The following is a 144,179-nucleotide window of genomic DNA, read 5'->3' on the forward strand; positions in this document are numbered from 1 at the left end:
TGGCAGCAATAGAAAAGCTTTCATGACATTAAAAAAAAAAAAAAAAAAAAAAGTCTGAGGGAATCTTAATTTTAAAGAAGCAGCATTTCTCTGCATTGTTTGTTGCTCAAACATTGTTGTATCTTCATGTGTGAAAAACAGGCAGGGAACCCAATTAGAAGCAGGGACAATCAATAAAAGTGAGATTGATTTCCCCCCCTTTTAGTCTGAGTTATTTATAAAAAAGTAAACAAATGGTGTACATGGGGAGATGCAACTTTGTTGTCAAGATAATCCTATGTCTTCTGAGTACAGCTGAGAGTAGTATTTCATCCCTTTTTATATAAATGAGATTACTAGGCTTTATTTTATCGCTTCTTTTCATGCAAATATTTTCTATTCCTTGTGCATGTGCAATATTGAAAATAATTTTTGGTCTGCAATTCTTTAAATTATTGGATGTGCTATTTGGAAAAGGCAGGAGATCATCAGGCCCTTCATTTGGGGCTGAGCTCAGGTGTGGTAGCCAAAAGATCAAGAGATCTTTGAGATCTGCTTTGCCATTTGGTCTTCATAATGTTGCTGTTCAGTTAATCCTGGAGTACTTTGGACTGCACTGCTTTGACTTGCAATAGATTAAGGCATGTGGTACTGGGGCCAAACTTTGTGGATAGACGTGATGAATACCTAGTTAAAGTAACAACTCTGTTGAAGTATCTGTACTTGAGTCCGATGACTATCTGAAGGTACTTAACGTGTTTGTATGGAACTGGAGGTCAAATCTCTCATGGATAGAGTTAATTGCATTCTTGGTTTAAAAAACAGACTTTTGAGAACCCTTTTCCCTAATTGCTCGTTTCTAGTTATCAAGCCTTTCCATTCCCTTTCTACCACTTGTCTCCTTCCCTTCTAGGTTCTCAATCAGCCCTTGAATTTCTCGCTGTCCTCTCTCTTACCCACTTCTGCTCTTTTACCATCTTGCAGCTGCTAATTCCATCATTTTGCCTCATTCTGAAAGGCCCAAGAAAAAGGTATTTTGTCAACTTTTGTTATTCTCGGTCCTTTGCATACAGAAGCAGTCAAAAACACAATTTTTAAATGAGAGAGTGGCTAACCAGAAAAACTTGTATTTATCCAAGGAACTTGGATAAATGCAGTGGTGCTTTAACCTACTGTAGGCTCAAAAACTTCTAACAGTTTTCCATCATATTAGGTTTAAGTTAGTTTTTTAAACAGTTTTTCTTTCTGCATTTACCTATGCTTCTAAGGAGATGCAAAAAGCTAAAATTTTACAGAGCCCCACAAGTCAGGCATTTTGGCCCAAAGTGGTGAATTATATGGATTCACCAAATGTTGGGAGAGTTTAAAAAGAAATGAGGTAGTGCTTTATATTGTATTCTGTGTTCTTGCCTTTATAAACTGCTTCAGTGTTTATCCAGAAAATGCAGACCTCTATGAATAGTTCTTTGTTTGGAGTTTGAACACGCTCTTAAATAAACTCTTCCTATTAGTAGATGCCAGTGACATCAGATTGCTGTACCATGTTTAATTGGAAGTGGCAAGCAAACACTGTACAACTGCTTCTAAAAATGCCTGGGAGCTATTTGAAAGCTTTAGCATGTTAGAGGGGAAAATGGCCTGGTTCTATCTCCCTTTCTTGAGGGAGGGAAGTCAGCGTTGAGAGGGGGGAAAAAATACCCTTCCCGTGCTCCAGAACTCTTCTGTCTGTATCTGCCTAGCCTTTGGGATACGGCTCATTTTGGATTGATTGAATTTCCGTGGATACCCTTTCTGTGATGTAATTATTAAAGCAACCAACTACTTGCTAATTGACAGCCAGTTTGTTCAGGTGCTATTTATTTTTAATTGGTTATAAGAGAGCTTGGCTGTCCTAGTGCACTTGTTGTGTTTGCTGTAAAATAATGTACTATGCGAGAGCCCAAAGTAATAGCCTTAGATATTAAAACAAATTTAGGAAAGGGCATTCCCTGTTCTGAGAGCTAACTGGCATCCTGTTGCCAACGGTAGGAAATGACATTTATAGTATCTCACAGTTACAAAGCCCTCAGATAAGTTACCTTTATATTTCCTGGCAGGAGTCCTCCTGGCAAGGAAGATCACCTTTAGTAGGTTCAGAAACTATTTGCTTTCAGTCTTTAATATTAAGTAAGCATTACCTCTATCACTTCAAAATATATATTTTTAATATATAATTTTCAATTGTTTGAACGCTGTTTAGAATATTGTTGAAAAAACACATGGTCAAGAAAAAAGCCTGGTGAATGGCACTGTAGTCTATTCACATTCATTGATCTCTCTTTTTACGTCACATCTCTTACCACAGTCTAAGCGTTTACCCAGCAGTTGATTAAATCTATTAGAGAGCTGCTCTTGCTTAGCTGCCTAAGTATTGTGGTTTTAGAATTTCATGACGAGTCTGTAATTAATCCTGCGGTGCAGCTTTGGCAATTTTCCGTATATCATTCCAAGTGGGAAAAGGTAGCCAGGTTACTGTATGGGACCGTGACTACTATTCAAGCACTTTCAGCGTTTTGATACTGAAGGGCTTATAGCACCATTTCATATATAAATGACAGAGGTAAATATTCCTTTAGCCCTATTAACATCAAATTAAAGCCCTTTTCCTAGGAGATAATTAGTTGATATCCCCATTGAAGTTCTAATTTATTTTGTAAGAAAAGCCTATAATTGGACATTGTTCCCACCCAATACCGAAGAAATCACATGCACAAGTGGTCGTTTCTATTCCAGCAGCAGCACATGCCTCTTCTCAATGTAAGTTTATTTGTATTGCAGAGCAGCCTTTAATTTCTATTTATTATGTGGTCTTTTGTGGCCTGTGTGTGCAAAGCACCACTTCACAGTCCAGAGGGTGAGACCACAACCACTACACCACAAACCATCCTGGGACTGTAGTGTATCACCTCTGAGGTCAATAGACAGAGAATAATAGAGATGGAAAGGGGAAGATGGAGAGAATCAGTCCTAAAGAAGAAAGAGTAAAATAAATATCCAGAAGGATTTGGAGACTGTAGGCAATGAGAAAAGAGGAAAAATTGCCTGGCATACTCCAAAGAGGGATTATCAGGAGTGATTGCAGGTTAGCAAAGTTATGCCTATTGAAAAACATCTTCTGGTGTTGAACTTGATTATGCTTAATGCTACAACCCTTTACTCAAGTGAGCTATCCCACTGGCAGCAGATGGACTACTTCTTTGAAAACCCTTCTTTATATAAGTTTTCAAGCCCCTTAAACTGTAAAATAGTCTTGTGAGAAAAGAAAATGAGGTTCCAGTAGGGAAGAGATTTAGAAGTGGTCTGGATGAAGCACTACATAACTAATTCTGGAGGACGGTCTTGCTGAGGAAGGGAGAAGACTTTCATGAATTCTTTTGCAAATAGTAGATCTGAGTGTAGGACTAAACTGAAGGCGCTGGAATTATCCCACTGCTGTAAAACATTAGCTAGTTCTGTCTGGAAATTATGGCAGGAAAAAAAAAATATATATATATACATACATATATATATATATATATTCACTTTGTTTATTGTAAAGTTGTCAAAGAAATTAGGACCGTGGGAGAAAAGTAGCATGCACCTGTCAGGCTCCTGATTGATACAGAAGGGGTAGCGAGGTGCTGGCATGGGGTACAGTTCACATGCAGTCAGTAATACTAGTGAGAAGGAATGGAAGATCAGACACGCCTTATTCTCCTAATTAAAATATCTGTATTGAGATACTCCCTCAAATATGTAATGAGGTGGCTTACTAACATTGTGGTATTCTTAACTTGTGAAATACACAATGACAATTCTCGACAATAAAACTCTTACAAAGGTTTAGAGGTTAGGCTCATTTAATTTAATATTTTTTTTCTTCCTTGTAGGGAGGAGTCAAAACTGTTACTTTCCCCAGATTTGTCTAGAAATAAGTTCTTTTAAAAAGTTAAGTTTTGTCAAAAGTAGAGGACAAAGAAAACCCAGAACCAAGTTCTTACTTTTGTCTTTATAGACCAAATGTAAATGGGACACATGATCTGTCTGATTCTCTAGGTCAGTTTGTCCACATCTTTAAACCATACAAGACTTGTGTCGCAGAAAAGCCAGTGGCTTGAATATAGTTGCAGTTTTACTTTGGGATTGAAAAGCATTATTGGAGCTATATTCAGAAACCTCTGTCTCTTCCTTTAGCCAGTACAATCATTCTCTCAGAGACCTGTGTCTGGGATTAATATTTTATGCATGAAATGTTTCATGTACAGTAGTGACATAATAAGAAGAGGCATTTTATTAGTTTGTGCATGCGAGAAGAATGGATTACAGAAACAGGAAGTGTGTAAGGACTTGCCTTAAGATGCCATTTTTATTAACACCTAAGTTCATCGTTTTAAGGCAAACATGGTTCATGCTTTTTAGTTTTTTATTTTATTTTGCGAAGACCTGTCTAAAGAGGTAGCACCCCATTTATTCATGTTCTTCATGCATATCTTGCACAGAAAATAGCCCATGTGGAAAGACAGCAAACAGATAGCTGCAGCTGTTGCCACTTATGCTCCACAGCACAATTTTAGGAATTAATGGTTTCTAATCCTGAAAATAATATAGATACAGAATGGTGTTACATTCCAAACTGCCAGGCTGAAGTCCCTTGCTCTTATTTCATAAATATGTTTATAAGAGTCTGCCTTAATCTCTCAACTGCAAGAAGAGCTTTAGAGATCACTCTGTGTTTGAAACTGAAGTTATTGACCTTTGGAAACTCATTGGTAGCCAGGGAAATATACTGAGGTATCTCTTTGTTGAAATATTTAGGACAATTGTAAAGCACCAGAGCTACTGTGAGATAAAGCTCCTTCTGGTCTTGCCATCTATTTCACTGACTGAAAAATGCAAATGGTTTTGGCACTTTTGTGCTGTTGTTGAAGTGATGGAATACAACATGGTTGTCTGACAATTGCAGGTTATTAAAGACTATTAAATTGGTAATCCCTGGGTAATAGAGGTAAATCTCTCTTCAGTAGCAGCAACAGGATAACTTTTGTCTAAGATCATTATTATTACTTTATGGTTTAGTAAAAACGATCTGCAAATTGTTCCTGACCTCAGATTTTTCAAAAATCATGAATCAAATCCCTTTTCTCTCAAGACATGAAGCAAAATATTGTCCTATCTGTTGTCTTTTGTTTGAGCTCTATGGGAAGGCTCTATTTTCTAACTCTTCTTTACAACTGGGGAGGTTTTACTTTAAAAAAAAAAAAAAAAAAGAAAAAAAGGAAAGAAGAGGAGGTACTAGCATGAGCTGCACTCAACAATATGTGTAATGATAGAATCATGAGAATTGGACACATTAATACATAAACTTTTAAACCTTTCATTCTAGTAGATTCTTAAGCTTGTCTCAAATGGATCAAGTTATTCACCACAAATGTACAAGTTTGGGAAGGGGAAAAAAGTAATCTTTTTTTCAGTAGTTCTGATATTCTGCACTTCCTGATGAAAATGAAGAGACATGCTGGTGCATGGTGCTTCTGCAAATCAGGCTGCCATTCATATTGCATCCAGCTACCAAAGCAGGGTGACAGTGACAGGGTATTGACAAATAAGATGCCTTCTATTCCATCCTTGTCTTCATGCTACATTAGCTTTACTCTCATCAGGAGATGCATTATTAAAATAAGCGATATTCAAGATGATAGAGGGAGAGCTACTGTAGGGAGCTCGGTGTTGCCAGGGTCATGCCAGTCCACTTGTTACTGAAGACTTGCATCCATCTTCCTAGTTTTATTCCTTTATTGTCATTTTGTTGTTGTTGTTGTTGACCTTTAAAAGTTAGTAGTTTGCCTGTTCTATGTGCAGAAAGTTTTTCTTCCTAAGCTAAGCTTTTATCATCTCAGTTCTCTTTTCTCTGGCATTGTTACTGGCAGTCACTGGCCATATGAGTACTACAGGCCACTCCCATTCCCCCGGTTCTCACCGGTACCCAACACTGTGCTCTGTAACATCCTGGGAGGTGGGAAGCATCCCAGAGCTTGAGACATTGTACTGCGCTGAGGGGTTATTGTTCTGCAGTCAGCAAAGCACTCAGGAGTTCTCTTGTTCATTTAGGACAGAATTTCAAAAGGGCTTAGATTTCTACTGGATTCCAGTTCTCCTTCAATCACACGAGGGAGTCGCGTGCTGTATCTCTGTGGAGCAGCAAGGACAATGGTACTCAAAACTTGCTCCAGGTTTCAAGACAAAAGACAAAACTTGAACAGTAATATGAGGGGGACAATTACATGCTCCGTTCACTGTGAATCCTTAAATGATTCTTCATCTGTTTTTGGTAATTCAGGGGATTCTCCCTGAATAGTAGTACGGAGGACTCATTCAAACTGTCATGAGGTCAATCAATGTGATACTGCAGTCTGTGCATTTCAAAATGGGATAATGCATAAGGTCCATGGATGCTTTTTAGATTCTGTTTTATAAAACACTTTGCGAACAAGAGCAGGCACCAATGCTAAGTATTGCACCTTCAAGGAAAACTCTGAGGCCAAGCCCATTACAGGATCTCAAGCATTACACCAACCCATCAGAATAGATGTTAAAGAAAGTTTAGAAAAGAAACAGATCGGTGGGCTACTAATACAGTGAATTCTGTACATTCTTATATTCAGATGAACAAGCAACTAGCAGAGATAACAGAAGGAGCAAGGTCATGCTTTTGTTCTGACTGGCTAGGCTGTGTTTAATAAAATCTTATGAAGCTGGGCCAGCTTGACAGGGAAAATACAAGACTGCCTAATGTCAGATTTTTTGAAAACATCAAGCTGGAAAAGTACAAAGATTTAGAGAACATTGCAATGGTCCTAAGAAAAGATGATGAAAGCAAAATCAGTTTTAAGTACAATGCAAAGCTCAAGCGCAAGCAGGAAAACTGAAGACTGGGAAGTATAGTAATGAGATGGGAAGTGTGTGAAACAACAGAATCAACAGAAGAATGGAGAAGTGAATTGCAGAAGACAAAAAAATCAATCCGTGACTATGATGAAGTTCCTGGAAGAGAAACTGTAGGGGATTAGTAGCAAAATAAGATCAGATAAGGGAGCATAAATAATATATCAGCAAGGAGAATGTCAAGTTTATCTTAGAACCCTGAATTTGCTTTAGAGAAGGGTGGGGAAAATCCTGAACACCGGCTGGAATGCAGGCATGAAATGATCCCATGGCATTCGCCTGACACCGCGACAGAAGGTTTTCACGGATCATCATCTTGTCTCTCACTTACTGCAGCTCTGGTGTTCGGCTCCGAGAGCAACTTGGGAAATTTGTCCTAGTGATGTTCCTCTGTGTTGCCTCCATGCCTAGCCTCCATTTGCCTGGTATTTATTTCTTCGCGTTTCAGCAGGGTGAGGATGAGTAGCTTTGATGGTCACATCTTCAAGCTAATGGCGGTTCTTATGAGGTCCATCTCAATGCATAAACAACTGAGGCTCAGCACTGATTTCTACCATTGTCCTTGTTTTTGTCCACCATGTGTTTTTCCATTGGATTGTTTTATGAGTGAGGCAGTTGTTTTACAACTTACTAACATGGACATACCATGACAGGGAGCTGTCAAGCCATTTTAAGTATTATTAAAACCTCGCCTCAAGGAATATTTTAAATCAGATCACATTATAATCAGTGTGGACTTTGTGTTTGTGTACTAATGTCATATGCTCTTGCATCTTTGCCTGAAAATAGTTGCCTTAACTCTTGTGTTTTACTCTAGAGGTCTCCTTATCTACACAAACTCATACTGACCTCACCCCTTTTCATAGATTTTGTGACCTGACAATAGTTTTTGGCAACTCTCAGAACAGCATGTTGTGTTGTTCTCTCACATGCATTGTTTGAGGTGGGGAACAAAAAACAACAGTAAAAAGGTTTCTGTGATAATTCTGAACTTCTTAAAGAATGTAAGGCTCTGAGGGGCTGTTGTGACAACTTAATCTAACCTCACACATAGGCAGCAGTGGTCACAGAACTTCCTAGCGTGATTCCTGAGTCAAGGAGTATCTTTTAGCAAAGCTGGCTGGATAATCTTGATTTAAGGATTATAGGAGATGAGAGAATCTCCCTGCCCTGTGGCAAGATGTCTCATAATTTAATTGCTTTCAAAATGTTATTTTGACTTTGAATTTATCCATCTAGCCACAGGTTCTGCACAGGATCTGATATATATCTATATATTCTCTCTCTCTCTCTCTCTCTTTATATATATAAAGGGACCCTATATATATAGGGTTCTTTCACTATCACCAGTCTTTCCTATTTACATAACCACACTCTGATCGGAGCTCGCTATTATCCTTCTTAATAAACTAAGTACTCAGCACCTCTCATCTCTGGCAGTAATGCAGGGTTTCCAGGCTTTGGGGCTTCTTTTCTGAAGTCTTTTAAGCTACCAACTTTTTAACAATGTGGACACCAGGCCATGTTGTCTGAACTATTTCTTGTGTACTTTAAACCTGTAACCTGTACTCTGTTCTTTTAAGAATACACTTTCTGATGGTGTGAGGAACTCTCAAGCAGTTGCATGTATTTCACCAGTAGTGTGTAGTGTGGGTGTTTTTGTCTCGTTTTTTTGTTTGTTTGTTTTTCTTTAAACTTTGTGGAATTGGTGGAGGAAAAAATTAAAGTAAATGAGGTGGACTGTTTTCCCTTTTATAGTAGGAAAAACAGAGGCCTGTGGGTAGCACCTGATCAGCTATGGTAAGTTCTTGGCATTCTGCACATGGTAAAACAATCCCTCTTTTATAAAGAAAGAAAATAATACAATTAGAAAGGAATTAAACAATGTAAGTTTTAACCTCAGAGGTCAGTGCTTTCTGTTGCGGAAAAGATTGCCGTTCTAGCACAAGGTTTTAACCTTTGTTCAAGCACCTAGTAGCCAGTGTCAAATAGACTGAACCTCATTTGGGATGAAAGCCCTTACAGTGGTTGAGGGGGTAAATGTTTGTGATCACAGGAGCTGCTGATATTTCAGCACTGTGACGAGAAGACAACAGCATTCAAAGTGCTCTCAGGCCTGCACTGCAGCTGACAGGCCAATATAAATGTAGGTTATGTGAAGGAGAGCAAGGTATTTTAGAAAAAAAAAAATATGTATTTCTTATTCCCTCTGCAAAATCCTTTTGGAAGCAAAGCAGCAAAATGGTTATTGAAAGCAGTATAGATACTGGCTATGGTGTTGAGCTTGCCTAGATAGTGTATTAAATAAGATAACCATCTCAGATCTCTGGGGGAGTTTTGCAGAAGTATGTTAATTGTATTGTGATGAATTTTTTTGGTGATGAAGGCAAGGGTGTAGTCTCTGATATTTTACTAATCCCTGGAAGAAGGGGAAATGAGAGAGTAGGTGGAACCCCCGGACTGCAGTCCAAGTCACCTCCCAGCCATCAGAGATGATGAAAGTGTTTGTTCTTGCAACTATCCATTACAGTTTTTATTTTTTCTTTTTCATGCTGTTTATTATGTCTTTAAATTATAATAATAATAAATAATAATAATAATAATAAAATCCACCTCTCTCTGGGCAATAATCTCCACTCTTTGTAGTGTTATTTTATCAAGTTATATAAGCTAGGATATGGTCTCACTGAATTATAAATCCCCAATATGGAACTTCAGCTCTATTGTCATCTTCCATGTTATCCAGCCAGATGTATTAAGGTGTGTGGGGAGGCCTTAAACCCAGGGGGATTGTTAATTTCTCTACAACAGCCTTTTAGTGCCCGGAGCTTTATTCTCTGAGTGTGATGCTAAATGATAGTCTAAGGAATTTGGGCAGGGAAGCCAGCCCTCAATTAAATTGGAAGGGGACATGACATATGAAAGAAGACACTGACTTCCTTATACTTGATCTGACAGATTTTGAGGCTGTTGATCTAAAACTCACCCTTTTCCATACACTGTGGAGGATGACAGATGTTCAGAGGGACCTAACATGATTAGCGTTTTTGCTCTGGGAGGCACGAGAGGATGTTATGATTTACTTATATTGTTGATTCAGTGTGCTTTGTTCAGAAGTTTGTAGCAAATGCTGTTGTTGCTTTTCTAAACTAATGCCGGAATTCTATGCTTTTTTTTTTTTTTTTTCTTTCTCTTCCACTAGAATTTATTTTGGCTGAATCTGGAGGGTTTCACACCTCAGCTTCAAGGCAATGCCTCCAGATCATATTGCTACCAGTGGGATTATTTTTTCACTGTCATTCACCTGTACTTCAGGCAGTCAACTAGGGTAGGCCTTATACTTGAAATAGCTCTGACTTGTTATTTTCTGTAATGATGCACAAGGCAGAGAACTTTATGGGAACACTAGAAATATAAATATCTTACCAATACAGGGCAGTTAGGTGTTTTGGTTCTACAGTAATTGTCTGAGGAGCAACTTGAATTTCAAGTAGGTTTTGTATTTCGTTGTGAATATTTCACATACTTCTAAGAGACAGCCAGAATCCATAAAGGTCATGTACTATTGTTGATTCTGTGTCATTTGTCACAAAACAGCCAGCTGCTAGGATCCCCCTATGACCAACATTACCTGGCAGCTCAGATAGTTTTGGGAGGGCCATGTAAGAAGCAAAGGAAGATCAACACAGAGATGACACTGATGCTGGCAGAGTGTCAAAAGGCCTGTTCAGAGACAGAGACACTGTTGTCTCTGTTCTCCCCAGCACCAGCCCAGGGCTCATATAAAGTTAACCATTGCATGATAGGAAAACTCTTGTGCCACAATAAGACTGCAGCACTAATACCCCCTACTCCATGAACACCAGTTCCCTGCTCTGCTGAAACCTCCACTTTCCTTTATCTTTTTATATATTTTTTTTTCCTCCCTCTATGGGGGAGGTTTTAAATCCAAAGTGATAGAAAGAACAAATTACTGGCAACATCAAGAACTTAAGAGCAAATGAAAACACTCAAAAATCAATGGCAAAACAAAAATAAACAGGAACAAACCCAGCAAGCTATTCTTAAGGTAGAATATTCCACCAAAAATGCTCTTGACATGTTATGATACCTGTATATCTTAAAGTAAGAAGCTGTTCTTTAGCTTGCAGGCAACATAAATTCAGTGTGTTAATACGTAGGCTGACAAGGCTTTTATTTAAATACTGTCCTGAACGCAACATGCAGCCAATGCACGTTAACGGCATGTAAATCATTGCTGTGCTATGGCTGCCTTAACCTATTTTTTCTTCCTCTTTTCTAACATTGTCAAAGTTTTGTTTCATTTCTCCCCTTCCCTTGAATAAATGCTGTTTTCAGTGCACAGCTCCAAGCTACCTCTTTATTGCCAGTTCCAGGCCTATGGTACCAGGAGTTAATCGCCCTTCAGCTACATATTGTTAACTGTGATGTGCCTGCTACCTATAAAGGAGGAAAAGGCTCCTTTTTATACCGGAGAATAAGATATATTCTGCAGAATTGCTGGGGTGGGGGGAAGCCTTTGTTGAAAGAAGGGGACTACAGCTATTTTTTATTAGTATTATAAAGAAATCCGTACTCCATTGAGAGCACATGCTGCAGTGCGAGGGAATGTAACGTTTCCTGTGCTATCAAGGCATTATTTGCAGCTTGTTTAATGAACTCAATTTCATTTTTATCTGTATTTTGTATGTAGATAAAGGAACAAATAAAGGAATCAAAATAGGAGATTTCTCCAGCAACATTTTTTGGGGAGGGGAAAAATGATATATAGCAGGCTCGACCACAGATATCTTGGTCACATTGTCAGAATGGACAGCTCAGTCTGTCATTCATTGCCCATGGCAGTGAATTGGGACAAGAGTTGTTGATATGACACTAAACAGAGAATTACATTTTTCCACACTGTATGGAAAACATAGATGTATTCTTGTTCTCTGTGCCTCTGAACAAGAGAACAATGCTGATAGGAGCCCACTACTTTAAATCGTTGTTGGCTATTCACAGCACTGACAATAGAAGGCAGTTGTGAACTGGCAAAAAAGAAAATATATATAAAAAAAAATCTCCTGAAAATGACAGTAAACCGTTTGGCATATGCTGAACAGAAAGCAGGCTGGTTTTATTCAAACGATGGCTGAATTCTTAAGTAGCTGCCTGATTTGTTTTGGGGTGTGGAGTAATTGTGGGTCCCCTGTTCTCCTTCCCCTGGTCTGATTTCAGTTCTTTGCATACTGCAGTAATACACTGAAAACTCCCAGTTAAGATTTAAAAATGTTATGGCTGCTTAGTATTATGCATCAAGCAGTCAGAAACTCTTGACAAAAGTCCTACCTCTGCTCCAGGAACAGACATCGAGAGATACACATGGAGTGGTGATGTGGGGTGTGTGTTTTTCTTAGTTTCTTTTTCCCACTAAACTCTGTATGAGTTAACACCTGGGAGCCTTTCTACAGGGGCATGTAACTAGGCCTCTAAGTATGGAAAGAGAGAGCTGATGATCTCCTCCAGTTTGGGAAATGAGTGCAGTTTATCTGTCTATACAGTGGTGAAAACAAGTTTTCAGAAGTCCTGATGACATCTAGAGATATTTGTATGGAAACTTTAAAACCGCGGCATATTCAGCTCTTATCCCAATTCCGTGGAGGGCCCTCCATGTGGGAGTGTGCTCTGCCTCTTTCTTTAAGCTGTAACTGTATTCAAGATGCTATCCTTTCTTTGTTTATTTATATTCCCATTAGCCTTTTGACTATTGCTCCTCTCACCATGTGCTTTGGGCACAGACAGCTTTGGGGCGAGTTTAGGCGTGTTGGAACAAAGTACTAAATGTGGTCGCTGGCTGCAGCGAGGCTCAGCATGGCTGAGCATTTATCTGGGTTTCTGTAGCTGCAGTGCCACGAGTCCTCTAGTGCTCCCCAGGCTTTGGAAATTAGAAGTAAAAATACAGCAAGGAAAAAATCTTCATTCTGCTTCCTGGAGATGGAAGGAAGGCAGGCATGGGGCAAGAACCAGATCTTACGACACTCTGGCTACAGCTGCCAAGAGAAATGTCTCAGGAGATGTGGGGAACACGTATTTGGCATTCACTGGACTGGAGTGGTTGGAAGTAGCTTCTAGTTTGATAACAGGTAACACCAATGTGACCACCTTCCATGGATTTACTACCGCCGGAGAAACAGTTTGGTGTGCTGTCAGTGTCTGCCCTCCTCCCTCTCCCCTTAATATCAAGTAGTTTTTATGATGCATGTAGAGGACACAACCACCTGTGTCAAAATGGGGATAAAACCCTACAAGGGACTTAATTTTATTATTGAAGGGATTGTTGGCCTGGGAGTCCTGAGGGGTACACGTGGGGCCCCACGAGGGCTGCATGTAGTGACATTCCCTTCTGTCAGTGACAGTAGGTCTCTTTTTTTTTTTTTCCCCCACATCTGAATTCTTGACAGTGACAATGTCAGAAGCGGGCTTGCTGCATTTATCACCCTGTCCTGGCACAGCAGCACTTGTCCACACCTAGGAGCTAAATTTGGTTCCTGACACTGGTCCTGCAGCAACCGAGGGAGAGCTGTGCTTGCTCGTGCAACTGTAAACTTTTACGTGTTGTGGGGGAAGCTGTGATGGGAGGCTGGGGATCCATTTTCTTGGAGAGCGAGTTGAAGCGAGCAGGAGTGTCTGTTGGTGTCATTTACTGTGCCAAGTGTACCTCTGCTTATGGGACATGGGAGAGATCCCTGTGTCCCCAGCAGCAGCGTGTGCCTCTGCCTGCACAACTAGTATAGATCTTCCCAGCGGTGACTTACTGGAAGCTGAGACAGCCAGCTAATAAAACTGATGGAGCTTTGCAATTGTGAAAAAACTGGCAAAAGAAAAAGGAACCTCTAGTGATATCTGTGTATAAGCAAAGTAATATAACATTAAACAAACAAAGCTACTGTTGGAGCTGTCCTGCATAGCCTGTCCTTGTGATGCAGTTTTGTTGCTCAGCTGCTGGTCTCGTTATCTGGAGAGCTCCCAGAAAACACTGTGTCCTTGGAGAATGAAACGCATGTACATTTTCCTTTCCTGTACATCTAACAACACAGTCTGGCTTTTTGACCTGCTCATTGGACGTGCAGAAGTTCTTCTACTGCTCATTTGCAGAGGACAAGCAGAGCTCTCTGTCACCTCTGAAGTTTTCATTCGCCCTTCCCTGAGTCAAAGGAGGGTAGCAAAGCTGTTGACAGTGTGCTGGATGTGCTACCCCAGTCCTACTGATGGTACTGGGATGCCTTGAAGGGTTCTACTCTGCTGCGCTGTCGTGTTGAGAGTTAAACAGATTGTGAGAGTCGGAGGCAGGGAGGAGCATTCTCCTTGGGGGCAGGCTTGGCAGATCTCTCGGGTATTCAGCTTGCTTTTACATGATCCTTTATTGATCCTATTGAAAGCATGGTGAGACAACAACGAATGAAAATTATGGAAGTAGGGATTTCTCTGGGATGGGCCAGAGGGGTTCACATTCTCAGTGTGACTACTTCAGGTGTACTTCTGCAATTCCTTGTATCTGGTATACACGTTAAATGGCTACTGGTGATGGCTTACCCCCATGTTTGAATCAAATCCAAAAGCTCTCCTGCTGATGGAAGCAGCAGTTAGACAGGCAAATTAGGAAGTCAGTGAGTCTGAATTTAGGAAGATTAATTTATTACTACTTCTCTTTTTACAATAACAATTAGTAGACCTGGACAGAAATGATTAAAAAGATTTTGCAAAAAAGGAGTCAAAAGACTTTTTTTTTTTTTCTTTTTTTTTTTTTTTTTTTTTTTTCTTTTCCCTTCCTTTCTCTGGAGGAGAGGGAAGGGAATAAAATAACATTTTTAATGGATTTTTTTCCAACCCAATCCACTTTATTAGTCATGTTTCATGTCCAATATGTTTGTGAATACTCTTGTGAACACAAATGCAGCTGGTGATTAATTTGCTCTGTGTTACTTGTGGGGGAAAAAGGGGCAGGGTAATAAACATGTTTGAAAATGAAATCATATATTTTGACAATAAGGTCAGAGGTAACAATGACCAAATTCAATTACTAGTTTCCTAAATTTGGGAATAATCCAAATTGATTAGAAATTTTAACTACTTGCTTGACTTCTTCACTATTGCATTATCGACCCTGACTAGAATTCACCAGTTCTTGTCAGGCCGTGGAGCAGCTCCTATAATGAAGAGGCTACAGCTGAAGATAACACTGAAAAGTTATAATACTTTCAAGTCTATTCAGCAGGTTTTTGTTCTTTTCTTTGGTGGTGGCTGAAGGGAGCTAGTATGCGGGGGTTTTATTATTATTATATTTAATGCAGTCTAATTGTAGGATAGTATTAAGACAGTACATCTTTAAGTTTTCATATGAAAGTATGAGCTTTCATATGACAGAATATCAAAGTGAAAATTAATGTCCGCCACTTGTATATTGCCTAGACGTTACTTTAGAGAGAAAACAACAGGAGCGAGACGAAGCCATACATATGTTAAATTCACATCAGTAATAAAGATTAAGTAGAAGTTAATAGCATCCCAGTCATGCTTGTGGAGGTAATCTCCTTTCTGAAAATTCAAAATTAGATTTGGAGGATCGAAGCAAACAGGGGGTGAGACTTTGGCGTAATATTTTAATCAAATTGTCATGAATGAGTGGATACAATTAAGAATTCTGTCAGTCACAGTGCTGAGCCCCTTTTGTTAGTCAGCTGTTGTGAGGGATGCACTAGGGCATCGTGGGTAGAGATTAAACTTGACCTTTCCCAGGATCTTCATTTTTGACCCTCTGGCTAGGCTTTGCTTGTCAGATGGCTATTTTTTTTTATTTCATTTATTTATTTATTTATGCTTAAAAGAAAGGGTAGCAGAGGTTGGGGACAGACAAAGATGTTCTCTCTGTATTTATTTTTTTTTTTCCTTTTGCTAAATACAGCAGACAAGGCTCAATAACGGCTCCCCGTCAGCTGCAAAGTGCCCATCTAAACCTCTTTCCTTCATTACTTCTCTGATGTGTACTGTATGTCATTCCTTGGACAAATTTACAGCTGAAGAATCTGTGCCAAAGGCAATACAACTTAACGTGCAGGGAAGTGTTTTCTATTCAATAAGTTGTGCTAGAACATTGCTACAGCAGGGTTGCTTTGCCTTTCAAGTCCCTTAGATAACTTCGGCTTCTTTCTAGAAATTTTAACTGTATTTCTCTAGGGATTTTTAAGCGTGGCTTTGGACAATCTTCTGTTACTGAGAAATTTTATTCTGTGCACAGTCCTCTTGAGATTATGACAAATTTAACACCGAGATTAAAAATCAAATACTTTTTCCTTCTGAGTTAAGTCTGATGATACATATTTTAATTGCTGTTTATGTAAAAATGTTCTCCAGTATGGAACTTTGTGCACTGATTCATGATGGAAATATATTTTATTGCAGGAGATTCTGTGAATTTGTATTCTGTAGGACCAGAGCAATATGTGTTTGTCTTGTGGTCTGTTATAACAATTTGTATTATGGAATGCTTCATGGCTCCAACTGAGATTGGACTCTGCTGAACTAGTCAGTTTATGCACACCATCCCAGACAGTTTCTCTCTCCCCTGTTTTGGGATCTGTGGAACTGTAGATCCTTAGCTGTCATACCAGCCCCAAATATCTCACTTGCCTGTGGAGAGACTGTCTTAAGCACACAAAACAAACAAACAAAAGCAACAAACAATAATCCCAACCTCAAAACAAAAAGAAATTAATTTGTATCCCAAATTCACACTGATCACACTGTTGTTTAAAACCTCATCAAAAAGTGACTTGGAAAAGACAACATAAGTGATTTCGAAAGGCCAATTTCATGTCTCTTCCCAGTGGCTTTACCACTGTCCAAACATTGAAACAGTCTGTACTTGAGGTTTGAAAAAATGAAGAAAAAAAATAAAATGTTATTTCAATGCCATAAATGGCTCCCCAAGGCATTAAAGTACACAAACACAACTATAAGAAATGCAAATATTAGAACCAGGGCTCACCACTCATTTATAAATGAAGATAAATCAGTTGTATGCAATAAACCAAGATTAACTTGATGCCTGAAGCATGTTCCATATTAGAGATTTCCACAAGCTCACACATAGGTGGGTTGTCTTTTTCCTTTTATTTTCTTCTTTTTGGTTAAATAAAAATGAATTTATTATTTTAAGCCGATCCCAGATGATTCTTTTATCCTCTGTCTTCTTTCTTCTTTTTCTTCTCTGCCTTTTTATACAGCGTGTTTGGTAAATAGAAAGAAGTGCTTTCGACATTGGGTGACAGTATGTAATCTACATTCCCTCTGTTTGTTTTACCTTTTGTTACAGAAAGAATAAAGTCTGAGCAACTTGTGCTAGTACATCAGTTTCTTTGCACTCCTCTGTACTGTAGGACCTAATTATATTTTAACACCACATTTACTCCATTTGCCTGGAGAATTATTTCAAATAAACTGACAGACCTATTGTGTTGTGACATCATAGTAGCTCTTTTCTTGTTTGTTGTTGATTATTTTTGTTTTATTTTATTTTTATTGTTGTTGTTTTAACCACAGAAAACAAGCCCTTCTGTGAATTCAGCAATAGCACAAGAAATTGCATTAACAACATTTAAGCAAAGTGTTGAAAACATACTGAAATAAATGCTACCGCACTTCAGGGGTTGAAAGGAATATGCATCAAAATGCCTGGCATTTAATTTTTTTTTTTTTCTTCGGGAATTTAGCCAGTGAAATATAGCTGCCAGTGTCTCAGGCCTGCGTGTGTTCTTCTGCAATATGCTCTCGATCAATCAGATTTGCATAACTAAACTGTCGGCAAGCCCGCTCGGCTGCCCAGGTGCAGGGCCATTTGCATATAGAACAGTGAGGAGGTCCCAAGAGTCACTTCAGACTCCAGTGACTGCTGAGCCCGCAGTCCACACCGCACTGGAAATGAAATTGGAATGACAAAAAAATGGTAGTGCTAGTCTGCAAGGGTGAAATATGCACTTGTGTTTCAAAGGTTATGTAGAGATCACAAGACAGCATTCAAGCACGAGAATATGCACAAGCCTACAGGAAAGCAAATGCTGTTGTGTATATTTTGTTTCCCTTCCCCCAGCCACACTGATATGTATGTATTTATTTTTATGTCTGTATACAGATATATATGTGCCCCCGACTATCTATTTTTTTCTTTTAAAGTTGTGTATCACAATTTCAGTTATTCTTTAGTCATTTGGTATGGTGGAGGCAAGGAGTGCAGGTGAATTTTAACTGTATAGTTCTTTCCAATTAAATCTCCTGAGGGACAAAATAAAAATAAATGAGACCTTTCCCTCGAGTTTGTTTCTCTCTGGAACATGCTTCTACTTTTTCAGCACGCTTGCCTAGAAGTGTATCTCCTGCTTCCTGGACTATTTATTACTCAATTAGAAGAGCTAGATGGTGAATAATTACCACAATGTATTGATACAGCTGGAAATAGAATAAGAAGAAAATGGATTACAATACTGATTACTAAAAGCTCTTTATCTGAGGCTTGCCATAGGTATTGTTATCCCAGTTCTACAGGCAGGAAACTGAAATATGGAGTGGTGAAGAGATTTTCCTTCAGGAAAGCAATGATCCATTGATACTCTGGAAAAAAAATGAATGCTTTTGTGACACTGTGTGCGATCTGGTATGAAATTCTGTATTCTAACCATTGAGAAAGGTGTTCTCCTTTTCCTCTACCATGTTTTAATAAGCATTGAAAGCAAAGGATACTCTTAGCTCAATTGATGAGGCTGTAATGTTGGATGCTATTTTCCCAAGGCAGTTTTTGGGGTGCAGTATGTGGCATGTGGGGCTGGAGCCAACTGTACCTCCTCCCCACAGCTGAGTGCATCCCGGCCCTGGCAAGGAAGAAATACAGCAGATTTGGCCCCTGCTGAAATGTGCTGTTTTGGTGGGGGGAGGCAGGAGAGGAGGTGTCCCTCCTGGTTTGAATGTCAGTTGTTGTCAAGTTGGCATCCTGAGCTGTTTCCATGACGACAGCTTTTTGTGCTGGGGGACGAGGTCATGCACCTGTGATCTCAATGAAAAGGACAATGAGAGAATGTACATTATTTAAAGCTTTTATCTCCCAGTACATGTTTGAGTATAACCTTGAAATTGGGTGAATAAAGGGTAAAGTACAATTCTACATGTAGGAGTGAGGCAAACTAAATTGGTTAGGAAGAGGTGTGAGGAAGACTGGGCACATTTTACAGCACGGGCACTTCTCTAAGCCTTCATGGATGGGTCAGGCTGTCTCACCAACTTTCCATCCCATGTATCAGCAAAAGTTTCTCTGGAGTGAAGGGAGTCTGTCATTCTTGTGAGACTGAAAAGAAGGGGGAGGAATAGGCAAACAGTTCAGCAACTGGCTTTAGGTTGGTGTGTTCTTTAAAGATGCTTGGATTAAGTTGGCTGTTGTGGTTGTGCTTTGGGTGGCCACCACAGCTATTGTGTGAGGCTCTGATAGAAAACTGACCAAAAAAAAAAAAAAAGTTGTTAACCTAAAGAGCTTCCAGTCAAGAGTGATTATGTATCACTCCCCACCTTGTTATGTTATGATTGCCTAAATACTTCCAAAGCTTCACTTAAGGCTTCAGTAAGATGGGACCTGCTAGAGACAAACATGAATAGTATTCTAAAAAAAATAAGCTGGGTACTCCTTACATTTTCTTGTATCCAAAATCAAAAGGAATTTCTGTAAGACAAAAGTTAAAACCAGCCAGAGATAGTCAGCCTTTTTGGTAGCAACTTCTTATTCTGTCATTGTTGTTGGTGTTGTCAGTTTACTAACATCAAAGCAGTATTGGGCTGACTATAATTTTCTTCCTTTCAGAAATACTGGAAAACATTTAAGTATTTTGTCTCATGAGGAAAGGTGTCTACGGGTGGCTCAATGTGACTAAAAAAAGACACAAAAGACAATTCTTTAAAAGAATATTTAAATAATGAAATCAAATGAACTGGCCTGAAAGGAGGAGGGGAAAAAAAAATAAAAAGAAAAGTAAAACTTCAACTGAGTCAACTGAGTCAGATACAAACACAAATTGTATTCTTACCACTCATAAAATGGCCTTGTATTTTTGTCAGTGTGTATAATCTATATAGGTAGATACACAGATTGTCACTTTTGATTTAAATACTTGTGGGGTTTTGGCCATGAAAGTTACCTTCTGCACAGCATATTTAAAGGCAATCTATAGCCCACCACAGTACAGCAGGAGGTGCAATGAGAACAATTGAACAAATTTACCTTCAGATATAAACTTCATAGATGATTTGCATTAGAATTTTCACACTTCATATGCATCACGTATTTCTTTAAAATCAGAGCATTTAGAGAAGATTTCAAATTTCTGCTGTTTATGTAGGTGAAAGAAACTACAGCAAGGGAGAAGAAAGAAAACATCACAAAATTAGAAGAATGCTTAAGACAGTCTGAGAAATGGCTACAGTCATCAGAAAAGACCATAAAATTAGCTTGTGTAGCTAGGAATGACTGCAGCTCAGGCATATCTTTTCTTCCTTATGCTGTAGGAACCCAAATGACCCCTACGCTGCTTTCTCAATGGATAACAGGGATTTCCTGCAATTAATTCTCCTCATACCTATGACCTCTTTCTGCCAATTTGGCATTGGTAGAATCCATGGGAAGTCAGGAGTGGTTTTGTGAGACTGACATGAGAAAAATAGACCTATATAGCCATACACGGTGTTATATCAATCCCCTGTTGCCAGGGCCACGTGGTATGTCCTAGAAGGTAGACTCTAAGGCTAGACAAGTTAAAGAAGGTAGACTCATTCTAAGGCAAGACAAGTTAAAGTAGATGTTTCCTCAGTACTTGCACTGGCACAGTGATGATTCCAGGCCTTGATAGTTAAACATCTCAACTTTTGTTCTCTTCTCTCTTAATATGCAAGAGGAGACGCTCATCGGCACAGGTCAGCTGCTGTGCTGTGTGCCACTGGGCTAGGAGATAGCTGAGCAGTGAAAGCAATGCGCAATTGCTGTTACTGGTGATGTATGAGGGAGAGAGAGATCACTGTCACAGTATATCTGCTATTTTCAGTTTAATTAGTAGTCAGAACTTCATTTGTCAACTTAATCATTGCAGACAGACACCGCAGAGATGCAAAGTGTGTGCGTGTGTGAGGGGGGTGTCAGGAAAACGAACAAAAAAGGCCCATTTATGGCTCTAAGTGTGTTTTGTTTGCTGAAATATATATTATTTCAGTTATGCTAAAGTTAGTTTAAAAAGAAAAAAAAAAGGAAAGAAAAAAAGACAAATACATGTAGTCTTGTCGTTAAATTACTGGTTGCAGAGGAACTGGTTTCCTCAAGTACTTTCAGTAAAATTGTCCTGTAGCCTACAAAACTACTCAGCTTCTCCACATCTCTGGTTTCTTTGTTGAGTAAAAAAATACTTACTCTTGTTTCAGCTGAGGAAAACATTAGATTTTGTCATTCAGATGCTGCTAGCGAAAGCCAAATTGAATGAAATTTCGCACGAAATAAGGAGAGAAGCCAGCTGATTCATACAAGCCACTGACTGTATTTACCCACCTTTGGTTAAAGCAGATTTTGTAAGGAAAAAAAAAAAAAAAAAGTCGTGATAGTTCAGCACTCAGCTGGAATCTTCTGTGACCAGGAGTGATTTGGTAAAGTTTTAACGGGCATGAATAGTGCTTTCCTAACTCACTCAGATGTTTTGAGATTTTGTTTAAACCAAGCTGGGTTCGTTGTACAATAGGAAAATCCCAGAAAATATGTCAGTAATCCACTATTGACTGTTGAAAGGCTGTGCTCAGAACATGGCACCTGAAGCAGGTGCTTCTTGGTTAAAACGGAGGACAGACGCCACTGCAGCCAGCAAGCACAATCAGAGGGCGCTGTTGCATGGCTTTCAGGGGCAGCAGGCTGTGTGTGTGGGGGATGCTGTGTTTGAACAGCTGTTCTTGGTGACTACAGCCCACAAAAACTGTCCTCACCCTTGCCTCACAGGGGCAAGCTGGCAGCCCCTCTGCTCCTGTCTCCCTCAGCCATAGGAGGGGACAAAATAGCCGCCAGACTCTCCCAGCTACCCTGCTGTGCCTACAGGGAAAGTGACAGCTCTTCTGCCCTGCAGGCCTCATCTCTCATGCTGGTGGCAAGGCAGGAGATGCCAGTATGACTATTAAGGTTAAAACTTTCCTCTGGATGCCTTAAAAGGAGTTGAATTACTTTCTCTGGCCTCCTCCCATACTATGTGACTGTAAGGAAACCCTTGCTGCCCTGCAAAGGTCCTCCTTCTTATTCCTGTTGTCTTACAATAGTTTAAATTCCTATAAGTCTACTAATCATGCGTTTCTAAGTAGTACAGTGGTATTACTTTGAGGAAAACTTAAATGGGAAATTGCAGTTCCTTACTGGATGATGTTCTTTAAATGGTGAAGACTGGATGGTGTTCTTTAAATATTTATTGATTTATTTATTGTACTTGCTGGTATTTAGGCCTGTGTTTGGGGGTTTCAGGTGGCACAGGGAGCCCCTCAGAGTGGCCTGCAGCATGCAGCCCCTGCCCAGCACTCCTGCTGCCTCTGTAACCTCTGAGCCTGGCTGCAGTAAATACAGGCTGCACTGCCATCATTTGCTGGCCTCAGGGCCATACGTGACTTGGGTAGTGTCTGCTGCAGTTCCTTCTGTTGCTGCCGAGCAGTATCTTTAGAAATGAAAAGAGGAATAGAAAATGTTCATAAAATCATAGAATCATTAAGTTTGGAAAAGACTTTCAAGATTATCTGGTCCAACCATCACCCTCCTGCCAATGTTGTACACTAAACCATGTCCCTAAGCACCAGGTCCAAACTTTAATTTTTGGAGGGAAGAGAAGAATAGATAGAGATTGAGGTCAGATGGAGCCACTGGCTTCTGGGTGAGAGTAGTGGGGTAGGAGGTCCTCTAACGTGTAAAGAGAATTGCAGTGTATTTTAGGCTGCTGCCTAGGAGACCAATAGACTTGCTGAGTAATAGGAGGCCCATGGGAGAAGAAGAGATGGACAGTCCTGGAATCTTGTTTCCTTCTATCACAATGCTATTGTATCTTTATGACATTTTTGATATCAAGAACTTGAGTGGTACCTCTCTGTTCAGGCCTGCTGCATACAGTCTGAGGAGAGCACCTGTAAGCCGGGGTACTGGTTGCTCTTCCCTGATGTGCCATAGCAAGTGACCTATGCAGTCAACTGATTTTAATCAAATGTGCCAAACATTTTTCATGTAAGTCTGCAGGAAGATGAATACTAGAACTTGTAAATTCCTATTTCAGCCACTGTTAATGAGACCAAAACATTTTCTTGTGTAGTAATGATCCCTGTAAGAAATTTTTTCCTCATAGTCACTCCTGCAGTTTATTTTGTCAGGCTGTTTGTATGCAGTCTTTCTTGCTAAGCAGGAAAAATAGTCTGGGCATCACTTCTCGAAGTAGGTTGGAAAGGCAAAAGTGTAAGTGGCTGAGGCAGTACAAATGTGACCGGAGGTCAGGCTGATCCAAGTATCAGTGGCTGGAGTCTGTTTCTGCCTTGAGATAGCATTGAGAACATCTTTGCAGAGAAGCACTTAGGGATTCAGACGTGTGAGAAGCTCAACATGAGCCAACAGTGCACGCTTGCAGCCCAGAAGGCCAACTGCATCCTTGGTTGCATCAACAGAAGAGCAGCCAGCAGGTGGAGGGAGATGATTGTCTCCCTCTGTTCTGCCCTTGTGAGGCCCCACCTAGAGTGCTGTGTCCAGTTCTGGGGCCCCCAGCACAAGAAGGATGTGGGTGGATGTTAGAGCGGGTCCAAAGGAGGGCCACAAAGATGATCAGAGGTCTGGAGCACCTTTCCTATGAAGAAAGGCTCAGAGAGTTGGGGATGTTCAATCTGGAGAAGAGAAGGCTCTGGGAAGATCCCTCAATGCAGCCTTTCAATACTTGAAGAACAGCTTTTTACTTGGGCAGATAATGATAGGACAAGGGGGAATGATTTTAAACTAGAAGAGGGGAGAGTTGGATTAGACTTTAGGAAGAAATTCTTTACTTTGAGGGTAGCGAGGCACTGAAACAGGTTCCTCTGAGAAGCTGTGGGTGCCCCATCCCTGGAGGTGTTTAAAGCCAGGCTGGATGAGGCCCCAGGCAACCTGATCTAGTGGGTGGCATCCCTGCCCATGGGGTGGAGGAGGTTGGAGAGGCGGGACAAGATGAACTTAAAGTCCCGTCCAACCCAAGCAATTCTATGATTCTTGCTGTGCTCCTTATTATGCCAATAGTGAATGGTAGTGGTGATGGCATCAAGGTTGATGCTGGGAGGTCCAGATAGATGCTGTTGAGGAAATATCCTGTGTAGGTGACACAGTTTCAAATGCAGAGGAGGAAATGGTGAGTGTCATGAAGTGATGTGTCCAAAGTAACCAGAAAGGAGGGTGGGACTCATGTTTGGTTCTGGTGCTTCCTTGCCTAAGTGAGGAAATTTTGCTCTAAAATCTCTGCTGTGACTGCCACCCTTCCAGACGGCGTGTCGTCTCTCCTGTCATCAGCTGCTGAACTCTGGCCTCTAAGGACAAGATTTATCATGTGTTTATGTGGATGTGCTTAGTGAAAACACAATGGTCCATGTATTAATTGAGGTCTTACGAAACATGTAAGCTGATGATATCTTTTTGGACTGTGCTTTTTTTCCATAAATGTATAGCTTGTAACTCTTTTTTTGGGGGTAGGTATTTTTAGAACAGAACTTAAATTTTGTTAATATCTGTCAAACATGAGTATAAGAGGGCATGCAAACATTGTCAGAATACAAGGTGTGTGAATTTGTCTAACTAACCACAGGGGCTGGAGTACCAAATTGCCTGGCTTCTGCTCTGGTGTGACATGGCACAAGTTGCTCCATCTCCCCCTGTGTCTTGCTGTATCTTTCCCTTTGAATGCTTCAAATATGGCTCCTCAGTAAAGTTCTCTTGACTCTGTAAGTTATGTTCAGCACCCAGCCTTGTGTGGAATGAATCACAGTTGCATCTGAAAGTGCTGTTGTAACATAAATAATAATTAAAATATTGCATATGTGTTATAAGTAATTTAGTAACATGGCCTCTCATGCAAGATTCATGGCGCTTTTAGGTGATACTGTCTTGGTTTCTCAATTTAGCTTTACTGTCATTTGTAAAGCTTTCCTGAAGCTTCTTTGTTTTGAATGTTTCTAATGTGCCTGAAGTGTTTTGATACATGGTATTTGAATACAATAGGAATCGTCTTAAAAAACAGAATACTGATTCTGACGATGTCACTCTTGCTTCCTCTCCTTCAGTCAGTCTTCTAGTTAGTTTTGTATTAATTTTATATCAAAACAAACCAGCTCTCACGGAAAGCTGTTGGTCAGATCTAATCAAAATGAGTTTTACTCCTACTTTAATAATTTCCCAAAATGAATTCTTACTATCTCAGAGGAGCCTTTTATTAGGAGAGCTCATAGCCTTTGAAAGAGCAATGAACTTGTATTTCATTGCAACAGCCTGTTGAGTTGAGTGGTTATGATCCCCATTTTACTGATGAGCAAACTGAGGAACAGAGAGAAGCGACTTGCCTGGGGCTACGTGGTAAATGGGATTTGAACACGGCTGACTTCTGATTTCAGTCACTTAAAGTATTTTCTTCTTTTTTTTTTTTTTTCCTTTTTTTTTTTTTTCTTCCTTTTTCTTTTTGGTCTTATTTCTCTAACATTTGTATTCATTCATAAGTCCCCTTTCTTGAAAACTAGTGTAAATTGAACAGTCACTCTCATTTGTACTGTCTATTTAAAATTTCCTTTCATTTCTATAAAACTCTTTCTCTCTCTGTCTCTCTCTGTCTCTCTCTCTCTCTCTCTCTCTCTCTCACTCTCTGTATCTTTACATACACACACATACAGAGAGAGAGAGTTTTTCCCTTCCTCTCTCCCTCCCTCTTCCTCTGTTCACATTCTAAACAGGGGAGCTACAGCTCCAATGGGAGTATAGGGACTGAGCCCAAGCTGTTGTTTGTTCTAAATTTGCTTGTTTGTTAGATGTTGTGGCTCTAGGAAAAGGTGCCCGTTTATTTGGTATATTCCAGTAATCTAATTGTAAAAGTGGAATTACTACTTAAAGGATGTGCAAGAATGATGGGAAGAGAAGATCTTTAAGCCATGAAGCTAAAATGAACTGAAGTTATAGGCTGGAAAGTGCTGCCGTTGCTGCTGTGGAGAGAAGCTTTATTTGAAATTACAAAATGAAAATTACCGATCAATGCAGCCAGAATGGAATGATTGATATTTCAATTGCACTTCTAGAAAATGTAACATAGCATAAAGATACACTATTTACCTTCTTTTCAATTCCAAGTTTTTGCACATTATAATAACATATATAAGTGCATAAGTGAGCATTTCCAGACGGTGCAGTTGGGAGCAGAGATGAAAAGAGCTGCAGTATTGTAAAACCACCACAAGTATATATCAAACTTCAGGCAAAGCTCAGCTGCAGTAGTGTTTGCTTTCAGGAAAATGGCAACAAGAGTGGTCTCCCATGGTTGAATTTGTGTTTCCTTTCTCTGAGTGATATGCAAGGGTCAGACAAGAATTGCACCTACCATCACCTGCACTGAGGCTGTTGCCTGTGCAACGACAGGATGAGGAATGAGTGCTCTGAATGCAGGACTTGTTAACAACTTTTCCATCCTTACAGCATTTCCTGGGAAGTACCTAAAAGTTTATATCTTAATTCTTCCACAGTGAAGAACACCTTAGTTCTTCTACCCTTGTATCTCTGTGTATGTTACTGCAGTCCTTGGAAGTGGACTTTTGCTACTTAAGTTCTCTGGAGGTGACCTAACAGAATAATTTGTGCTCCACACCTTTTTGATGGATGAAATACATCATAGAGATGAAGAGCTTTGCTCCGTTTTACTTTATGTATGAAATTAAATGCTAAAACATTCTTAACACAGTAAAATAAATCACCATTTTAAAGCTTAGGCCAGGTCTCCATCCCTGTACTGTGTTCCTACTATTGATTTATGATTTCTGGCTATGGCTAAACTACTGAACACTTACTTTGGGAACAGGGAATATTTATTTGCTTACAAATATTCAGCATGAAACTTCACAAAACTTAAAGAATCCATTTAAGAGTAGATTTTATTATTATTATTATTTATTTATTTATTTATTTTTTGGAAAAGCCTTGTTTGTACAGTATCTACACCTCTGGCTGTATTTGACCTGCTGCTACTTCAAGGAAAGAAGCTCCTTTGAGAATGCAAAACTGTGATTTTGAAACTGCCTATTCATTTTTTTTTCAATTGCTAAACGTGTCTGCAAAGACAGGTTAAAACAACTATATAAATATTATGATTTTCAGGAATGTTTAGCTCATTGTATTCCGGTAATCAAAAGAAAAGGTCAGGTCCTGTGTGTGGTTATAGAACAGCAATAGCACAATTCTGTCTTCTGCTACAGACTTTTAACAAATGTATGCTGCTGTAGTGGAATGTGGAGTTTGGCCCTGCAGTACCATTATGCCCTATTCATTTCCATAGCAGAAGGTCTAATTTATATGACATCATAAGTGGTTGCCATGGATATGATTGCTGTGACACAAACATGGCTAGTGATTAGGACATCAGATGAAAAAAGGTTATGTGAAGAGGAACTCTTCAGGAACTGCAGTCTGTTTTCATGCAAATGTCCCTAGCACAAAGCGGCGGACGAGGAATGCAGAAAATAGAATAAATAACCAGAATTGCCTCTAAATGAAATGTTTTACCAAGTTTTCCCTGAAGCGTCAGCAGCTCTTTAAACATGCTGGTGATGGCCCATCACAAAGCCAGATGTTACCATTTATCAAGTAAAGTAAAGAGCCCCTCCTGCTTCCACAAATATGAACTGAATATGAAATCAAATGGGAAACTGCTGCACTAACACTGGAGAAGATATAATGCAACTTTTAAGCTATTGACAGACTTGAGAGTAAAAGAAGTGTCTGACAGGAAAGAGTAAGTGTCGGCAGCATTACTTGATTCATCTTTCAAAGGCAAAATTGCAGCCATATGTATAGGCTTAAATCAGTTGATGGATGTCCTACAGGTTATGATTTCCTTCTCCTCTTTCTCTGTCACCTTCTCCTCCCTTTCCATACACAGGTCAACTGCTTCCTAAGGAAAGGACCAGTACCAAAAGCTCTGAGCAAGCTTCCCACAGCCCCAGGCTAGCAAAATCAGTGCAACAAGACACAAGGATAGCATTTGTAAATAATTATTACACTTCCTTGCAAGCATGTTTTCTCTTCCACCTGATGAACAAAAAAGTAGGTCTACATCCAGCTGAGCACGGCTGAGCCAGTGGCTAAGTGAGAGTGATATTTGTAAGGAGAGGTTAATGCAGTCTGTCCCCCAGCCTTTTCACCAAGACCATTGGTCCTTCTGCATTGCAAAATGCATCGAAATTCTGATTGACTCTAACACTGGCTTGTATGGTCAGGCAACATCAGCAGTAAAAGCATTTTTTTTTTTTTTTTTTCTAATGGTGTTTTACCTAGAAGTTTGTCCTTCCCACTCAGATGAGGACCTGGCTACATAAGATGAAGTAACCATTTTAGTGCTTCATTGATGTAACAGTGGTTTTGGGATTAAATGCAGAATCATTCAAAGACTCCAGGTCTTCCAAAAAGCTATATGCAAAATGACAACAGCCCGGCGTTACTGGAGCTGTAAAAGACTAATGACGTAACCTTGGAAAGGTTCAATGCAAAAGGTGCAGGAAAACTGGTAAAGTTGGAGAAAACATAAATGCTTTCATGCACATAGCTGCTTTTTCAGGTCTGAAGGTTAAGCAGCACACTTCAAAGTATGCGTTGAGGGTAATTGTTTGGCTTACTTAATTAGGTTAACTCCAATTAGACACTTTGAAAGAAAAGGACAGTCAGGACCTGTGGAGCACCCAGAGATATTAGCAAGAGAGAAGTGATGAGCTCATTGAATGGATTTTTATTAACGTTTGGAAGTTTGAGTTAGTTGGAATGGTATAGAAGGAAAATTATAAACTGCTGTAAAAACAGTATTGCTACCAAGCTCATGATTTTTCATGCTGTATTAGGTTATATTTAAAGTTCCTGTGGTCTCCTATTTAGAAGTAATGTGTAGGTTTTCTTTACATGCGCTCTGAGAGATCAGAGACTGAAAAGCTGTACTGTGAAAAATGTTCTTCAATTACTGTTTCTGTCCTCTATATGTTGTGCTTCAGTGTTCAGTTGATGCGTGGTGATGAAGTGCACTGCGTCCTGGGATGAAGAAAGGATAGCTCTGTTGTGCGGGATTGGCTGCGGTCGCTCTGCAGATAATGTTTGCATTTCTGGCCATGCTCTAGCGCGAGCTGGTTCCTTTCAGCATTTGGCTTGATGCTCATGCATGGACTACAGAGGTCATGTTAGTAACTACACTGTACAGCTGGGGTATGCTTGGTCAAGTGATGCTGGTGGGTACACAGCTGAAGGGGATGGATTAAGTTCCCTCTGCAGCAGATGGGCTGGGCTTCTCTTCAGGCAGGGGCCATTCTGTCCCAGTGCTGCCACTAGCAGCGCACTGTCCTCCAGAAGGAGGACCGAGGCAAAGTCCACCCATCTGCAGCAGCTCCGGGGGGTCCTGTGCACAATTTCTGCCTCTCAGAGCTTCCCCCCCCCCCCCCCCGTTTGGTGCCTGTCGTACAATTTGAGCCTAATATGTTTCAGGAGGGTGGTTGGGGAAGTGGGGGAGGGGGTTGCTAAATTATGGTTGCTGTGGGAACCATAACTTTGAATTTCTTGACATCTGTCCAATGACAATCTCAACATTAACGTTGCATTAACATAGTTTTTTTGCATTTAATTAAAAAAGATGATGGCCTGGAATCTGTTAAGGAATTTAAAGCCAACATTTAAACTGTTTGCTGGGAGCAGAGATGTCAGAGCCTCTGCTCTGGAAACACTCATGTGCGCTCACTAAGCATTCTGACAATGTACAATAGCCACGGAGACGAGGAGTGAAAGCAAAATGTTTGTAAAACTGTTGTCTGTTTGTCTCCTTCTGGTGGCTTTGCCCATCTTTCCTGTCTGGAGGAAAGTGCTCTGACTGAATTTAAAATAACTTGGAAACTCAATAATTGTCTCCAGTTCCTCCATACGCTATCGCCCAGTGCTGGCCACTGACTCACTTGTGTGCGCAGGCTGAGTTTTCTGGGAGCTTGTTTCTCCAGCCTACGCTGTCATCCTGCAGGTTCTTAAGAGCTGATTGCAGAACTCTCCATGTATCAAGATGCGCCTGACTATAAATGCCTGACTACACTATTCATCTTGATTTCCAGACTCTTCAAAATGTGTCTGGATTTTCCACAAAATATTCCGGTGCACTCACTAATTGGTTTCAGTGCTGAAGGTTGTGCAAGTACCATTTAGGGCTGCTAGGTGTTTCACCTCAAAAGGTTTGGAGGTGCTGAGCTTTAGAACTCTCTTTTGTAACCTCGTGTTATTTCAATAAGTTCAGCTATCAGACAAATAGACATATGGACTATGCTAAAGTTAGGTGCTGTAGATAGGAGAAAGATGTTCATATGGCACTCGTGTTATTTAGCCTTCTCTCATAACAGAATACCATACTGTTAAAAATTGTCTATTTTTATGTAATTCTTCCACTTATATTGAGATAAAAAAAAATTATTAGTCTAAGGTTGGCTCACATCATCAGAGCTTCTGAATGTTGGCAACTTCCCTACAGTCTGTTGCAGGCAATAACTGCCAGGGAAGTTGCTTGAACACAGGCAAAAAATAGGTCTTCCTGCTGAGCCACCAGCCCAGCAATGTAAGGAAGAATTTAATACCATGGCCTTAAGAAAGTTTCCGTGTTCTTCACAGACAGTCGTGCCTTCGGTAAGGTGACGGAGGGAGAATATAAAATCCCAGAGTTACTTCAAGCCTCGAAAAAGTTGTGAAAGAAGACTTGGCAGTTAGTAGCTTTATGTAAAAGATTTTTGCATATAAATTGCATATGCATATGACATTTTAGCTCCAACTTTACATGTGTTTTGGAGGTTGGATGCAATCTTGTCCCTGCCTGTCTGTTTGCTTTTGCCATAGCTGCATCAATATTAATCCTGTTGTTTTTTTCCCCTCTGGCTTTTTTCCTTAATTTCCCTCTCTTCCAGTTTTGACTTAAAAACTAGCTGGTTCCTTTTATCCTAGGGGAAAAAAAAAATCTAGGCATCTTTTTTTTTTTTTTTTTTTTAAAGGAATTATTGTATTTAAAGCATGCATATTTCTTTTTTGTCTTTTGGAGTAGACTCTCCCGTATTCATCTGGTGACAAGAAATGGCTAGAGAGCTGATAAGATGAAGTGAGATTCCCTTACTGGAGACCTTTTCTCTTCTTTAAAGGGAAAGAAACATTCTTTAAGTAGCATTGCTATCCTGTCTCTTAGGGGTAACAGTATCATAAGAGAAACACACGCTTTGCCTTACCAAGTGGCTGCATGCTGTATTCAAGAAATACCTCTTTTCTAAGCTCAGAGTTGGGTGGACCATTTGAAAATGACTGTTTATAAATTAGGTCCTCTTTTTGTTTGCAGATGGTTGGTAAACAGCCTACTTAATCTCCCTTTCTTTTTGTCTCATTATTCATATTCTCCCAGGGAACATATTTCATTCTTTGTGTTTCTTGTAAACCATTCTGAAAAACAGAATCTGGGTTTGGCTTATGTTTTTGAGCCCTGTTTTTAAGCTGCACTGCCATGGTGTAGCTGCCCCTCATTGCCTACATGGTAAGGTGGTTGTGAACAGGAGGATCTGAACGACCTACAGCTCTTTGTCCCCATGAAAGGTAACCGGAGTTAAGATTTCCACACTCAGCCCGACTAGGAATGGCAGTGTTTCACCCAGTGTTAGTCGATGAAATAAGCAGTTCCCCTTCCCCTCCAGTTCTAGTATCAGTGACTCATTTCAGTTAACTCACTTGGAATTACTTTATTACTACAGTGGGAAAATTGAGGCACTCCAGGATATGGTAGCACATCACAAGTACCTGTAGTGGAGGGGAGCTTCCATGAGCAATTGTAGAGCTGCGTCTCATTTCAAAGCAAATGTGCCTTTCCTCTACCTAATACTTTTGATTATTTAAAATCATATTTGGATTTCAGCTTTTTTTTTTTTTTTCCTACAATGATTTCCCACACTACTGATTTGTTGTTTTAGTTTCAATAAACTGAAATTTAAAGAGTGTTAAAGAGCTAGGGATTATATTAAAAGCTGCATATCTTCTAGCATTTTTTTTTCCTCAAATGTTTTTAAGTCAAAAAGCTGTTGTCTCACAATCATTCTCACTAATTTCCTAAGATGGACACATGATGTAATTAATACCTTGAACCTGTGGTCCAAAAAAAATGAAATTGACAACTCAGTGGTTTAAGTTAGCACAACATTTAATTTGATTCCTAAGCACATAAAAGTTGCTTCCAGTTGAATAAGAGAATGTAGCTGAACACGGGCTGTAATGGTGCATCAAAAGCTATGACATCCCCACTCAAATCATTTATAAACAGCAGAAGAATTTTAAGAACTGAATTACTACCCGAACTTCAAAAGAGACCATGTATTTCTATTAATATAAAGAACAATTGCGGGCTGTTAGCCGTTAAGTTATTTGAATTTGAAATTCATCAAAAAGGTGGTGGAGGAGGAATATATCTGCACTCTAATGTGGATAAAGGATCTTCTGTGTGAGGTAAACTTACTTCTGAAATAAGAAAAGTTTGAATAAACTCTAAAGAAGAGGTGCAACTTTCTCTTCAGAGTGCCTTTATTCCAGCCTCATATCAAACTGTCAGCCTCTTTCCAACCACATCCTGAACACCCCTAAGACACTAATTTCTCTTTCTACAGCCTGGATCCACTCCTAAATATAATTTTTCTGAAACCAAACTTTTAAAAAAGTAAAAAAAAAAAAAAAAAAAAAAAAAAAAAAAGTAAATCCATCTTTTACACTGTTTTCCCTTTTCCCTTTCCTATTTTAAAATAAAACGACAACTCCATTAGAAATACCAGGTACATGTTTTTCTTTAACAGAGGAACACCTTGTGGAAAGTGGAGGATGCTGTATACAGGGGCTCTGTTCCTCATTACTTCAAACCTCCACCCCTACTCTTTTCACAAATCTTGTCTCCCTGCTGTGAAACAAGGAGGTAAAGTTTTTTTTTTTTTTTTTTTTTTTTTAAATAAATACTTGTTATACTGTACACTGTCACAACAGAGCTTTCTGACATCACCTTTTCACCTTTGTTTTAGCTGGTGAAAGCTGTTTCAAGGTGTGAAGAAGGGCCTGTATTGTGAACTGGAATTTCTCGCACAGTTTTGCTTTCACAGAAGTGTAGCAAGCAGCAGATAAATTTGCTTTCTCTATCAGTGTGACTAAGCAGAGGAGGTAGTGCAGGGCAACCTTTGTCCATGAGACCTGGGCAGTGAGGTTTGGCTTGACAGATAAGCTGTCAAATTGAATGTGTTGTTTATTTAAGGGGTAACACAAGCAAGTTTAGCTTGACTGTACACTGAGTCTGTCTTGCTAATTATTACTTGAATGAAAGCTGGTTTTCAAGGCCCTGATATCTGCTATGCACAGCAAAGGAAAACAATAATGAAAGGAAGCTTGACATTCTGCCTATAAAATGTAGATTACGTAATTTTAGACTTCTGATTTTTAGATTTTTCCACACATTCATTCAGAACAAAATACAACAAAACAGAATGGGTAATCATGGGGCAGTTTGAGAAAGTCTGCTCCTGTTCTGTATGGGAGACATACTTAAGTTAGCAGTAGGAGCACAAGCAGGATCCTCTGACACTAGATTCATTCAGCTCAGTTTGTAGGTCATTTCTCCAAACTTTTCAAGCTTTGAAAGCTCTAAGGTTTGTTCACTCTCTAACTCTGTATAGGGTCAACTTGGGATGGGGGGAAAAACCTCATAAAAGCATGGAAGTTCAAGTGAATGTGTAGATAGGACTTGTTTTAGAAGGAGAGGGTGGGGAAAAGGCAAAGAAATCAACCAAAATTAAAATTTTCTTTGTTTTATTCATTTTGGTGTCTTCCAGATAAGCAGTTTTGGGTACAGGATGAGATGAGAGTTTTGTGCAGTGAAACTATGGTCACTAGAGTGTAGAAGAAAACCATCAAATTTTATTTCATGTCTGACACAGAACAAGTATCAAGGCAAAATCTTTTATTTTACAGAACTAAATCTGAACTTGCATGTGAAAGAGAAAAAGGAAATAGAGAAAGAAGCTTAAAGAAGTAGAAAGAGGAAGTGGGGGGCAGGGAGGGCGGGAAGGCAGTACTAAAACTGCAGTCTTAGCCTTCTAAACCCTTTTGCTTCTCTGATTGATACTTTTCAATTATACCTTCCCATTTCACTGACATTTGAAATGCTATTTTTTTCTAGCGATAACTTCAAATGCTTAAGTTCCAACAGCACCAGTAACCCTGTTTAGCTGTAGTAGTAAATTGGTTCCTTGTACAACATAATGGCAGTGACAGCCTTTTGCTAGGGAAATGAGTTCTCCAATGGGACATGCCTATGATAAGACGTCCGGTTTTGAAATTGTATTTCTCTGTATCAGAATTAAATCTGGACTTTATATTTCTTTGCTGCCAGTGCTCTGTAGCTGGTCCCTATACAGTACGACCAAAGACTGACAAGTAATGCTTACACAGGAACCCTTTCACTTAAATTGGATTTGTCCTTTTATGTTTCCTCCTATTATTAGCTATTAAAATCTCTCAAAACCTTTTTTAAACAGTGATAGGGTTTGGCAAACCTGAAACTCACTGACTGGGAGGAGGAAAAAAAAAGAATTCTAGTATTAACAGCAGTAATTTCCTTTCCTAGGTAAAATTAACTCACATTTAGTAAAATACAGTATTGATTCTCTGTGTTATACGGTAAGATATACGGAGTATCTTCATTGTGTTGAGAAAGGTCAGGATTTGAATGTATTATACGGGCACAGCTAAAGGCCTTTTAAAAAGGATACCAAAGAAAACACAAATCAGTGCCACTCCTGGGTACCTTTAGAAAATCCAAGCCTGCTTTCTTCTGGCTGTCATCTTGTATTTCTTTGAGCCTTTAATGGTTAAAACAAAAGTAATGTGCCTCCTGTGCTGTTTGATTTGCATTGGTGCCTGACAGTACCGTAAGTGTGTGCATTTTGTTAGTGTATTATTACTATATGCAGTAATGGAACAGCACAATGGAGGTCACTAGGAGATCATCACCATATGTAATTTCATTTTAACCTTAGCTTTACATTATCACTTAAATAACAAAATAATAATCAGTCTGTGGGAAAGAAGAGTTCTTTTTCCATTTCTTGTGGTAAAAAATTAACTCAATGTGATCCCTGTATTGGTTGTTTCATTACAGATACGAATACCATTTCTTCTTTCTTCAGAGAAATGTTCCTTGCAAATTTAGGATAGAAATTGCTTCGATCTTTGGAGATCTTCGGGAAGAAAAAAATAGTTTACATTTTGACAATGGCCTCTGACTCATTTCTGATTTAATTTAAGTGTGGGATGTCTTTACAGTAGAAGTTACAGACAAGAATATGTTCTGACCAAGATGGGTCTTGAAATACATTTTCTTGAAAAGGCGACTGGACTCGTACTCTATATAACATTTATGTGTGATTTGAAAAGACTGCAATTTTTTGTCTTCACTTTGCATCAGCAATCTCTAACAGTGGGCCCAATGATACCTTTCCTTCTTATGGTAGTGATTCCATCACACCCACTAAATGATTAAAAATTGTTTTATTAAATGATTAAATTTACTGTGTGATGAGTATTTGGCCCTTTAATTTCTGATCTTTTCACTTTTTAAAACGTTGACCAGAATATAACTTTTACAGCCTCTGCCTGTGTTTTCTAAATGTCATTAATAATCAGAAATGTTGAATACAGAAGGGCAAGTTAAATCCTGTCATTGAAACAGCAAACAGCTTTAGTCAAATGTATTGGCACAGGATTAAAAATGCATCAAGCATGTATTTGTCTTCTCAATGGGAAGCCCTTATTAATAGTTTGAAGAGTAGAAAGCTTAGCCTTATACAACAAGCACTGTAGTAGATATTTTTTTTTTAAATATATTTTAATGTGTGAAATTGCAGGATGCCAAGGTTGCCATTAGAGCTCCTCTCTCGTTCCAGTAATTTTCCCACTTAGATTCATTCTTTCCTTTCACAAAAAAGCACTTCATAGTGGTCACAGCAGAAATGCAGTGATACTGAGTAGAGAGCAGTACTCTTGCAAGGTTAATTACTACACCACTGTCAAAATATTGGACATAACTACAAGGACATGAGTCGGCTCCCTTCTCTGAGAAATCTCTCCCTTTTTCTTTCTTATGTGCAAGACTTCTCTAAGGAAGTGTATGTGCCTTATTTATAATTTTAGTAGAAATATGAAGCTGTAAAGCAGGATATTTTAGAGAAAAAAACCTTCTTTCATTGTGATCTCAATGCAACACAATAGCATGAAACCACTGAATGCAATAGACCTGTGGACATGACTCTACCTCAGGGGTCCCTTTGAAAATAAATCAGGTGAATTGTCTGTATTCAAAATTTTGTTTTGGTATCTGACTTTATAAATTTAAAAGCAAAAGGATTTGTCTTTAGCCTTGTCATTTATCCCTGCCCAGCCAAGACATGTGGGAGGTTTGGGGAACTTGAAAAACAGCTTCTTCGTATTTGGGAGAAAACCACATCTAATTAAATTTTAAAATGAAATTAGGGGAAACCACCAAATCTATGTGTGGCCTGGCAGTTGCCACAGTGTGTGTTTATTAGCTGTGGGCCAGCAGGTTGGAGGCCCCCGAGGCCCTTACTGGAAACCTACAAAACAAAATTAAACTGATTTCTCTACCTCATTCACAAACTTGATCAAACTCTGCTGTAATGAAGAGTGTATATGAGTCTCTCACTGGCTTTCAATTTTCAGCAAATGCTCAGGAGCACTTCTTCTACAGCTGGTGACAGAATAGCTGAAGGCAAAATTTGACCAGATTTGTTCTGGACCACAGTCTCCTGTTCTAATCCAGCCCATTGATTCCCCTCAGCTGAGTTAAATAACTCTTGGTAAGAGGTCAACATTAGTCCCCTCCTATATTTCACCCAGATCTTTCTGGGTTGTCATTTCTGCTTTTTGACAGCCAGCTGCTGTCACTTGACCACATTACTGTGGTCCTTTCACTGATGTGTCCTGGCTGAGTCTGCTCTTTTCTCTAGCTGTCAGGTCCAGCCCAGTCCACTGCTGCCACTTGATGTAACCAGTCTGGAAGTTTTCCAAGGAGAAGCCCAGATGTAGGAAACAGGTTTCTGCATTATTGTCTTCCACCAAACATCTTTGCTCTTTTTTCTGTTTAGGCAACACGAGAATTTTGTGTGGGCTATCAAAGCTTACCTTCAAAGGTTACCTTGTGTGCTTGCTGGAAAGGAAATTTGACGTGACCCAGCAAGGTGAGTACAGTGTTTATTTTGAACTCTTCATGCAGCTGGGCTGAGAAATGGGTTGAATAAATAGAAATGAAGCTGAATTTTGAAAGAATGTGGGAAATGTTTTGTGCTTTGCTCTACTCTCATACAGCACACATTTTATTATTTACTCTTCTCAAATCACTTTTGAAATGTGCTTACCACATTATTCTGTGAGCAAGAACAAATCATGTTAAATTAACAATGCAAATAAAAACAATTAACAAGCTGACCACATGTCTGCTAATAAGCTCAAGCAAATTTACAAGCTGACATAAAAAACAAAATGAAACATCACCATCAACAACAACAACAACAAAAAAACACACACTGAAAAACAGCCACCACCACCACTCCCCCCAAAAAAAGAAAAGAAAAAAAAATTAACAAAAAAACCTCCAAACCATTATAATTCATAATCTTATAAAAACCCAATGCATCTTTTAGCCTGCTTGGAAGCCTGAGGCCTTTCCAACAAGTGGAGCTGTGAGCAATCTCTTCACTGGTGATTCTCATTTAGCAGACAACTGACCTTTAAGTCTGGGGACTTTTACCCTGTGCCCTTTAGCAGAAGTTAGCAGTTAGAAAAGTGAGAAGGGTGGCTTTTTGAATAGTCAGTCTTTAAAGGCTTTGCTAAGTTAAAATCAACACCTTAAATTATACCCCAGATGAGCTTGTCATCCCATTTGTCCTGGCGAGCAGTTATTAAAACCTTTCCTGAGCACAACAGCTGACGGGTGGTGGCATGTGCACTAAATGAAACCTCTCTGAGATATAAATCTTAAAGTTCTGTCCTCTCCCACAGTTAATGGTGAAACTAAGGCATGGAAACTAAGTGTCCAAGGCCTGATTTTGTATTCAAAGCTATCTTACCTGTCTTAATTGGCGGCTCAGTTTTTAAATAACTGGCTTTCTGAATCCTTTCCAGTTGTGTACACATGGCATTTTGTTAGTTGAAGCTTATTGTCAACTGGCTTTTTTTTTTTTTTTTTTTTTTTTTTTGTAAAAAAAATCAATGCAATTTGAATTTTTCTACCCAGACTGAATCCTTGGTAAATTGTTGTGGATAGTTATTGATTTCTTATATCTGTGAGATATTTTTTTATTTTTATTATTATTTTTTTTAATAGCATTAAGGTAAACAGAAGTCTTATTGTGTTCATTTACAGGATAACACTTATCTAGACAAAAGAACACGTAAGCACAAGGCTTAGCTATAGGAAAGATGCAGCAAATCACTTCCAATAACACAAAATAAGAAGAACAAAACCTTTTCGTTGCAGAGCAGAATCGGAAGATTGCTTTTTCTTGTCACTAATTTTGATTGAACTGGAGTCTGTGCTTTTGGAACTGGTTCACTGATACAAGAAGAAGCATCATTTAACTATTCCTTATACTTTCATGCCTACAGAAAACACAGTAAAGGCAAAAAAGGTCTTACATGAGGACCACAAGTGTGATCTTCCTCCATTGAACCTGTTAAGGGAAGGGAAGCTTATCTTTTAGACATCAGGCTGATTATTTCCTATTTCATTTTGAGTGCAAGTGGAGTGGCCATTTCTAGAAGCACAAGATAATAATAAGGAACACTGATCGGTTTATGGTGTCCCCACCATTGAAAAAGTAAGCATTTCCAATGATGCTCAAGGCTTCCAATGTTCAGGATAAAAACCTTCCAAGAAGGTACTGCAAGAATCATTTACAGTGAGTCTGAAACTGACCCTCACCCTCAGTTAACCTTTGGCTGAAAATCCAAATCAGATTATGGAATGAGCTGGATATTTTGACATCAGTTTACTTTAGCATACTGTGTTAGCATGCTAAAATAGGCAAAAATTGAGATGAGCTGCAATTCCATAGTGACGCAAGTAATAATAGTAATAACTTTGATAAAGTAGAATGAAGGGAAAGATAATGAATTCTAGCAGATTAATGAATGGCTAATGTGGGCTTCTTGGGACAAAGAGCAGTTCTAGGGAACATGTCATCCCAGGAGTGACTTAAGTGTTGTGAACACTGATGCACAGTGACAAACAATTATGAACACCAGCATTTCACTTTAAAAAACTCTGATATTTAGCTTTTATAAAGTACAAATGTTTTAGGGTTAGGTCATATATCAGAGCTACTGTGGGGAAAATTGGAGTTAATTATTGCTGAATGGGATACCATATAATAGTAATAACCCAGAGGAGGATATTTTAAAATGTTTGGTGTCTCTTTTCTCTCTCTCTCTTTTTTTTTTTTTTAAAAACAAAACAAAACAAAACAAAACAAAAAACAAAACAAAACAACAAAAAAAAAAAAACAAAAAACAACAACAAAAAAAAACCCTTTCATTCTTTTCTGGTTCCCTGTGGAGTATTCAGTTCCTAGGGTGGCCTGAGGAGAGATCAGTGATGCTGTGCTTTGTAGTCTATTACAGCACAGCTGTTCATCAATTAGAATGGAGAAAATAATCCTGCTGTTTTAGAATAGTGTGATGTGCCTGCTACGTTATCAGGCAAAATGCAAACTGGATACATGAAACCCACGCAGTGAGGCTGCCAGAGTGAGGGGAACCTCTGACTCAGAAAAGTTCTCCTTTATTTTTCTCCTTTTCGCTCCCAGTTTAAAACTATAATTATAAACTTGAGCTCCCACTCTACCTTATAACATGAAGGAGCATCCACAATTGCCCTGCAGGAGCCAGTAGAGTTATTAGTGAATCAGAGTTCAAGAATACAGCTAAGAAATCTGAACCAATGCTATGCTAATGCAGAGTGTCAGTTTGTACACTGCTTTTTTTCCTTTTTTTTTTTTTTTTCTTTCCTTTCCATCAGGCCTTCTTTTCTTGTAATAGCAAAGGAATGTGTGCTGAAAAGCAGATAGTTAGTGCCACTTTGTCACCATATGCCTTTATATTTGGAAATTTGCATAAACAGCAAAACATTAAAACAGGATTTATAACCCCCCTCAAAAACAGAAAATATATGCGGAAGTTTCAAAAGGAAACCATAGGAGTTAAGTTAAAAAGCCCCAACCCTAAATCCCATTAATTGGAAACTGTGTTTTATTTATATTCTTAACATGTATCTATTACATAGACTGTAGTGTACAGAATATTGCTTTTATGTGGGTGAGGCAGCCCTGCTCACGGGCAATGCTCTGTATATCTGCTGTGTATGTATGTTGCAATCCTTAATGTGTGGAGCAGACAGCAGAATTAAAAACCTGAGTGACAGAGAGAGAGGTGGCCAGTAGTTAAAGCTGAATCAATCCTCTCTGTTACAAACACAGTAGTGTGTGCTCCAGTGCCACTTGCATTTCCACGCAGTCCCGTGGAAGGGAATAACTATGCTTTGAATACCAGTAAATCCTGCTTGGCTACGGACTGAAATAAGTAAGAACAGCACTGCCAAATTAATTAGAGCATGGGGTCACCTCTTTACTTGTCACAGGTAGTTTGCAGCTGCAGGTTATGCTCCAATCGCTAAAGTTTGACTTGGCTTCAACACCCCCATCTTCAGCCCCTGCAAAAGGAGAGGTGGTATCAGCCCAAGTTGAATGAGTTTCACCATTCCTGAATTTTACCTGGGAACAAAGTAGAAGGATTTTCTTTTTATGCCTGAGGCCGTTTTATTATGTGGTCTGAGCCATTGTTATGCCTCAACAGAAACCTGAGACACATCCACAGGTGGGCCTGTGGTGGCCTCAGGTCTTTTAATGGGAGGCCCCAAAACAACACTTGGAATCAGAATATCCGCTTGCCCACATGCAGGTGCAGGGAGGTCCTTCTGGCCACAATTTCCCCTCTGTGGACTCTTTCAAACCTTGATCATTTAGCTTTTTTTTTTTTTTTCCTTTTTTTTTTTTTTTTTTTCCCTGCTCCCCAGATTTGCATTTGGGCTCACCATTTTGTAGCTCTTCTCACTTGTGTAATTAAACATGTGTATGCATTTATGATTTTTGTTGTTCCCCTTTTTCTTCCCAACACTCTCGCTGTTACATCTTTCACAAACATTTATCTTCATTTCTCCCTCTAGTAAGAAAACACACATTTAAAAGCAAGGACGTTGGAACAGAGATTGTGCTTTATTCATTTACTTTGGCAATTATAATGTAGTAAGTTATTCATTATTCATAGTGCCTCATGTACTACTGACTAGTACTGTATGGCTGCTGGATGTAAGGAAGTTGTAATATGAGACATTAAGTGATAGGAAATCCTACAGCATTGCTTCTGCTCAGCTGTGGATCAGAAGTGGGGACAAAGCAGCCATTTTGGGTGTGAGTTAGAAGGCATGTAGCCTTCTAACTGGTGGTCACTGGGAGTTATATGCTTAATCTCTTCCCAGTAATTTTTATTATTATTTTTTAATTTGGCTTTTTTTGTTGGGGAGGAGGGGTTAGGGTGAGGGGGGGGGGAGTGGGGGGGATTCTGAGCAGAATCCCCATTCCTCAGATGCGTTTGTTAACTGAACAGGTCTACAAATGTTTGGGTATAGTATTTGGCATGCAAAGTGGTTGTAAACAGCTCCTTGAAAAGTTGTGAGTTGTGCACTTCATATATGCCATGTTTTGTGGCATATAACAAATTCTCAATATTGTAGGTATAGTTTTGATTTCAGCCATGCTTACCTCCGGTGTCCTTATACAGGACAAATGGTGCTCAGCTGGGCACCACATACAAATAGATCTCTTCATTTCCATGGAGAATAATAAAGGGTCAGTGAAGGATTTTGCAACTGCCTCTCAGAGAAGCTGGGGCCTGGGTTATATATTTGGTAGCTTTATTTCTCTTCCATTCTGAGATGACTATTGTGCTGCTAACAGTAGTGACTAAGTATGCGCATGATGAAAAGGGGCTGAAATAACTGCATATGTACCTGGATTAAAAATTAAATGTCATTAATTGTGCTGTATAGAAGGTAAAGTATTTGGTAAGGTTTAAGTGACTCATTTCATTCATCTTTGGCATCTGCAGTAAAGTGTGGAGTGGCTTTTGTTTCACCTAAACTAGTCCTGTGAGCTAGTCCTCCTTCTACAGTAAAAATAAAAATTTGGGGGAGAGATTCAACTGATGTGTCTGCTTAGGGCTAGATGAGCTAAATCCTTTCAAGTGCTCAGTGCTCTCCGCTGGCCACCCAGAAAACTTGGTGTGGTTGACTCAAAAGGGAACGTTCAAGTTAGGGGAGAGGAGTCTAGCCTTTTGTATCACCTCAGCAGTGCCCCAGTAAACATCAGTAGTATGGGCATGAACCTGTGAGCAATTAACATTTTGTGCGTATTTAACAACATAGAGTTTTATGTGAAATGAGGTTGAAGATGCTCATTAATTTGTCTTCATAACTGACCTGCTGAACACAAAGTGCCAGTCTGTCAAGCAAATGCAAGGTTCCCTTTCAGGATGAAGTGCACCTATTTGTACAGAGCCAGCAAAAGACTCAGGACCTGTAAAGCCCAGGTAAATCCTTAGAGCCATACTCAGTGATATAAACTTGCTTTGGTCTTTTGAGTGCTGCCCTTCCACCTCTTCCATTACTTAGTGCTTTCAAAGCAGTTGGTCTGAAAATGCAGAGAATCATTTCAGAGTTAGGAAGTTTTTAGATGACCAAGATCAGACTTCAGACCACTCAAAGGTGTGGACTTTTTCTTTTTTTTTTTTTTTTTTTTGGGGGGGGGGGGGGGGAGTGTTGTCATTATGACATGCCTAATCAAGTGTTTAATAGTATTTCTCTAGGATTTCAATCATGGATAGCAGAGGCACAAAAGCATGGTCTTTGTTTACAGTTGTGTCTGTTTGTATTTCCTAAATTATCCTTAATGGCAGAAGAGGCAAGTAATGTACGGGGCAGTTTACAGCCCACGATGAAGCACTCTTGCATGCTCTGTGTTGGAGGACAGCTGCAGCTCCCTAGTGCAGTGGTATTTAGTAAATGAGCTGCTTCATTGTAGTATCACTTTTGCATAGGTCATCATTATGTTTTTCATTGTGCCCCAAACCACGGTGTCTGTCCTAGCAGCGACCTCCTTTCAAGGGTCTAACAGAAATGTCTGCATGTAGTTAATTTCCCCATACACACTGCAAATATGGGGCAGCAGTGGGTGTATTTCACAGGGAAAGCAATGCTGGTTACTTGATTTCAGTTGCCACTGTGACTGTATGCACCACTGATGCATGGAAACTCTGCTTCTGGGCTATTCGCTGTGAAACTGCCCAGCAGTTTGAGTTTATGTTTCTGCTGATGAAAACTCACTTTATTCCTGGTAGTGTTTTTCCAGAAGGCTTTTCCTAAAGTTCCCACATGTTTCCTTTTTAATTCTCAGTTTCTGACTCTCCTTTCAGAATTGTCATGCGGAGAGGATGGATTATTGATGAACAGAAAGAATAAGTATAGACTCCCCGCTTCCATTTCTGTTTTAGAGTGCATGTTGTGGGGCCATATGCAGAAAGTTTATCGTCAAACCACTGTCCTAACAAGTCAAAGAAATGAATATCCTTTTCCATAGATTTTTACTGTATTTATTATATTAAAGTTTATGAAGAAGTGAGAAGTTTAATTCACCAATGAAATTAATTTGACAGTCCTTCACTAATTCTGGCTCAATGTCTGTCAAAGGTGCAATACAGCAACAGTTCAGCATGACTGGCAGTAACTGCTCAGAAAAAGCCCTGGATTGCAATAGCATATTGATTGAACTTTGGCATTAAGACAAATATCTGAGCAGAAAGCAAGAAGAGGTACAGTGCTGGCCTTAAACGTGCCATTGCTTCAGTTGCTTTTCCTAGTAAAACAAATAACAATAACAAAACCCACAAAATAATGAAATAGTAAAATGAAGAGGTAGTCCAGAGGAAATTTCAGATGCGTTTGCACTTTACATAAGTTATTTATTAAATACTCAAAGTTATATTGGATAAATTAAATCTATTAAGGAAATACAGATTAATGAAAACTTAATACGTGAAAGTTTCCAAAAGATCCAGAATTGAAGATTCTACCAGTTTAAAGACAGGCTTTTTAAAAAGCACCTGGGAGATCTATGGGGAGACACCTCTGAAAGCAATGGTGCCACTCTGTAAGTATTTCGTGGTTAGAACCTGGCATTTAGAAATGCGAAAGAGTTTTGTATTGCTAGAGAGAATGAACATTAGTAAAACCTCTGTTAAGGGTCCTATTGAAGTTTCTTTGTTCACAGATAATACAAAAACTTAAAGTATTTAAATTTAATGATTTTATGCTTAAAGTTGAGCTTATGCTTAATCACCTTCTGCAGTCAAGGTGAAGAGCCTGACCAGGAGCTTTTTAAATTTGAGGAGAGTTAGACCCCTCACAGGGAGCCAGGAAAATGGTTATATTTTCAAGCATATAACACATACCTTAGATAATTTGCATCTTAAACATCTTGAGGCTTGAAAATAAACCCTCAGATAACCTACACATCCTTGGAAGCTACCTGGGATGGAACCTGGAACAGAGATCTGTGGGTCTGTGTTAAACGTCCCCTTGCAATATCCACATACTTTTGCTGCTGTGGAATTAGTTTTCCTATCAGGTAACCTGTGGTTTAGAAGTATAAAGATATGATAAAGAAATTAAACAAAGTTTAACCATAATAGGAAAAAAGGAAGACGTTTGTAAGTCTGGAGAAAATCATTATTTATTTGTGGCTGCGGGAGACCTTAGCTCTGTTTTTCACCCCAGCGTGGAGGCATTTTGATCGAAAGCCCAGTGTAACAGAAAGAGAGAGATCTTGCACCACAGATACTTTTTGAAATGGAAATAAAATGTGCAGCATTAGTATCCTGGCAATTTTAAAAAGAAATATGTAAGATTATAACAAACAAGTCAAAATATGTTTTCTTTTTTTTTTCAGTGTATAGATATATACATATATACTTAATTTAATGCAGCAGGTTTGGTTGGTCTATTCCTCTTCCTCCCCCTGCCTCTTCCCCCCTTTTTTTTAAAGCATATAAATTCCAACCATGTTTTGTGTGAAGGGTCTCAGTGCATACTGACATTGTGAGTGTCAGCTCCAGATCACTTTAATCAGAGAGTGGATATGCATGATAAAACGGATAAGGGACTTTAATCAAAAAATCCGCTGGTCTGGAAACGTGACGCACTCCGCCAAACACACTTCATCCCACTTTTCTTGTGCCACTGCCAAGATTTTTATTTCATGAATATGCATTGGACATGATATTACATTAAAATGTGACATTGTTGTGTAGTGGTAGGGATTTAGAATTAGAATAAATAAATAAATAAATAGACTTCTGTAAAGTTTTTGTAATTGAACATTAATATCATGTTGTGATTTTACATATTTATTCACCTGCCCCCATCCTCTCCCTTTTCTCCAAAAATTCATTTTTATTTAAATACTGATTTTATCCCCTTCTGCTTAATAAGAAAAACAATAGTAACAGATAGATGCATTATTTAACTTTTACCTATAAGCATAATGTATAGAGTTCTCACCAAGGAATTGTATTTTTGCATATAAAATATGTGTTTGCAGCTTTGTGGCTGGGGGCATTTTTGCTTCTACAGCCAGGAATAACTCTATAGCACAGAGCCCACTCCAAAGTCCATTATTCTCTATGCAAAGATTGCCTCTGAATTTCACAGAATTTGGATCATGCACCTAATAAACCGAGAAACCCTTTGTTTTCCCCTAATTTTGCTATGTTACATTGTTTCCTTGAAATTGGTGAGGATTCTAAAACTGATGTATGGAAATTTGCATCATTAAGCCCATGCTAGTCTCAATTTTAGAGTTGTATAATTCCACGTACTTGGCCAATCAGCTTTCAGTCACAACATGTAAGCATTTCTACATCTGTCTTTTTGTAAACCCCCACGCCATGAATTCTGAGAACTGATCTCTCAGACAATATACCTTGAAACACACATCCTAGCATGTGGCGCAGCATTCATCAGATTAAAGATGAATGTGTTTGCAGTCTTGCCGTTTCTCTGCCACAAATACATAGAGGATGGCACTTGAGGAAAACGAATTTGTCTAAATGGAGTGGTTTGCATCTAAAAAACAAAATGTGCTGGGTGTAAGTGGGAACAAAGCTGCTGCATTCAGTGGACCTGTGCATATCTGTACAAAGGATTTGCTGTTAAGTAGGCAAAGACAAGTTACTACCAAAATCTTGCCCCATCCCTGGAGGTGCTCAAGGGGCTTTGGGCAACCTGGTCTGGTGGGAGGTGTCCCTGCCCATGGCAGAGGGTTGGAACCGGGTGGTCTTTAACGTCCCTTCCAACCCAAATCATTCTAAAATACCGATGAGTGGCATTGTGATGTGTCTAAGGCACACCACTGGGTAGGTATGAATCACAGAACAGAGTGTTGATCCCTTCTTTTCCCCTATCTAGGTGATTTAGTTTAAATGAGAGAGAGATGCTGCCCTCCTTTATCTTGTGATTTGGAATCTCTAGGCATATGAAATGGTTAGAGAGCTTTTTGCTGTTATTTACTTTTTGTTTTGCTGGTTGTGGAGTCTCCTTCTCCGGAGATATTTAAGGCCCATACCTGGGCAGCCTGCTCTAAGGAACCTGCTTTGGCAGGGGGGTTGGACCCGATGATCTTTCGAGGTCCCTTCCAACCCCCTCAATTCTGTGATTCTGTGATTTAGTTAGTTACTTAAGCTGGGGATAAGAACGGATGCTCTTTATTTACTAGTTGAGGACTGCTGTGTGTTGGTTGCTCAGTGAGGACCTCTTCTTGTAATGGATGCTTTCTGAGACTAATTTTAATTATACCCAAACAAACAAAAATCATAATTACCTGACTAATGATCTGAGGCACCAACATTTCATTACCTGTGTTACTCAAATGTAGTAGAGAGGCTGCAGAGAGCTTCCTTGCTTTCTGTAGAATCATATGGGTTTTTTAAGCAATAACCACATGGAGAAGATGGTCTCACCTAGCCCCTAGCTATGCTCCAAACTTCTGAGAGAGAGACAAGAAAAGTAACTCTGTGGCTGAGCAGTCATTGACAAGGGCAAACAATATTGGAGATAAAAATGCAGAGCTCTTTAAACTGCTTCTACACTAAAGTTATGGTCATTTCAAATAGAATTTCCTTTATGAGACCCAATTTCTACAGAATTTATACCTGCTATATATATCTTCTGCTGGTGAAAGCTTGACATTCAGTCCCAGATACTAATCAGAACATGAAATCTGCAAGAAGTTGAGATGCTTTCAGGAATTTTACAGGCACTTTGCATGAGGTTTTAGTCCCCCATCAAAACTGCCTGAGTTGGCCTGGACATTCCCCGGGAGTTCAGAATTGCCCCTTCCCGCAATAGTTATTTGATAGTGTTGCGAGGACCAAGAAGGATGACAGCAGGAGTGACAGCAGTCCCTACATTTCTGCCCATTTGGTATCATTTTGGGGTAACAATGGGTGGTTTGTAGAACCAGCCAGAATCCAACCTAGTTTTGGCACTATCCCTCTCTTGCTCTGTTGCAAAATTGCTGTGGGCAGTATGGTACAAATTCTTTTCCAGGATGTTACTGCAGTACTCAAGTGTTGTTCCGTGCCACTGGCAAAAGAGCTCCCATGCATCAGCAGAGTTTGATTCTCTTCATACCTTCTTTGGAGCCTAGCAACCATGGTGTTCCCAAAGAGGTCTATGCTTTCATCGTACCTGTTTGAGCCCAGAAGTCTTCATTCAAATGAAAAGATGTTCATAGTATTTATACAGCCTCCAAGGGGATATTGAAACCTCATTGACAATACTTCTCATAACTGATCAACAGTAGGATCTTGTTTCTTTCCTGTCTTGTTTCCTCTTTTAAGTGATGCTTTTCTGAAAATGACTTTATAATACAAATATTTGCATGGTTGTGATACTTTAGAGAAATCCTGCTTGTAGTACAAGCACCAGCTAGGTTTACTGAAAACCCTGTGATTTCTTTGTTCACACCAGCATGGTTCTACATAGGAAATATTTTCTAAAAGTCAAATTAAAGTTCTTTTCAATACTTTTGTCCAACTCCTAGAATTGACTCAGGCACTAAAACATCAAAAAAGTTAGACTCTATACTTCCTCTACTGCCCACCTCACAGTGCAATTCTGTCATGCGTTTTACTGTAACCAGGCAGCGGGGGATGCAGATGGAGTTTTAGCACAGCAGAGCGAGGGATGTATGCTTCTGTGTAGATTTCAAAAGGGAAATAATAGTTATGGCAATAGTCAAATAGTCAAACTGTTAATAGATTAGAAAGGACAATGACTTCAATGGATCTACATTCATGGTCTGGAATTCCTGGAGATTATGGACATGTACTTGTAGGAGAGTTTTAGTGGCTGATAGAGATATCTGCAAAGACAGACATCAGTCAGAACTGCCTAATTTAGAATAAAACATCCCCAAAGGAAATTACCATTACAAAAACTATTATTTAATATTAAAGGTAATTGTAACACAAGGGCATGACTCATATCCTTGTGTTACAATTACCTGAATATTAAATGATAGTTTTCTGAAAGGTAATGAGGGGAACTTAAACCTGACTCTCTGTCCTTAACCCTTGCTACTGTGCCTCAGTGTTAATATTTCCAGGAGCACGCCTGTACCTACTTATCTCCCCCATTAGTCACGACAGGGCGTGAAAGGTAGATGTGTAATATCAGCTTTTGCAATAAATTGGAGAATGCTCATGTTGTGGTCTGTTATACAGGATAACTGACCTTTACAATCATCAGAGTACAGAGCTGATGCATTATACTGATACCAAAAGTGCTTTAGTACGTTAGGCCATGACAGACATACAAAATATTCATGTCCTTACCTCCTTACCTTTCTGTGCTTCATGCTGTCTTCTTAATATGCCTTTTTTTTTTTTTTTTTTTTTTTTTTTTTTTTTTTAATCCAGAAATGTGTTCACAGGGAAACACAAACACATTTTATGCCCTGATTGTGCCTAAAATCTTTTAACATTGGATTTTCTACTCTGCAGAGAGTTGCCTGAATATTTCCCAACACAGAACTGAGGCCTTACTTCAGAAGCAGCCTTCGCATCATTTGAACATGACAGTTATGTTCTTGCTTAACTTTATGTGGTGTTGCTAGTGATACTGCACAAACATCATGTGCATATACCTGGTACCTAAATAGAATTAACCAGTTAGTAGGAAGGTGGAGTGTGTGACTTAAGAAAAATAATAATAAAAAAAATCTGACATGCTTAGTCAAAATTAATCATTTTGTGCTTGGTTATGCTGTGCTGGGTCATCTTAACGGTTACATCATGTCATGTTTCATTATGTCACAATCTATGATAGAATATGACATCAGAGAATTGCTGCATGCTGTTTGTTAAAAAAAAAAAATAATACTGTTTTCTTATCTTTTTCTAGCTGTGATTTCAGCTAGAGAACTCCTATTGTGAATTCAGGTTATTAATTATCAGGTTGGGATAGCTGCAGAAAGCAGATAATTCTGAGATACCAGCACATAGTGCATTAAAGCAGATATCTCAGGATGAACTCAACTCTAAGAATGGGGTCTATATTTGAAAACAAGTTTAAATCAGGAAGTAGGATTGAATAAAACATCCTGCTCTGTGGTGGACACTGTTGCCAGGATGTAGTACTCCTGCTTTAATGTTTTCCCTTATTAAGTAAGGGAAGAAGGATTTTGTTTTCTTCGTTTCAAAAACCAGACTAGAGCACATGAATTTGGCTACAACCATGTAGTCTCCTCACTAACACAAAAGCAAAGGGGATTCCACAGGAGGGTAAGGAAACTCACTAAGAATTCCAAATGCCTGTTTAAATCTAGTGAGAGTGGGGAAATCCTTGTGACTTGTTGTCTTCTATAATTGGTGGAAGGAAAACGGTGCAGCAACAAGATACCTTTCCATTTGTTTGCTGTTAGTAGCAGCAGAAGTAGGTTGGAAGAGAAAAGCACGTGTGTTTCCCTGCTGGACTTGCAGTGAGGTGACTAACTCAGAGTTAAAACAATGCTGTGTCAGCCCTTGATGGCCAAACAGGTCTGGCTGCTGTGCATGGGAGCTAAGGGATTTTTTTTTTTTCTTTTTCTTTCCTGCAGCAAGCAAACAATACCAGTCAAAGGCTGGTATTTTCCAGGAGATACAGTAGCCTTCTGCATCAAGAAGGAGCCTTGTCCTGATTATAAACCTGCATCATTTATAAGGCTTGGTGTGGTTATGCTTGGGCCCAGGGAAAGGGAAAATGCACGGAAGCCATAGCAGCAATGAGATATAGTGTAACAGCTCAGGTCAATGCTCTCTGTTTTTTAAAGTCTTTAAATATATATTGAGATGATAGTGAGCTGTCTGTATGGCAGTGATCCCAGCTCTGAAAACCCCATAAACACATGTTTACATGACAGATTTACATGATTTACTCTGGATATGTTACAGTTTTCAGGTGGGGTCTTCCACTGCCTGCAATATAGCGCAGAGAAATGGCATTTCCACTGCACGTCGTGTTCATCCTTCAGGCCAACAAAAGAAGCTGTTCTAGGTCAGCCAGATGCAAGTGTGGACAGCTTCGCTGGGATTTCTGGTAATTTACTAGTAGCTGGAGATGACAGAGAAACTCAACAGAAGGCCTTTAGAGTGCTGAATATAGTTTCAGCAGATCACAGCCTGCTCGCAGAAATGTTCCTGGGGATTTTGAAATGTTTTGGTTGTGACATTCAGAATTTAATATACTATTTCTAGGTTACCGACACTCTCAAGCTGGCTGAAATGCTCTTGCAGCTTGACCAGTGATATACTTACACTTAGATTAAGCAGTTTAATGAGTTACATGTCAATAAGATCATACCACATACAGGAACAATGTTAATGTAACATGGGTTACCCCAAAAATGGCTCTGCACAGAAAAAAATTGTCATAACTGAAAGTTTATTTCATCTTGCTTTTTACAGGGTATTGCTCACCTGTCAAAGAATCCAGCTGCACATCTAACATCTGTATGACAATGTACAAAGTCAGAAAGGAGCATCCCTTTATTTATTCCTTATTTAATCTTTACTCAGCCCTTCAGGGGGTTCAGAGGCTTGTAGATGATGTGCATTAGTTACCCCAGAAAGATGCATTACTGAGTTGGAGGCAGAAGCCAGGTTTCCACAATACCTTGGTTAGCAGTTGCTGTGTCTACATGTCAGGAGGGATAATCACACCAGACCAGCAAAATACTTAAGGATCTGCTTACCTTTGAGCATACAGGCAGCCTAATTGACTTAACTGAGATTACATACAAGCTTAAAGTTAGTCATATGCTTTGCTGGATTTGGGCATTAATCCTGTGGCTTGAAATCTATGGTAACTTTGAAGTTAGCTTGAAGGCCTCTGAAATGAACTTCCTTGGAAGACCACTTCTGCAGCAAGGATTTATTTTTTTTTTTTATTTTCTAAAAAAAAACTTACTGCTGCATTTCCTGACAGGCTGCATCTCCTGATGGAGGAATGGATGACCTGCAATTTTAACTGGCCCTGGCCAACTTGATCCCGAGCATTTCCTACCTTGTTCAGAGTATCCACCAGCTGATCCAGGTAGCTTCTTGAATTTGCTCAGCATCAAACTTCAGGATTATCTTAATCAATGAAATTATTGTGATTGGTTCTCTATCAATGATGCTTATTCAGAAGAGGAAATGTGATTTAATACCAGTTTACAGCTTGATAGAGGGGTAGATCATTGTCAGTATAAGGTTTGTAATTTTACTGCTGAAGCATTATTTCTAATGGATAGTGAAAAAGTAAGGTAGGGAAACAGAAATAAAATCTTTTTATTTTTAGACACCATTGTGAAATTGAAATTAATTATAATTATTATTTTTTAAGACTAAAAGCAGTTTCAGGTATTCCACCTGCTTGTGTCCATTGCCAACGTTTGTTGCATAATCATCTCATCTTCCTATTTGTAAAGAAGAAACAAAACAGCAGAACTATTTCTTCAGTGTTACATATTTCTGAGGATTTTGTTGCATACATTTTTTTATTTTTTATTGAAAATTTCATGTTGTCATCTTATGTTACATTGCTGGCTCAGAAAACATATCTTGCTTTTCCCTTTGGGGGAAAAAAAAAAGAAAGAAAATGTGAATGAAACAATTACACCTAAATTTTTGTAGTTGTGGAAGTTGTGATGGCATTATTCCTAGAAGGAACATAAACATAAAGTTTGTTATTAGTTCAGCATTGCTTCTACATCCCTTAGTATAGTACTGAGTTTTTGCTGATATGCCTACAGTGAACCAGCATTAAATAGAAGTAATGAGATTTTGGGGATCCATACAAATGTAAGAGAATTGGGCCATGAGATACCTAAAACCATAGCTCATCTGAGTGATTGCACTTCATTGCATATGAGGTGGTGATCATGGCAGACTCGCATATAAATAATGCTTAATTTGCTTTGGCAGTATGTAGGATGTTGCTCCAAATTATGAATGTTTAATATGGTTTTGAGAAACGAGTCTAGAAGTTTTGGCTCTTCATTCTTTACCAGGATGCTTAAATAGTGCAGCTGCTTGCAAAATTCCACCTTATCTCACTCTGCTAATTCAATCGTCACTACTTTCAGGATCTCTGTTCCTTATTTTCCAAAAGTTTTCCCATAAGGAGATCCAGAAATCTACATGGCTTGAAAACCAAACAAATTTTGATGCATTTCTGCTTTTTAGTTAGGAGCAGATCTGTGACAACATAAATGGAGCAGGGAACAAATTTTCTGCTATAGAAATCATGCTGTTTCTTAGGTCCACACCTTTCAGGAAATCACACACCATTGTTGGATGTCTCAAGGAAAACCTACCTAGAGTGTGTTCGTTTTAGAGACTCTTTCAAAACAAAATCTGTTCCTTCCTTTTCCCTTTCCTTCTTTTTCCTTTTCCTTCCCTTTCCTGGCAATGCAACTCTCCAGTTTTCCCAGTTCTGGAGAGTTCTGCAGACATTTACTCTTAATTGGAAAGGTATAATTACAGCAATTACTTGGAGGACACTTGAAATGCTAGATAGGCTGTTTTTATCATCTCAAAAGAGAATGAAAGGCCCATGTTTTTCCTCTTTGGTTGATGGTATAGCGAACCCAGTGTACAAGAAATTGTGGGTAGCTTTTCAGTTGATACTACATTGAAACTGATACTGAATAAGCTCCATATTTTGAAGTATATATCACTGTCGTGTGAGATTATGTGAAGAATTAAAAAATATAGACCAGTGTGTTAAGAAGTCAATAGTTATGCTTAAAGAGTCCCGTTTTTTTTTTTTTTTTTTTTTTTTTTCTAGTGGACTGACATGCAGTGAGTATCTTGGTGGCAGTGTTCTGCTTTGTCCGCTACCTAGCCTCTTGCTGGAGTTCCCATTTATTTGAGTGGTTCCTTTTTGCCTTCCACCTGTTGGTATACAAGCAACTGGGGCAGTGCCAGAGCACGTCCTGGTAGGAGTGCAGTCTGCAACTTCATTTGTGTCATTCACATAGGTTTACTGGAAAATATCATCTAACTGCAAATTAAGAATTTCTGCTTACTTCAGAGCAATCCTTACTGCGGTAGGCTGGAAAAGCATTGAGATGGATGCAAGCCAATAAGACTGAAGCAGTTCTTTCATAGTTGTAGGTTTAATTCGATCAATATAAAATGTTCTGTTTTTATATAAATAATAGTAAAACCAAAAAGAAACCCAAAACATACCCTACATCATTTATACATTGGTCAATGAGACAGAGTAACTAACTTTATCTCCACACATTCTTGCCACTTCTTTGCATGTCTCGTGGGAGGCTCTCTGGGTGCCAGTTGAGCACGTCTGGATGGTTGCAGTTCCCATTCACTGCAATTGCCGCACTGTAAATGCTGCTGCCATCTGTTGGTGACCCATCTGACCCCTGAGAAATTTAAGTTGCATTTGAGGTTTAGTCATTTGTGCCAAGAGCAGTGCAAAGCCAGCATGGAGATGGGGGAAAAAATAATTTAAGTTGCTGTTGTCTCTCTGAAGCCAGTAGTATATTTTATTTATTTATTTATTTATTTATTCTCCGAGGAAAGGTATGTCACTACATAAATAGTAAAGTGTACAGCCTTCAGCCCTTGTGCCACTCTGCTGCTTTCTGACATGCTTCTGAGTATGATATTATTAAGGCATATAGACATGCAAGAGCATGATCCTTAATGTGATGCTGGCTTTTTACAGAGGCTGTGGCTCTGGTCTAATACCAGCACACAGAGCAGGGTTTAACTGGATGGGTACAGCAGACTGGCTGCAAACTGTGCTGTGGCTCTAACCAGGGCAAAGCTGCTGGATCTTTGGGGTAAGGGAGAGTGCTGGGGGTCTCGAGTGCTCCTTGCCTTTGCCTGCTTGTCAGGCAGGGACAGAGGGTACATAAGCTGCTGCAATGCTGGCAACTAATGCAGTGTATATCTGCTGTTTGGGGTGAGGAAGCAGAACAGCTCACCATAAAGCTGAATGAGGCCGTGTGATCACTGGTGCCTGCCCGTGTAAATGTTTAAAAGACCTCTAAGTTACAGCACTGCTCCAGGCAGCAAACAGGCAACAATATGGAAACATTAGTGACCATTGCTCTCACCAGCAGCTGGTAGAAGGAAAAATTTGTCCTTCTGTTTTACCACAGAAAGCTTCTCTTCTTAGCTAGCTTGCTCGTTTATAACCAGGGTTGGAAAGTGCAAACCAAAATGAAACCTGCATTAAAAGAATTTTGTGGGCTGTACAAATCATAAGGGTAACTACTTCACAAAATACTGTCAACTGAGGCATATATTTAAAAGGTTAGATAAAATATCTCCTAGCCATTTTTTTCCAGTTCTTTTCTTTTTATAGTCCACTGCAAAACAACAATAGATAAAAAGGCTGTATATAATGCATGTATATATATATATATATATATATATATATATATTTTTTTTTTTTTTTTACCTTTCCCAAAGGAGTCTCTGTGCTTCCCACACTAATTGTAGGTTTTTCTGAAAATGCAGCATGAATCATTTATAAATAAAGAGACTTTAAAATCCCTAAAAGACTCCCTGAGGTATTCAGTATTTCAGCATAAAATAACTGTTAAATGGAGTTATTCTGAATTAGCTTTTACTGGAAAGTGGTGAAAATAAAGTTTTCTTTTCACTGTGAATGTGCAATAATTCTTTTACACAGCTACCCAGGGTAATTGACAAGCGATTTTCATAATTCAGGTTTTAGCAAAGAAATCATCTGAAGTGGCTAACATTAAATGAACGGAGCTGCTATTAAAACATAGCTTTCAAGAAAAACTGCATGAGATGTCAGAACCAGGGGCTCTGTGTTGAGACCTTAAAACGTAATTTGGGCTATAAAATAAAAACACAGACATTCAAGCTCCACAACAAATTTATACATACACCCCCCACACGCATGCACATACTTAAAAGTAATAAAGAAGGATTTTTTCATCTTTCTCTTGAAATCCGATGATTATTTTAGCATGCAGATAACCCTAGAAAGACAAGGCACTCAGAAGAGGTAACCTATTTGTGTGACTCCTTTGGACTTCATAACCTTGAGTGTCCATACCCACTGTACAATCAGAGGTCACATTTGATCTGTGTGTGTAAAATTATGCAGAGGAAGCTTCCTCAACACTTTGTGGTTGATTGACAAATTGGTCTGTCACTCAAATGCTCCTTCAACTTATCGTGAACAGTAAAGAAAATTATCTGTTCTGTGCATATGTGAGAAAAAGCCTGTTCATTAACCTCTAGACTGCTGAAGCTGTGGAACATATAATGCTTCAAGGAATAAGTACTCTATATGAAAAGTATGCAAAAGATACAGGTATATACATATTTATGTACATATATTTGTGTGTAACATATATAGAAACGTATATCCATAGGAGACCAGCCTGTATGATACATATATATTTCTGTATATATTACACTAGCTTGTACAGCAAACTTTAGGTACCCTTTTGTAGGAGCTTTGTATGTGTGCAACAGCTACTGATAGGTAAACACCTCTAAGAAGCTTCCTCCAAACATTTGGTGCAGCTTGCTTCGTAATCTGAGATGCCTCTGACTGTTACCCCTCAGATGTTCTGCCTATGGTATATCTCTCAGGTGCTAGGTTATTTATATAGCTAAATATTGATGTATCACAAGTGCAACAATGTCAGAACAGCTGACAATAAAGGTAGGGCCCTAATTCACTTCAAGTGTTGAGCAGAGGCAGCGTGGATAGGTTTTGTGGAGCTGCACCTGTTTATGTCAGCAGCAAATTTAGTTTTACATGCCATGGGACACTCGCCTGGCATCCAGTTGCTTCAGCTTGGAGAAATTTTTGCCAAATCCTGTATATGTATGTGTCTTTTTTGCACCCCTTGCTAACTGCCAGACTCTGTACTGTTATTTATCTATCTAATCTGGGTGAGAAGAATTAATCTCTGTAGGCATTTCTCTCTAAATGCTCTACATGTAGCTGAACCTTAACTATGAGATCTATGTCAAAATCTGAAGCTACAAGGTGATGACACTCATGTGTGTTGTTTGTTGATTGTATTTTTTATATTTTTTTCTCCCTTAAGCCCTGCATACTGGTACTAGAGAGGTGTGCTGAAGCAAGCTCTCCAATTTCCAATGCGTGGAAGTTCTTGCAGCCCCAACTTTTCAGCTTCTGATCCAGCCCTGGCAATCAGGTATCATGCGAGACCAGACCTAGAGAGTATCTGATCCCTTGAAAGGATCTGAGAACCACTGGTTTTATGTAATATGTTTCTTCGAATCTAGATTGTTAAGTGGCATAGGCTTGGGCGGGGGTAGGGGCGGAAGGCAATTGGTCTCAACGTAATTTTTTATTCCAATATAAAACTTTTTGCTTTTACTATTTAAAATTTTTCTTTGCCAGTGGCTGACTAGCTTGAAGTCTTTGAAACACTGAGCTTTCTATAAAATCCAAATAATTCTCTGTAAATCAAAGTACTTGGCATGCTTGCTGCAAAGCCTGAAGGTTTTTTTTTTTTTTTTTTTTTTTTTTTTTTTTAAGGTAATCTCTAGAAAGTAGTTTGTACTCATGTTTTCACAGTGATTAAATATGCAAAGTAATTTTCATGATTATCACCCCGTTCTGAACCAAATCAGATGCGGCTATGCTTCTCTTTGTACAAAGCCAGTTATTGGATCAGATTCCAAAACAAATCCCCTGAATTTGGCGGATCATCATTTTAAAAGGGGGCTTGTTAAGGTAATGATTAAATTAAACCACCCCTTTAAGAATATTTAGATCTGGTCCGCCAAGCGGAACGGTCTAATGGTTTTTAAATTAGAAGCTGCGAATGCTAGTGAATTTCTTTTGTGGGTCAAGTGGGTATTAACAAATGCTAAGACTGTTCTCTCTTTTGTCATCACCTTGAAATCTGCAAAGAAAAGCGAAGAGTGAGAAAGACACAAGGAGAGAAGCAGTGTTAGTATTTAACATCAGTGCTTTTTAACCAAGGGCAGCTTCAGATTTACAAGGTTGGATAGGAGAAGGTATGAGATGCTGCTGCTAGTAATCTCTTTATACCTCACTCTTGAGAGGGAGAATGAAGCTCAAATCTTCAAGGAAGTGGAGAACCCAAGTGCATTTGATTCTGGCAGTCTTAAGCTATTGCAGAGGTGTAATAGCCTGCTAACCACAGAAGCATGGATAACAACCCATACCTGTGGCTTCCAGATTTCTGAACCCTGTCAATTTTAAATATGCTTTTAGCCTCGGATGCTGCTGGGAGTTTGTGGCAGGGAGAGACAGTTGTTTGCTTTTGTGGAGAGGATGGCTGGGTTCCTTCCAACGCGAAGATTTCAGTTTCTCTTTTGGATACCCTAGGCAAACTGTATTTGTCACTAGTATTTTTCATCCTACAGTCCTAGTTGATACTGGAGTTCTGTGAATATTGGATTTATGGGGCATAACAATCTCCCTGGTGGGAGGAAATCCACATTAAAATATAAATCTGTCAAGTCAGGTCAAGTCACAGATAACAAAATACCAATGCTGTTCTTCTGTTTTTAGTCCCAGTTCCTTTTTAGTCATACATAAGTTTCTGAAAATGGCACCTCTTGGGCCAAGTTTTTTCTGTACTAAGATGGTTTAAAAACAAAAAAAAAAGTGTTGGAGAGGGAGTCAGAGGTAAAATCTGAGCTACTTTGAGGAAAGTGGGGAGAGAAATAGCTTTCTGCTTATTGAAACAAAAATCCTTGTGGCCATTTTGTTTATGAATAGCCTTCTAAGCAAAGTGGTTAAGTGTGGAAAGCTGGCTCAGGCTACAGAAATAACCATAACTGGCAAAGTGCATTTCTGCAGGTGAAAATGTCAGTTTTCAGTTGACTGAACCATGACCCTTTAGAAATTGCATGCTTTGGACACGCGGTTCTGTACAGTTTGTGTTGGGCTTTTTGCTAAGCTTGTAAAGCATGCACTTAAGGAGAAGCATGCTCTGTGTGTGTGTGTGCACATGGAAGGAGGGAGAAAGGCTAGGCTAACTTTGCTGTGAAATGAATATTTTCTTACCTGACAAATGGGTTAGGGAAGATGGCTTTCTGTGCTGAGCCCAGATTTTATTCATTGCAAAAAATTAAGTAAGGTGATCTGTCAGAGATATGTTGGCATCACGTAGGATTTACAGAAACAGCATCACTCTGATGCTCCTAACATACTGTCTTCATTCTGGTGCCTGTTCTCATCTTACCAACCCTCAAAATCTTCAGACGCTGCTAAGAACTTTTGAATTATGAAAACAAAACAAAACATCAGGGGAATATTACTGTTTAACAATTGAGAATAATAATAATAAAAAAAAAGTATCAAAATTCAGGCAAAATAAAGAACCTTAGCTCTGTTCCTTGTACTTAGATATGGTGATAAAACATCTTCTATTCACCACGCTGGTTTTAGATTTTATTTCATTTTTGTGGAGAGTTCTGTATAACCTTCCATACCCTGTGCAATAATACTACTATTACAAAGCAACAAAGCAAACCAAAAGTTTGATGTGTGTGGCACTGAAGGCAGTGATCAAAGACTAAGAAACAATTGTAACATGTTCTGCTGGTTAATTCTCCTTGTGTGGAAAAGTTATCATCCATCACGGCCAGATCTCTCTCTCTCAACAAACAAACAAACAAACAAAAAGTAGTAAATTACAAATAAAAATATCTGGAAATAATTTACATTACACAAAACTGAAAAACTAAAGATAGAACTACATGAACTATAGCTCCATATGTTAAACTCGTCTCTCCTTGTTACCCTTTATAATAAAGGGTAAGCAACCTAAAAGACTGATCAGATTCTGGGTTGCATATGAGATTGTATAATACACAGTAAGCGTTTGGTCCATGTCATTTTGTTCAAGAAATCATTACACCACAAAATATTAGATGGAAATTCTTGTTGTTAATCATGTTGAATTCCCCATACTTTTTTTGGAAGTGAAAAAGTTTTTTCCCTCTCACTATGTTTTTTATTTTTATTTTTATTTTTATTATTATTTTATTATTATTATTACTTTTTTTTTGTTATTCTCTTCTCAAAATTGTACTTGGGAAGAATAGTCTCAATAATGATGGAAAGGTTGTAATAACAGCATAGTGACCAGGTTATAACAAAATTTCTCCACAAGCAGGCCCAATTCATAATTAATGCATAATCACAGCAGATTTTTTGTTCTTTCCTTGAAAGCACAGCATGTTGGGGATTTTCTGATCTTTTGGACCATTCCAATATTCCCAACTATATTTTTTCCTAAAATAAGAGTACTATCGAAATATTTTCCCAAAGTGTTTGGTGAGTAAAACCCTGAAGCAGTTCTGCTTTGTACAAGACCAACATAGGCTTAGTTAACTGGAGAGAGAATCTGCAGCAAAGTTAATTTTCAGATAACTTCTTCCAAAGTCTGTGCCCACGTTGATCCCCTCTCCTTTTCAACTTGTGGTTTATTGTGGAGACTATCTGTGAGCAATCACCAAGCCCGTATCCTCAATCCTGCCTTCACCAAAGATGTGATTGAATCCTGGATTTTGGCTGGGGTTGACAGTTTAAAATTAACTCATCAGCAGGTCCCCATTTTCTAACAGCAAAGAAGACAGTGCATTTCTTTACCACGTCTTGCAAATTCCCTGGGAAAAGGGCCGTATGTTCTGTCAGGTGGAACTATTTTCTACCCTGTAACTTCAGAGGTACATGCAAGTGTTATCTCTGCAGAAGTAAATTGAGAGTGAATAAAGCATACTAGTTTAAAATATCCTCATCTTCTCCCCATTGTTCTGTCCTTAAACTTGAGAAACACCCTCTCTAGAAGTGGGTACTGCAGGGTGAAGTTCTGCCTCAAAATGCCTTCAGAGCCTGTAGTTTTGAATATGCCATGTGCAAAACTACCTAAAGGGCAACACTTGCTCCCAAAATTTTACTCATGAAATCTGTGGCCACAACTGTTTGCAGTCTTACATCAGTAGCATAAGATGGAAACTAGGTTGGTAGCCTGTTTTAAATTCATCTGCTTTATATCTTTAACAGGTTTTCATAGGAAATTGAAAATTGCATGATAGCACAAGGAAATCAAATAGATATAAACCCTGTGAAGGGTTTTTTTTTTTTTTTTTTTTTTTTTTTTGTAATTTTATATTTCGAAGGTTTGTGGTTTGAAGGTGAATATTTTTAGGCCACCTATATCTCACCTGGCATCTAACTTTCTCTGCTGAGTTGTAAGGTCAAAACCCTGCTTTTGGGTTATCTGAAAGGGGGATCTTGACTGTACAGTGTGCCCTTGATCTGTGCACAAAACAGCCATTGACGTCAGTATGTTTCATGTGCAGATTAGAGCTGTGTAAGCTCTTCACAACAAAATCTGAAGTTATGCAAAAACCTCTAGTAGTTTGGAGTTTCAATGTGGAAATAAAACCAGAAGAGGTTTTATGTAGAATTTGCAATACAAACTTTGCAAAGAAAAACCTAAATTGTTTCTCTATAGTGGCAAGATTTTTTTTAATGCTCAGTGCCATGCTTGTGTCATCTGGTATCATGGAAAGCATGTGGATTAAATAACACTTGGTCAATCAGAAGCCATGCCTATGATTTTGTACTTCACCAGTAAATCTTTAGATGTGCAATAGATATAACCTGAATGTTTTGGATCCAAATTTTGAACCCCAGAAAAGCGAGGGAGTAGAAGAAAAAGGAAGGACAGAGACTGAACGATCAGTTTGAGTATTGGATTGCAAGCATCTTCCACCTCCAACATAACTAGCTGGAGTCAATGCATGTGTGTGCGTCCATCCCCTGGTTGGCCCCCTACACAGAGAAGAACCTGGGGAATAGAAAGCATATGATTATAAATTGCAAATTAGTCTAAGAACTGAAACCAGTAGGAGTTGCAGTGCTGAGTCAAAGACTTAAAGCTAAAGGTACAGATATGTTGTGACAGATGAGAAAAGGAGCTTTCCTCCTAAATCTTTACAGATTAGGGGCTCTATGTGTGCAACATTATTAGTGACTCTTGGGATGTGTACATTTTACATAAAGTGACAGATTCCTGGTATCTATGGGTGGATTCTGTGAGCAAGAGAGGCAAAGGCGAGACTGTGGACTCCTATCAAAAGAGCTGTTCTTCGCCATCACTGAAATAACATGACTTAATTAAAGATTGTAGAGGCATATTTACCTGCTCAGACAGAAGTGGGAATCTTTAGAACAGTTTTAGTCTGTTAGTAAATATGGTACATTTTAAAAAGTTTTATAAATATGTATTTAACTAAAGCACTCATTCTGGTCTCTTAGATAATTAATATGCATTGGAGAACTTTCCATTAAAGACTTTTAACTCTCTTATTTTCACTTTAAAAAGCAAAGTAGTTGGGGAAAAAAAAAAAAAAAAGAATTCAGCCTCCTGAATAATGATAGGCTTGGGGCATAAAACATTAAAAAAAAAAAAACAAAAAAAAAACAGGACATAGAAACTTCATTAAAACTTAAGTCTGGAGAACTTGTTCTGTGAAGCTGATTTACTTTTTTCTTCTTCTTCTCCTTGACAGCTGGAATTAAAGGACAAAGTGTCAGTTTAATTTTAAACTTCCTGGCTTTGGTCCATTTGTGTTGCAGCCTTAATCAGAAAGAAATAGTTCTGCTAAGGGTCATATTATTTTTGGCCCATGGGAGTGATGCTGAAGGTGAACAAAAGGTCACAAAGCTTTAGGCAGCACGGTACCAGGAATGAGCTGGGGACCGTGTCTGTCCCCTCAAAAAGGTTATTGGCACGGGGTAGGGTCTGCATGGAGCCAGGACTCTTCTAGTAGCTGATGTTAGTGGCACCTGTGCTTCTATGGGGGCAACTCGCCTTACTGTTTGCCACCAGCCAACTTCTAACTCTCCTTTAAAGCCTCAAATATGTGCCTGGCTTTCCTCATCTGCAGGTCAGCATTTTCTTAGTGAGCATTGGAAGATAAGACTTTGTGCTCTTGGACAGAGAACCAAAAGTGCAAAGGAGCTCTGATCCCGAGTGGCACTTAATTCAGTAACAGTACTTAATTCTTAAACTTACTTAATTCTTAAAGTTGATTAATTCTTAAACTTAATTCAGTAACCAGTACTCCAAAAACAAATGTTTAGTGACTGTACTTGATGGAGATGGTGCTTTAAAGTCTGGCAAGGGCTTTGGATGAGATATTTCTCAAACACTTGGTTTGAAATAAACATGTTTGTGCTCATATTAAAGAAAAAGTGGGGAAAATAGATAATACAATGAAAAGAGATTTGGTTACAGCTATAAATACTAGCATATGTCTTATTTTTCTGTTCTGTCCTGGATCAGATCTATCCAGTTTATTGAGTAAATTATGGAGAAATTTGGAGCAATGCTAAGTCCATCACAACCATCCAGAGGTTTATAAACTCTGTAGGCTGCCTGGCAGACTTTGTTCTGCAAAGCCTGGTGCTGGGGCAGAAGTGTGTAAATGTTGCAGAAACTGGAAAATCACTCAACTACAGGGATTCATACAGCTTGTGGCTTCCCGATTTGGAGGCTAAGATCCAGTGTCTTCTCTACATCTGTGGTGTATACATGCTTCACTGGAGAGTAGAAACAAGAGTTAGTGTAAGTAGAAACTTATACATTCCTCATCTATTTTGATAAGATAGTTCAAAATACTTTTTCTCAACAAAATTATATAAAAATGAGGTATTTCAATTATATTTTCCTTAAGTTTTCCAGACTTCTTTAGCTTCAGAGATTGGGAATTGTTATAAAATTGGAATTAAAAAAATCTTTGGCAACTTTCCATATGAAGTGTTTCAGTGTTTGATAACAAACTCAGGCCAATGATTCACAGACGTCTTCATACCATAGGGCACGTTTGAAAGCTCTCTGAAATCTGTAGAAAGGATCTCACTGATTTCAGCAGATTTTGCATCATGCTCTTGCTGAATAGTAAAATTCACTCAGAATGTAACCTGCTTGCTGAAAAAAGTGATGCCTTTTTTATTTCCCTAGGCACAGAATGGTGATATGATTTTATTCTGTTATACTACTGAGAGAGTGATACACTCACTGAAAGATGAATTCTGATCTCCTAAAGTAGCATTAAGCCAGGACGTCTCTCACATTTTCAGACTGATGTGTGGGGAAGTACTTTCTGCTTGATTCTGGAAATGTTAGCATGATGGCATTGAAATTTGGAACGAATATAATTCCTGCTGTACCAAGGCCCTTATGAAAACAAGATTGTTTATCTTTTGAGGGTGTCCTGGCAAACCAAGGCTTAAATATGAGAAATAAATGCTCTTCAGTTTTATGAGAGCACTGTGCCTCTGAGCTTTGCATTTTTTTGTATAACCCAGGATAGTGTGAAAGGAACTAGTAACAGGGAGGTAAGCTTTCATAGCATTACATGTATATCAGAGAACAAATGCTCTCAGCTTTTAATAAAGGGAAAGGACGTTCTGTTGACTTTTTAGTTTGTTTTATTATAGGGATGCCATTCATGCTTCTATAATTAAACTTGTTTCAGCGCCTCCATTAGAAGCTTTTTTTTTTTTTTTTTTTTTTTTTTTCTCTGCTGAAGCAAATGCTGGCATGCTCCATCTGTTTTTGTGTCCTGGAGTGCCTTGTTTTCATTTTTATTTTTTGTTTTGTTTTGTTTTCCAGGGGAGCTGCTTGATTGGGGTTTCTTTCTTCATTTTGGAGGAGTTTAGGCTTAACTCTAAGCATTAAAACTGTGAAAACTGTTTGTTGTCTCATAAACTCTGTCTGGTCCTGAGGAATTTTAGCTGAATCTTTGGGGATGTCACCATACATCATTCTTCTAATTTGTGTACTGAAAGGTGAGGATTTTTGATAGGATCCTTGATTTGCAATTAGAAAACTGAGTATCTGTTCTTAGTTCTGCCAGAGTCTGTCTTGGTGTTCTTTGCCCCTGTTGAGCTCTTCAGGTGTTTCTTCAGTGACTTCTTTCTGTACCTTTGAGCTCTGGTGTTACCTGCTGGGGGGACTGACGATGTCCCCAGAGCTGTATCAGACCAACGGAATGGGTGGTGTGCCTACTCCACAACCACCGTAGCTCCTGGTCTGGTGTACTCATCTAAAGCAGTGTGTGAGGCTCCATGAAACAGTGGGAATAGATGAAGAATAGATGCTTTACCTGGTAAGGACAGTAGGCAGTTAGAAATCATAACTTCATGGATCACCAGAGCTTGTCAGGCAGTGCCCTTAGTATACTAGCCTGTAAAACGCCGTTTGCAACATTTCTTTTTGGCACATTTCTTTTTGTTCATCCTCCCTTCCTAGATGTCTTTTTGTTTAAGGCAGAAACTTGGAGTATGCACACGTGTGAATGAGTGGAGAAGGGCTGTCTTTGGTTTCCTTGTGTCTCTTACCAAGGTAAAGAAGACTGTCAAGTTTGGAGAGACTACATCCATTCTAGAAGCTGTTTACCTGAGCCACAAATGTTTATACGGAAGTCTGGCCCTAAGGCTTTTCAAGTATGTAAACCCTGTTCTTAATTATATAAACACTTTTGAGCTCCTTTTCCCAAGCCTGAAAATTAGTCCTTGGACTACACCAATATATTTTCTTTGTGTCACTCCCCTGAGTCTTGAAGGCTTGTATGCCTGGTGTACAGATGCAGGCAGACACTCCATGTGCGTTGGGGAGGATCGATACACAGACAGTGCCTATTCAGGCATGCACACCCACCTCGGGTCCATGTCCAGGAGTCAAATTGTACTGTTACATTACTGTGTTCAGAAGCATGTGTTTAATGTTTTTAAAATGAGAGAAGAGCAAGAAATAAGATGCAGAGACTGATGCTACATTTGTATGGTTCCCAGAGCTTTTAGCTACTCAAACATGTTTAGAAAAAGAAGTCTTCAGAGTCCTAATATGCCATTTTATCATAAAACTAGGATATTTTACGAATTTCTTCTTGCATTTGATGGTATGGAGGAATGACAGTACACGGTGTTACTGTGCTGTTAAAACTTACATTGAATAAATGTCTTTACCAAAAAACATATTGCAACTTGTGCTGCAGAAACAAACCACAATGAACCTTTTGTATAGCAGTGCTTTGTGATACCATGTTTTAGATATGATTAAAATTCCAGATTATCTTACTTGTACTGAGTAAGCAGACTGTGCCACTAACAGTCTAGGCTAGTTTTCTCTCTAGCATGTTTTTCATCATTTCATCAGATGCTATTTTTATAGATTTCCCTCTTCAATAAAAGTCCTTGCTTTCCCTAATATAACGTTAATTTGTGATTGATCTTTTCTGAGGTGGAGGAATAAGGTCGAAGCATATATTGGCATCCTGATGGCTTGAGCTGGTCACTGCCAGCTCTTGATCAGCAGCCAACTTTTCAATTAGGAGGTGAGAGCGAGTGATCTGTGCTGTTTTTGCCATTTATCTCATCTCTAAGGAGAGACACATTTTGCCTTTCTGAAAACAGCTCGGAAGACTCTGCAGTTCAAGTGCATTTTGATCAGTGGCTGATCTCCGCCTCACATCTGAAAAGTTCACTGGGGTTCTCAGCACCATTCAAAATGCTTGGAGGTAAAGGTATGAAACACAGAAAATGATCAGAGTAGTAATGATGATAATACCAGAAAAAGATAGACTGGTGAAACAGCTAAAATATTATAATCCAAAAAAATGTTATGGGTAATTTTCTTCTCATAACCTGAGGACAAAAACTTTATTACTCTTTAAACTCCAATATTGCACCAATTAAATTCCAGCTTAAGAACTAAGGTTTCCAGTCCACTTTTCATTTGAAAAGGTATCTCTTATTCTTGTTCCCAGACGTCCCATAAGAGCAACTTTTTATTCTTCTGTTTTTTCATCTTCATATTTCCTATAATTAAAAAGCATGAAGGAATATTAAATTACAGAAACTTTGGCAATGTGCTTTCAGTTTTGCAAAAGTGCATTCTTGAAATAATGCTATTTTCTCATACAAGAAATAATATATATTAAAAAAAAAAAGAAAAGAAAAGAAACTTCAAGCTCTTTTTCTTTTTTCCTGCTGCATTTAACTTTTCTACCTCACAGCTCAGATTGCTTTTTTTAATCAAAGCAGTAATGGAAGAACAGTCCTTACACTCAAATGCAATCACATTTAATCATATTTAATATCCTTATTTCTCAGCTGATCAGACTCTAAAAATTTGATTGCTTTAGTTTGATTTAAAACTTAAGGTAAGTCAAACCCAATGAAGAAGTGTATTTTTGTTATTTGTGTGCTCCAATTATATGGTTTCTTAAGTTGTTTTTGAGCTTTTGTCTACTGCATTGTGGAATAGAAATTTCTGAAAAATATCTGCCCATATATCACCCTCTCAGTGGAGGTGGACATGTATTAAAATGGTATAAGTTTAGCCAAATATATATGCATATATATTTGCAGAAGGAAAAATGAATTGATTTGATGATTCATTAGTCTTTCTCCTACAAGAGCTAGCATCTGATTTGATGAGAATGTATTGTATTATTGAATTATGCTTTTCTGTTGTTTTCCCCGGAATTGTTTCCCAGTGATGTTCAGTGGGACCATATTCTGAGTTCTTTTACTCCCTGATAAATCCAAAGTAATTCCAGTTGACACTGAAGTCTCCCATCTCTGTCTGTAGTCCTCATTTTCAGGCTGTAAACAAAGGGCTGTAGCTGTAGTGATGACACTTATCAGGTCTTTTGACTACATTAAAGTCCATTATAATTGCTGTAATTACCTTCTAAGTTCCAGAACATAATCTCTTTATAACATACAAAATACTTGCTTCCTGCTTGTATTAATGTAAAGGAACTGTGTGTTCAACATGTCAGAATTCCTTTTGATGAACAGTGTGTGGGTTCCTTTATTCTCAAACTGGATTATGCACTTTATATGGGAACACAGTAGTTAAAAGTCCAAAGCATGATGGTGAAATGTGCCCAAAGACTAAATACTTTAAGAACAAAACTTCAGAGGCCCATTTGTTCAGTGGTGAGCTGGCTGTAGGTAAACACTTCCCTGAAATCTCCTGTGTTCATATATTACTTGCAGCCTTACCTCCACGTGAGTGTATGGAACAATTATGATTTCCGTATAGACTGAGACTGCAGAATATGCTAATACTTGATCCTCCCAGCCACATACATAAAATTTGCTAAGCCACAGAACTGGATGAAACTAATGAAATGTTCCATTCCTTTTTAATTTGATGCATGTGTTCTGAGTGGATGAGAAGGAACAGAGAAGGAAAGGGCATGCTTGTGCCAAAGTTCAAGGTCGAGGCACTACAGAGTCTTAGTGAAATCTCAGAGATTGATGTTTGGATTTTTGGAGCTGTATGACCATGAGGGTTTGACAGGCATATGTAAACTGTAGGAAAGTTCCTTTAGAGATATAACTTAACAGTAATGAGAGGTAGTCAAAACACCTGCATGTTGTCTGTGTTGGCATCATAGATCAGGGTCTTGTATGGAAAGATGATAATTTCATTAATTTAGCATGAAGGAGAATTTATAAAATGATGGACACTGCTGGGTAATCTGGTATGCCTCAGACTTAACTTGTTAATGTGGCCTTGAAACTATATAGCTTTATGGTTACTTTCTTGAATGCAGACCTGTCTTCTGGAGATCAGTTATTACCTTCTGTGAAATTCGTTACACATGCACCATCAATAAACGACAAAAAAGAGGGAGTGTAGCTCCAGTTGGCAGGGTATATCATCTTTATAATGTATTCCTGGTTGCTGCTGGTGTATGTCTACCCAGTCATGTCACAGCACCTGTGAGACCAGGAAGAAAATGTACAGTGCAAGAGAGGAGGAATGTACTGTTAGCTTGTAACGTGGCTGTCCCATACTGACTTTCCTTAAGTCCCCTCTGTTCATAGTTTGGCAATTTGGGGGGCATTACAGATAGTGTAATTTAAAAAAAAGATTTTAGGGGAAAAACAATACTAATACATAACCTCATGTCTTGGTTATGTTCCAGTTGGCTAGCGGTACTCTGCCTTCCATTGTTCAGCCTGTTGTTTCACTCTGATCTGGTGTTTTAGTTTGTTTTAGTAGCCAAAATATTGTGCTAGGCTGCTGCATAGTTACTGTATTTCTCTCACGAGGTGGGTGAGTTTTGAAGGTAATGTGAAATGATTCTCTCATAGCTTGCAATGTAGTTTGGGACAGAAGGCCCTGCATTGATATAAGATGATGATTTAAGGTTTGGCAGACGTTGTGTAACAGTTACCATGCATTTTTCCTCCAAATTCTCCTAATTCAACTTAATAGGCAAATCATGTTTTCTCTCTGCTTTCCTGATCATCCTCCATTAACCTGCAGTCTTTGATAAATATGCATTGCCTCATAATATTGCATAAACATTTTTAGATGGCAAATAGAGAGTAAACAAAACCCAAGTTAAAATGATATTAAAGACTTTGATGGCTTATTAATCATTTATACAAAGCTTATTAATCAAATGGATACTTTAAAACAAAATGCTTCCAAAATCAGAAAACAGAGGCAATGCTAGCTTTATCTCTCTTTGGATGTGAAAGCTGGTGGGAACCAGTTCTCCATCACGCTTAATTCACTTTTTAAAGTCCAGACTCCAAGAACAGGAATATATCCCAGTACTGACTCACTGGCTCTGTCTAGACATGGGTCTTTGACTCAAGGGCTTTGCCTGTTCTTGGCCTAAAAGGTTACTCTGCACAAAAATTTATCTGTCTCCTGCATCACAGTTTTCTTCCATTTTCCTTACTCCATCATTTACTGCTAAATGAATGGTTTTCCCATCTCTCTGTTCAAAGTGTAGTGAATAGATGCGTGCTTTGTATTACCAAGAACTAATAGATTTGGAAAACACAACCGACTTCCTCCCTCTCTCTTTAAGCTCTCCTCTGCTAGAGGCTTCAGCACTCCAAGTGAGAGCACAGAATGCTCATAGCAACTGAGGAAACACCAGGGTGGGATGCAAAAATGAGCTCTGGAAGCTGGGGAGAAGCATGAACCACTGACTGTAGGACTACCAGTGGAGAAAACTACAAAACTGAATGGAAATCTTTGGAGAAAGGTGGAAATAAGCAGCCAGGAGTGTAAGGAGAATAAATTGGTAGACCTTCTGCAATTAATCTTAAAAGGTAATTTGGCTACCAGCTGTGAACCAATGTTTGCTAGGCTGGTTAATGTTTTGCTTCTGATCTTCTGTAGCTAGAAATTCTGATTCAAAAGTGCTGGGAAGTTGGGTCACCCTGGTAAAGGAGTTGGGCTGCTCAAAATATGGAGACAGTGTAATTCTTCTGAGATCCTAAATCAGAGCTGTAGTAAGAAGTCAGCTCTCTTACTCAACTTGTTCTGATTAATGTATTTTTAAAGTTATGGGGGAAATTCTGGGTCAGTAGAAGTCAATAGCAAATTTATGTTGAATTTGTACGGGCCAAGATTTTGCTTGTAATTTAAATGAGAAAGAACATCTTTTGGCACATTCTAAACTTGTCATGCTGAAGCATAATTTCTTCCTAAGTATTCAACTTGCCTGGTTGAACATGAGTTAAAGGATACATGGCCTGGTCCACATTTAACATGTTAGCTGGACCATATTAAAATTCACCCTTTAATTCCTAGTCTAGACAAAGTCACACTACATGAGACAGGGGAGAAGCCGTCTACAGTCTGGGTGATTAATGGGCTGAAAGCAGATGTGAGATATAAAAGAGTTTGTAAGCCTTCTTTACTACCTGGAGGTAAAGTTTGGCTGTCACAGGCAAGAGAAAAGGGATAAATTTCAAAGGAGGCTGAAACTGCAGCCAACGTGCATTAAATGATTACATGGTCAGGACTTACTTTGATCACACCTCAAAAGTAAAACAAACACAAGCATAAAGCAGAAAGTTTTTTTTTTTTTTTTTCCCCCAAAATAGCTCCCAAGGATGAATTCATTAAAGAACAAGCACTCTAGGGCAGTGGTACCAAACATTACTTGGTGTTTTAAATCTCATCCCCACTGTAAAAGTGAATGGGACTATGCTTAGGGCACTGGTGTAACCCTGCAGTTTCACATCATCCCCAGGGAGAGAAGGGGGTTGCTGTCAACCTTTGAATACCTGTAATGTATCTGGAAGCAAGTGGGGTCTAGCTAGTGCACTTTGTGCAGTCCTATGCATGTAACATAACACAGAAGTCATCAAATACCTGGAGTTCAGCACCAGTGGAAAAAAGAGCCAGTGTAGCAAAAACGGAAAATGAAATCATATGAACTTCTGTGGAGAATGTCTGTGGATTGCAGAACTGCAGAACTGGTGTTGTCACTTCCATTTAAGACAGAGAATTAGAGAAGGGAAATATGAAATGGCTTATCCCAGCTACCCAGGCTGTGAAAGGTAAAAATCCCAGATATCTGTTTCAGTCTAGTGCTGTCTTATAAACACCTACTGAGAAAGAAAGAGAGCAAGTATTTTCATATACATGTATGTTCTGGTTTGGACTCAGAGAAGCAGGCAGCTTGATGTTCACTCTGTGTGACTGGAGTTTAGTCAAGATAATTTTGTGATTCAGGAAGGCAAAGCAGTGTGGCAGCTTGTTTAAGTAGTTTAATTCCTCAGACTAGAGAATGGCCTGTCCAGAAACCAGGTCAGATCTGAAATTCACTTCAGTTTCAAAATTGTGCTGTGCATACTTTGCTATATGAAGCAGTCAAACTTCCTGCGTATACAGTGTAGAACTGATGGTTTTGTTCAAGCCCACATCTGATAATATTTGGCACTTTACAACTCCAAACTTTTGCAGGTGTTAAGTAACTCTATAACACAATTTTGAGACACACAAAAGACTGCAGTTCCTCTTCTCTGCCACGTTTTCCTGAGTGTGTGGGAAAGAATCCAATTAAAGCTCGGAGGCAGCATCACTATGTTTTCTGATAGCCTGCATATGAGAGACTGAGGACTTGGGTTTGTAGTGTTCTGTCTTGTGTAATTTTACACACCTACCTGTAAGTTGAACAAGTGTCTACCAAGAGAGAATGTGGGATATCCAGGTTGTTTTATGCTTCTCTCTGTTGTCTGTACATAATTTGGTGTATCATGTACAGTTTTAGAGCCTCAGTTTACTGAAGTTCAGAAAGGTGGGGTGATGCATTTGCTCTTTCTAAAATTCTTTGAGAGTTAAGGTTGCAAAGATTTTTTAAAAATATGCCCAATATTATGTATGTCTGGTTTATAATTTATAGTAGGTAAGTATAAAAGTATAAACGAGTCTCTACCAGTGATTTCCTGGAAAGCTATGGTGGTTAAGATTGTTATTTATTTATTTGGTTGTTTCTAATATTGCTTGCAAAAGCTCTAACAAAAAAATGCACCAGCAAAATAAATTCTATCTGGGTATTTCACTAAACATACAACAGTTTTTCTGCTGCAGACTAGGTATACAAACACATTTCAAGCAATTCCAAACAATTCCAACAGCTGTAAGTATATCTAATTTGAAAAAGATTGCTCTGATAATATGGTAACATAAATCATACCAAACCTGGAAAAAGAACAAACACTTTCTTTATTTTTGTTATTTAAAAATTCTGATAACAAATGTAACAGTAGAGAATGGCTTCAGTAAACAATACAAACATTAGTTTTTTAATTTTTATTTTTACATTTTAAGTCTTACTTTACACAATTTTTAAGAGGAAAAATACCATGTAGTTAGTGTCACGCTTTTACAAGTGCCTTGTGCGACTTTGATGGTAATAACTGATACAACAGCCTCAGTTCCTCTGTCAAGGGAAAGGGTGAAGTCTTCATTTACTTCTACTGTAATAGATTAAACTGGAGAATCCATTTTAGTCAGGGAAGAGTGGATGTTGGTGAAGTTATGAGCTTACTGCACCTTTTAAAATGAAATATTTAAACAAGTGGAACCTTACATTGTTGATGCATTAAGCTGACATAGGATGTAAATCAAACAACACCTAAATGTCTTTTAACAAAGTCAATTACATTATATAAGCATAACAGAGATGGAACTCCTTTATCCCATGCATCTGCCATTTTTTTTCTATTGAGATAAAAACCTTTCCACAGATGAGGAATATCATTTATAACTGCTCAGCATTGTGCTATAAACTTAAAAGAAATTAAACAAAAATGTATTCTTTATTAATGTTATTGAAAAATGGTGTTCCACAGTCTAAACATCTACTGGAAACATCTACTCAGTTCCTGAAATCATCTCTGTTAGATTATGTAGATACCATCTATGAAAATACTTCTAAACTTAATCTGTCAAGACTTCAAAGAGTCTATAAGCAAATACTTAGATTTGCATTAAATTTTTGACTTTGAAATCCATTATTGTAAGTTTCTTGCTGACTTTGATGTGCTGCCTTTACACCTCCTGTCTGAGAAAGGAGGTGTAAAGGCAGCACATTAGTTTATAGATGTTCACAGACTGTTTTTCGGATAAGGCCATTTAAATCTCTTTTGAAGGTCATTCCCAGCTCTTATCATTCAAGAAGTAATAATAACAGAGAGCTTCTGCCTAGAGTAAGGACTGCTTTAAAACACAAAATAGCAGGGGTGGAGTGAACTTACTTAACTCTTGACCTAGCACAATATCAGCATTCTAGTGTTTTGCTGTGACAATGCCCTGCTAAGGCATACTGTGAAATTTCAATATAGATATATGGAATTAAATGATTAGGGAGAACAAGAGGTTGTAGCTGTTTACAGCTGGCTTATTTTTTTTCCTCTGATTTCTTTGTTTTTATTTGGTACAATTAATAATGTATTGATGAACCATTAAAATACTGCTTGAAACATGCAGTAAGGCAGCCCATGTTCAAACACAGGACAAGAATTTCCTTTGTGCATGTGCCAGCATTTTCAAATCTGGCTGGTTAAATTTAGACTTTAAAAATAATCTGGAAGTAACTTTCTTGCTTTTTCTGAGCCTGATTTTTCTCCTCTCCAGACTCCTTTACTTACTGTGGACGTAGGTGCTGGACTGTTTTTTTTTTTTGTTTTTTTTTTTTTTTTGGATGTTTTTGTCCTTCTGGTATGAGTGTTATATTGTTATAAATCATAAAACGTATTTTGAACCATTTTGGAATGTTATTGTCTTACTTCTTATCACTCTTCTCCCCTGATCAGGAAAAATGAAAAATACCTATTTTTATTCTTTTAAGAAGGGGTCTGTTTCCTAGATGCGTGGCCTTGGATAATTTTGATTTCAGCGATTATTTGTCATATGTTGCAGTCTTGCAAAGACAAAGGATTTTGGAAGCTGTTGCAAGTGTTCTTTTTCTCTGAGGATGGATCATTACTTTTGAATGCAAAGTTTGGCATAGAAAGCAACAAAAAACCCAGAAAATAAAAAAAAATAAAAAGATTATTAAATTTAATAGGGACCAATGACTTTTCTTTTTTTTTTTTTTTTTTTTTTTCCTGGGTGGGGGTGTGGTGAATGGATAAAGTTTGGTAGTGACTGTTGTGTCACATGTTCTGCAATGTGAGTGCTGACAACTTTTCAACTTTTCAGTAACTAGATTATTTACATGTGTTTTATGAGTAGTGTTTATTGGTTTTTGAAACTAATTTTGACCAGACGGAGTTCTGTGTGGTTTCAGCAGCATTTTCTGTGCCATTAACAGGTAGAGATGAACTACAAAATATCAATGCCATGAAGTCATTTTATAAGAAACCTTGTCTCTGCTGTTTAAGCAAGGCATGAAAGTCATGATCTGAAGAAAACGGTGGCATCATAATGCCACCCAAGAAACAACAGAAGTGACCAATATCCAAGAGTTGTAATATGGAAATCTGCAGGGATCCAGAAAAGGACCTCTAAAAAGAATAGGACCAAAAGTTCAGAATTCAGAATTTTGGATTTCAGAAATTTTATACTGGCATGTTTGCTATTGCATTTTGAGATGTTATGCATGCTTCTGCGTCAGTTTTCCAGTGATCAGGAAACTACAAATACCATTTTGTGCTTTACAAGTTATTCGGGGAAAGTAACTAGAATAAGTGGTCTTATTTGAAAAGAGATCTTCTTGCCCAAATTATTTGCAAAATATCACAAAGTTTTCTGAGAATACTGGACATTTAAAAGGTTATGTTTAAACAAAGAATAACAAGGAAAAAGTCAGATATGTCTTCCATTAACCTACTTAAATGCAAACAGCACCTAAAAATGCTGTTTCAGCATTTGTGCTACAATCCCTTATGTGTTTTCTCACATAAACAGTTTCAGACCCCAGCTTTGCTTCTGTTGATTTTAGGTGCTTATCAAGTCCACATTTTGAATGATTTTTGTGCTTCTCCCCAGATCAGCAGAGGCATGGAATATTTGTCACCCACTTTTCTGCAGATGGGAAGTGATGCATAGAGATGAAATTATTTAGTGTTTCACACTCTGTCAGAGCAAGTACTTGTGCTCACCATTCCTAAGGTCTAGGTAAGTTTGGATCACAGCAGAAGCCTTAACTTCTGGGTCTAGAGCCTACTTCATGGCTTTTGCAGCAAGAGGAGGAAAATTCACATATATGAGCCACTCTTCAGCATGTAGATGTAAGGACTGTTGAACAATTTAACAGAAGCTATGGACTGTGTTGAAAGAATGTTCTTTAGAGGTAGTGCTCTCGTGATTTTTTTGTCAGTACAATAAGTGTATTGCTCTGACTGCTCTAACTTCACAGGCAGGTTGGAGCATTTGTGCCACAATCTGTACTGTGGAAGGCTAGAGGAAAGCAACAGCTTGTGGGTAGAAAGGCTACTAAGCCCTCTGCACACCGGGAAACTGTTTTTTATCCTGAACTTTCCAATCTGGCCTAGAAATAAAAGCAATCCTAATGTAGGTCAGGAGGAAAAGAAGTCGTTTAGGCCTCTTACCCTAAGCTTACATACTGTACCAGGGATCATTCATGTCACTGATGTCAAACACTAGATTTAGATAGCTAAAACTTTAACTCCTGTAACGATGATGAGGAATATCCAGGATCTACTTAGATAAATGTAAGCTTGTATTTCTTAAATGCAAATTAAAATGAAGTATGCTTCAAATTCTTAAGATACTATCCGAATCTGACTTAGGAACATCAGTGTGTATATATAGGAGGATCAAAGTGAAAGTTCTTTTCTAAATACTTTTCTAAAGATTCATAATTTTATGACCTTGGGTTATTTCTTTAAAACATTCACGTGTATTATATTCCTTTTCTTGTTAGTTAAAACAAACTAGCAAACAAGACAAACACCACCAACAAACAAACAAACAAAAAAAAACACAAACAAAACCAAACCCTGCCCAGCAGTATAATTGCAGGGAATTTCAACTACACCATCTGTAGTTCTGCTTGGGGTCCAGCTTTCCACTTTTCCTGCTGACCTGACAACAGCAATGTATTTCCTGTCTGACTGCAGATCACTGGAGAAGTGCCAGTCATAATCTTTCCCTTATTGATTCTGGTCAGCAGCTATTGACAGCTTTAAAAAGATTATGTTTTAATTGGGGATCAGATAGATGGCATTTTAAGGTATTTAATTTCACTTTGTAACTCACTATAGATTATCTGAGTGGTTGCACAACTCAAGGAGGATAAAGACAAATGTGTTGTCCTTTTCTTTAGGTGACCCTGAGTGCAAATGTAGCTCAGGCTAAAGTGACTGAAAATCTTTTTCTATCACTGGGCTGAAAAGGTTGAATGTGAATTCATTAATGTTATCTTTGTTTAAGACACAATATCTACACTTCACCAAGCTTGCATCTTCAGTGGTAACACTTGTTCTTCATGTGGTTTAAGAGAGAAATAGATTGGCAACATAAGTGAAAAATCAAGACAAAGAATTAGAATTCTCATTGTCTTTAAACTTGTATGTTCACTTACAGCTCTGCAAAGTGGATGTGCAGAAATACCATCAAAAAGATTGGATGGAGGTCCTTAATTTGATTGTGATTTCTTCTTGCAAAAAAGATTGAAGGCAGTGCTGCAAAAGTATGTTTCTTAAACTCTTTCCTGTATGTTCAAAGGAATAAGATCCTCCTACAAAGAAAAGCAATTCAAGAGACAAGCAGTTCAAAAACACAGCCCCATGTAATTCAACCTGAACAAGCAAAGTCCAGTCTACGTTTAGGACTCAAAATCGTCTGGTGAACTGTCCGACAATGCCTTCAAGAAAGCTAGATTCATCTCACCGTGAGATGCTTAGTAACACATACTGATGAAGCTAGGAACCTAGTGTCCTATGTATACCAGCTGCATCAAGGATTATAATTTCAAATTTATTGTGCAGTAAGTTTTGAGGCCCTTTTTCTGTCTGTTTTTCTTTCTTTTATTTATTTTTTCTATTTTTCTTTCTTTTATCTTAGTTAAGATAAAAGGTTGAAAGATCCTCTGTTCCTTAGTTTCATCATTGAAGAACATTGCTACTGTTGTGCATAGCAAACTGGAGACCACTGAAGGACTGCAGGAGAAAGCTTGTTTGTTCTCCATAATAGTTGTAAGACACGTCTTTATCATGTAGGGTTAGTATTCCTGATAAATGAATAGATAAATGAGACACAGCTTATATGATAGAAGAGGGATCTTAAATATCCCTCTTAAAGAGTGAGGTGAACGATTGGAAAAAAGAGATGAATGAAATACTTGTTATCCCTTGACATTCGTTATATATTTTCAAAATATATTCTACAGATGCTGTTATATACTCTTTGTACTTTGTCATCCCACTTACTCCAAGGAACCAAATACAAGTTATTAAGACTAATCACCATTTCCCGGCCTTTCAAGTCAACAGACTCCCTGAGATGTAAGTGGAGAGAAACAGGTGTGAAGTAGATGTCTCAAAGAGGCCAGGTGAATTGCACATGGAAAATCACTGGTTCTTTCCTCTGGCTATGGGATTGCCTCAGTTCTTGACATCTAAAATTGTGTGATGAATCCCACCTTTTTTTTTTTTTTTTTTTACCTGAGGTTGCCTACCATAGTTAAACTTTGACTGCAGTAGTGCAAGGTACTGAAGGCAATTATTCTCTCTGCAGTACTTCCACAAGACCTGTCACCTTTCTCCTTTCTGCCATTAGGACCTCATAGTAGTGAATGTGTTCCTCCTCATACAATATCTGTGAGGCTGGGGAGCACTGTCATCTCTATAACACTACTGGAGACTTGAAGCATGAGCTGATTGGCAATATGTCCAAGATTATGGTGGAAATCAGCAGGACAGCAGGGAATTGAGAGCCAGGATAGCATCTGGACAAGGATATAATTTATTCTGCTCTTTGTAAGTCAACTAAACAGGAAACTTGAGAAAATTTGGGATAGGTAGGAGTTCTGTGGACTATGCAGAAGTAATGAGCCCTTAGAAGAAGGAAAAAATAAGGTGTCCTTCATACTGGGTTCAAGATTTTCTGGTATTGGCTGAGTATCAAGTCCTAATTTTCCTTGTCTCAAGGAGCTGGTTGAATCAACATGACCTTAGAAATCCTTATAGAAATATAGAGAAAATATGTTTCAGTTCTATGGCCCCCCATTTGACTCTATACTCTCTCTTTCTTCAATTTTTTACATAAAATTTTTCTTCTTCTTGTTGAAACAGTAATCAGTCATCCTTCAGAAAGTCTGTAGACTCTCAGAACAGAAACAGAGCACATTATTTGAGCAAAGATGGAAGAGAAGAGCCTAGAGGAGCAGGACAAAAATATGAACTGCATGAAGTTCAACAAGGCCAACTGCCGGGTCCTGCACCTGGGGCGCAATAACCCCAAGCAGAGCTACAGACTTGGAGATGAGTGGTTGGAGAGCTGCCAGGCAGAGAAGGACCTGGGAGTGATGGTTGATAGTTGGCTGAATATGAGCCAGCAGTGTGCTCAGGTGGCCAAGAAGGCCAACAGCATCCTGGCTTCCATAAGAAACAGTGTGGCCAGCAGGGCTAGGGAGGTGATCGTCCCCCTGTACTTGGCTCTGGTGAGGCCGCACCTCGAGTACTGTGTTCAGTTTTGGGCCCCTTGCTACAAGAAGGACATGGAGGTGCTTGAGCGGGTCCAGAGAAGGGCGACGAAGCTGGTGAGGGGCCTGGAGAACAAGTCCTACGAGGAGCGGCTGAGGGAGCTGGGTTTGTTCAGCCTGGAGAAAAGGAGGTTCAGGGGTGACCTTATTGCTCTTTACAGATACTTTAAAGGAGGCTGTAGAGAGGTGGGGGTTGGTCTATTCTCCCACGTGCCTGGTGACAGGACGAGGGGGAATGGGCTTAAGTTGCGCCAGGGGAGATTTAGGTTGGATGTTAGGAAGAACTTCTTTACTGAAAGGGTTGTTAGACATTGGAACAGGCTGCCCAGGGAAGAGGTGGAGTCACCATCCCTGGAAGTCTTCAAAAGACGTTTAGATGTAGAGCTTAGGGATATGGTTTAGTGAGGACTGTTAGCGTTAGGTCAGAGGTTGGACTCGATGATCTTGAGGTCTCTTCCAACCTGGAAATTCTGTGATTCTGTGTGATTCTGTGATATGAGATGAGGTGATGGATTTATGGGAACTGATTTAGAGATCTGAACAGGCCATCTATTTGGCAGCAGTGTTTGGTGGGCCTGCAGAAGAGTGACATGGATATCAGGAGGGAGAGGAAGGCTGTAATCGAAAGGAGAGATGAATGCACTGCAGAACTTAAACTACCCACTGAGGACAGCCTCTCAGAAATACCAAGAAATACAGTGTACTTTTGTACAGAGGATTTAATTGAAATAACCTCTAAGCCCATGTTGAGAAGGCAGTATTAATTGGCTCTGCCAAGCTTAAATGTTGAACAGCAATTTATATTTCATGCACTGACTCTCATATGGGCCAAGAACCAAAGAAAACAGGCTTTCCTGTGGCTAGGGATGAAGATGGTGCCTTTTCTCTTTACATCAGATATTACATATCCCAGAGCTATTTCCTTACATTTGAAAAGACTTTATTTGTGGTTCAGTTCAGACTGACAGACTCCAGGCAAACAGCATCAAACAGTCCCCATAAAGTTTATTCTGAGAAAGTGAGTGACTCCATTTCAGAATGGTTTGGCTGGTGCTTTTATTGTTGTCAGCCCAGGATAATAATTATAAATATCATAATAAACTGATTGAATTTTCATCATTGACAATCGTTTTTTGTTCACACAAAATGGCTCTGAGGATGAATGACTTCATCCGGTACATCCTGAACCATTTCTTCAACCTAGGCTGAATTCAGCACAGTCCTTTTCATCTCCACGTGGAAGTCAACCCTTTGGTCTTTCCCAGCCTCAGGTTATACTCATTTGCTTTAAGTGGTCAGCAAACTCATCGAAAATCTATGCTCAGCTGCTCCCTGCTGTTTAATGGGCTGATTCAACATCAGAGGGAGAGAGAGGTCTCCTGCATTTTCCTCAATTTTATCCTTCATGCTCCTGATTCACTCATTCAACTATGCCAGTGATAGGAACTGTGGGACTCCACATATATAGATGCAATCCCAGCAGACACTGATATTTGAAGCACTGTGTTCTATAGACCTGCTTTGAGCAAGGTTAGTCAACTCAGCGCTTAAAAAGCTGGCAGCCATCTGGAGCCCAGCCTACGCCAGAGTTCAAAATTGTTTCCTTCCCTGTTGGTAGCAACAACTGGGGGGCTGGAGAGGTTAAAACTTGCTTAGAAGCAGATTTGTAGAAGAGGAGAATTCACTGCAGGCTGAAGGCACAAGGTAACCCCAGATCCTAGAGGTTCATGGACGTTGTGCCCTGTAGAACAACCTCTGCTTAGAGGCATCATTAAACTCCTGATAATTAGCAAGTCATTAGGTTTCAACTACACTTAAAGGTTAAAAGGAGCATCTCTGGTGTTGGATATTTTGTAATTTTCTTTCTATTGTGTTCTTATGTATTCTCTTTGTGTGAAGCGGTTCTGGTGCTCACCTCTTACCCACAATCTGAAATCAGTGCATACTGAAACTCTTCTTTGAAAACAAAGCAAAAGTTATGTCAGCTTTTCTTAAATTTAGGCCACAGTAAAGAAAATGGTGGTCTAGGAAAGGTTTAACACTGGTGACTCTTTAGTTTTTGATCAGACCCTTGGGGATGAGTTTGACAGCAAGCGCAAGCTCAAGCTGTACAATAGCAGTGCAACACAGCACAGCAAAATGACAAGATGATTATCTATGCCTTGATGAAATAATGTTGGACATGTCATTTCCTGTGGTCAATATTTCCTGTAATGACTCCTTTGGTATGATCTTGCTTGATGAAGTGTTGTTTAACCACTTCTGTTATGTCTGTCTTTCAATCTACAGAATAATCAAAGCTGTCTTGTTGCATTTGGAACAAATCTTAATCTATTTCAGGCTCAAGAAGACAAAGTGTGTCATCCCTAGTATTCCCAAGGAATTGTGCTAGTATTCCTGGTAAACTTTTCCTGACAGGTAAAGCACTGTACCAATATAAACCCCACAAATTGTTTGCAACAGTTGCAGATTAGTTTTCATGGCCATAGGTTTATTACAGGGTGATGCAAAATCTTTTGTCTCCTCCTGACTTTTGAAGTCAGTGAAATTAAGTAATGATACTCCTCTTTTCACTGTAATGGAATGAACTGAAACTAACTAACTAACTAAAACAAATAAATAATAATAAAACAAAAACAAAAAGAACATGCTACCATACAATATAATAGAGTGGAGTAGAGGAGTTTGAGAGCTGATCTGTATGATGGCTGTCTCTCTAGCCATGCTGTGTGAACAGAGGGCCAAAATCACAGCTTTTCTGTAACCCTTTTGCATTGTCTTTCCTGATAAAGTCTACAGTCTTCCTGAAAGTTTTGGCATTTGTGGAACCAGCTTGATGTCTCATTGATTCTGCAGTCTGTCACAGCTCAGGGGACATCTGAGGACTACTGAGAGGACACTCTTATGTCCCAGGAGTTCCTTGCTTCTGCAGTAGCTAGAAAGTGTCAGTCGCCCTGGATGGCTGTGTGAAAGCCTGACTGCCTCAGTTAGCAGCAGATGTTGGCAGCAAAACATGCTAAGAGTGGCGTGACTGCAGTTTGTCATATTAGATGGAAGAAAACATTCCTCTCAGCCCCATGTGAGGGATCTGTACTTTCATTCATCTTGCCTAGACCTGTGGAATTCCATTTTATATGGAATTGTGTGAAGCTGCAATTAAAAAACAGAAGCTAAATGCTTGGCTTGCTTTTCACATTTTTACTCAGTAATAGAATATTTTACCTGCAGATAGCAGCAAACTCCTATGCATTGCAGAATGATATCTTAGCTTTGGGGAAGTACCTATTTATTTTCTTTTAATAAATGAAAAAAAAAGTAATATTTCTCTACCTAATTGATGAATCACAGCATATCTAATTTGTTAGCAGGGTTTGTTAGATCATGTGATATCCCACAACTTGACAGAGTGCCATGCAGTCACTTCAATAGCAGCTTCTACTATGTTACATACAGGTAAAAATGAGTAGGAGGAAAGGGCACAAGTATTTGTGACTTACACTTCACTCGTACCAAGTCTGAGATAAGAGAATAACCTACAAAAAATGTAGTTTCCCTTTTTTTCAGGGAATATAAATTGGTATCTTAAATGGCTACAGAAAAAACATATTTGAAATGGGGACCATCTGCAGGTTGAGTCCCTTAGGTACCAATAGAGAATAGTATCTAGAATCCAAGATGCTGTTGTAGCAAGGGGCTATAAAGAGGGCTGAGTCGGATAACAAAACCTCTTGTCTGTTATTATAACTTCCCCTCAAAGCCCAGACATCTTTTTCTTTGCTTGCTGCTTTGTTGCTTTTAATCACTATATATTTTTTTTATTATTCTTTTTTTACATTTTAATTTCATTTTTCTGACAGGAATTACATTGTTAATATTATACAAAGTGAGCCCGTTCATGCATATTATGAATTTACTTTGATCTCACTCACTTGATACCGAAAGAGTTTTCTGCACCCTTGAAGAAATTGAATGGAAGATGAGGGTGAGGGAACTGAGCAAAGCTGTGTAGCCATGCAATGCTTCAGTCCATGAGGGCTGGGCTCTGAAATGTGGTATGTTCATGGCACAAATTTTTGCCTTTTAATTCTTGACATCCAGCTGCTTAATAACAACCATCTTGGGCAGTAGCTCATGGTAACTCGTGCTTTATGGCACAGTATAGTGTTCTCATTCTAATCGGATGCCAATATTTAGATTGCAGTCACTCTGGAAAATATGTAAGCAGGTGCCACACAATGGCATTCCTTCACCTCCTGACATGAGCTTGAATTAGAAGAGCTGGATGATCATAAAACCCCCTTTATCTTCTCTGGTGATTGTTCTTTTGAGCATCAGTGGCATAGAATAGAGTGGTACATTTTCAGAGGGCTGTTCAGAGGCAAACACTAGTTTGGGCATCTGATTTTGACTTTAATGTAGAGACAAGGGAATTTTCAGAGCTAAAGTTGGGCTAGGCTCTGACTCTAAAGTTGTGCTGTAAGTCTGGAATGCTTAAAGGCTTGGGCAGACAGTGAGTTGATGAAAGCTTCACTGTGACTGTGCCCTTGGATGAGGTTTGTTTTCTGTAAGTATTCTGCTCCCCAATTTATATTATAGATGCACTTTACACTTGTCAGAAACAAAAGTTCAGTCTGAAGCAGAACTTTGCAAGTTTATACATTTCTACTCTTCCTGCTTTTTGAATTACCGTGTATTATTAGAAAATCCTCTACGTGAGAAAAGTGACCAAATGAAAGGTCTTTCATGTTTGCAATTCCTGATGTCCTGTTTTATTTATTTATTTATTTTTAATTTTTATTTTTATAAATGTAAGAGCTCGCCACTGCATTAACAAATTATCTGGGGGCACAGATCTTCCGTTGCTAAATTGTCATAGCTCCAGTGAAGTCAGTAGGGCTGAGGACCTGCCTGACTTTGCAATCAAGCAATCAAGTAAGCATTTCCTGTTGTGGATAAACTGCTCAGTAAATATGGAGGGTCTCACCTTACCAGAAACAGTTTCATCCTTTCGCTTTGAATTTTTGTACTTAATACTATATGGCTAATCAATAAATTGCTTGATCAGCTGCCTACCCACACAGACATGTCCTTAATGCTTTCTATAAGTTTCTAACAACCCTTTGGCACCAGATGTGGAAGTTCTGGGAACCATCTTAGCTGAAAAGACTGAAAATGCTGTCCTAATGATAAATGCACTGCTTCTAAGTGAAATGAACTTGGACCAGTGCATGTTGTCAGATCACGCTTTAAAATCTAGCTTCGGCAAAGGTGCCTCTTTAGCAAATTTTCTATTTTCATCAATTGTAATGATTTTGACGTCTTTTTTTTTTTTCCAGAGCTGCTGATATGCCAAATGATGTTGATATCTAGGAATCCTTTTTAAAGTACATTAAAAAAAAAAAAAAGAGAGAGAGAGAAAAAAAAAAAAGTAGATTCCTACATCTGTTCCTGGTCATCAAACACTTTGAACTTGTGGTCAGAGCATGGCTAGAATGGATGCTCTCAAGCTACATTACTTTGCCATGTTGAAAGATTGTGTCCCATGATAGAATCATTCTTGCCTTTTATGTCTACTTTCTTTATTTTTTACCTCAAATACCTTCTTACATATCTTTTGTTAACATTATGTTCTGTATCTAAAAATGAGAAGAAGCTTAACGTAAGCCTCTCTTATACTTCCCACCAGTCTTTGCAGGTTTTTGGTATTCTTTCTGTCCTTCAGCTGTCATTTCCCAAAGACCAGACTCTACTGTGAGAAGCTGTTGCTCTCATTTATTCATTCATGAAAAACCCCAGGCTTCCCACAAAAAAAAAAAAAAAAAAACACAACAAGAAAAACAGAACAAACAAACAAAAACAACCAACACATAAACAACAACAAAAAAAATTGCAGTAGATAATATCACAGGAGACTTCTACAAATGAATATAGTTATATTTTGAAATATTTTTCAGAATGCATTTTTTTGTCTTTCTGCATGTGTGGGAAATAAATTCCCTGGCTTATTTATGCTGCTTCATTTGTGCTTTTGTGAGCTATTTGAGCCTGGATTCTTCATCCATTTCTTCTTTCATTTTCAAGGCCCTGCACAGCTTCTTCCAATCCATACCTACCCCTTTCCCTGTTTGTTACAGCCCCGCTAAGCTGTCCTGGTAGTCACTCGCACTATGAGCAAGCAAATAGTTGACACAATGTCTCCTCTTGCTGTGAGAGTCCAACAACTTCATTGTTGGATCAAGCTTATTGCCTGGTCCACCACTGAGTCTGAACTGTAAACAGCTGTGGATCTTTGTAGTCATTAACAGACTCCTCTTGAGTGGTGCATAAGCCTGAATCCACCGGGGAAATAGAACTGGCAAAGTGCCTAATGGTGATTCTTGCAAGTTTTAGAATGGGGGATCTGAAAAGGGGCCAGCAACCCTGTTAAGCTTAATTTCATTATTTATTTTCCTCTTAATGCTGTGTATTTCCTGGTTCAGTGACTACTGCTGGAAAACCAAAGAATTCTAGGTTGTGCCCATCAAAAGTTAAAATCCACGGTGAGACTGCATGAGTGCTGCCAGCCCTACCTGAGCTGGGTTTTCTGCCTGTTTCCTCCTTGCAGGCTGTGGGATTCAAATGCCTGTAGGGTGCAGAGAGGTGAATCCATTTGTCCAGTGATTCTTCTGTAGCCAGGATTGAACTAATGAATGGCAAATGGTTTGATTTTACACTGTTAGCTGAGATAAGGTGGAAATGGCTTCACTGGAGACACTGTGCTCTCAGTAGCATGAGCTCAGGACCACTCAGAATTTTCACAGGAAAGAGGTGTAGGATGAACAGAGAGGCAGGGGAGTAAGAATGGAGTGACTCAGTAATCTGGAATTACCAATGTGGCCTCTTCGAGAGTTTTGCATAGACACAGACATGGATTCCTTTTGTTCACAGGACATCCTGACTACTGACCTACTTGTTAGTCTACATGTTCTTGCTCTCTTTTATATATGAAACACCATCCCTGAGCAGAGGAGGATTCCCACAAAACATGCCAGGTTGATGAGCGAACACTTTTTTTCAACCAAAATTTTTCATCAGAAAATTCCCACTAAACGTGAGACTCAGCGGGTATGAATCTGACCCTGGATTCCTTAAAGGGCATACCTGGGATTTAATTTGCTGGAATTAGAGAGGGAATTTATCTATAAGATGACTCAATCCATAACCTTACACTGCAGGATTAATAGTCAATGGATTTTTTTTTTTTTTGTCTGCCTCTATTTTAAATACACTGCTTGCAGGGATTAATAAGTATGCCTGCTTTCACTGCTGAACATGGGCTCTCTTATCAGAAAGAAATTTACGTTATAGCCTATAATACATCATAGGCAATGTAATGTAGTTATTTAAAAACAGACAAACAAACAAAAACCACCATTAACACAAACTCTGGTCTCTGTTTTCTTCCCTTGTTTTACATTTCTCCTGCTTCTAACCTTTGTTATTCAATAAAAACAAACAATAACAAAAACAAAACAAAAACAAAGACCAACACATGAAAATATTATCAATACAGTAGATTAAAAAAATTCTGGAGCTATCTATAAACACCCTTTCATGAGGTCAAGTTACCAAAACCCAAGAGATAATCATATGGTAGCTGCAACATGGCTTAATAACATGTTGGCTGATGTTATAGGGTAGCTGTTTTCTCCATTAATATATTACTGTCTCCTCCTGAACTGTCTGCATGTTGAATTCCAACACTCCTTGCATCTGTCTTAAATGATCATGTTTAAAGGGCTAAAAAGTATTCCAGAAAGATGCACTGAAACTGCAGGACCTGCCCTAAAGCTCTTATCAGTGTGGTGCAATGCAATGCTGATATACATTTTAGGTAATATCATCACTCTTCTGAATTTTTATTCTTTTAAAGAATGTTGACAATTCAGTCAGGCTTTGTGCATTGTGTTTGTACAAGGACTATCAAATAATCAAGGACAGTGAAAAGTACATCCATTATTTGCATGCTTTTCTGTTCTTAGAGCTGCTCCAAGCAGATTTGCATTAAATATTTTATTGTATTGTATTATATTGTATTTGGAAGTGAGGTGATCTTCAAGGATGTTACTTATCAGGTGAAGAAGGGTTAGAGGCAGCTTTGGATGATGCATTTCGGATTTGATTGAGGCTCAGCTATATAGTCTAAGGAACATAAGATTTTTTTCCCCAGGTCTCTGATTTGCTAAAATTGACTATTTGCTTTCTAGGGTCAAGAGGATCTGCTCTGAGTCATCCTTTCCCAAGGAAAGCATCTAACTTTGCCTGCTCTTCCCTTCTGTTCTTTACAAAAGTCCTTCATTTTTCAGGCTTTTGAAACCTCAGTCTCCCACAGCAAGAAGTCTCAGAGGCCTTTGCTGGTGTGTTTCCAAAGCAGATGCCTGTTGAACAAGGAATTGCAGCAGAGAATGCCTGTTTGCTTCTCTCAGCTACTGAGGAAGAAAGAGGTGAGGGTCCCTGAGAGTAGTTTTCATTCTGAGTGCTGGGCGATGAGCCATCCTGCAGGGTGTGGTGCACGGACATAATGCATGGGAGGAGATTGTGGAAAATGTTAGCAAACCAATAGACCTTTTCTTCACCAAACTGGGCAACTGCAGTTTGATTTGTTCCAGCTGTGGCAAAGGCACCCACTGGTTTCGATAGTGGGGCCATCAACCCTTTGAGATGGTTATTTCAAATGCAATGTTTGTGACATTGTATTAGTATCTTTTTTTCCTTGTGGTAATATCTGAAGGTCTGTGTAAAGAACACAGAGGCGTTGTTTGAACTTCAGCAATCCGAGACACTGGCCTTTACTTTTCCTGCTCAGGAAAACTTCTTTTGAGGGTGAATTTCTGGTGTGCTCTTTCTTCGGCATAAAGCACCTCTGTATTTCTCCAAAGTAAAATGGAGACAGAGCTGCTTGCACAGGGAAATAAAATAGTTTTCTCTGCACTTTTTTCTTGGGAGTATGCAAAAATCCCATGTGCATTTTTTTTTATGAATTGGACCCTTCTGTTTTATAGCTGGTAGTATTCATGCTTATTACAATGCCATATTATGGCCTTAGACACTTTTTATGTCCCTATAACATAGCACCCTAGAGAAAGATGCTTCACTAAGCAAGAACCAGTAAACTTGCTACAGAATCAGCGGAATACTTTTCACAAAAGTGCATAAACTCCTGTTCTTAAACATTGTCATCCTTCACCTTAACAAGCACAGAGAAAGGTTCCACTGGTTTCTATGCCTTGTTAGGTCTATCATCTTTTTAATTAATAGTGTTTTTACGAAGCCGTCTGAACTGTGTCATTTCCATTATCAGAAAACCATTGCCATTAATGAATAATTTTCATTTCTGATCCTTGATATCATGCTAGTTGATCTCCTGTTTCCATGCCGCCGAATGATAGCATCGTTTTCTGCCCACGATCAAATTTAATTTGGACTCTGATTATATTATGCTGTTGCGACTGAAGTGTCAATTTTTGTCAGGCAATTAGGAGCTATAACCTGTGAAGTTAAGTTTGATAGGCATTGTAATTGGATTGTTACAGTAATAGCTTGGAACATTCCCTTTTTTTCTTGCTTCTTTGATTCTTGATGCATACTTTAGTTGTGAGAACAAAGGCATTTTGTTATTATGCAACCATAGGATGTTCCAGACAACAAGATGGAGTTCAGGTTTTTCCACTTTCCCCAGATGGACCTAATTGGGGTTTAGTTTTGACCACAAATTATGCCAGGATTTTAAAAGAATTCTGGTGGAGGTGGGGTGGGGCGTCAAGCAAACCTTGAAAAGGAGAGCTATGGAGTCAGAGATGCTAGGATTATAATACGGAGGTATACTTTAAATTAGAAGGTTAAAAGGAAAATAAAAATCAGACTGGAAGTGTGCCAGATTATCTTGGCTACTCTCATTCCTTTTACTGGCCTTTGTGGTTTATGTTCTTTGCAAGTATGGAGGACTATAACTTCAGGTCATGCTATGGCCCAAATTTTCTGTTAGTGTAGATCTGTGCAGTGTATTCACATGAATCAGCAAAGAAGTTGACCCCATAGAAGATAATCACAACACAAGAGCTAATGTATAACGGAGAACACTTTTATTCTTATTGGATCTTTGCTGACAGACTGAAAGTTTTTTTTTTTTTTTTTTTTTTAAATTATTATTAATATTTTTCCTCTGCAGACACAGTAGTTCATAGCCTGGCTGTTTGTCAGGAGTTTTGTTCTGAGTGTCTTCAGGGTGTGCTCAGACCCTCTCCTAGCTTTGTCTCCTGATTCTTTCTAAGCAAATGTGTAATGAAGATAATTTTTAAAAAAGGACAATGGAGAGAGGATAGTTTTTCCAGTGCTCATTTAATTGGACACTTTTCATAAGTGCTGCTATATGACAAGCAAAAGGTGGAGGAAAATAAAGAAATTCCTGCTGCTATGGAATGCAAGGAAAAAAACTCACCTGCAACATGTTTTATTTATTTATTTATTTATTTGTTTGTTTGTTTATTTATTTATTTATTTATTTTCTGGAGAAAATTGCAAATCAGTACTATTGCTGTTAGGGAAATTCTAAAAATAAATTAAGCCTTTAAAAACAATTATAGGGGGATTTCAAAAGGTTTATATATTGGACATAGGGTAATTGTGTCCTCAGAGTTAGCAAATATTGACCAGGGTTCCACACCTCATCCAGTAGGCATGAAACCCAGCCAAGTCATACCACCCTGCCTCTAATAAATTCATGATACCCAGTCATTTCACGGTGTGGCTGACTAGGTCTGCTGCTTCCCACTTCAGGCATGTGTTTATGTTTCTATTTTGATATCCTCAGCTTGTGGTCAGTACTTCACCAAGGAGTAATCTGGTGAGTTTGCAGCTTTGTTTGTTATTTGCACCTACTGGACCTGTGCCTCACCCACCTCCAAAAAATGTTCCTCCTCTTTCTTTCCTCTTCCCAAAACTGTTCCAGAGATTTTTTGTCAAGGGATATGGGTTGAATTGTCACATCCCCTTATTTTAGTAATGTGCTCCCTCAGCAGCTGTTCTGCTTTATAATCCCACCTTCCTGAGGTGCAAACTTCCTAAATTCATTTAATACTTATATTGCTATAATGCTCTGCAAAATTTCACAATGTCCAGTTCAGCCTTCTCAGTTTCTGCAGGTCTCAGGCAGACCATATGTTCTTGAGGCTGTCCTCTCCTCTGGTGACAGCAGGAAACTGCAAAGCAGCAGTTACCAGACTCTGTATCATCCAGTGGGGCTCTCCTAGAGGGACCATTTCATTTTGTTGGTATTTTGCACTGCAGCTTAGATGCTAAAATCCAGACTTCCTTTTTTTTTTTTTTTTTTTTTTTTTTCTTTTTTCCCCAGCATAACTTTTTCCATTTTCTTTCTTTTTGTCTTGTTTCCACTTACACCATATTTTCTTGCCAGTCCTATCTATTTGAATATACAGAGCCTAAATATGGGGACTAAGCCTCATGACGTTGACCCCTTTAGTTCACAGTGTTGAAAACTAATACCAAGAACCTGAGAGGATGCACCAGGACTGTTATGAGGTAGTGGATTGCTGATGTGACAGAAACAGCTGCATATGAAGAGGTGATATATGGAATAGAAAGTAAGTTAGATGAATTTGAAGGTATTTGTAATCTATTCTTCTGCTGCATCAGAAAAGATGTTCTGAAATATGATAGAAGATAGTGGCAAGAGGTTGAAGGGTGAATGAAAGCTTTTGTTTCAAAAGGTAATAATAATAACTTATCCCCCTGCTTTGCTATTGCCTTACTTTTCTTTTTCCTTTGTTTTTCTTTCTCCCTGGGAGATAAGGATGGGCTGCAATTATACCTGAAAAAGGAGTGAAAGTCATATAAATTTTTCTGTACATACGTTCTGTTCACAAAAAGACAGACTTAGAACCTGATGAAAAAGCAATAGGAAGACAAATAGGCATGTGAAAATCCATCCCAGACAGTAGATGTATGCAACTTTCTAAAATGTAATTGTGATGGGAGTGTGTATTAAATTTCTTCTTTTCAGTTGATCTGATACAGGTTTAGCAATTACCACAGACCCATGTCATTAATTGTAATGTTCTGTAGGAGTAATCAATGAACTCTGTTTCCTGAAAACAGTTTCACCTTTCTGCTATTAGTGCTGTAATGAAGAGGGTGCAGTATATACTTACATAAAGAACTTAGAATCTATTAGCACCTGTGCTGAACAGTAAAGCTGCTGATACTTTGCATGCAAATTGTAGTCATCATCTGAGAAGAAGCAGAGTTCATAGGTTCAATATTCTCTCCCTTTCAGTCTCCTATGTCAGCTATGTCTTAACCAGCTGGGGGCAGAATTACATTCTGGAAATTAGGGAGAAAAAAGGTTAAAACTGAAAATCTACTATTTCTGCATCTAGCTTCACCATTTGTATAAGACAACATGAAAAATCCTAGCAAATATAAATGATGTCTGATTTCACATTATATTTTTAAAGTGTCAGTGCTCGAGTAGGCTTACATTTGACAGGTGATTTAAATACTTCAATACATTTCTATAGCCATAAGAAAAAGTCTTTATCAGGATAAAAACTTGACAAAACTATTCATTTTTGTACTAATGCAAGAAATATTACTACTCTTTTTGACACACAGATATATGAGGCACTATATTCATCTTCATAATTTATCTAAATGTTTCATTATTTGAGACTATTTCAGTGACTGTTCATTTATGTTGTTTTTACTATATTTATCTTTTATACTGATTCTTGAACATTATGCTCTGAGTTCATACCTGATTATTACTGGTACAGTCTTACCATTATGCTAAGATAAATGTATCTTTATTTCTCTTCTAATGAATTTACATTTGGCAAAACGTGTGGTGTGTTTTTTGTTTTCCCATATCAAGACAATTTTAGTGCCTTCTATTTGTAAAATAAATATGTCTTAAGCCATCTCCCAAGCTTCACCATCTTTCCCCTCACATCTGTCTCAAAGGAAGTAGTTGTGGAGGTCTCTTGGTTTAGTTTTTGAGCACCATGAAATGTTCACAAACTCTCTGTGGAGTCCTGTGTGAAATAATATTAAGATAGGCCTGTTGTGAACATTGTGACACAGAAAGGAGGCATAGAAAAATTACAGTTGTAGACCAGTATAGTACAACAATGTACTGAATTAATGAACCAGAACTGAGGAAAGCACACAGAGGAAAAAATAATATTATAGCACTCCAATGGACAACAAATGTTTTGCTTCCCTGGCTCACTTTGGCAGCATGTCCATAATGGTTTAGGAATGAGTCCAGGAGTATTTCACACATTAGATCAGTTTCATCCCTGGCTGTGCAGACCAACCAGGTGAAAAATATGGGAGAAAATTCACCCTCAAGTACAGTGAGATAGAACGATACTGAAATGAGACATTCCACAGAGTACTGAAACTATAGTAAAGTGCTGTCTAGATTTTTCTTGATACTTTGTGTATGAGCATGGACTACCATATTAAAATCTTCACGTGGGTTTTTCCAAAATATGAGAATTTGGGCTTTTGCTTTAGATCTGTGAAGATAAGAGCAATTTGGGTTGTGTTCAGGCTTTCTCAAAATCCAGCAATTTTCAAATATTTATGCAAATTTAGGAATTCTGGTCTGAGCTTATATTTAAAGTATATCTCAAACAGATGCAATAAACATAAAATAGAGAAGAATTCATCATAAATAACTATGATTTGTTGTCTCGAGCAATTTTCTCTCATTGAAATTTCCAAATCAAAGGTAGACAATGGCACTATGACTGAACCACAGAATTTCTTAGCATCAGAGTAAATTGGCTTTACAGCATGAGGAAGGTTTTCCTGTAATGACATTAGTCTAGGGAATAAACAAAGGATTAATATTCCGGGCTCTGATTTTCAAAATTGCTCTCAACATTGACCTGTTTCTGCCTCAGCCTATGCTGAAGTAGATGATCATGAGCACTTCTGGATAGTTCATTTTCCACCAGCTATTATCACTGCATTCAGCCAAAAGAAAAGTCAAAACAGTGTTGACTGTATTAGTAATCAGATAAACAGAAAACCACAGAAATCATTCATCTTCAATGTAGTTGTGGCCATGTGTTTCCTAATGGCCATTGTTTTGAGCCTGTAGCATGGGCAGGGTGTATCTGGACTGACCCAGGAGGTGGTGACGAACTGATGCTGGCCTCAGGCTGGCAAATTGTCCGTTGATTTGACCGTGAAAGGAAATAGGGTTCATGAAATCTGAAGGAGTCGATCTGTTCTGCAGCTCAGGCTTTACAAGTAGTATAATCTCACACCAAGTTTTCACTTCTGTTAACTTTCTCTGTTTTCCTTTAGAGGAAACTAGGGCACTGATTTAGGTCTTTCTCTCTTATCTCATCAGCTGTCTTCGTGAAACCAGCAGGAATATCATTTCTGAGATTTTTAGCCCTCAAGTTCAAATTGGCTAATAGTTCAGTCTTTTGTTGGAGTGAAAGGAAAGGGGAGAGGAGAAAAAAAAAAAAAAAAAAAGATGGAGAGACAGACAAAACAGTTACATAAAGCTTATTTCCATAGAAAACCAAGTTAAACTGTCTTTATCTGTAGGAATTGCAAGGCCTGGTTATGTAACTCTTCAGCTTATTTGAAGAGGTGATAAACTGTTCCTAATTAAGCATTCAGCTACAGTCCCATTATAAGACTTTTCTTTCCCTCCAGCAGCTCAATAATAAATAAAAATTAAAATGTTAAAACCAAAAAAAAAACACTGACAAACCCATAAAAATCCCTGTGCATTCATGTTGCTAGGGTTAAGACTTACTGACAACTAGAGTATTTTGTGAAAATTGTGATTAAATTGAGTAAGTGCTTTTTAAGATTAGAAGACTTAAAATAGCTTAATTTAGAAAAAAAAATAAAAAAATGCGAAGTCTATTGTTCCTTTTTATCTATCTCTCTGTCCAACAAAATCATATAATACTTATGTCTGAAACATAAGTAGATTTCAATATTATCTGTGCAAGAGTCACTTTTAGGGAGAAGAAGTAGTGGAATGTTTAAGAAATATCTCTATTTGAAAAAAAAAAAAAAAGACTGATTTTTCTACCTGTGAACATGCCCCAGAAAAAACAAAAAAAAACAAAAAACAAAAAAACAAAAACAAAAACAAAAAAAAACTTCCATCACCAAGCATCATCAAGCTCTGAACTGCACTAGGGTGATTCTGAAACCTTTTTCTAAAGCACTTGACTGTCATCAATCCTTGCTTCCCTCAGAAAAAAAAAAAAAAAAAAAAAAAAAAGACATTTCTAGGCAGAATCTAGAGGAATTAGAGGGTAGTTATTTCCTGACAAGGTGGCAGAGCAGGGTAGGGAACCCAGATCTCTGAGTCCTTCTCAGTTGGCTGCTTCTGTTGGCACCAGCTAAGGAAGCTGAGTTGCCTGTATGATTTTCTGCAGATTGTGTGCACTGTAATAGCCAAAACTTATGAATGTTCTTACTTTACAGTGTCTTACTACGCTTTGTGAAAGACGTGGTAAGTGGGTACTCATTAGTAATAGGGGTACCTGGGTTTCATTTTGCAGCGGTCATCAGCTGTGACTTCCACCTAGGTGAGATGCTGATTTCCATGTGGTACTGTGCTGCTGTGATTTATTAGCTTTCACCTAGTCTTGCCTTAGTAATGGGAAAATTAAGCCCTTATGTGTTCTCACATGATATTTTCTTCTGTTCACATTATGCCTTTTCCAGTATCTCAATTTAATTTGCCTTGACTTATATTAAGGTTTTCTTCCAAAAGCCCTTTCCTATAGACCACAGCAACGAATTCAGTGTGAGAAAGGCTAGACATCATCTTTTCACTCAGAGAAATAGATCACAGAAAAGGAAGCCTTTAAAATGCTACTATCCATCTCTTTACCTGATTAGTATATAAAGAACATAGTACAAGAGTAAGGGCTGAAGAGCTAATCTTTTACATTAATCTCCCCCATTACATTATATTAAGTAATCTCTTCCTCAAATGATTATACAATGCAGCACTACTAGTAAAATTAAATTTCACATTGGGATTTTTTAAGTATTGTAACCCTTAAATAATTTTCTTCATTTAACTCCATCACAAAATTGCATCCCAAACACTATACAGACATCTGCTCTGAAACTTCCTCAAACTGGTGGGGTTGGCGGCTCTTGTTACAGCCAAAACATTCAACAAAAAATTCCTCAGTTTTCTCTCATCACACACAATTATGAGTTTTGACTTCAAATACTTATACTCACATAATTACAGTATTCTGAAAAGATGTCCTAAATATATATGATTCCCAGCTTGACTGAGACTTCAAGCAAATTCTCTTGTCTGGGGTGCTTGGTAAAGGAAAACTAAATTAGTGAGAGTACAATACAGCAAGTTACAGTGTTTAGATACAATAACCAAAAATAAAGTCAATTTAATCTTCTAAAGTAGGACAGCTTTTCAGTGTATTTGTCACTATGGAGATTTAACAGTTGATTCCAACTTGCATTTTAATAGCAGACTTACATAATTGTGAGTCCTGGTGTGGTACTGCTGAGTGCATTCAGGCTGGAATTACTGGTTAGATCCTGCTTAGCCTTCTAGTTAAAGCATGCTAGTAGTTTACATGTGTGCATGACAGTTGTTAATAACTGTCTTTATAATCACCTTTGGATTTCTCTTTTCTTTCTCGCTCAACACTATCTAAAACAGAAAAATGATGTTAGTGGTCAAAGCTGGGGATTAAAAATCAAACTTCCTGACTTTTATTTTTATCTCTAGCTAGTTTTGCCAATGAGGATGCACAGATATTTTTGCACCATATTCAAAAATTGCTTAAATAAATACTCTGTTCATTTGTTTGTTTGTCTATTTATTTATTGGTAGAAAGTGTATTTTGCTTGATGTCTCTAGAAATATTTGTGAAGGCAAAGATTCTTAGAAGTCTGTAAGAGATTGCTAAGTGCTTGAAACTGGAAAAGTATGGCAGACGTCTTTTGTTTGAAAAAAAATTTAGTTTTGGTAGCATTTTTTGCACATGCCCTCTTCATTCCTAGATGCTTGCTTTGTTACTGGTTTTCGTTGTTGTATAACCTGAGGCAAATTGTTTGCTTTAAATTGCCTGTGCCTTAGTTTCCCCAGTTTGTGAGTGATTCAGAAAAATCAGCTATTCCCCGGGTGTTTGGAGGCTTAATTAAGTGTTTATAAAGTACTTTATGACTTTTGCATGAAAAGCATTATGGATGTGTAATATGGCATTATTATTAATGTATATTGCAGATTATTTTTATCTCTGGCAATTTTCCATTACTTTAGAAAATTAGTCTAATCTAAAATATTGGCCAAATAGACAGAATTACTGCAATTCCTTTAGTAAAAGTTCAGTGATGGAGTCATGTTGACTTTTATCTTCAACAATCTTCCCTTAGAGTCTCCCAGAGACACAGAACTTGAGCTGTGCTTCTAATTGTTGGCTTCAGGCTAAAACTTTTGATCACTTTATTTCTGCTACTTTCTGTTAAACTCACTGAATGAAAAGGCTTGATAACATTTTATAATGTCTAGTTCTTTATTTTGGGGAATACGAAAGATGAATTTGACCTTCTGTATTTTTAGTCTAAACTTTGGTAACAGGGAGCATCCTCATTCTTGTTTTCATTCATATTAATACTGCATCTATCTCTTTTGCCCTGTAAAAAGCTATTAATATTGTTCTATTAACCTCCTTCTAAGTAATAATGACCTTTCCCCTGAAAATGCAATTATTGGACTTTTTTCCCATAATAAATCTCATTTATTAGAAAGTTTGGCCTTGTGCACTTTGTTCTCTGCCATTTCCTTAAAAAAAATATTCATGCTTTATTTTCAAATAAGTACATTATTTTTATTCAGAAAAATATTCTATAATGCATTCATTTGGTCATAATTCAAGAGGAGGTGATGGCTTCTTGGTTCAGCTGTGTCTCTGCCTTTAAAAAGAAAAAGGCTGAAATGACAGTGCTCTGTATTTCTCCATTGCTTGACTGTGGTCTGGCTGTTTCCAACTGTGGCATCCTGTAGTCTGGAAAGAATTGCCAACCAAGTCAGCTTTCCTATTGCCGAGGTCCAGTCCAAATGTTCTCTGCTTGGCTACACAGAGCTTCTATCCCCCTTCTGCAGAGAGTGGTGAGGGGCTCCCTGACCAGTGTTCTCTACTTTGCCATTAGCTCCTGCAAGGAGGAAGGAGGAGAAATCATAGAACTATTAATGCTAGGTATCTCCTGTGAGGTGTGGTGATGGAAACAGCAAACTTCTGGGGAGACAAAAGGGGAGGTGAGAAAAAAGCTCAGCTTTCATTCCTGCTCTTCAAGCTGGTGGCTCTGTCAAGGGAGATGACAAAGAAACTTTCCTGTATTCTAAAGGGAAAGACAGCATGTCTCCACATCCTCAGTGAAGCAATAGCTGTAGCAGAGGGGTGTTTCTTTACTCTTGTAAAACAATACAAAACTGTGTATAAGAGCAACATTATCATTCTGGTTCTCCTCATCTCCCCTCCCTTTCCTTCTTGGAGGAGTTTCCAGTAGCTTGAGGTCAGAGAGAGAAGGAAGGTTGTGGCAATCTCCTTTTCTTGGCCATCTTCTTTCTCAATTATAAAGAATCCTTAAAGAAAAACTGTGAAAATCCGTACCGGTATTCTTTCTTATGTAGGTAGGCAAAACATTTATAACTACTTGTAGGGAAGGATAGTTTTGTAGTTATAGACTATAGTCTAGACTGCAAATGGGAAGAACTGGCTTCAGAGACAGTGTCTCTCTCTGTTTTACTTTCTTTTTCTTTCACTGGACTCATCAAATTAGCAAATTGGTTTCTTAAACTGTGGACTGAAATAGAGGCAGCAGTTACAGACTGTACATTAGAAATTAGAAAACAAGGCTCAATTTTTCGAGGATTCCTTAAGAATGATGGAAACTGTGTGTCAAATTTGTAACATGGACAAATACAATGTCCCTTCATGTATTCTCTCCACCCATCTCCTAGATTAACCAGACATGCTACCAGGAATGTTAACATTGATAACTTCAAGCAATAGAAATGGGACTTTGTACCATGTAGGTAGGAAGATAGGAGCTATCTCATATGCACAATTTTAAGGTGAAGACTTATTTTTTAAACTTTGTTTTTCTAACATTTGCTTGAACTGCACACTTCAGAAAACCACATCTTCTTTACATTTCCTGGCTCTGTGACTCATCAAAATGAGTTGTGTTAGTCACATCAAATGATGTGTTTCATAGAATAAGACAGGAAAAGCAGCACATTGAGTCATTGTCATAGGGAGAGTGGCTGCCAAGCCACTATCAGACAACATAGGGAAAAGCAAGCATATTAAATGACCAGGGTCACAGAAACACAGCCCAGTGACAGGAAATCATTTACAATCAGGTGAATGTGAGCCTTCTCATCTTTTCAGCCTGTTTTTCAAGGAAGTGAGACATGTGCTATCATGATGTTTACCTGTCAGCTTCTGTTCCCCACTAACTTTGTAAGCCACTGGCCACTCAATCAAATTTGTCGGAGTGCTAGGGGGTCTTAAAAATATGAAGTTCTTATGCATTTTGTAGGAGTTGTTTCTTTTATCTTGCAGGGCTTTGTCTTTTACTCCCTCAACAGCTGCCCCAGCAGTGGCTGTGTGGGTCAGCCCAGCACAGGACACCCTGCTTGCTCTCCCATCCCAGATGGAGCTGGGGCTGCCACAAGGCTGGGTGATCCTTAAGGATGTGGGAGAGGTTGTGGAAGAATGAGGTGGCAATAGAGACTTTATGCAGTGTGACACAGAAGACCTGGTGATGATGCACGCTGGCAGAAAGGGTTGTGGATATAGAGGATTACTATATATATTACTACAATACAGGGAAATTTAATATATGCATTTATATCACTGTAAAACAGGATTCACTTTTGCTGCTGTGCACAGAGTAACTTGTTTGTTTGACAAGACTCTATGTTAGGTATTTTGTTAACACCTTTTTTCCTAGTAAAACCCTTTTAGTTCCCCCTGGTTTCAATAAATTACTGTAGTTTAATTTACAACCTAATTTCTGCATGCTCAGGTCATGCTCCCCTCCTTTTTATCTAATGAGGATGTACCAAGCTGTAGCCCAATAGGTAGTAGTGAATTTGTAGTACTAGAGACACTTCAATTTTTACTTCAGTTCCCTTAGGAGTTGATGCAACCACACTATCTGTCTGTCGTCCCCAAAGTCAATTGAAAACAAGGCCCAATCTTGACAAACTTGATTGAGGAGTCAAAATTTAAATTCCTGTAAGTTTACTGAAAATGAGCATGTGTCTAGAAAAAACAGTGTATGCTAATTATCCCTCAGTAACCAATTAGCAGACATGTACTGGCTAGCCAAACAGCTTGCTTACAGTTCCATACTCACTATTGCAAGAAATTTTTTGTTTGTTGGGGGGTTACACAGGATGGGGGGTGAATAGAGCTGATAGGTGAACTGGGGTTATTATGACAGCGGAAATGCAGGAAATAGGATAAACACATAAGACATTGGGGGTTCTTCTGATGAAACAACCTTTTAAAAAATCTTTAACAATATTTTTTCATGAATATTTTAATATTTTTAAAGGATAAAAACTACAACAAAAGTTACCTCAGTGCTGTTCTCTTATACTTTATTTTTCATTACAGGCTGACTCGTCTTACCTGAAATGTGAAGCCTACCCTGGGAGCCTCAATGAGAAAGGATATCTCACACCTCCTCTCACACCTTATGGAATAATATTGAGTAGAAATGGCTTAAAGATTCTGTAGAAGCATGTGAGGAGGGGAAAAAGTAATGAGCACTCATATGCTCCCTGAAGAAAGGTTGTACCCATGTTTGTTGGGGTTGGGAGGACCATGGTTATCTGATTGTGAAAGTGGTGAGGAGAGTGCTGGTATCCATGACATAGTCCAAAGATGTTTTTCCAGTAGCCTAACTGGAGTGTCAGGTACCCTGAATTCACGGGAGAGGAAACATTCTTCATCTTATGCTAGTATGCTTCTGCCATAATTCATCTATGTATTTATTTATTTTTAAATTAACTTAAAAACACACAGAAGAAAATACACAAGATCTCTGTGACTCTCAGCTTCTCTCTGTCTCTCTTTATCTATCTATTTATTTATTTATTTTATTTATTCATTTATAGGGAAGAGGAAGAGACTATTAATTCATTCTTTTTAAATACTTGGAGTTGACTGGGTTCTCTTGCCTTTTCTTTGGATACTGCTGTGTGTCAGTGGGATTAGCAATGCAGTCTTTGGAACAGTGGTGTTCTCTGAAACACTTTCAGTTGGTACAGCTGGCTTGTTTTTCTCCTGGGTCTAATTTCGTTTGAGGTTTTGGTTGTCTCTGGTTTTGGAAAGTCAGAGTGTGATTCCAGGAAAACTCTGATTTTCAGTAATTTTCAAGAGAGCAGGCTTAATCAGGTTTGGTATTGCTCCATTCTGACACATACGTATGTGAGTACACATCTGCAGCACTGACTTCAGAATGCTTCCCAAACTGCTCGCTGTGTCTGCAAAACCTACAAATGGTGCTCCCTGTGAATTTTTTTATCCAATTTGTATAAAAATAAATGATAGTTACACCAAATACTTCCCTGTTACAACTCGTCCTCTGATGTGTAGTTGCTGCAGCAATGTTATTTAGCAAGTGCTTTGGAGGAAAACTCCTCCTCCTCCACACAAATTTCTGACTGTCAGCTAGTATTAAGCAATTCTGCACAAAACTCTGGTCATCCACTTTAAATGTAAGTCTTATTTTCAACAGAACAGGTCTGCACCATGTCTTTCATACTGTACATCCTGGCACACTTGCTGCCCTCGGTTGGAAAAGATCACTTCAGTAACTGTGGATATGTGCAGTGTGATAAGCCTCCTTACACTTGCTCCTGCTTGAGCTGAAGACTGTGGTCTGATTATTTCCCTGGGAACCTCAAACTCAGAGAGTTATAGCAGTGAACAGAGAATGTCTTCCTGTACTTAAAAGAAAAAAAAATGAGTTGACAGAGCCACTGTTACAGGCTGAGAATCAGGTCTTCACGGCTCAGAAGTGAAAGAGAGACATGAAACCAAAGCCTCCTCCAGCATATCTCATCCTAACTCTCTTCTCCCTTCTCAGTACCAAACTGTATTGTCTTAATCTGGAAATGTGATTTATATGTGAAATATCTCGTGGGTGGCAGAGGTGGGGAGCAAAGCTGTACAAAGCTCCCCAGAGCTGCTGACCGAGGTAAATAGTGTGTCATAACACATTTATCAAATAATAGTGGAAACCATATAAAACATATAGGAGAGGGAGGGGGGAAACCCGTTCCCCTCTGGGAAGTTACTGAATATTTCAGCCACTTTATAAAAGTATGTGTGCATATGTTTGGGAGGGGGGAGGTTTTCCTAGCTTCACCTCTGCAAATAAATCATTGGCCTAGGATGTCTGAACAGACACGGGAAATGGATGAGTGCATTATGGATCAAGGAGGTGGTATTTCTGCCTTGGTTAGTTTGAGGGAGACCACCCAAGCACTGTGGGACTATGATGAGACTGTAAGTAGTGCCTGTAGAGTTCTGAAAGGCTCGGGCTGCAGCCTTTGACATGGTGGGAGGGTGGGGAATAAAATAAAAGAAAACCAAGATTTCTCAAATAGCAGGTATGACTAGTCATTTATCTGAACTGGCTTTGTTGCTAATACATTTTTATTTTTATTTTTTGGATTTGACAAGGTTGTCAGTGTAGATAAAAAGATTAAAAAAAAAGAAAAAAATGACAAAGTTGTAATAGTGTTGCCTATTTTTGAAACACATTGATGTTTAGATGCAATTCCAAATAAATAAATATTAATAATATATTATGTATTTTTTTTTCACTGTTTGCCACTAATGATTCTGAGAAGTCAAAATTTGATGATCTGATTGACATTGAGCAGAATCTTGAATCATAAATTGTCCATTGAAATCAGTGGGAACTACTTACGGAAAGAGGAAACCATTCCATGTGACAAGCTCACCTTTTAACACCAGTTGGGGGACCTGTGACCACAGAGGGGTGATGCTGGTGTTTTGTAGATGCTCTGCCTTCCATAACCCATGTCTCAGCAGGGTGTTGGCTATGTTCCTGATCTTTGGGGTGACATGGGAGGCTGGGATGCTGAGCACATGCCATCATTAAAGTGCCTATATCACGTTTCTCAGCAATGGAGATGTTAACTCCCCATATTCAGGCCAGGTTTCAGTTTCAGCATTTATCCTGTGCCTACATAAATCTCCCCTGAAGTTTTGATTTGGTACAGTGCTGTCCATTTGGTGCCCTAAACTGTACTGTGCAGTGCTGCTGCCTGCACTGCTGAACACTTGCTCTTCTTCACCTCAGAAGTCACCGAGTTTGGTTTGGGAGACAAGAGATTTTTTCTTTTATTTTTATTTTATTTATTTTTTTTTTTTTCACAGTGGTAAGGACTCAAGTGGAGCTTTAACTCTCCCTGGGCAGGTGCAATTGGTGCTTTGCTGGAGAGCAAGGCTGCAAGAGACTGGGAGGACTGAGCAGTGTGCTCAGGTGGCCAAGAAGGCCAACAGCATCCTGGCTTGCATAAGAAGCAGTGTGGCCAGCAGGACTAGTGAAGTGATTGTCCCCCTCTACTCGGCTCTGATGAGGCCGCACCTCGAGTACTGTGTTCAGTTTTGGGCCCCTCGCTACAGGAAGGACATGGAGGTGCTCGAAAGAGTCCAGAGAAGGGTGACGAAGCTGGTGAGGGGTCTGGAGAACAAGTCCTATGAGGAGCGGCTGAGGGAGCTGGGTTTGTTCAGCCTGGAGAAAAGGAGGCTCAGGGGCGACCTTATCGCTCTTTATAAGTACATTAAAGGAGGCTGTAGAGAGGTGGGGGTTGGTCTATTCTCCCACGTGCCTGGTGACAGGACGAGGGGGAATGGGCTAAAGTTGCACCAGGGGTGTTTTAGGTTGGATATTAGGAAGAACTTCTTTACTGAGAGGGTTGTGAGGCATTGGAATGGGTTGCCCAGGATAGTGGTGGAGTCACCATCCCTGAAGGTCTTTAAAAGACGTTTAGATGTTGAACTTAGTGATACGGTTTAGTGGAGGACTTGTTAGTGTTAGGTCAGAGGTTGGACTTGATGATCTTGAGGTCTCTTCCAACCTAGACAATTCTGTGATTCTGTGAATCCTTCTCCATCCAAGGTCTTAGGGCACCCAAGGAATGGATCCACAGCTTGTACTATAAACTGTGGGCTGTAGCTGCAGTTGTGATTTCCACATGATATTTGCAGCCAATGGATCTGTCCCTGCTGTGTTCCCAGCCTGCTTAAAGCAAACCACTACGTCCCCAGTACTGGATGCATATCAATTGTACCATAAGATTTCTATTGCTGATATCTGTACTCTGAGGCCAATTACACCCATTCCTTTCCAGGCTGGGAGAGAGGACAGCAAGGAGAGCTGCCCTGAAAGGCAGCCTGCAAAGCAGTTGGCTGCTGTGTATGTAGGAATGAGCACAGAGCTGAGGAGGGTTTGCGACTCCGTGAATACTTTTAACCTCTCTGGTCCCTCGTGAACATGTTTTTTTTTCCAGCAAGGGGTCCTTAGGGGAGCCTTCTTGTTATATTTTTCCTTGCACTTTGCAATTCCTCGGCTTTCTGTGGTATAAGGTAATCTTGGTACATGAAATGCACGCCTGACAATTTTGCACTTAAATTAATATGTAAGAAATGTAGTATTAAAAAATGGCCAGAAAAGACTGATTTGTTGTTGAAAGTGTTGTTTAATGCATAATCATTGAAAAGACTCTTCTACACAGAGAAGAAGACAGGTTTCCTTGACATAAAGAATAGGCCTCGATCCCGTAATTATTTTGGCAGGTGCTTAATTCCCAAAGTGTGAGTTATCCTATGAAATTCAATGCACACAGTGAGACAAAGGAGTGGGAAGGGAGGAGGAAGGGATTACAGATGTTGAGAGAAAGGCAAGAGGAGCTTTCTGAACAAATGGGACTGAAAGAGGGATTGAAGGAAGAGAGGAAGGGCGATTGGCGGATAAGAATAGGAAGGCAATTCAGATCTGATGTTGAATCAGCATTTGCTAACATGAATGTGACACTAATGGAAAGGATTTGGGAGAAGAACAGTTATAAGCTAATAGATTTGTTCTCTTCAAAACATTCTGCATGCAGGTAATAACATGTATAGACTTCGTTTGTAATAACTTAAAGTGACATCTTTTGGTTTCAAAGAGAATTCACGGTCAGAAACAAGGGATGCCACACTCACCTGTTTTCCTTCATCTTTTCTTCCTACTTGAAATTTATTTCTGGAAGTCATTAAAATTCAGATCCCATCATTTGTAACAAATGATGTGAAGTGTTAGGTACAGTACTTGGAGTATATGTTTGTTGAAATGAAGAAAGAGATTCTTCCAACACTTTGGGATTTTATGAATGATTTACATCTGGTGCTAAAGTTCATAAATGAAACGTGGGAGAACCAGATGCTTCATTTCTTGACTGCATCGTGTCTGCACATACTGATGGTGAATTGAAAACAGGAATGTCTCATAAATCAGGAAAATCTATTTTTGTACTCTTGATTTCTATTCCGAACATCCATATAACACCCAAACAAATGTGGTAAAATTGGTTCCTTGAGAAACCCTTTATGTTTAGTAACAGTGTGGACATGTTAATAAAAAAAAAAAAAAAAAGCGAGAGAAAAAAAAAAGCAAGGGAACCAATCTTCAGAATAAAAAAAAAAAAAAAACGCTCAAGATGGGGAACTGTTCTTAGATATCAGCAAGGAAGGCGGCAAACAGCAAGACTGAATGGGACTGTTAGGCAAACTCTGGCATTTCTACAAAGAGTTGAGGTGTGTGATATGGAAAGAATAGGGTGACATTTCACAAGTTTTGGGGGGAGGAAGGGGAAGAAATTAAAAGCTAAATTGTTCCTTTTGTTACTGGCATGATAGCTGAAGGCAGAATCTGGCCCATAGTTTGAATAGGGAGACTGATGCTCACTAGCAGAGATTTCCAAAGGGCTGAGTGAAATTCGGATTTAAAAAAATAAATTCATCAGTGTTTTGGAATGATGCTCTTTCTCACTGACATCGATTGGCCTAAGAACTGTACAGTTTGTTATTGTACTTTGGCGTTGCCAGATTTTTTTGCAAAAAGGCTTTTAAATATCATTTGTTGAATTATAACAGAAGAATGAGCAAAAGTCAACGTGCCGATTTGCTTTTCAATAGGACTTATAGATTCAAGTTAGACCTACCCTACCCACTTCCAAATAAATAAATAAATAAATAAAATTCCTTGATTTCATAATATGTATTTATTCACACGTTTCAATTGATTATTCTACAGTTCCAAAAGTACTTGTAAGAAATGGCAGGGTATCAATACGTTTGATTGAGCAAGTTGTGCAGGAAAAAGTTACTATGTAGCAGCTGACGCGTGGTAGCTGCCCGTGTGCGTCCTCAGCCTCCAACAAGCAGCCGGCAGTTGGAGTGGGCTCGCCCCCCAGCACAGGTGGGTGAGGCGAGATTGCCTCACCTTGTGATTGCTGTGGGGGGATATTGAGCATGCAGGCAGCTCCTGCAGCTCAGCAGAAACTTGATATCTTGTGGTATCTTGTTTGTGTGTCTAAGCCACGGATGTGCATGCCTTGCTAGTTCTGTTAACAATTGAAAACAAATGTTTATTTAAATTTATTTACACATCCCACACACAGATTGAGTGTAGGTGTGCTGGCAGAAGTGAGACTTTAGGAAGGATTTCATAAAGGTGAAGGAAATGGCTTAGCAGCCAGGTGTCAAGGAGACTCCCCAAATGCAAGGAGCAACATGAGGCCACGGAGGCATTTGTGATGGTATCGAGGTAGGCGCTGCTGGCAGAGCAGGTGGAGTTTGTGAGGCAGGGGAGCTGACCTCAGTTTCAGAGGTAGGTAGACAGATTGTATAAACATGCACTAGCCTGTGTATCTGCTACTCCAGTGTTTCTCTCGTGGAAGTCAGTGGAAATTTTGCCTTTTATTTCAGTAAGAACAAGAGCAAACCTTTGGGGGGGGGGGGGGGGGGGGGGAAGGGAAATATTCCTCCACTATTTGCTGGGCATTGCAGCCCCTTTCAGACTGAGATGTAGTTACTAAAAGTGGCAGATCTGTTCTGTACTCCTCTTGGTTACCTTCCTGCTCAAAATATGTCCCTAACTAATACAATTTGCTATATGTCATAAAACACAAAGGAAAGCACTTTTCACGCCAAATATCAGAAAAGTGCTCTCTTTTCTCAACTGTAGAAGTAACAGAAATGATGTGTTCATTTTAAATTCCATTCATGTAGGCCCTAATAAAAGCTATTATAAAATACAATTGTGTGGAGACAAAAAGAGAGATAATATCACTATAGCTCAATATAAAATTTAAGTAATTAAGACATGAAAACTATTACACAATTTACTATGAATGCAACATGAATAATAAAATGTTTAACTATTTCACTTCTATGAAATAGTTTTTATTTTATTTTATTTTATTTTTTTTTGTGTGTGTTTGAGGTTGGAATATTGCTGAAGATCTAAATTCCACATTACTTCAGAAGATGAGCATGACTGAAAAGTAAGCTAGCTATGTTTTCCAAGTAAGTCATGTATTTTTAGATGTTGATATAAATATGGAACTTTGCCACAAAGTGGATTCTACACGAAAAATGTCAGTTTCAGGTGATTTTGATGGTAGCTGTAAATAAAACAGGACTTACTGAATGAGCTGTGGAAGTATTTCAGCAGTGCAGGCTAAGCAGGTGCATAATAGTTATGAAATTGTGTAGACAGACTGATGGATCTCAAGATTAAAATAAAAGCACCCATAAGGATACTGGAAATAAAATATTTTTAAAGCAGTTATGTGATCCAGCCCTGCATCCTCTTCTCTGGTGGGCTTCAGCAACCCTACTGGTAAATGGTTGAGAGAAGAGCTCAGTCTAGTCTTTCTCTAGTTGAGTGAATATCATAATTTATTATCTTTAGTACACGCTTTATTTTCTTGCTCGCTGACATACGTATGACAGTCACAGGCGTGTTCCGACACTGCCTAGTAACACTTAGCAACATCTGCTCTATGATCCAGCACATTTTTTTTCACTTCATTCCAATCTGATTGTGTATGTTTGTTTTCCTGCTCAAATTTGTGGCAAACAATTTGCTTCAGACTGTGTCCAGGCTCTCAATGGAATAGTGTTCTCCTGAATTGCAGGCACTGATAGCTCGTGTTGGTGGTTCAGTAGGTGGCACTCTTCCCCTTAGATCAGTCCCAGTCAGTGTCCCAGGTGTTACACGGTACACAAAGCAGTAGGCCTGCAGGAAGCTAGACTACAGACCCACAACTCACACTACTGGGGTGTCAGGGATTAACATTCGCCATTGCCCGGATTGGATTGTGTCCTCCACTGGATGCAGTTTGTGTGGTTTGTGTAGCATCCTTGGCTGCCATAGCAGGATACTTCATACCTGCCTCATGCAGAGGATCTGGAATGTGGACTGTCCTCTTCATCAGGGCAATACTGACCTTCAGGCTACAGTTCCACCCAAAGACAGAAAATAAAGATATAGGGGTATGGAAACAAAGCCAAGAAGTGAGTAAGACACAACTCTGATCTCCAGCATGTTTTTTAGGCTGATGCTTTCAAAAAAAGCTTACTGATCTTGCTTGGTAAATTTGAGAGGAGCTTGTTTGCTAGGCCTTCAGAAGGTGACAATTTGCAGTTTCATTTAAAGTAATTTTGTAATTTTGTAGTTCTCAGAGCTTCAGCAGCCAGGTTCTAAATGTCTCAAACTGGGCACCCTTGTTTATGAATTGCTAGTTTTCATTTCTCTGTGCCTTAATATTTTGCCTGTAAAATGGAATGGTGAAGGTTTTCATGTCTTACTATATGCTTCTAAGCCCCAACATGTAAATGGTTGTGATGTGCTTGATAAAAAATAAAATAAATTGAATTGAGCATTGTGTTTATACTTGTTTTTATGATGAAGAAGCTCATTAGGAAGACTACCTCCTAGACACTTACACACGCATAGTACATATAGTATATTATGGTCATTAAAAATGCCCTAAGTGGACTGGAATGGAGAAACAAAGTCATCACAATCTATAAGTGAAGCAATGACAAATGACAGGCTCCAATTTTGGCCTAAAAGGTTTTTATTTTCTTTGTATTTATTCTGTACATCACCATTTCTTCTTAAAATTGATAAATAATTTAATAACTTTTTATAAGTCACTAAGCTATTTACACACATTAAGATCAATCATTTAAACAACTAAGAAGTAGATGATACACAGGTTAAAGCTCAGCATAGACTTTATAGAGAAGAGTTGTAGGCTTATGGTTCCTTACTCTCCCTAGTAACTCATCCCATATGTAGTTTAATATTTGAGATATAAATTATTCATGAATAATTTTTAGCAATCAGTGAATTAGCCACTTGCAATTAAAAAAAAAAAAAAAAAAAAAAAAGACCTACTCTTCGTGTATTTAATCTGACTAAAGTCAGTGCCATCGCTGTGTGATTGGATCTCATCTATTTTTATCTGCTGCAGGAGCTGTTTGATCCAAAGGGGGCAAAACCATCTTAGAAACATGAGAAAAAAAGAAAAGGTAAATCATGTATAAAGATGATAAGACCAAGACTTGACCTGTTGTGTGAACTACATTAATTCCACACACTGTGTGCTGGTTAAAAAAAAAAAAAAAAAAAAAAAAAAAAGCTTAAGCTTTAGAGAACTCCGCATAGGAAGAGAATACAGGTCATCCAAAATACAAGCAATACTTTTGAAAAGCTATGAGAACTATCTAGAAGGCCAGATCATACTGATCAAATGGTCTGGTGCCTCTATTTTGGAAAAACAATGTCAATTTACAGTAGACAACTCTTCTGCCCCTTTACCAAATAAGGCCTGAGAAAAAGAGTTTACTTCTAGCCTTTGACTTAAATTAAGAACACTCTTTGAAGATGTTTGTAAGGAATTAACATTAAATCCTGCCAAATATCATGCTGTCCATTTTGCCGAGACTGCTTTGCCTCACTGCCTCATGGTCTTTTTCATGAGGCCCAAACTGCTGACAGAATATCACTGTAATAGGAAAAGACATCAGTTGGAACAGTTATTAATATAGAAAAAGACCATGTTAGAAAAGGGTTAGCCATCTAAATGGCCAAGTTCAACAAGACTCTATTATGGTTGCATTATCTTCCTCCCTGGAGCATATTTATGAAGCTTAGAAGGAGGCAAATTTAGCCTTATGCATACCTTTTTTCACTTGGTCATTCATTATTTTATTTTATTTTTTTAAAGGCAGCTGTAACATCTTTATCTACTATAGCTTTGATTTCTTCTTATCTTCATAGCTAATACATAATAAATACTTACTTATTCACACATATCACATTGTGGAAAAGACATGCTAGTAAGAAAAGGCAGCTTTAGATGGGGGTGGGAGGTCACCTCAGACAGTAGTGAATAGAGATTAGGAATGTCTCACTCAGTGAGACATCAAAAGGTGTTATTTAGAGAGCAAGAAGAACACAAGAAGTTAGACTAACACGAAGTGTTGAGGACAAGATTTCATAGAGAAAAGATGGCTGGTTATATGAAAAGCTGTTGAGATGTCCCAGGGAGATGTAAGAAGATTCAGACCTTGAAATTTGACTAGGAGGAAAATTGAAAACCCTTTAAGTGAAGTTTCAGTGCAGTAAAGACTAAAAATCTGATTGAATAGGTTCAAAGAGTAGGCTACAAGAAATTAATTCAGCAGGAAATTGTAGATGATGTAGACAGATAGAAATTCAATAAGCTTGGCAAGAGAGGGAGAGGAAGACTGGATCATAATGGCAGAGGTATATAGGATGAAACATAGACATGCTAAAGGTAAAAGAGACTTCTCACCATATACATCATTGTAATTACCTTAAATCAGTGCAGGAGATTCTAGAAAGAGCTGAGTGTGCTGTAGTAAAAAGTTCTCATCTCGGGTCTTATTTATGCTCTGGTGTCTTCCTTAAAATTTCTTTTTCTGGAAATTCTGTAACAAAGTTTATCTTCATTTCCTCTTAACTTCATTAAATAAGACAATAAGTTTGACAATCTTATTGCTGGATAGAATAAAATTTTATTTTCCATCTATAATAATGAATTCATGAAATGAAAGGAAAATATTCTGTTAAATTTTATTATTTTATACTAAGATGATAAAAGCAAAACTTTCCCCCCATTCATCATATTTAAATGGTAAGAAACATAGAACTTAATGTATTTAGAAGATAAAACGAAATTCAAATAAACAACAGCACACAACATTCATCTCAAATGTTATTCTCAAGCACGCACATCTCAGTAGTTTAAAATTTTTTATTAATATTTTTGTAACCATCCTTTGCCTACCTTTGTCCTGTTGTGCTGGGATGGGAATATTGATGCTAATCACAGGAAGAGTTTAAAACAAAATGCCATATTTTGTTTTGGATGTCCAGCTTGCTTAAAACTTGAGTATCTCATTGCTTGTGTTTATAGGATAATGGGCCAGTGTTCAAGACATGGATCCACATTATGCATTCCACAATGTGATGTGTCAGAGCAAAAAGTCCTGAGTTGGTGCGTCCTCTAATTATTCTGGGTTCGTGCAAAAGTCAGTCCCAGAAGTGAAACTTGTGCAGACAACCCCTTCCTCATTTGCTTTGCTCAATCTCATAAATGATACCAACTATCAGCTTTGCTTCCAGAGGTTTTCCAGACCTCTGCTGTTTCTTTTTGGTCTTCTTGTCTTTGTCTGCTATTTTTCTCTAAGTCGACATAGTCAAAGCAGAGCCTAAGAACACGAAGATTATCCACTTCCAGTATCTTCTCTTCATGGACAGACTTGTATAGTATCTGCTGATGAATGACAGCTTATTGTTCTTTCTCATTATAGTAACATGTAAATCTACTGACTGTGACTAGGGAAACTGGGAGCTTGTTTGCCCTATAAACTTTCTCAAGTGCCTGCTGGAGGCACAGTGTGTTTCCCCAATCACCGTGTTTCACCAGCAATTTCTGAGAATGCAAAACAAACAAATAATCCTAATGTGCATAGCACATTACAGGCAGGAAGGATATGTTTTAATGTAAATTGACTTAAAAGTTCTCAGGCTGAATTGCCTGAAGTGGTTAGGAGTTAGCTGATGGTGTATAATAGCTGCTCAGGCATTTTTTCTTGCTTCTTGGTGCAGACAGCATTGATTGGCTGAGCTGATTATAGCCCTACACGTCAAAAAGGTGCAAGTTGATCTTAACACTAGAAAATCGGCTCTTGTGTGAGCAGGCTTAATGCATGATAAGCTATATGGTGTAGACATAAATTTTATGTGCTTGAAATTGAAGTGAACTTTGCTTGTATGACATATCCATGTAGATATGGCCAATAGCTGTTAGCTTCTGTTGCAGCTCTTATTTATTGCTTGTAGTTAAAGTAAAAATCAGTGCCATGCAATTTTATTCAATTCAGGAGAAAAAAAAAAAAAAAAAAGAAACTAATTGTCCTTCTGCCAAAGTTTAAGTGCTACATTTTTTCATTAGAATTTAACAAATGTTCATCTTAAAATAGACTGACAATGGGTCATACTGTTCCACTTTATCTGTTATGAACTTAAATTTTTATCAAAGCTCATACTCACTCTTCCCAGAGCAATTTGTATTTTTGCTCCTGGATTTAACTATCAATTTTTCCTTTGAAACTACTGTTTAGCAGACATAGTATCCTAAAATATTTGAAAAAGATGACTGCTAGTCTTCCATTTTCACCTCTTGCATACAACATGTTATGTAGATGTTTTGGGGTGTTGTTATTGTTTGTAAAACTTTATCTCTAATGCAGAAGTGGTGTATTCTTGGATATTCTTGAAAAAGGTAGCTGCTTCCTTGTCTGAGCTCTGACATTCCTCTTTATTTTGGCCAGCCATGACCATTCCATGAATGCTGTGAATCAAAGTAAGTTTGGAATATAAACTAATTCTTCCTTCTCCCTTAGATTTGTATTCCACTTCACCATTTGCAGAACCTCATCTTGAACAGGGACTCTTCTTGATGTCATAACATAACTAATAGTAATAATTGAGGAGTTAGGTGTGATCCAGTATGAGGAAGGGTATCTTCATCTTGCCCTCTTGTGGTAAAGTATATTAAATCCAGGATTTAAAAAGTACGCTAAGCATTGATGGGATTAAACACACTACATGTCTTTAAGGAAGGCACATTCATTCTTTAGAGTTTAGTACTAAGTCCCACGTTGAACTAAATCCGAAAAAGGAATGTAGATTCTGGCATATCTAAAAATGTTGAGCTGGATCTCTTGGTTCTTGCTTTGATGTGGCAGTATTCTTCTAGTGCCTGAACCTGGGTAGAGGTGAAAATATAACACAGAGCCTTTTAATTTCATTGTGTTATTTATAACAATTATCTAAGTCAAATTAGAAGTAAATGGCTACTAATCTTTGTGTGTATGTGTATGTGTGCCCAACAGTTCCTAAATGCCACTAGGAAATTAGAGTAATTTTGATATTAAAATGATTACTACCACTTTTGCAATAAACTGATGCGACTTTAGAAGTCTGTCCCTGATATCTTTCATGATTTAGACATCACACAAGCTATAATTGTGCTATTAAAGGAAAGAGAGCTAATCTTTTTGCATTTGAAGTAAGCCCTCATCATCAGACCCGACAAAGCCAGACAGATCAAAAAAGAGTAAAAAAGAGCATTTAAGGAAATTAGTACAAGTGTCAGTTAAAAGGTAAAAATTAATGCACTTATTATTGAAATACAGTTGAAACCTACGTTCTTTTCATTTCTTTGATATTGCTAAAGCATAAAACATTCAATTAACTTTCCATTGTGTTTGGGGGGTAGTGGGGAAAGGCAAGCATTGTCAGTGAAGTGTTAGGTGTGTAGGTAGTGTGCGCAAGGCAAAAATGATTAGATATGAGCAGAGGGTATAGCAAAGGCTTTTACTTTGAAGTCGACAAAGCCAGTCAACTCCTTTAGTATGTTCCAGGACAGTGTTCTTGTATGTACACTGCTTTTCCTGAAGATATAGTATTGAGTCTCTGAGAAGGTAGCATGCATTCCTTTTATCCTCACCGGGGAGTATTTCTTTTCCTGATTATTATTATCTACATCATTGAAACCTACATGGTTATGCACGTCTTTCCTAATAAAAAGTGAATACAAATAAATTGATAATATTTTGGGCCATTGAATAATAGTACTTTGCAACATAAGTGAAATAGATACATTAATTCCTACTTACCCTCAGCCATAAATATGAATTCCCATGGCTGCATTCTTTTATTCTTTGAAAGCTGTTACTACAAGAGCTGATCTGTAAAAACTGATTTAGGATATTTCAAAATATATTCTTGATTTACAACTGTTCTATGTTGGCAACACCAAAGCTGCAAATAATTTCTAGTAATGCAGTAGTTTTCCCGTTGCCTGTGCTGTTTAAAGGGAAAGCAGCTTTATGTATATATAACACTGTAATAGTATAAAATGTATAGATGGAAGATGTTAAAAATCATACCAAATGGGAATCTTTCTGAACCAATTCAGCTGGTTTGTTAACAAAACCTTTCTAATATATCAGTGAAAATTTTCCCCTCTAATTCTACCATCCTTACATTCTATTTGAATTTCAGTAATATTAAGATGATGCTGTAATGTTTAACATGCTTTAATTAAAAGTATTTGCTAATTGGCATAAAATATCTGCGTGATTATTTTTCAATATATTTATGATTTTGCAATAAGAGAACAGCTGCTAAATATTTTCTTACATGCTGATTCCACTTAATCAACATGCTTCTTAATGGAAGTGACAAAAGTTAGAAATTGTGTTTTACAAATGTGTTCCATGAAAACATCAGCATAATGACAAAGTCATGCCCTCTGGGGTACAAATGATCAGGTTTACCACAAAACACTTCTATATAGATAGCAGATAAATCTTAGTTTTAAAATTCTTTGCAATATTGAGCACCTTCCAAGCCAAATGTGTACTAGCACTTAAAGAAAATATTACCAGTTTTAACACCCAAACTCACTTGATGTTTTGATTATTATTCCTATTAATATGCACATGATAGAAGTTAATGCCATACTGACAGATTTAATGCTTTGTAAATGTGCTGAATTAAACTAGAAAGGTAAAAGCAGCCATTACCCTAAGACCTAGAAGAGAGACACTAATCAGCTGCTTTTCTTCCTCCTATCCTTTTTACAGATGGTTGGGAATACAGGTTTTATTTAAGATGCAAGGCTAGAAAAAGCTTAACCACAGGAAAAAGAAAAGGGCTTGACCCTTAAATATTGATTCCATTCTATTGATTACAAGAGATGGGGGTGGAGAGACTTTTTAAAATGTAAGTCTAAAAAAGGCACAAAGCAGAATTAGGTGAAAATCAGACTGAGCTTTGTTATTTAAAGGACTAAAGAGTTGCTGGATAAAAGGCAAAGTAGAGGGAGATCTGGGCACGCATGGAGTCCAGAGCTGGTATCAGGCCTCACAGACTAAGCAGACAAAAGCCCTCTCCGTTCCTGGCAGGACTGCTGTGTCTGTAGACTGCACAGTCAGTGGAAGTTGGGATATCCAGCAAGGGGAGGATCTACATTTGCTGGTAAATTGCTTATTGTGAGCAAAGGGGCGTGATGCTGAAGCTTCTTTTCAGCCATATTGAAAGGTAAAGCAAGAACAAAAAGAGCCCTCGTGCTCACTGACAAGTGAGGAGAAAAGGTACCAAATTTGTAATCTTGCACATTGAGCTAAATTTTGGGAGTGAAGTGGAAAACCGGGGATTTTAGGGACAAACAGAATGAAAGACTGTTTTACATGGTATTAGCCAAGAGAGGCTCTACTAAAGGCCATCAAAATCCTATGGCAAGAGGTTGAGCCTTTAGAGTCCAGCTTCTTTAAGAAGCACTACATCCACGTGAATCCTCATGTGCCTGATTTACTTGAGTAAAAGGCTCTGTAATTCTCATTGTCAAAGAACTAAAGTAGTTCTGTAGATTAGTGGGATGAAGAACTGCTCCCTTGGAATGTGCCAAAACCACAAAGAATTCAGTGTAGATACATTGACAAATGGAAACAAACACAGAAAAGTGTGTAATCCAAGGCAGTAATATATATTTTAACCCAAACCACTGCTGTACTCTCAGCATGTCTACTGAGCTTTTCCACACTGCATAGACCATACTGCTGACAGGACTTTCCCCATTCATTTGCCAAGAAAGCACAAAATGTGCTAGATTTTTTCTTTGCATAACTTTCTTAGAGAACAGTGGAATTCTGCAGAGAGATATGCTCAAAGGCATTTAAACTATATGGTATTTGCTGAAAAATTTCTGAATAACAAATTCAGATTTCTAAAATGGGCAGATGTTCCAGGACCCTGTCAGGGGACCTGCTGATCTCCTTGTCAGCATGTAAAACTCCCATTATTGTTAGTGACATTTCTACACAGGTATGTTTTCCTCACTACTTTTGGGTTTACATGGCAAGGTTTTCATAGCAGGGGGGCTGCAGGGATGGCCTCTGTAACAAAAGCCCAGAAGCTGCCCCATGTCAGATGACAGCCAGCTCCAGCAGGTTCCAAAAGGGACCCACTGCTGGCCAGAGCCAAGCCAATAAGCAGCATTGTTTGGACCTCTGTTAGACTAGATGTAAGAAAGAAAAAAAAAACCCTGTTGTGCAACAGCAGCTATGAGAGTGAGGTGTGAGAACCAGCCCTGCAGACCCCAAGGTCAGAGCAGCAGGAGGCCAGGGGGTGTTCCAGGCAGGCAGCAGCAGTTCTCCTGCGGCCCGTGGAGAGGCCCCTGGTAGAGTATGCTGTCCCCCTGCAGCCCATGGGTCCCACATGGAGCAGATCTCCATGCTACAGCCCATGGAGGAGCCCCTGGTGGAGCAGGTGGATGTGACCTGGAGGAGGCTGCTGCCCATGGAGAGCCCCCACAGGAGCAGGCCCTGGGCTGGACCTGCAACCCGTGGAGAGAAGCCCACACAGAAGCAGGGGGTCTGGGAGGAGCTATCGCCGGTGGGGGACCTGTGCTGGAGCTGTTTGCTCCTGAGGGATGGACACTGTATTACAGAGCTGTGTGGGAGCTGTTCTTGAAAAGCTGCAGCTTGTGGGCAGCCCACACAGGATCAGTTTGGGAAGGACGGCATCCAGTGGGAGGGACCCTACGTGGAGCAGGGGCAGAGAGGGACTGTGAAGGAGTGGCAGAGGTGAAGTGTTGGGGACTGACCACAGCCCTCATTCTCTGTTCCTCTGTGCCACTCAGGGGGAGGACGGCAAGGTGTTTCTAGTTTGCTCTTAGTTTCTCAACATTCTAGTCCACTAGTGATAGGTAATAAATTCTATTAATCTCCCTATGTTGAGTCTGTTTTGCCTGTGATGATAATTGTTGAGTGATCTCCTGCCTGTATGTCAACCCTCAAACCTTTTCCATCATATTTTCTTTCTCTTTCCCTTTGAGGATGGGGAGTGACAGGGAGCAGTTCTGGTGGAGCTCAGCTGCCCAGCTGAGTAAAACCACCACAACTACACAAGCAAACCATCTGTTCACTGACATATATGTTATATGAAATTGCTCCAAAGAGGAGACCACAAGGTGCATAGAATCAGGAAAGTAAGGGTGAAACACTCTATTCAGGTGAGAAAGGGATAAAAATTGCGCATGTAAAGTATATTTCTGTTTTATCGATATGTAGTGACATTTAGAAGCAATCACAAATCTGATATTAAGGATACATCCACACTGGAGCTAGGCAGGAGCAAACTGGGACAGCATGGTGCTTTGCCTAGGCTAAATCCTGCTAAAACGAAACAGGGCGTTGGTGGTGTAAATTAATCTCCATAGGTAGTCTCTATAGGGTTCTATGGTATAACATTATATACCATTGCCCAAACTGTCTCAGATATCACCACACTGACATATAGAAAATACTATAAATGATCATTCTGGGTAATCTATTTTCATTATGGCGTGCCTTCACAACTGCTCTTTATTTTTGCTGTCTAAGGACAACTCTGGGTAATATTTTTTCAAATAAGTATTTGATTAAGAATGGTCACTAAACTTTAAAAGCTACATTTATTTTCAAGTTATTTTCTTCTAGAGTTTTTATTAGTTGCAGCATCATCGGCTAATTCTGCAGTGTTCCAGTTCTGCAGTTACAGTTCAGCTTTAGTGCTAATAAACATGCTGAAAAATCTTGGTATAGAATCAATGGTGAAATAAAATTATTTAGAAATCATTTTTTACCAACATTTAACTTTTGCCTTCTTCCCCATCCCAAAAAATCTATGAGGTTTTAAAAGACTGATAATTTCCTTCATATAGCAATTTCAAAATAGGATTTTTTTTTTTCATGCCTGCTAAATCACAACTGGGACAGTTGATTTCATCAGTAATATACTCCCTTTGCAGCAGTTAGTGACAAAAATGTTTCTCAAGGGAAGGAAACAAAGTTTACTTACATATTTGTAAACTTTCTTAATGCTTTTTTTGAAACTCCTCAGGTGCTCATGCAAAATATACTGCTGGTTTAGAAGATGCTCTATACAATAATGGATCATTCTCTGTTTCACCTTTTAAGGAATTTAGATCAGAAAAGCATAAAAGTCATAATGTGAATTTAGGAGCTTCAGAACTCTTTTGGACCTTGTTTGTTTGTTGAGTTTTGGCTGCCGTTGCCTTATTCACATGCAGCCTGGTCTTTACAGTGTCCTGGGAGTTACGTTCACTTCAGCAAAGCACCCTAGTGTGAATCTGGGAAGGGGCTGATGATATATGAGGGGCTGACATTACCATCTTACACAAAGCATGTGATGTTACACATGCTCTGTGTTACCATCACAGAGCATGTACAGCCAGGATGAGCAGCTGTCCAGTATGAGTGTGTGCCTTGGGGCTGGGAAACCTGGGCTCTGCTGCCCCTCAGCCTCAAAGGCCTCCTTCCCTTCCTCCCCTTCCTCCCTCACTCTCTGTTTGTGTTCAGAGAAATGAGACAACTTCCTTGCTTCAGAGGGCTGTTGTAAGGATGAAATGCATTAAAGACAGCAAGATGCTCACACATTACAGTTTTGGAGGGAGACCATGGGATCATTTAAGCACCTTAGGAAGAGAAGTCGATTAATACAGACACAGTTTCACTTTCTTTGAAGTAAATGTAAAAGGGGAAAAAATGCCCTATCCTTCAAAAGAGAAAGGAGTGGAAAGTAAGAAAATGAAAGTCTATGACCGTGGTGAAGGCTAGCACAGTATTATTGTAACACTAGTGTGGGAATTAGAGGACACCCTACAGCCTAGTCATATATTACAAACAAGAGAGGAGATTTTAAAGAAACCTTTTAATCTACAGAGACAATTTACAGGCTCCTCACTGCCAGGTACAGAGCACCCAGCCACCCTCTCTCCATAATCTCCCCTGAGACCTTGCTATGGCCACGGCCGCCTCCTCAAAGCCGCAAGGCACCAGGTGTGGGTGGCAGTGCCAGGGCTGGGATGCGAAGGCAGCGGGCCCTCTGCCCCTATCAGCGTTGCCATCAGCCCGCATTTTCCTGCTGCCTGTGAGCCTGGGGCTGGCTCCTGCGCAGGAGGGAAGTCAAAGCGTGCATCCTGGCTTGGTGTCTGCTGTGTTACGGTGTGAGGTGGGTGGCATGGCCCCAACACCCTCAAACTGCTTGGAAGCCCCACAGGGCTCGGCAAGGGTTTGAGGGGAAATATTCCTCCCACTCCACAAAACAAACAAACAAACAAACTAAATCAAACCAGCCTCCTTCCACCACCCTCAAAAAACAACAACAAAAAACCAAACCAAACCAACCAACCAAAAAAGAGTAAACTTTTTTTTTTTTTTTTTTTTTTTTTTTTTGGTAGTATCTTGTTGCTGTCCAGAGCAGTTGCTGTGGAAAGAGGCTGGGCCCCCTTCTCAGGGTGATGGCAATCTCGTGGGAATGGGCTGGCTGGTGCCATCCACATTGTGGAGTGGGCATCTGCCACTGCCTGCGGGTTCTCCCTTATGGCCTGGGTGTTCCTGGCCATCATGTCATGGTGTGGGCAGCCTGTCAGGCCGCCATGATTTTTTCCTGACAGGATCCTGCCTTCTGTCACCTATTCCCTCTTCACAGTGGTAGACATGAGGCTTGATGCTATGTTTTTTGACAGATCATTTTCTGGTGTTCTGTTTGCAGAATGGATTTGTGGCATGGCTGCCTTTCTTTGCTTTATCTGTAGCCTTTTATTTTTTTATCACTTGTAGTTGAGGTAGTCCCCCATGTGCTGGGTATGTGAGAGCTTCACTTCAGCAGTCCCAGCACAGTCACCTGAGTGCGTCTGAGTAAACTCTGCAAAAATCTGCATTTAAAAATGCCATAGAGTATATTGATCCTTGCAAAGTGCTGTAGTAGTCTATACCCAAAAATGACAGGAGAAAGCTGTTTAGCCACCTAGCCTCCCATATCTGGATATTTGTGCCCATAAAGGTGGGCACCATTATGCTATTAATGATGAATTGGGGTGGCAAGAAAACTGGAGCTATTTTTCTTACTGAAATGCATTTTTATTTTATTATTTTATTTTATTTTATTTTATTTCATTTCATTTCATTTCATTTCATTTCATTTGCCTGCTTCTGCCTGCCTGCTGGAACTGGCTGTCATCTGCCATGGGGCAGCTTCTGGGCTTTTCTCACAGAGGCCACCCCTGCAGCCTCCCTGTTACCAAAACCTTGACATATAAATCCAACACAATTCTGCAAAAGGGCCAGGTGTTTCCCTGGTCTGAGTTGGGTTCCTTTCCAATTACATTCAGTGCTGTGCCCCAAAAGTATTGAAAATGCAAAAGGAGGAGGAACATACTACATTATGAATTTATTAGATAGTTTTCTGCTAAAAAAGAATCAGTAGTTCCAGTCTTGGATTGGCAAGGGGGTGTATATACCTTTTATTTATATCATGTTTGGAGGGTACTGGCCTAAGATTTCATAAACCAGCCTTGGGCCTCTCATGCAGCTTACCAGTGAGGCATAGAAGTTCAGGTTCTAGGTACCTCTGTATTTACAGGCATGCAGATGGATCTGTAAGGCAGACACTTGTGTGCATCATATTTCCTGAAATAAGTGCTCTACCCATGTACTGGAATTGTTTTTTGTTTTTGTTTTTTGTTTGTTTGTTTGTTTGTTTGTTTCAGTTTCAGGATTACAGCATGCATGTTTTCAATATTTAAAATCATTTAGAGGCTGCTCAATGTTTTCTGCTCACCCATCATGACCGGGTTTACAGATGCCCTAATTTATGTCCTGATCCATGCTCTGGGATTTAGTGTCAAGGCACTGAATAAGATTGTAAAGAAGTAATTTTTTTTTTTAACTTCTGTATGTTGAAGGTACTTATCTTGTTGCATGAATATGGATGATAGTTTCTTATGAATATGGAAAAGACTGGGGAGGGATGGGTCAGTGTTTAACATTAACTGCTCTTAACCTTTCCACCAGGTTGACCTTACCACAATGTGATGCATAGGAGGGGTCAGGCTTAGCTGATTTTCTGTAGAATGCCATTAGTCATTTTTTGCCACATATGTTTGCCCTAAAGGCTTGTTTGCCACCTATATAATTATTAGAAGACTCTCATAATTGTATTTGAAATTCTAAGTTGACACTTATGTCACAGTACCATGGCACAGTATTATGTTTAATTTCTCTTTTGTTCATCTCATTTAATGTACTGATGAATTATACTCAAAAGAAGATCCCACACACTTCTTTTCCTTACCGTTACCAGCTACATGTTCCTCCCCTACCTGCTAGAACCATCAACTTAATTAAGAAAAAAAAAAAGAAATGAGGAAAAAAGCATGTATAGGTTTCCCTGCTTAATATATAAAGTGGATAAACACCTCATTTCATATGTTGTTTTCTGAACCTGAAATAATAAGATATTTACATTTCCCTGATAGGTAGAACTAATATCACAATAATAATACAGCGTCCTGATACTAAATTGATAGTGACTTTGACATATTGAATAATCTAAGCTTTTTTGTCCAAATTACATTCACTTGATCTGAGCACGCTCTTTTTCAATTAGCTGCCTCCTCAACCCCAGCAGGCTTGCTTGGGTGTTTTCTTTGCAGTGCTCCTTTGTGTCCCAGAACCTATTGGGTGAGGCTCCTTAGTATTAGGACTTGTGAGATAGTGTTACACAGCAGGTGGCTGCTGGGTTGCGTGTTGGTTCTTACTGGGCCTACTTGGGAATGGAAACTCCAGGTACAGCCATGAACTGTTTACCTATAAACGGTTATGATAGGGTCACACTGTGTGGAATTGAGTTAGGATGGTCCTTTGGGCTCCTTAGGTGATGTTATTATGTCTTTGCATAGTTGCACCTGATCTCTCCTGATATCTCAGAAATTCAAAAATTCATAGTAGTGGGTCAGTGCTGCTGGGGTGGGGGTGATCTGGGTTGTTTTCAGATAAGCCTGTTGTAGAGAGTCGATTTTTTTTTCTTTTTTTCTTCTGTGTGTGTGTGTGTTTTTAAGTTTCCTTGTGGGTTTTGGAAGCAGGAGAATTCTATAAAGTGAGCACTGTTTTATAAATATAAGTGTAATATAAAATAAGTGTTTTTCTCTCACTATAAGAGGAGGCAAGAAGAATCTATTCTTCTGAGTCACTTTCTATTTAGCCACATCTTTTGGAGTAGATGAAAACTTTCATTCACCTGCTGCAGATTACTATCTGGATTAACTGTTCCAGATTGAAGCAGTTTATTGTGGCAGCAGTCCTGTTCTACCACTGTTCTTCATTTGCCTTTCTATAAACATTTAAGCTTTGCAACAAATTTGTCGGCTAGTAGATATTTTACACTTCTTAGTTATTGAAAACTGATATACCAAGAACTTAAAACTAGTTTTCCACGGAAGATGAGTAAGCACAGAAAGGTTTGATTTGTTTATTGGGCTCATGTGGTTAAGGTGTGCCAATTTCTGTAGCCAAGAGCAATCCAAAGGAGAGGTTAGCAACAGATGTGTCTCTGCTTTCTAGCCTAATAGGTGGGCTATCAAAGTAGCAGAATTTTACAGATATCAGGACTGGATCCTAAACTTACAGATTTCAATTCACTGTAAGATTTTGTTTGTTTCCTGTGAGCAACTACAAATAGAGTAGACACAAGTGGATGCTTTTGGGTGACAGTGTCTCTGAAGTCAAGCCCACATGTGTTCAAACAGTTGGCTTTTTGCAGGTTAAGTGTAAGTCCGGTTATGTTGTATTTTCAGTATTTGACATTGTCATAGTAGCTAGCTACTCAACTCAGTATTGTTATTTATGTTTATGCTATGCACTTCGAAGATAATTTAAGTAAGATAATTTTGTCAGCGTGTTAATTACTGTGGGCATGTAGTGCATGATACAGGATACGTTCTGAATAAATTAGCTGCATGCTAGGAGCTTCACGCTGCTCTGACTATCCTCTCCTATTTCACTTAAAGGTTATCAGTTACTACACGATATGAAGGATAGACATATTCACAGATGCAATCCTGTTGAGTTCATAGTTTAAATATACAAACCAGGTGAAGAGTAGGGGATGATGTGCACAGCCTGCAGGATCTAGTCGCTGCTTCATCCATATTGCTGTCCTTTTGGAAGTGCAGTCTAGCATAGATTAAGATACAAAAAAGTTTTTTTTTTTTTTTTTTTTTTTTTTTTTTTTTATCATTGTAAAGTAAATGTCAGCTATTCCATCTGCCCCTCAACATAACCATCATTAATTAGCTGATTTCTTTTAGATGTTGCCGCAGAGGTGGATTTTTAAGGATAGATTTCAAAGTACAAGGACAATCGCCTGACAGCTCAGTTCAGGGAGAGCACTCCATGTGTGAGGGGCAGGGTGGAGCTGCGTGTGAGAAGCTGACAAACAGCAGAGAAGATTGTTATTGTTGGTGGATTAGGAGAAAGTGCATGTGTGTGTATGTGTGTGAAAAGGAGAAATGCAATTAGGAACAAGAACAGACAAATAAAGGGTGGAGTTTTGAAGAGCCTTGAAGCTGAGGACAAGAGGCATGAACTTGCTGTTGTGAAACCATAAGGGATTGAAAGGGGGATGAGTGATGTGGTCTTAGCAGACAAGGAATGTAACCCACAAATGGAAAAAAAAAATAAAAATGATGTGCTATCTCTTGATAAGCTCAGAAAGCACAAAGTGGCAGAACCTCTGCTTCCAAAACCTTTTAGAAGCTGAACAATTTTTGAGTAAGAAAAGAGAAGAGAGATGGCATCCAAAATAGCACATTTAAAAAAAAAAATAATCTGAGCAAGGGCATTTGCAGTGCTAAAGCAGAATGTTAATTGAAATCCTACTGTGCCAACAGGAACATTGGAAAGAGACCAGTCAGGATTAGACTAATTAAGATGTCTTTAAAAGAAAGCAGGAAAAAAAAATCTGAAAAACTGAACAGGTTGGATTGTCTTAAAGAGAAATTTACCAAATATACAGAGAATTCTTTAAGAATTTGTAAAGTCACTGTATCTCGCAAACAGTGAATTGAAACAGACTGGAATGGTGAAACAGTTAAATAAAAGTATCTTTGGGGGCTGATGCCCAGGAATTTGCCGAATAGTAGCTTTTTGTCCCCTGAATTTTATTTTGATGAATGATGCTAATGACTACTTTAAGGAAGTTGGTGGCTTCTGTATAACAAGTTGTAGTGCTTTTCTCTGACATAAAATGCTTAAGTCTCAGCATCCACCTTCCTTGTTTTCATTTGCTCCCATTTGGCTTTGTGTGTCTGGCTGCGGAAAGGGCAAAGGGAGTTTCATTCTCTCTGTTCTGGTAAAAGGAATTTCTTGTTTTATCGAGGTGAGGATAATGTCTAAGGTGACCTTGTTAGAACTCTGACAGAGAGGAGACATTCTTCTTTCTGAGCTTTTACTACACCGTACTCTCAGGCAGCACAAAAGTGCTTACATGGCACTAGAACAGGAGCAATAAAGATGGCAATAGCATTTCAACTTGCCTTCCTTAAGACTAGTACAATGTGGGATACACAGATATGTGTCTGTGATCACTGGTTGAAGCAGGTTTGCCAGGCAGCTTCCACAACTGGAGCTGATGACCCACATCCAAGTCTCCTACAGCCCTTGGGAAGATAACCATTGCTCCTGATGTTACAGAGAGATAATGGCATTTGACAGAAGAAACCATGAATATTTTAATCCTTTAAAGAGAGTAAGGAGTATGTCGAGTGTTGAGTCAAGCTGCTTGAATTATTCAGTGTGAATAAGTGAGCCAATTTATTGGACCTTTTCCTCGTTCACAGATCACTCACAACCTCATCCTTCTTTCCATGACCAGAGTTGCTGTTCTTAAGTGTTCTACAAGTAGGTTATACAAATACCAGCCTATGGAACTTGTGTTCTCTTTCCTCCAACCATTATTAGCTGTTAGTAACTTTACAAATTATTCACTTTCTGTGATTTGATGGCAGGACTCTGAAAGCAGGGAAAGATGAAATAGTGAACCATGAATAAATAAATAGAATTCTGTGCAAATACATTTTTGTACAAAATTTCAAGTGTGTCTGTTTGTGCAAAAATCACCCATTATCTATGTCATCATAAGAACAAATACGCTGTTAGTTGACAGGTTCACAAGGTGGATTTTACTGGGCTTGAGTTGTGTAATAGCCTGACAGGAGCCTTCTCAGGAGTGAGGTCTCATTTTGGCTGGATCCACTTGTGCTTAACACTGAAAACATCTCAGCTCTTCAGAAAAGCTTGACATTTAATGCTCATTTACTGTGCTCAGCAATAGTTTTAAAATCTGGCTACTTATTTTATTGGAGCTGAACACTTGCAAATTTGATGAAGAGTGAATATGAGGGGTATTAATATGGTTAAATCAAAGAGAGCTCTACAGAATGTTTCAGAGCCTTGATTTTATACTATTCATTTGCTTGAGTTTTGCACTGGTGTATTTATTTATTTACAAAAGCCACGGTCTTTCTACAAATAGTACTTTCTGAAATGACATTCCTGGGAGGTCTGCAGCTTGTTTCACATTTTTACATTTATGAAGTCAACCCAAACAAGTAAGCCTGTCAGTGTAAAATCTACATGTTGATATAGTACCTTTTTAAACATCTCATAGGAAACTACACACAATAGGAAAGCCAGAATCTTTCCAGAAAATAGCACAGACAGTAAGTCCCATTCTAAGCCATTTATCTAAGCAAAATGGAGTGTACAAGGTACCAAACTACCCTGACAACCTGTATTTAGTGTAATGATTTATTTGCTCTTTGGCAAGCTCTAACCATTTACTATTAACTATTGCGGAGGAAAGGTAAGGTTATTATTACCTCATAAAGTAAATAGTGATACTTAACAAAACAGAACATCTGCCCCCCTTATTAAAATATTTTGACAGATTTAAACTGGTTAACATTTAATCTCATTTGTTAATTATGGGAAGCAGTAGTATGTGTTCTGAAGACACAAAAATAAATATTTTTCTGATTAGGAAACTTGTTACACTCCAACAATAATTTTTTTCTCAGTGTTCTTTTCTTAATCTGAAAATAATGTAGACATTACTTTGATATTCTTGGAAATACTAAGGCTACTTGGAACTAAGCCTACTAGTTTAGATGGCTTAAAAACCCAACCCTTATTTATCTCACTGGCATATAAAAAAGGGAAATACAAAAACAATTTTCTGTACTTAGCAAAACAGGTTGATATGTAGGAATTTACGGGGATAGGCCACAGTGGTTTCTTCTCTTGAGAATACAATCCGAATGTTTTCCAAACGGTTATTTAAAGATGCCTTTTTAGAGGAGAGCCTGAAAATCTCCTGCTTGTCTTTTTTAAGGGCCAAGGGCCCAAATTGAAAACTAGCCCAGGAAAAGAAAAGCCTTGCTTTTGAGACATATCTGTTAGCTAGTCCAGTCCCTTACGTGAGCAGGGGGCATTGCACCAAGAGGGGAGGCAGGAGCAGGCACCCAGCTGCAGACAGGCGGTCCTGGTCTCTGTGGGCTCATGCCTGACAGAAATGACTCTGTAACTGCAGCTGGAGAGCAGAATCTGAGAACCCTGTGCTGCACCTCCTTGTTGGGTAACTTGCTGCTCTGCACTTCTTCTGGATATGCTTGGTGTAAGAGGAATTAGGCTGGTTTGCACCACCTTCATCCTTATGTGTGGTGCGATGTCCGAAACGTCTGTGCTCATCAACTTTGTTTTATACAGCACTTCTTCTGCAATGTGTCAAAAGCATTATAAAGAACAATAGTTACTGAGTTGAATAATCAATTATAGATAATAATACAGTACAGTACAGATAGCACAAAGTATATAATTATAGTATTTGATTTGGTTTTGTTAGAAGTCAGTGGCAATTTTACTGTTCACATCATCAGTGGAAGCAGGAAGCCCACTGCAGATGTATGTTCAGCACAGAGTTAGTTGTGAACTCTGTATCAGCCATTCACAAATGTTCTGTAAAAATTCAGCTCAAGTTGAAACATTCTGTCTTGAATCCTACCTCAAAGATGATACAGAGCAGTTTAAGGTAATATTAGTTTATCCTTTTCAATTTAAATATTGACTTTTTGACCTCTCTGTGGTCTGTATTGATATTTAAAATGTAATTACAGAGCTTAGATGACAACCCGGAGAATAATCTATTCAGTAGATTTCACTGGTTTCTTTACACAGATATTCACGAGCAAACTGAAATTTTTCTCAACATTTATTTCGCTCTTAGAAATTCATGAAAGCAACTTTTCCTGAGCAGTCCACACCTCTTTTCTTTTAACCTTAAGCTTGCAACTAATCCCTAATACACAAAAAATGTAAAATATATAGCTTAGTTTTGACTGGTGACGCAATTTTCATGGCCTTGTTTGTACTTTAGCAGAATAACTGGAAACCTTTCAATCAGCTTCCTAGTGTAAGGATTTTGGAAACTGAAGCTTTTAAATTGTATCTAGGTGAATATATAAAAACTGAAGATTCACTGTCCCTGAACATTCAAGCTAATAATTCTTGATTCTAGGAGTACTATGAGAAGGGTCTGCATAGTGTTTATATCTAGATTTAAATGAGTATTCACGTGATTTTATTCATTATTCTCTCCAAACAATTAATGAACTTTCAAAACATAATCTGAGTCTTTTCTCTCTGTGGGTTGAGAAAGTCTCCTTGTGCTGTTCTGTTTAGTGTCTATTTTTGTATTCCTTGATCTTTGATTCTGCTTGCAAGTCCAACCTCTTCTGTGACCTTTCTGACATGATCTTGTGACTAAAGCAGTAGGACCAATAGTCCTGGGCAGAACCGAACCCATAAATTTTATGTATTCCATCCAATTTGTCTCAATCTCTAGTTTAGTCATGAACTCATCTTTGTCTAAATGAGGTTTTGAGTATTTCATTCTTTTGTTTTAGTCTGCAGCAGTTATGACACTCAGGACCCTGAGATGACATATTCTAGAACATAAGAATTGATATATTTTTTATTGTTTTAAATTGCTTCTATTTACTCCATATACAGTATGTTATTTATTTTTTTTAAAAATCTAGGTCTAGCGTAATAGAAGCGTATATACACATCGTGAAACTGCCTGCTTGGTTGGTTTCATTTGTCTGATTTCTTCACTTCTGTGTCAGTTTGAGCTGCTTTCTCTGTGTGTGGATTTTTGAAACTGCTGTAAGCATGTCAGAGACATGTCTCCTCTGCATAAAGCATATAGGTGAGCTCTTCTAATTAAGTTTTAAGAGAGAGGTAGGTTAAGAACTTATTGTCAGCCATGTGGGAAGTCACGGAAGAACAGAATCTGGCCCCATAGTAACCACTGCATATTTCTATGCGCTGTACTATCTGCATCAGAAGCTTCAGATCTTGACTTAAAGATAATAAAAACTTCAAAATATTAACCCTTCTTGTGCTCCTAGGCTGGTAGTCAGTCTTTTTATCTACATTTTATTTTATGATTGTATATTTTTTTAATTTAATTTTTGCCTCCCACACTTTGTTTTTTACAAAAAAAAAAAAAAGACATTCCATCCTAAGTAATTACCACCCTTCTTTTACAGCCTTACAGCTCCATAAGATGAGCTATTGTGCTAAATAATTAGCACATGCCATTCAGAATATTATAAGAATTATATGCAACATCAAGCAGGAACTATACACTGACACATGACCATATTGTCCATGAAGCTGTGCTAAACAGAAATTAGGTATTAGCAACAGGTACATTTAAAACAAGTTATTAATTGTTACGGAGGAAAAAAGAAAGAGAACAGTGTCATATTCAGCCATTAACACAGTAAAGCATTTTAAAGTTTGCAATGATTTGAACCACGACCTCTTTGAACATATCCTTTGTTCATTTGCATACACAAACATTAATCCTGTGCTTGAACACAAAAATGCATTTACATAAAAACTACATCGTGATTTATAATTTATTAAGTAATTGTGGCTGAGATGTTATTGGAAACAAAGAAAACTATATTTAAATGCCAAGCTCTAAGGGGATGGAATATATAGCAACTTTTTAAATAAAGAGGAAATCTTTTCATTCTAGCCTGTCACTAATTAATACAGATTTTCTTTTCAATATATTTATTTTTGCATGGAATTTTGTGCTCTGAGATGATACTATGCTGGGGAGCCTGGAGACCTGTATTCTCTGCTTAGACAGAGGGTAGAAGATTATTACAAACTATATCCTTACATTGCCCCAGTTTACATGCTAGGTCTAGCCTACTAGAAGATTTCTGCAGGGTGCACCTAACTTGTAGATCTCTGTTTAAGATGGGTGTTGAGCCATACAAATTAGAGAGATTTGGGGATTTGAAAACTCAGAACTCTGCACTGAGGGAAGCTAAGGTGATTGGAAAGGTCTCTGGTGACTTTAGGCAACAGATGAGCAGGGAGATTTTTCATTTCAGTTTTGGGCTGCAATGCCATAACATCCTGCTAGCAGAAATCCACTCCTTGTTTCCTTTGGCACTCCAAGCGCAAGTTATTGTGGAGGTGAGGAATGGCTTCAAAATATCTCAAGAAAAGTCCCTACACCTTATTCAAATGTATTCCTTGTTTTCTTCTCCCCCCTTTGCAGCCTCCAGTCTCAATTTTTATCTAATGCTGGGTTATTTCATAGATTCTTCTTGCTGCTGCAATAGGTTCAGCTTTTGCTCAAACTGTATTTGACTGAACTGTGTTTGAGCTGTTTTACAGGCTGCATGGCATACCAGTGTCCATTGAGAACACAGCAGGGAGGGACGGACCTGGAACCAGCTTTGTGTTTGGATCTGCTTCAAGGCTTCTTAATGCAGTAGGCAAAATTTAAAGTGATAAAGATAAATCCCCCCCCCCTTTTTTTTTCCTTTCCCTTGTGTCAGGAGGAGTAAGGGGCAGAGCTGGGAGGAGAAGTCAGGACAGTCACGCTTGTTGCTGCTAGAGGAGAGAGAATGATGAGGAAGGGCTGCTCTCAGCAGCAGCCTTTTCTCTTCCCCTGCACTAGTGGTCGTGACCTTGGGCATGTTTCACCCCATCCTCAAGAGGTAATTGGCCTGGATTCCGAGGATCTTGGATAACACAAAATAGGCTGACGTAAATCCCTATCACTGTACTTTGAGCTTGTAGCTGGTGCTTGCAAACACTTGTAAAGACTAGCTTGACCCCAGGGCTGAAACAGTCTTTAGAGGTTCTGTGGTCAAGGTATTCCGCTTGGGAGCTGCAGAACTCTGTATAGTTCCTTGTTGAGCAAGTACAAAATGCAGTTCTGTTAAAGACTTAGTACTTGACCAAATGCAGATGAATTTCCACAGTGGTACCATGAGATGCAGCAGTGACCAAAGAAAGTCCATGTCCTGAATATTTCTCTATGGAATAGAGAAACTATTCCTCTATAAGGAATAGATCAAATGAAATGATTAAAATTTTGAAAGATTTTACAACTAGCTTTGTTTGATGTCTTACCTTAAATCACTAGCCTCACATCTAATTGTGGCTATAGGTGCTCTCTGAAGTTGACATTTTGCATTTCATAGGCATAAAGGCAGGATTTGCATGCTCAGCAACAAATTGCAGGTGCATAAATTCTGTGGTGGATCAAACACATTATTCTTTTAATTATCCTGATGAACTATTAAGCTAGATGTGGGGTTTAAATAGTTCTGAATGTTTTGTGAGGTGGGTTTTACTTCATAATTTTCTTTTGATAACACCTTTCTAGACCTTCCAAGAAGCTAAAGTTTGTTTGATTATTAAATGTTCATTTGGACATATATTCTGTTTACACTTATTTGGGGACTGGGAGGAAACTCTTTGTATGTAGAAGACAAATACAACTAAATTATAATTTGTGGTTTGCTGTTCTTAAAACATCTCAAGCCCATGAAGTTTCAGATGGATTTATTGATACTTCAAAAAATATGTAAAAATAAATAATCAGCTGTCACTCTCCATATATGTGCTCTGTTTTCTTTAACATTCTTGTGTCAGATTCTATAAACTCCATTTAGAGTCTCTGTATGCTATGTGCAGCTTGGCAGTTTTAATGACACATATTAACACTTCTGGCAAAAAATGTTTTGAAAGCCCCAATATAACAAATCATTTGGATTTTTAGGAATAAAGTGGTTCAAGGTGGCAAACTCCATGGAAAACATGTTTTCCAGACTTTCTGGATGAGCAGCTGTGGGCCAGCCTACTTCGACTCTATATAAAGCTCCACAGTGGAAACATTCAGTAGTAAAGAAGTTAATACAGTTAATACAGAAGTTAATTTACTCACACAGTTATACTTTCTCAAAGCAATATTTTTAATGCATTTTTAACTTGGAATTACTGTTTACTGATTTTCTTTTTTTTTTTTCCTCTCTCCTTCCTAGTCTTCAAGTTCCAAAGTGGCAATGTGTATTTCTGTAATACAAAACTGAGGTTCTGGCAGAAAAAAATGACAGAAAAAGCTGTGCTAAACCGTTGGTCAAGTGCTTGAAATCTGAGCTGGACATGTTAGTCACATAATAATAAGGATGTTGAAGAAGCCAGGTACACTGAAAAATTCAGATTTGTAAGTGACTCTTAGGTATGCTCATTCTTGCTGTGTGGAAGAAGAATAATTTGAAACTCTGTCTGAAATTTTTTTCTTTTTATTTACATTTATAAGATCAGGTTAGCTCACATACATCCTTTCAAATTTATTTCTAAAGTCACAATATAGAATCCAATTGCAAAATCTATCTTTAATGTTGAAGTAATATTAACTGTAATAAGTTCCTAGAAAAAAAATGTGAGTGGGCATATCTTCTAGAACAATCTTTTCATTGTTTGTGACAGCTGAAAGCATAAAAATACTCCTCAAGATGTTAGTTTGTAATTGCACCAGCAGTTCCTGATGCTATAATGTAACATTAATAATTAAAAATAAAAATAACTACTAAAAAAAATTATGCCTCAAATTATGGCAAAATTTGTCATGTAAAGGGTTTTCTATGTCAAAGCTACATGATTTGATTATTGAAATCACTTTTTATTCTCCTAGTGGGTCTTGTCTTAAAAGAAGTTGGTGGTCTTTAGCATCTTGCTCTGAACAGAGCTGAGCTGGCTGAATAGAGTAGCACCTCTGCCTCGCCCCCATCTATTTGCTGTAGCTCTAAGAACAGAACTTAATACTTCTTTAGTCCACTGGATAATCTATGTTAGTCAAAATCAGCTGCACCTGAAAGGCCCTATTCCCTATCATTTTGACATCAGATGAATTAGAGAGCAGCTAAATGTGTGGTTATGCTGGCAAATCTGAGGGAGTGGTCATCTCTGTTTATTCCATTTGTATTGTGGTGTAGCCATACCTGTAAAACTGGTCGGCTAGTCATTGCCAAGTCATTGGCAAAAATCAGGAGTCTGACTCATAATTCAGAGTCTTAAACTACACTGTATGCCTGAAGCTCTTTTCATTTGTCTTCTGCTTTTTGGAAAAAGCAAAATTCCCATTTCTAAACTTTTTGTATGGATTCTGAAGGCTAGGAATTAGTGCTGTTTTAACATAAGCTAAGATGCAATAGTTAGTGACTTGATTCCAGCAGACATAGATCAAACAAAAGCAGCTCCAGAGTCAGAGAGCTGACATTAAATCACACAGGTGTGCAGCATAGGAGGACAAGGCATTCAATGTGAAATTCTGAGGTTACTCTGTCCTGTTACAAAATCTAGAATGACTCCATAAGCTCCTAAAGTCTTAATTTCTTTGGGAAGAAGGTATCTCCACAGTAGTCTTTATAGAATGAGGACTTCTGAGGACGTCTTTGCAAGCCAGATGGTACTAAAGACAGAAAGAGCCCAGTGAAGGAGATGTTGGAGTATATGGTGCGATGACAGTTTAGCAGATTATAGTACAGCCTCAAGCTGCTAAAGTGGTGCCTCTAAGGTGATCTAGGTTAGACTCTGGTACAGAAGTGATTTACTTCTAGGCTCTTATTTCATCAGTCTCCATGCTGGCTCAGCAGTTTTTGTGTGTGCACTACTTTAGCAGAATGGGGAAAAAAAATAGAGGAGGTGAGACTGAAAGGCAGCTGTGCTGAAATACTGCTTAAGTTTTGAGGTTGCTCAGCTCTAGTATTTAAAGGTCAACGTCTCTTTCCATGTGCATATGTAGCTATACTCACATTCTGAGAGAGATGTATGACACAGGCCTCCTTGAGTGAGATACTTTTTTTCATCTTGAGAAATTTCCTAAGAAGAAGATATGGATAGAGGCAGGGAATGGGTAGTAAAAGGTGATAGAGAAACATTTTGCGGTAGAATTGTGATTCTTCTCAGGTCCACTGAAACCCATTCTCAGGTCATGTCCTGTGGCTGAACTGCATCTCAAGCAAATATGTTTTGCTTTGTTTTTAAACTGCCCTGCTCTGATGCTCCAAGGCCACTCTTAGTTGGGGCTGCCAGTGAAATCCAGTCTTCCTAGCCTTCCTAACAGGTAATTGTTTAACATCTGAAAGCTCAGACAAGTTTTTCTGGGACCATGCATTTTAAGGAGTAGGAGTCAATATAAGTTTCCATTTTTTGGAAATAATATGTGCCTGTGCAGGCCAGTGTATATTCTGGCTTTTGCAAAGTTTTTATCTACAATGTAAAAATCTATTGTAAGGTGCAGGCCCCTCAGTATAGTTGTGTTATTTTATTCTTATACAGTGCAATTTATAATAACTAGGTTTAAATTCTTTCCTTGGACTATTGCCTGCTTGAACAACAGAAAAAAAATAAGACTCAGGAGTTAGATCTGCATGTGTGCCTGGATAATTTGAATAACTGGTGCTACAAACACACCAGAAATATTCCCAGCTATGGATGCTCATGAAACCAATGACCAGCATATAATTCAGACTTTATTTTCACTTATTACACAAGCAGCTTACTTCTCTTCCTATTTCAGCTGGAGGATTTGGTGTAGTGAGAGACCAAACTGAGGTGGAGCAATAATGACTACATACATTTGCAGTGCAGACAGGTGAAAACAAACAGCTTAGCTAAGAGAGTACCTGCTGCTCTGTGAAGAGTTATCTAGTCATTGAGCTTGTAGTGACTATATAAGTTGCAATTTTTAAATATAAAACTTCTGCTTAGCAGCCTCTTTAAAGATGTGTTTAGGAAGCGAAACAAGCTTGTATAACTTGAATGGTATTATTCTGATTTTTGACTACATAATTTTTGCTTGTGTCATGCAGCTCCCTTGAAATCCATGTACAATCTGGTGTTCAGAAGTGCTGAGTTCAGAGGCTTGAAGATTCGAACTGCATAAGTATCTGGCTATTTCACTTTAAAAAATTAAAGGAAAGAAAGTGTGATACATTCTGAATTCCACTGTCCGCTAATGAAAACTGATTCTGTGTTTAACTACTGTGTATTGGACAGCTAAACCCAGTTCTTGCTGAAAGCAGATCCTTTCTCCTCAAGTTGAAATTTTATTGTGGAAGAGGCCAATTTTACACTGTAATTATAAACCTCTGAAAGCAGGATTTTTAAGGGAAATGCTGACAGACTATTTACTACCATGTCATGAACAGGAACTATATAATACACGCATTTAATTGAATAGTTAATAAATATTGCCCTTTTTTCAAGAGATTCTCAGAGTCATACACATACTGAAGTGACTATAAACAACAACAACAACAAAAAAGATGTATGGGATGAATAGTGTGTTTTTATTATCCACTGAAAATACAGAGAATGAAAAGAGAAGTCTATTAATAATTCTGTTTGTGTATGTGATATATATATGTATAAGCAGAATAAATGCAATAATAAATATATATTTACTGATACACATTTTTCCTCTGAAGTATTAGTCAGTAAGTAACAAGGGGGTTGGTGCCTTTTGTAATAAATTCACTGTTGAAGTTAATTGGTTTGTATTTATAGCCCGTTGAGGTGGTTCTCATTTTAGATCCGGACTTTCCTTGGTAATGTACTAATAACCACAGGTTCCAAGAGGCTAAACTGAGACAAATACAGAAGAATTCAAAACAAAACATGCAGGGGTTCTACATAAAAGTCACTGAATGGAACAGACAAACTCCTTAAGAGAGAAGAGAGGCACATGCATGTAGAAGGGAGGGATTATAGTTACTTTCAGCTATTTTTACTTTGTATTATCTTTGAACAGTGAATTCTGGGCATTTTGAATTTACATTCATTTATGCATAATTGATAGATTATAACCTGATCCATAACCACAGTCCATTTGAACTCCAGATGAGGCAGAAAAAAATGTAAAAGAACATATTGTCTCTTTGGAGAACAGAAACATATTTCAATGTTGGAATTAATTGGTAACTGGAAGTTAGATGCAGTAGCATGAACTTGGTGTATGTCTCTTCTCTGCAGCCTCCCCCAAATATGTTAAAATGGAACTTAGAAAGAAACATGCCCTTGTTTGCAGAACTAACCCTGTCGTAGGCTTCTGCTTTGGTTGCCTCTCTCAGTATGTTTCTCTCTCCATGCTAGAGAAATACAATGGATATTGCCTGACTGGCAGAATTCCAGTAGCTGCATATGTGCTGGGCAGCCTTCTTCTGTCATCTAGAGTACAGTTTTGCTTGTGGTCTGTGGGGAAATATTGCAATAAACTGATACAGTCTCATGGCTGTATTCCTATCATGTTACTCATTTTATTCAGGCAAAATGCCAGTTTACTTGAGTGAGAATTATGCCTGAGTGGGAACCAAGTAAAAGGACTTCAAGATTTTGGAGAGTAGAACAAGACATTAAGCTATGGAGATAGCTGTTCATTAAAGTAGTTATTTATTTTATTTTATTTTATTTTATTTTATTTTATTTTATTTTATTTTATTTTATTTTATTTTATTTTATTTTATTTTATTTTATTTTATTTTATTTTATTTTTTTAGTGAAATTCCCCCACTATTCAAAAGGGAATGTAAGTAAATGAGTAATTTTTTCATTGTTAATGATAATTCCCATGAATTACAATGGAAAGGAAGATTGCCCAGACAATGACAAAAGCAAATCTGAATTGGAGAAAATCCTGCTAACAATGTTGATATTGTCTTGCAAAAAGTTTCCTTTCCTTGAGCAATCCCAATTTTAAATTTATCCCTGTGAGGAAACCCATCTATCTAAGTTGCATGCTGTTTAATTCTGTTTTATTCAAGCATAGTATGCTTTAGTCTTTTTAATTTAAATATTTCAAAGAGCCAATTTATGGCAGAGGTGTTACTTTCCTTCTTAAGTACATATTATGCATTTTTTATTACAATTTTGCTACAGCCAAATGTCTTAAAAGCCTGATTCACAAACCACTTCACTGCTCTTCAAGAATGAAAAACAAAGAGTGTACACTCAGAACGTGACTTACCTTTTGAAATGTTGTAAAGCCATAGAAATTAGAGTAATTTAGGCTCTTATTTTTAGGTTTCAGAGTATTTTGGCATTTAGTTTATTTGGTTTGATGATTATCATTTGATGTAGCTGTGGTTATTTAAAAATGCTGTCTCCATGACAGCCTTGTAAATGAACCTTTTGACTCATACACTCTCTCTTTCTTTTAAAAATAAATCTTATTCACAGAAAAAGCTTGCAAGTGAAAATATATACAATTTCTTTTACTGTGGAAATACCATGTGGCTTAAACCATGGTTACTGTTGAGTAAAAGTGATTTTGACAGTGCATATTTCCGTATGATTCAGGGAGAAAATTGATCCATTAAGTGATGCCCCCCCAAGACCAATGCACCTTAGGAAATAGAAATGTTTTTGCAGAAGAACCGCAAAGGTTCAGAAGAACATCCCAAACTTGGCTGGTAACAGGAAGAGAGTGATTTGCTGTTCATGACTGAGCACTCACTGTTAGTTCTCTTGGAAAAAAATGATCATGCTGGACAGGACTGGCTTGAATCCTGGACTTCATCTAAGCAGCTCTCTTGTAGATTTGCTACCCAGGATGCCAGGCTGGGTATTTCTGTATATTGCTGGTCCAATATCTTCTCTCTAACTGACAGCAGCTGCATCAGTGGAGGTTGTAAGGAAATCCAGTACAGTAGTGGAATCCAAAATTTGTTAGGCCTTGTGTAGACAGCAACATAAATTGTGTGTTTAGAGAACAGGAAACCTAAGTTGAACTTTGCCTTCAGGACATGCTAAACTAGTCATGTCTTTGTCTCCGCCAACGTGTATAATCTGCTAATTGGCTCACGTTTGCTGAGGCATACTAGTGTTACACTTTAAACAAGGCCTTCCAGTTGATTCATATCCAGAAGTCTGATGGAGTATACTGATTGTTTTAATTGGATAGTGAATATTTTATCTGATATTAAGTATATTTCTATCCATGTACGTTTATAATTAACTTATTTTAATCCTGCCAAACTCCTGTTTTCAGGGGAAAGAGGGTTATTATTTTCTGGCATAGCATTGCAGTTACCAGTTCAAAATTTGTTGTTTTTAAATTCCATTGATCTTCCTTTTACTTTTGTGTTATGACAGAGATATGAAATTGTGGAGTTGTAATGGAAGGAAGAGACATTCTATTCTCCCATATGCAAGGCTGTGTAGTAGTTATCCCCTACTTCCAAGCCCAAATTATATGTATTCATACATATAAATTTTCATTGCCATATTCAGTGGTCCATGTTCAGAGAAATTATATTTGAGTTTGACTGGTTTAAAATCTTTACAGTGTGTAATGTAAACAGTGAACATTTAATATTAAAAGTGTATGATAATATGCTTTTATTAGGCCTGAAAACGAATCATAAATCTTTAATACAGAAACAGTTTTGTCCTCTCACATTGTCAGGTTGCCTCTTATTAATCAGACCAGATGATGGCAAGTTTTTAATGAGTGTCAGTAAACCTTATTATTTATGTTGCAAAAGTAGGTAAAGGTATTAATAAAAACTGAAGACTTATTATGCTAGATGCTGATTTTATATATATATGTGTGTATATATATATGTGTGTGTGTATATATATGTGTGTGTGTGTGCGTATATATAGGGTGAAGTCCTTCTGTGCTTTGAGAGCAAGTTAATTGACTGGGCCAACCAGCTATTTCCATCTGAAATGGAAATAGCTCAGAAAAGTTAAGGGATATTTCCAAAACCACATATTAGGACATCAGTAAAAAAGAGAGGAATTTATGGCAGAAAAATGGTGCATGGTATCATGATGATTTTATGCTGCAGCACTAGTGAGGTTTTAATCATAAAGGAAGATTTTATTTTGAATATGACTGTGGAGTTTTCTTATGATTAAGTCTTCTGATATGCTCCATTAAGAACATGTGAAGAAAAGTGAAATAGACTTTTCTTATTTCAATAGACTACTGAGGTGTAACTTCAGCTACCAGAAAAATTAAATAATTAGCTGGAAACAGTTTCTAGCCTATATGAAAGCAAACACAAAACTATAAAGATAAATCTGAACCACACTTCATTAGTGAACAATGGTGATTGAGGTAGCTCTGACATAAATCATAAATGAAGAGAAAGCTGAGAAACCATCTGGAGTTTCAAAACTGATGCTCAATATTTTGGTGGTCAAAATTGCAGAACTTGTATCTCTTTTAGGGTCTTGATATTCTTCATTGTTTGAGTTCTGTTTCAGATTTATATTTGTTTTTGGACTGATTGCAGAAGATTCTGGTGCAGTTATGTTTCCTATATATTTTTGCATTTAGAGTGAATTACCAATAAGAAATGTAGAAGGAAAAGAACTGCCTAGGAGGGAAGCTAGCTTTGGCTTAATAGCAAATGGGGAAATGTAAAGTGGAAGGGAGAACAAGTTTCTGAACCTTTAAAATAATTAGATTCTAGAACAGCCTTCAAATGGGGGAAAAAAAGTGTTTGTGTGTATAGGAAGAAAAATGAAGAAAGTCTAATTCCTAAGAGAAAAATGTTTAAAGGAAATGTACAGGGAAAGCTTCACTTTGGGCAACTGAGAGTTACCTTATTAGTTAACATGTTCCACTCACTTCTGTTAAAATCATACTTGATAAGTGTTTATCTGACCTTTATCTGATACAATTCTTTGTATAGATAACTTGTTTCATTTTTAAACTCTTACACATAGAGATGTTTTTAATATCTAAAAAGAATTATTTTCTGCAAATTTATTGATCGTTTTTGCCCTCGGTGGTTAAGAAGTGGTCTTGCTTCCTGTCTTTATCATAATCTTTTATACATGGAAGATTTTCATCATGTTCCTTCCTCTTTCTGTTTTCAGACCATTCCTCTAATTTATTTAGGTTGTTCAACTTTTAATCTCCTTCTTACTGTCCTTCCCAGATCTTACAAATTCATCCTTTATTGTATCACCTGAGCTATTAATGAAAATTTTGAATATTGTGGGGTTTGGAAAAAGCTCCTTAGGGAAAGTGTCCCAAGTATTGAATTACTAGTCTTTCAATTATTTGTTTGTTTTTCTGTAGTAATTTATTTAGATCATATTTCCATTGAATTTTAGCCACTAATCTTCCAAGTTTGCTGGATTTTTTCTTTGTGAGTTCTGTTACCATATTAGTATTTACTGTTTTTCACATTTTTCAGATTACAGTCTTCTCACAGTAACTTTCAAATTACTTTTCACATTCAAATTTTTTTAATCATAGCTGATCAGAATTAAATCTGAAATAACTTTCTTCTTAGTTACATTCTCTATCTAAATCCAGATTCTTTGCTGCTGCTTTTGAAGGAAATGTTGGACAGCCTGTGTTCTGCAGCATTATTTGTCAGGTAAATTATGTCCTTGTTGACCTTCAGGGCTCTCCTCTTTACTAACTGTTCAAAAGTTGTCTCGTTTCTCTATTCTTGATGTAGTGGTCAGAATTAAATATACTGGGCTAGTCTGATGTCTTACTAAAATTTATTTGTCATTTTCACACCTTTTCAGTGTAACAAATTTCATCAAGCCTAAATTATAATTGCAATCTCTAAATTATTAAATTAATCTAAATTATAATTGTAATCTCTCACACTCCATAGTAGCACATAGTACATATGATGCTTCTTAAACCTGTGAGTGATGATCAGTGCTGCTGCTCATGTTGTACATGAGACACCAGTGAGATGGCCAGAGCACTTTTCACATGCCATCCTCTTCATATGAGAAGAAATCTTACTTATTTTCTATTGCTACATATACTATTTAGTGTTTTAAAAGTAAAAGCAGATGGGAAGAAACCTGAAGAATACTCTTGAGAAGCATGTATGTTTGCTTCTGAAGCTCAGGTTCAGGTCAGCATCCCTCTGCTATGAAATGAGGTTCTAGAAACACGTTACAAATATGTGGTATGTCTTGAGATCTACAAGACACTGGACTATTCTCATGATGTTGAGGCATTTTTCATCTGTGGGATGGTGTACCTGACAGCCTCCATGATATCTTAAGAAGAACGATTGAAGAAATGGTAGTGATATGAGCAAGGATGATGTAACTTTGGTTTGGGTGATAGTTACTTTAAATCAAACTTGGTTTTGGGTGATACTGATGACACATTTTCAAATAATCTTACTATCATATTGCAGCAGCAGGATGAAAAGAATATTGAAAAGGTTGTATTGATGAAAATCACCAAATCTAGACTACCAAGAAGAGAAACTCCCCAAAAGCAATCCCACATAGACTGTTTTAGACACTTGGAAACAAACAAACAAGCAAACAAACAAACAAAAAAACGAATCCCAACAATCCCTAAACACAACCTCATCACCAGAACTGCCTAATCAATTTCCTTTGAAGAGTTTGCATGCAAGAGGCACTACTTTTAGTGCTTGAACTGCAAGTGAAATGAGTTATAAACAAGATTTGAAAAAAAGAAAGTGGAATTGATAAATTTATTTTCATTATGTCCCGGTTTCAGTTAGAACAGAGTTAATTTTCTTCCTAGTAGCTGTTTTGGCTTAGGATGAGAAGAGTGTTGATAACACCCCATTGTCTCCCATCCATAAGCTAATTTGTCAATTGGAGAGCCAAGGAGTGATCAGCAAGACTCATTCACCTTTCAATAGTCCCATATGGCCAGTGTGGAAGTCTAATGGTGAGTGGAGACTAACAGTGGACTATCGTGGCCTGAACGAAGTCACGCTACCACTGAGTGCTGCAGTGCCGGACATGCTGGAACTCCAGTACAAACTTGAATCAAAGGCAGCCAAGTGGTACGCCACAATTGATATCGCTAATGCATTTTTCTCCATCCCTCTAGCAGCAGAGTGCAGGCCACAGTTTGCTTTCACTTGGAGGGCAGTCCAATATACTTGGAATCGGCTGCCCCAGGGGTGGAAACACAGCCCTACCATTTGCCATGGACTGATCCAGTCTGTGCTGGAGCAGGGGGAGGCTCCTGAATGCCTGCAGTACATCGATGACATTATTGTGTGGGGTGACACAGCAGAGGAAGTTTTCGAGAAAGGGAAGAAAATAGTCCAAATCCTTCTGAAAGCCAGTTTTGCCATAAAACAAAATAAAGTCAAAGGACCTGCATGAGAGATCCAGTTTTTAGGAATAAAATGGCAAGATGGATGTCGTCAAATCCCAATGGATGTGATCAACAGCTATGTCTCCACCAACTAGCAAAAAAGAAACACAGACTTTCCTAGGTGTTGTGGGGTTTTGGAGAATGCACATTCAAAATTACAGTCTGATTGTAAACCCGCTCTACCAAGTAACCTGTAAGAAGAATGAGTTTGAATGGGGCCCTGAGCAACGACAAGCCTTTGAACAAATCAAGCAGGAAATAGTTCATGCAGTAGCCCTTGGGCCAGTTCGAACAGGACCAGATATAAAGAATGTGCTCTACACTGCAGCCGGGGAGAATGGCCCCACCTGGAGCCTCTGGCAGAAAGAACCTGGGGAAACTCGAGGTCTGCCCCTGGGGTTTTGGAGTTGGGGATACAGAGGATCTGAGGCTCGCTATACTCCAACTGGAAAGGAGATATTGGCAGCATATGAAGGAGTTCGATCTGCTTCGGAGGTGGTCGGTACTGAAGCGCAGCTCCTCCTAGCACCCCAACTGCCGGTACTAGGCTGGATGTTCAAAGTAAGGGTCCCCTCTACACATCATGCAACTGATGCTACATGGAGCAAGTGGGTTGCACTGATTACTCAGCGGGCTCGAATAGGAAACCCCAGTTGCCCAGGAATATTGGAAGTGATTATGGACTGGCCAGAAGGCAAATACTTTGGGATATAATCAGAGGAGGAGGTGGGTCGTGCTGAAGAAGCCCCACTGTACAACCAGTTACCAGAGAATGAAAAGAAATATGCCCTATTCACTGATGGGTCCTGTCGTATTGTGGGGAAGCATCGGAGATGGAAGGCTGCTGTATGGAGTCCTACATGATGAGTTGCAGAAGCTGCTGAGGGAGAAGGTGAATCGAGTCAGTTTGCAGAAGTGAAGGCCAGTCAGCTGGCTTTAGACATTGCTGAACGAGAAAAATGGCCGGTTCTCTATCTCTATTCTGATTCATGGATGGTAGCAAATGCCCTGTGGAGATGGTTACAGCAATGGAAGCAAAACAACTGGCAGCGCAGGGGCAAACCCATCTGGGCTGCTGCATTGTGGCAAGGTATTGCTGCTCGGGTAGAGAACCTGGCTGTAAAGGTACGCCACGTAGATGCTCATGTGCCCAAGAATCGGGCTACTGAAGAACATCAAAACAACCAGCAGGTGGATCAGGCTGCTAAGACTGAAGTAGCTCAGGTGGACCTGGATTGGCAGCATAAAGGTGAATTATTTATAGCCCGATGGGCCCGTGACACCTCAGGCCATCAAGGTAGAGATGCAATATACAGATGGGCTCGTGATTGAGGGGTGGACCTGACCATGGACACTGTAGCACAGATTATTCATGACTGTGAAACATGTGCTGTAATCAATCAACCCAAACGGTCAAAGCCTCTTTGGTATGGAGGACGATGGCTGAAATATAAATATGGAGAGGCCTGGCAGATTGATTACATCACACTCCCTCAAACTCACAACAGCAAGTGCCATGTACTTACAGTGGTGGAAGCAACCGCTGGATGGCTGGAAACATATCCTGTGCCTCATGCCACCGCCCGGAACACTATCCTGGGCCTTGAAAAGCAAGTCCTATGGCGACAAGGCACCCCAGAAAGAATAGAGTCAGACAATTGAACTCATTTCCGAAACAACCTTATAGACACTTGGGCCAAAGAGCATGGTATTGAGTGGGTGTATCACATCCCCTATCATGCACCAGCCTCCGGGAAAGTTGAATGATACAATGGACTGTTAAAGACTACATTGAAAGCAATAGGCGCTGGGACATTCAAAAATTGGGATACGCATTTGGCAAAGGCCACCTGGTTAGTCAATACTAGGGGATCGGCCAACCAAGCTGGACCTGCCCAATCAAACCTGTTATGTACTGTAGAAGGGGATAAAGTTCCTGTAGTGCATGTACGAAATACACTGGATAAAACAGTCTGGGCTACTCCTGCCTCAGGAAAAGGCAAACCCATTCATGGAATTGCTTTTGCTCAGGGACCTGGATACACTTGGTGGGTGATGCAAAAGAATGGAGAGGTCCGGTGTGTACCTCAAGGGGATTTAATACTGGGTGAGAATAGCCCATGAATTGAATTGTACCATGTTAATTACTATATAATACTGTATGTTATCGCTACCATGACTACTATATACCCTAGATGAAAATGGTGACTAATTAGAATGTATGGAAAAGAGTGTAACCTGAGCATGACATAAATGGTATGGAATAAGGGGTGGATAGATGTCCTGGTTTCAGTTAGAACAGAATTAATTTTCTTCCTAGTAGCTGGTAAAATGCTATGTTTTGGCTTAGGATGAGAAGAGTGCTGATAACACCCTGATGTTTTAATTGTTGCAGGGCAGTGCTTATATCAAACCAAGGACATCTCAGCCTTTTGCTCTGTCCTGCCAACAGGCAGGCTGGGGATGCAGTAAGAGCTGGGAGGGGACAGACCCAGGACAGGTGACCCAAACTAGCCAAAGGGGTATTCCATACCATCTGGCGTCATGCTAAACAATATATAGGGGTGGCTAGCCGGGGGGAGGGCCCGGACTGCTCGGGGTTAGGCTGGGCATCGGTCAGCAGGTGGTGAGCAATTGCATTGTGCATCACTTATTTGTACACATTATTAGTAGTAGTACTATTATCATCATTGTACTATTATTATTATTGTTATTATTATTATTGTTATTATTATTTTCCTGTCTTATTAAACTGTCTTTGTCTCAACTCATGGGCTTCATTTTCCATTTCTCTCCCCCATCCCAGAGAGGGAGGGGGGAGGATGAGCGAACGGCTGTGTGGTGTTTAGCTGCCGGCCGGGTTAAACCATGACACATTACCCAGTAAAAAAAAAAAAAAAAAAAAAAAAAAAAAAAGAAAAACAGGCAAGGTAATTTTAAAAATCTTAACTCCCAT

The sequence above is a fragment of the Netta rufina genome (assembly GCF_964035555.1).
Source record: "Netta rufina genome assembly, chromosome: 5".
Classification (NCBI taxonomy): Eukaryota; Metazoa; Chordata; class Aves; order Anseriformes; family Anatidae; genus Netta; species Netta rufina.